The following is a 144,179-nucleotide window of genomic DNA, read 5'->3' on the forward strand; positions in this document are numbered from 1 at the left end:
TATATATATATATATATATATATATATATATATATATATATATATATATATATATATATATATATATATATATATATATATATATATATATATATATATATATATATATACCTATATATGATTGATTACCTCAATTAAACAAATTGAGTGTTGGTTGGATGATATTCACGGTTGCAACAGTTGGTAGAATTCTACCAGAAATGATATAGAAATAAAATTTTTACAAAATGTTCTATATAAATAATATTTTTACAAAATTTTTTTTATAGAAATAAAAATTTGAAAAAAAATTTTTTCCATAGAAATAAAATTTTGGGAAAAGATTTCTATATAAATAGAAATAAATAAATAGAAATTTTGGCAAAATCTTCTTTAGATACAAAATTTTGACGAAATTTTCTATAGAAATAAAATTTTGAAAAAATTTTCTATAGAAATAATATTTATCAAAATTTTTTATAGAAATACAATTTTGACAAAATTTTTTATAGAAATCAAATTTTGAAAACATTTTTCTATAGAAAGGCCGGTATGCACCTCTAGCGAAAAATTTCATTCCCATAAGAAATGCATTGCTATTTATGCTAACGAAATTTTCGGTAGCGTTCAATTTCGTAAGCTGGTACGCACCTCTAATGAAAATAACAGGGTTGTCAAAAGCATATTTTGGCAGCAAACATCTAATTTATTACAATCATTGTGTGCGTACAAGTTTTAAAAGGTCTGTAAATAATAAACAATTTATTTGAGGAATATTTGGAACATATATTAACAATTTTTAAAAGCGATTAGCTAGTTTAAAATTTGTTGTACACAGCCCTGTTTTTTTGTTGTAGACTTAAATGAATTTTTGCTACCGAAAATTTCGCTAGAGGTGCATACCGGCCTGAAATAAAATTTTGAAAAAATTTTTCTAAAGAAATAAAATATTGATAAAATTTTCAATACAAATAAAATGTTGACAAATTTTTCTATAGAAATGAACTTTTGACAAAATTTACTATAGAAATAAAATTTTGACTACATTTTCGATAGAAATAAAATTTTGAAAAAAATTTCTATAGAAATAAAATTTTGACAAAATTTTCTATAGAAATAATATTTTGTCAAACATTTTTATAGAAATACAAGTTTGACAACATTTTCCATAGAAATAAAATTTTGACAAAATTTTCTATAGAAATAAAATTTTAACAAAATTTTCTATAGAAATAAAATTTTAACAAAACTTTCTATAGAAATGAAATTTTGACAAAATTTTCTATAGAAATAAAATTTTGACATTTTCTATAGAAATAAAATTTTAACAAAATTTTCTATAGAAATAATACTTTGTAATTTTTTTTTATAAAATACAATTTTGACAAAAATTTCTATAGAAATAAAATTTTGAAAAAAAAAAATCTATAGAAATAAAATTTTTACAAAATTTTCTATAGAAATAAAAATTTGCAAAAATTTTCTATAGTAATAAAATTTTGACAAAATTTTCTATAGAGATAAAATTTTGACAAAATTTTCAATAGAAATAAAATTTTGACAAATTTTTCTATAGAAATAAACTTTTGACAAAAGTTACTATAGAAAAAAATGTTGACAACATTTTCGATAGAAATAAAATTTTGAAAAAAATTTCAATAGAAAAAAAATTGATAAAATTTTCAATAGAAATAAAATGTTGACAAATTTTTCTATAGAAATAAACTTTTGACAAAATTTACTATAGAAATAAAATTTTGACTACATTTTCGATAGAAATAAAATAAAGAAAAAAATTTCTATAGAAATAAAATTTTGACAAAATTTGCTATAGAAATAATATTTTGTCAAACATTTCCATAGAAATAAAATTTTCTATAGAAATAAAATTTAAAAAAAAAAATCTGTCGAAATAAAATTCTGACAAAATTTTCAATAGAAATAAAATTTTAACAAAATTATCTATAGAAATAAAATTTTGACTAAACTTTCTATAGAAATAAAATTTTGACAAAATTTTCTATAGAAATAAAATTTTGACAACATTTTCTATAGAAATTAAATTTTAACAAAATTTTCTGTAGAAATAATATATTGTAATTTTTTTTATAAAATACAATTTTGACAAAAATTTCTATAGAAATAAAATTTTGAAAAAGAAGAATCTATAGAAATAAAATTTTTACAAAATTTTCTATAGAAATAAAATTTTGACAAAATTTTCTATAGAAATAAAATGTTGACAAATTTTTCTATAGAAATAAACTTTTGACAAAATTTACTATAGAAATAAAATTTTGACAACATTTTCGATAGAAATAAAATTTTGACAAAATTTTCAATAGAAATAAAATGTTGACAAAATTTTCTATAGAAATAAAATTTTGACAAAATTTTCCATAGAAATAATATTTTGTCAAACATTTTTATAGAAATACAATTTTGACAAAATTTTCTATAGAAATAAAATTGTGACAAAATTTTCGATAGAAATAACATTTTGAAAAAAAATTCTATAGATATAATATTTTGTCAAACATTTTTATAGAAATACAATTTTGACAACATTTTCTATACAAATACAATTTTGACAAAATTTTCTATAGAAATAAAATTTTGACAAAATTTTCTATAGAAATAAAATTTTGACAAATTTTTCTATAGAAATAAATTTTCAATAGAAATAAAATATTGACAAATTTTTCTATAGAAATAAACTTTTGACAAAATTTACTATAGAAATAAAATTTTGACAACATTTTCGATAGAATTAAAATTTTGACAAAATTTTCAATAGAAATAAAATGTTGACAAAATTTTCTATAGAAATAAAATTTTGACAAAATTTTCCATAGAAATAATATTTTGTCAAACATTTTTATAGAAATACAATTTTGACAAAATTTTCTATAGAAATAACACTTTGACAAAATTTTCTATAGAAATAAAATTTTGACAAAATTTTCTATAGAAATAAAATTTTGACAAAATTTTCTATAGAAATAAAATTTTGACAAAATGTTATATAGAAATAATATTTTGGCAAACATTTTTATAGAAATACAAGTTTGACAAAAATTTCTATAGAAATAAAATTTTGACAAAATTTTCTATAGAAATAAAATTTGGAAAAAAAATTTTCTATAGAAATAAAATTCTGACAAAATTTTCTATAGAAATAAAATTTTAACAAAATTATCTATAGAAATAATATTTTGTCATTTTTTCTATAGAAATAAAATTTTGACAAAATTTTCTATAGAAATAAATGTTTGACAAAAAAATTGTATAGAAATAAAATTTTCAATAGAAATAAAATATTGACAAATTTTTCTATAGAAATAAACTTTTGACAAAATTTACTATAGAAATAAAATTTTGACTAAATTTTCTATAGAAATAAAATTTTGACTAAATTTTCTAAAGAAATAAAATTTCGACAAAATTTTCTATGGAAGTAAAATGTTTACAAAATTGCATTAATTTTAAAAGCTTCAGTTTGCAATTATGGTAGACAACAGTAAAAATGTCACAATATGGTATTTTCTTAGCTTAAAGAGTGATTGTTATAATTGAAAACTGCTTCGTTGTTCGCAAAAAAACTGAACAGTAAAATAGAACAATGATGTTTTTGTCAGTAAACTACAAATTTACTTTAAACTCTTCTTATGATCTTAAAAATTGACTTTTGATATTGACCAAAATCAAGTACTTGACTTTATCCACCGAAGTCTACATACAAAAATAAAAAATTCTAATTTAATCAATCCAATTTCGTTAAATTGTTTTCTGTGTACACTTACAAATTTGCAAGAAAAAATTCGTAAACAGTAAAAAGGTAAACAGAAACTTGTTTTATGTTGTTAAAACAATTTGATTTGTATATTAAGGCCGGTACTCTGTTCGGTTTTCGCGTTGAAACTCCATACACAACCAAAAAATGCGAAAAACTAGCGAAATTGTTCCATTTGTGGTACTTTGTTTTTTTTTTCGAGTTGAAAAACTGACGTTTATAGCATGGCGCCATTTGCAATGTGAATTACGAAATAATTTATTTATTAAAAATATATGTGTGGGTTTGTAGCGCAAACACGGATCATATTTTTGTTCCGAAAATATACAAAGGATCAAAGGAGTAGCAGATCAATTGCCCAAGGAAAAATAAAATGTTTTTTTGTAATAGCAAGCATCAACCACCATCTGAATTCAACATTCGCTCCCTGTTAAATAGCTCTCCCTGTTACTTAAATAATCGCCACTTTCTATGTGCGAAATAATGGTTTCTATAAAATTTTTTTTCGCAAGAATGAAGATAGTACCGGCCTTTAAGCATAAATGGAAAAATTCTTTGCAGTAAATGCAAACAATAGGACTTTGAAGTTCCGTTTAAACGGAAGTATACTCACAAACAAATACATTCATTGCGAATCCTCCAATAGAAATCACTGTTTCACATGAGAACCAAGGTTTAATTTAATGCGCTTTACACTCTATCAGTTATTCCGGACGACAGTGCTCGTGTCGAACATATCCCATATATTGTGCACATTATAAGTTAAGTCCGAAGGCATAATCGATACTGCTGCAAGTTTATGGGATCGATAACACATTTACCGATTATTTAGTCATCACCGACAAGTCGTATCGATCCGACACACTGTAAGATTCTTTACAAACACCGACATTCCATCCGGAATAACTGATAGTCTGTAATGCGCTTTACAGACTATCAGTTATTCCGGACGGAATGTCGGTGTTTGTAAAGAATCTTACAGTGTGTCGGATCGATACGACTTGTCCGCGATGACTAAATAATCGGTAAATGTGTTATCGATCCCATAAACATGCAGCAGTATCGATTATGCCTTCGGACTTAACTTATAATGTGCACAATATATGGGATATATTCGACACGAGCACTGTCGTTCGGAATAACTGATAGTCTGTAAAGCGCATAAAGCGCATTAGTGATATTATGTGAAAATCTACCACCAAAATCTATTTAAAACTCTGGCACCACTTTAGGTAGATTCCGAGCATAGAACTAATGAGATATATACAAATTTTTAATACCGTTAATCACTATGTTTTCGCGAAAACTACCTACAAATAAATCCGAAATTTAGCCGAAACACGCAAAATCGCAACATTGATTCAGATGCCCTATAATAAAGTTTACGCCATACGATTTTATTTAGAGCATATATGCGCATTAGCCGTTTGTTGGTATTAAAAATACAACGCCGTTGAAAATGCCTAAGCAGGCTCATACTTAACCCGGTGGTAGATTTTTATTTAGTTTTTGTTGAGCACGGCGATAGGAACATACGGTAAACGGATACGGATATGTCGATATTTTTATTTTCTTCGTATATATTTTAATGTTTTCTCTTTCGGAAGTGCAATTAAGAATTGTTTCAATTGTTTGTAAACAATAACAATTTGAAGAAAGTGTAAATGAAACATAGCATACAAAAGATAGAAATACAAGTTAATTAATATACGAAAAAATTTCTAACATCAAGTCTTAGTGCAAAAAAAAGAAATTTTATTATGGGCGAAAATTGATTTTTCCCCCAAGAGACATTGTGAGTGCGTGTGTGTGTTTACTTGAATCTCTCATCCGAAGAAGGAAAACGAAGAAGAAAAGCAGTTGCAAAGGAAGACATTACTAACATATATACACAGAGAGTTATTTCAACAAAAGAGGAATAACAAAGAAAAAAGTAAGGCATATTTTGTTTTAAGAAATAAAAAGGTCCATTTCATGGGACCTTAAGGACGTGACTGTTTAGTTTAGTTAGCTTTAGCATATATGAGGAATACGCGCGTGTGTGTGTAAGCGTTTGTTGTATACAGGATCAAGTTCAGGATCAGCAACTATCCAGCCAGCTAAGCAACAGCCTCTATTTTATTCATGTCCTGATATTTTTATGAGCAGCTGTCACTTTTATTCCTTTTGTTTAAATCCCTTTTGAAAATTGAAAGCCTGAATTGTGGTGCGTGTTTAAGTGACTGTGTTTGAGAATGAGAGACGCCTGTTTGGCCCCTTCTAACAAATTCACAAACATTTGCGAGAGGACATGTGTAGGGGTTTTGTATATGGGAGTGCATGTGTGTGTGTGCGTGTGTGTAGGCAAACACCGTGTGTGATAATTATTTAATGTTATAACGGCATTATTGTGAACTGCAGTGTTGTTTTTGCCTTTGCATTGTGTGATAGCTGTAGAAAAAAATTGCACAAACGACCCTCATTTGCTACCTCATAGAGAGGGAGAGAAAGAGAGTATGTTTTGAATAAACCGTATATCGATGATTGAGATAAATCCGCTAGCCAAGCCAGCATTGAAATTGTGCGGTCCTTTGCCATCATAAAGAACGTGTCAGAAAATCGCAATAAAAGAGATGAAAAAACCCACACGCACGCACAGGAAGGAGTGTGTGTGCGCTGTGTTTTGAGGGGTGGTGATGAAAGGTCTATCACGAATGCCATGTTGGCCCAAGGAACCTTATAAATAATCTGGCAATTCCCCGAAGGATATTAAATAATGCACTAAAGTTTGTGAACCTGCATTCAATATATTCGTGGATATTTTTTTCGTACACACTGAACATGGCGGTGATGTTTTCCCTTAATCTTTTGTATCTATCCACCTGCTCTTTTCTTCGTGCCATTCATCCCCAAAATTTCTAATGTCTCTGACTATTGCCCATTTTCCCCCTAGTTTCATTGTGGTACCAGCGGAGCGCTTCCAATTCGGTTCTATTGTTTGTGATGTGTATGTACCCCAATAATATTTTCGGCTACCTCTTTCATTATCTTATCATCATGGTTCTCCTCTCAATGACAACTCATTCAATTTCCATTGTGCTTCGATGGTAATTAAGCACCGTGTGCATTTTGTTACTTGGAGATTGGGTTTCTTCTGGATCCCAATTTGATAATATTCTTCTTGTTGTGCCTTGAGAACGCTTTGAGCACCTTGTATAGTACATGTTGGGCAACACATTTTGTTTCTTTACGAAAAGGGAGTCTTTGACGTATTTGAAATTAATTTAATACGTCACACGATTGCACACTGGGATATATATTCTACGATAGACGTTAATAATAAGAGTGTTTTATTTTTGCTTCTCTATGCTAATATGTGGGGTGACTAGTATGTCATTTCTAAACTGCTCATCTGACATTTGACAGATTTATTCCAGTACCATTTAATTTTTATTGTTTACAAGCTTACAAACGAATTTTGATCTATTGCGTTCAAAAACGACTTATTCGTGGCGGAATTCAAACGTGATTGCTTTTTATTTGGCTAGAAGACCACAAGTGACTATTATGAGAGACCACCAGTATTGCCTCCAAAGAAGGGACATGATCGATCACCTCAAACATATTTCAAGAGCAAAATGTTATTTTTGGACGATGAGCATGGAACATTTTTGTCGCAAAATGTTCTTTTCTCGGCAAACATATACAAGGTTGCCGAAACCAGATACATAATTTTCGAGGAAATAATATTAATATTTGTTACATGTTCCCCGTCCAAAAATAACATTTTGCTCTTGAAACAGGTTCGAGCTGGTCATATTCCTTCTCTGGGTGTGCTACTGGCCGTATTGTTTCTACGGTTGCCACAATTGGTAGAATTCTATCAAAAATGGTAGATTTTTAATTTGTTGGTAGATTGGTAGAATTCTTGATGTTTTGGTAGTTGTTGTAAAATATTTCTAAGAGGTACTTCAAAATTTTTTATAGAAATACAAGTTTGAGAAAATTTTCTATAGAAATAAAATTTTTGAGATAATTTTCTATAGAAATAAATTTTTGATAAAATTTTGAGAACATTTTTCTAGAAATAAAAAGAAATGATGCAAATTCAGTGCAACAGCTGTTGAAATGGAGGACTTCCGTCCTATGACAAGCCCATGTTAAATTCATCGCTTCTGCGTCAATTTTTCACCACTTACGGACCCAAAAATATCATTTTCATTACTTTTGTTTGGCGACGCTTTTTTTTGGTGGGGAACTTCGTATGGCACTTTTGATTTTTTTTTGCAATTTTTAAACTCCAAAATTTTCCTTAATAAAAAAAAACAAAATACTATGTCTAATAAATTTTATTTTTGTGAAATCGGCGTGACATATGCGTTTGTAATATACATTCATAAAAAAGTGAACTCTCTATTTCACTAAAGCCAATTTAACTTTATTTTAGTTCATGGAATTATTATGTTTGGAGAAAATTTTCTTTACTCCAATAATTTTTTGCGTGCGTTAGTTATATTAACTAAAAGCGGGAAAAAATTATACACAAATTAAGCACAAACACCGAAAAAAAGTGAACTGTTTTATGGGAAGAATGAACTACTTCGCACGAAAATTGAACTAAATTTTGAGATTGTTAAAACCACATTTTGAGATTGTTAAAACCAGGAAAATTTAATGCCCTGTTGTACTTTTTAACTGCAGTTCACGAAATTACATCCTCTCATAGAAGAAAAAATTAACTAAAAGTAAAGAAGAAAATCACTGGCGCCAAATCATCACCATTTTAACCATACAGTAGTTCATTCTTACTATTTTTAGGAATCGTACGAAAATCTTCGTTTGCTTTAGTTCATATTGAACTTATGTGTACGGTCATTGAACTTTATACCCAGTCAAATACACAAAACCCACATTTAAAAGAGAATTGTGTCTTAAACGTATCCTTACTTGAGCTCTCCGCTTCATTGGCTCGGAATCAATACCAAAATTGTTAAAGTCGAGACACAATCTTTGGAACCGGACATGCTTTTTTTCAGTGTATATATTGTCCTTTCGTTAGTTTTTATAAAGATCCCTTTAATTACCTTTGTTTGAATATTTTGACTTACTCGTCCTACGTTCCGATTTGTTTTGACGAAACAAAAAAAAATTGTGCCCGTAATGCGAAAATGATAAACAAAACTCATGCCCTTTTTTCAAATGTCTTTTCTCTTGGTTCCGAATGAATTTTCTCTCCGAATACTCATTTTAATATTTTTACTTAAGCATATACAATTTTTGGCGAAGTCTTATATCACAACATATATATGTTTACTCCAAATTTGTAAATTTATACTTGTTTATATCCACACATAGTATTTTTCCAATCTTTAATACAATTCTCTTTGTGTAACAGGTTGGCTGATAAGTCCCCGGTCTAACAAAGAAAAACACATTTTTTTCAAAATTCGTTTTTATTATTCAACATAGTTCCCTCCAAGAGCGATACAACGATTATAACGACCTTCCAATTTTTTGAAACCATTTTGGTAGTACTCCTTCGGTTTTGCCTCAATATAGGCCTCAGTTTCGGCAATCACCTCTTCATTGCAGCCAAATTTTTTCCCTGCGAGCATCATTTTGAGGTCTGAGAACAAGAAAAAGTTGCTGGGGCCCAGATCTGGGTGGGGAAGCAATTCGAAGCCCAATTCATGAATTTTTGCCATCGTTCTCCATGGCTTGTGGCACGGTGCGTTGTCTTGGTGGAACAACACTTTTTTCTTCTTCATATGGGGCCGTTTTGCCGCGATTTCGACCTTCAAACGCTCCAATAACGCCATATAATAGTCGCTATTGATGGTTTTCCCTTCTCAAGATAATCGATAAATATTATTCCATGTGCATCCCAAAAAACAGAGGCCATTACTTTGCCAGCGGACTTTTGAGTCTTTCCACGTTTCGGAGACGGTTCACCGGTCGCTGTCCACTCAGCCGACTGTCGATTGGACTCAGGAGTGTAGTGATGGAGCCATGTTTCATCCATTGTCACATTTCGACGGAAAAACTCGGGTGTATTACGAGTTAACAGCTGCAAACACCGCTCAGAATCATCAACACGTTGTTGTTTTTGGTCAAATGTGAGCTCGCGCGTCACCAATTTTGCACAGAGCTTCCGCATATCCAAATATTGATGAATTTTATGACCAACACGTTCCTTTGATATCTTTAAGGCCTCTGCTATCTCGATCAACTTCATTTTACGGTCATTCAAAATCATTTTTTGGATTTTTTTGATGTTTTCGTCGGTAACCACCTCTTTCGGGCGTCCACTGCGTTCACCGTCCTCCGTGCTCATTTCACTACGCTAGAATTTTGCATACCAATCAATTATAGTTGATTTCCCTGGGGCAGAGTCCGGAACCTCATTATCAAGCCAAGTTTTTGCTTCCAGCGTATTTTTTCCCTTCAGAAAACAGTATTTTATCAAAACACGAAATTCCTTTTTTCCATTTTTTTCACAATAACAAAAGTTGCTTCACAAAAGACGCTCTATCTCACAAACTAATTGACTTACAGACGTCAAATTTTGACACGAATCATTTGGAAGTTGATACTATATAAAAATAATATGCATTTAATACTAGCGACGCCATCTATGTGTCAGACCGGGGACTTATCAGCCAACCTGTTATACGTTTACTCCAAATTTGTAAATTTATACTTGTTTATATCCACACATAGTATTTTTCCAATCTTTAATGCAATTTTCTTTGTGTATATATATTTTTAAAGCGCCAATTGGTTACTTGCATTATTTTACTTCCAGCATACACTTTATGTCTAAACACATATATGTTTATAGTCTATTTCTAAATTAATATAAGTTTGCATCCAAGCATATTATATGTACAAACATTTTATGTCACAAACATAATAACATATTAACATATATGTCCCAAACATATTATGCTAGTTTATGAACATTATATGCTTGCACTTAAAAATATTGTGTTTAAAACTTTGAGTTCCAAACATATAATTTTTACACCCAAACATATGAAAAAACAGTTTTTTTCGTCCGTGTGGTCGTAGTCTCGTAGGTATACCAAGTACATACATTGTTTCATTGATGCTCTAACGAAGAACTACTTTATCCTGCAAATAATGATTTTTCCTAGATTCATATTAGCCCAAAGTTATAAACAGTAACACCTGACCATTAGCGTAGCTAGACAATTTTCCTAGGGGGGGCTATAGCCCCCCTAGCTGAACATTTATAGACTGAAGTTATAGTTTCAATTAATGTTTTATTTCATAAAAATGAATAACAATATAGGCATCAAAATAACTCGACAATTAATTTATAATAAAGCAACTAAATGTAGTTCCACACTTTTCCCAGCAAAAAAATTGGGAGTTGTTCTAAAGGCACAACTTTAAAAGCACTTCCAAAAATGTCCTCACAAAGAAGTTAATTATTTTAACTACACAGGAAGTTTTTTTACTTAATTTTTTTCATATTTTAATGCGTAATTTTTTGTTTTTTTTTTTTTTTAAGAAAAAAAGTAAGAATAAATAAAGTGGTACAAATTATTCAAATTTTGCCACAAAAATGCTAAATTCATTATAGAAATTTTTATAGAATTTTTGAAAATATTTGAGGGAAAACGTTTCAAACAAGCGTTAGAATGCATTAAAAATCATAAAAAATATAAAAATTAATTATTTTGGAAAATATAACAAAATTTTTTAATCCACATTCAAAACACTGAATTTGGATCACAATTTAAGAAGTGATGCAAATTCATTGCAACGGCCGTTGAAACGGTAGACATTCGTTCTATGACAATTTCATATTACATTCATCGCTTCTCCGCCAAGTTTGCACCACTTCCGGACCCAAAAAGAACATTTTCACTTCTTTTTGGCTATGCTTTTTTGCAGCATTATTAAGATATTAATTTATGAAAGAATAGTATCAATTACTATTTTTTTTTAATTAAATTGGCTAAACCAGACTAAACACAATAATAAAGGAGCTTTAGTTATTCAACTAAATCAAAAGTTCAACCACAGATTTATTTTATAAATATTCAGATTTCGGCAACTGCTACCACAACCAAAGTTATTCGATTGTGCATGAAAGTCTTCAGCGGAACTCTGTGCGGTTGTATATACTTGTTTAATTTTTAGAAAAATGTAAAATCGTAAATAGGTTTTCAAATTCTGGGGGGGGCTAAAATTTTTCTGGGGGGGTCTAAGCCCCCTCCCCAGAGGCCTTCCTACGCTTATGCACCTGACTGATTTTTTTTTTTATAGAATTTTATGAGTGACACATATTCATCTTTCACAAAACTATGTTATGATTCCATCAAAAGCGATAAATGTTGGTTTTTGACAATTAATCATTTTTTTTATCATGCAAATATAATCATTTCACCTTTTGTTTGATCGCTAGTTAAGACCAAAATCATTAGCAATTTAGCAATGGACGTATTCATTATTCACGCGTGTTTTTTGGACTTTGACAGAACATTTACATAAAATGATCGTTAAATAAGATCCAACATATGTATGTACATATATTTCGATATTATTTCAAAACTGTCCAAAACATTTCAATGCATATGTCGAACTAGTTTTTTGGTTCGTTTTTGGTTCTGAACAATAACTTTAGAATAGTTCGGAAACAAAAAGTTGCTTTTAATTTTTGTGTAAAATCAAATTTAGGATGGAAAATTTATGTTGATAATAAGATTTGCAAAGAAATTGCTATCATCAAATCACAATCTCCGATGGCCCCAAGATTTTATAGAGAAGTTTTCAATATTGTTAATAAATCATATGCTTTGTTGCATATAATTTAATGATTGTAAAGCAAATTTCGCTTGTCCAGAAGAGAATGCATTAGGTGTAAAAGTTGGATGTTTGTCATTAACAGAAAAATATCACTAAAACAGCTAAGAAGTTCGAGTGAAACTGAAAAATTAATCAAAGAAGAAATTAACAGATACAATTCGCTGTTTAAAAAATGAAATGTCCCAATTTACATTTTAATTAAATAAACCAAATTCCAAAAAATTTACTCGGAAATGCAATGAAACTTTTCCTTTTGGATCCAGAAGTGGTGTAAATCGGATCAAAGGTATTGATTTTTGTCTGATTTTAAAAAAACAAAACACGAATGAAATAAGAGGAAGCACGATCAAAATAAACCCAGTCAACTGTACTCAAATCGATGATTTGATGGTGGCAAAGGAAAAGAGAAATGTTTGTTTCGAATTTATTTCGGCATAAGCAGGCTACCATAACCCTTTTTTCGGAAGGTTCAAGTGTGGTTCATTGTTGGGTTTAATAAACTGCCTGAATTTATTCAGATAATTGGTTGATAGTTTTGCTGCAAGTAGAGGATGCTGATGAGCAATGTGGTAATTCCGAAATGTGCGTCCATCCAACCATCTTGCAGTCTATAGGGCTTTGCCCAAATAAATTTGACAAACATTCTTTTCCTCTGTTGGTTAAGCTACACTTGTAGTTTAGACAACACAATGGTTTTAAAGCTGAGATCAAAACAACAAATAAAATTTTATTTCTATAGAAAATTTTGTCAAAATTTTAATTCTATGGAACATTTTTTTTCAAAATTTTATTTCTATGGAAAATTTTATCAAAATTTTAGTTCTATAGAAAATTTTGTCACCATTTTATCAAAATTTTATTTCTATAGAAAAATTTGTCAAAATTTTATTTCTATAGAAAATTTTTTCAACATTTTTTTTCTATAGAAAATTTTATCAAAATTTTATTTCTATAGAAATTTTTGTTAAAATTTTATTTCTACAAAACAAATTGTCAAAATTTTTTTCTATAGAAAATTTTGTCAAAATTTTATTTCTATAGAAAATTTTGTTAAGATTTAATTTCTATAGAAAATTTTGTCAAAATTTTATTTCTATAGAAAATTTTGTTAAGATTTAATTTCTATAGAAAATTTTGTCAAAATTTTATTTCTATAGAAAATTTTGTCAAAATTTTATTTCTTTAGAAAAATTTGTCACAATTTTTTTTTCTATGGAAAATTTTATCAAAATTTTATTTCTATAGAAAATTTTATCAAAATTTTATTTCTACATAAAATTTTCTCAAAATTTTATTTCTATAGAAAAATTTGTCAAAATTTTATTTCTATAGAAAATTTTGTCAACATTTTTTTTTATAAAAAATTTGATCAAAATTTTATTTCTATAGAAAATTTTGTCAACATTTTTTTTCTATAGAAAATTTTATCAAAATTTTATTTCTATAGAAATTTTATTTCTATAAAAAAAATTGTCAAAATTTTTTTCTATAGAAAATTTTGTCAAAATTTTATTTCTATAGAAAATTTTGTTAAGATTTTATTTCTATAGAAAATTTTGTCAAAATTTTATTTCTATGGAAAATTTTTTTAAAAATTTTATTTCTATAGAAAATTTTATCAAAATTTTATTTCTATAGAAAATTTTATCAAAATTTATTTCTATAGAAAATTTTTTCAAGATTTTATTTCTATAGAACATTTTATCAAAATTTTATTTCTTTAGAAAATTTTATCAAAATTTTATTTCTATAGAAAATTTTATCACAATTTTATTTCTATAGAAAAATTTGTCAAAATTTTATTTCTATAAAAAATTTTGTCAACATTTTTTTTCTATAGAGAATTTTGTCAAAATTTTTTTTCTATAGAAAATTTTGTCAAATTTTTTTTCTATAGAAAATTTTATCAAAATTGTATTTCTATAGAAAATGTTGTCAAAATTTTATTTCTATAAACAAATTTGTCAAATTTTTTTTCTATAGAAAATTTTATCAAAATTGTATTTCTATAGAAAATGTCAACATTTTATTTCTATAAAACAATTTGTCAAAATTTTATTTCTATAGAAAATGTTGTCAAAATTTTATTTCTATAAAAAAATTTGTCAAATGTTTTTCTATTTAAAATGTTGTCAAAATTTTATTTCTATAGAAAATTTTGTCAAAATTTTATTTCTATAGAAAATTTTGTCAAAATGTTATTCCTATAGAAAATTTTGTCAAAATTTTATTTCTATAGAAAATTTTATCAAAATTTTATTTCTATAGTAAAATTTCTATATTTCTATAGAAAAATTTGTCAAAATTTTATTTCTATAGAAAAATTTTTCAAAATTTCATTTCTATAGAAAATTTCATTGCTAGAAAAATTTTTCAAAATTTCATTTCTATAGAAAATTTTGTCAACATTTTTTTTTATAGAAAATTTTGTCAAAATTTTATTTCTATAGAAAATTTTGTCAAAATTTTATTCCTATAGAAAATTTTGTCAAAATTTTTTTCTATAGAAAAATTTGTCAAAATTTTATTTCTATAGAAAATTTTGTCAAAATTTTTGTCTATAGAAAATTTTGTCAAAATTTTTTTCTTTTTATTTAAAATTTTATTATTAGAATTGATAGAATTCTTTAGCCATGTCAGTCTGTCTGTGAACACATTTTTGTGAGCAAAGTCTAGGTCGCAATTTTTGGGAGCCACCGTGGTGCAATGGTTAGCATGCCCGCCTTGCATACACAAGGTCGTGGGTTCGATTCCTGCTACGACCGAACACCAAAAAGTTTTTCAGCGGTGGATTATCCCACCTCAGTAATGCTGGTGACATATCTGAGGGTTTCAAAGCTTCTCCAAGTGGTTTCACTGCAATGTGGAACGCCGTTCGGACTCGGCTATAAAAAGGAGGTCCCTTGTCATTGAGCTTAACATGGAATCGGGCAGCACTCAGTGATAAGAGAGAAGTTCACCAATGTGGTATCACAATGGACTGAATAGTCTAAGTGAGCCTGATACATCGGGCTGCCACATAACCTAACCTAACCTAACCTAACCTAGGTCGCAATTTTAGTCCAATCGATTTTAAAATTAATACAGGTATGTATTTTGGGTCAGAATGGAACCCTATTGATTTTGGAAGATTTAGATATAGGTTCAATATATAGCTTTCGCCCGATTTAGACTCATATGGCCCAAAAGGCCAAAGTTTTACTCCGATTTACGTGAAATTTTGCATAGGGAAAATAATAGAAAATAGAAAATAGTAATTCCATGAACTAAAATAGAATCAAATTGACTTTAGCGCCCCACATTTAAATTTTTTGGGTGTTGGTGTAATCACCAGTGATTGGATTGTTCATCATATTGAAATTTAAAATAAACTTTAAAGCAGTGCCAACAACATTATTTTTTTCCAATCAAGTTTTGGACTCAGTTCTCAAAATTACATACTGCCAAAATTCTCTGAACGAGATGGCTTAGTAGTTTACTGATCACCCAGAGCGTATGTCAGGAAAAAAAAGAACCTACCGTGGAGCTCCGTATCCTATTCATAAATAAGTCTAGATATCAGTTGCATTTCTTTTGTAGAAGACCATCTGAATTGTAGACCTGAACCTTAGTAACTTATTAGTCAAGTTTTAAAAAGCTTCATTATTGGTATAAACCTGTTTGTGAAGTCTTAATCTCTGTAATTTATTCTCTCAACATTGATTTCATAATCCCCCCAGATAGAAATGTAAAATATAAACCCCACATTCATTAGAAAAATTTAAAAAAAATCCTTGAACTGCAATCTAAAAAAGCGTCATTTTATGATTCCCCATATAACTGACAATGCAATCGTATGTATCGTCAGCTGTGATTAGATAGATTCTGTTTTTCTTTCTTGTTATTGCTGTCATTAGTCGAAATCGTTTCTTTTTTTTCAATTCAGCAAACAGCGATTACTTATAAAATGAACCCCTTTCTCACATGGGGCTGATTAATGTTCGATTCGCACTTATCTTTATTGTATTTACATAAAATTCATACTAAACAGATAAGCTTTTTGGACACCATGTGCAAAAAGCAAACCATATTGTACGTTGAATTCGTGATAAAAAAACAATTCAATTTGAGCGATAAAAACCAAAAAATGAGAATAGGCATAAATTGATGATAAATATGACATTGTGGATGATTAGCAAATGCAAGCACAAACACAAAAAAAAAATATTTTTTCTTTCGAAACGAAATTTTAGGTTATTTCTATAGGAAATTCTGTGAAAATTTTATTACTATAGAAAATTTTGTAAAATCTTTATCTCTATAGAAAATTTTGTCAAAATTGTATTTCTTTAGAAAATTTTGTCAAAATTTTATTTCTATAGAAAATTTTGTCAAAATTTTATTTCTATAGAAATTTTTGTTAAAATTTTATTTCTCTAGAAAATTTTGTCAGAATTTTATTTCTATAGAAAATTTTGTTAAAAAAATTATTTCTATAGAAATTTTTGTTAAAATTTTATTTCTATAGAAAATTTTGTCAGAATTTTATTTCTATAGAAAATTTTGTTAAAAAAATTATTTCTATAGAAATTTTTGTCAAAATTTTATTTCGATAGAAAATTTTGTCAAAATTTTATTTCTATAGAATATGTTGTCAAAATTTTATTTCTATAGAAAATTTTGTGAAAATTTTATTTCTATAGAAAATTTTGTCAAAATTTAATTTCTATAGAAAATTTTGTAAAAATTTTATTTCTATAGAAAATTTTGTTAAAATTTTATTTCTATAGAAATTTTGTCAAAGTTTTATTCCGATAGATAATTTTGTCAAAATTTCATTTCTATAGAAATTTTTGTTAAAATTTTATTTCTATAGACAATTTTGTCAGAATTTTATTTTTATAGAAAATTTTGTTAAACTTTTATTTTGATAGAAAATTTTGTTAAAATTTTATTGCTATATTATTAAGAAGTATATTATTATTTCTATATTATCAAAATTGTATTTCTTTAGAAAATTTTCTCAAAATGTTATTTCCATCGAAAGTTTTCTCAAAATTTTATTTCTATAGAAAATTTTGTCAAATCTTTATTTCTACAGCAAATTTTGTCAAAATTTTATTTCTATAGAATATTTTGTTAAAAATTTATTTTTAAAGAAAATTTTGTCCAAATTTTTATTCTATGGAAAATTTTGTTAAAATTTTATTTCTATAGAAAATTTTGTCAAAATTTTATTTCTATAGAATTGTCTACATTTTATTTCTATATTTTGTCAAAATTTTATTTCTACAGATAATTTTGTCAAAATTTATTTTTAAAGCAAATTTTATCAAATTTTATTTCTATAGAAAATTTTGTCAACATTTTATTTTGATAGAATTTTTGCTAAAATTTTATTGCTATATTATTAAAAAATATATTTTTGGTTCTATATTATCAAAATTTTATTTCTATAGAAAATTTTGTCAAAATTTTATTTCTATAAAAATATTTTCAGAATTTTATTTCTATAGAAAATTTTGTCAAAATTTTCATTCTATAAAAATATTGTCATAATTTTATTTCTAAATAAAATTTTCTCAAAATTTTATTTCTTTAGAATATTTTTTCAAAATTTTATTTCTATAGAAAATTTTGTCAAAATTTTATTATTATAGAAAATTTTCTGAAAATGTTATTTCTATAGAAAATCTTTTCAACACTTTATTTCTACAGCAAATTTTGTCAAAACTTTTTTTTTTTTAAATTTAGTCAATATTTGATTTCTATAAACAATTTTGTCAACATTTTATTTCTATAAACTATTGTGTCAAAAGTTCATTTCTATAGAATATTTTGTTAAAATTTTATTTTTAAAGGAAGTTTTGTCCAAATTTTAATTCTATAGAAAATTTTGTTAAAATTTTATTTCGGTAGAAAATTTTGCAAAATTTTATTTCCATAGATAATTTTGTTAAAATTTTAGTTTATTTGTAGAAAATTTGGTAAAAATTTTATTTCTATAGAAAATTTTGTCAAAATTTTATGTCTATAGCAAATTTTGTCAAAATTTTATTTCTATTGAAAATTTTGTAAAAATTTTATTTCTATAGAAAATTTTGTCATAATTTTATTTCTACAGCAAATTTTGTCAAAATTTTATTTCTATAGAAAATTTTCTCAAAATGTTATTTCTATAGAAAATCTTGTCAACACTTTATTTCTACAACAATTTTTTTCAAAATTTTATTTCTACAGCAAATTTTGTCAAAATTTTATTTCAATAAAAATTTTTGTCAACATTTTATTTCTATAAACAATTTTGTCAAAAGTTTATTTCTGTAGAATATTTTGTTAAAATTTTATTTCTATAGAAAATTTTGTCATAATTCTATTTCTATAGAAAATTTTGTCACAATTTTATTTCTATAGAAAATTTTGTCATAATTTTATTTCTATAGAAAATTTTGTTAAAATTTTATTTCTATAGAATATTTTGTCAACATTTTATTTCTACAAAAAAAAAACATTGTCAAAATTTTATTACTATAGAAAATTTTGTCCAAATTTTATTCCTATAGAAAATTTTGTCAAAATTTTATTTCTATAGAAAATTTTGTCAAAATTTTATTTCTATAGAAAATTTTGTCATAATTTTATTTCTATAGAAAATTTTGTTAAAATTTTATTTCTATAGAAAATTTTGTCATAATTCTATTTCTATAGAAAATTTTGTCAAAATTTTATTTCTATAGAAAATTTTGTCAAACTTTTATTTCCATAGAAAATTTTTTTGAAAATTTTATTTCTATAGAAAATTTAGTCCAAATTTTATTTCTAAAGAAAATTTTCTCAAAATTGTATTTCCATAGAAAATTTTCCCAAAGTTTTATTTCTATAGAAAATTTTCTCAAAATTTTATTTCTATAGAAAATTTTCTCAAAATTTTATTTCTATATAATTGTCAACATTTTATTTCTATAGAAAATTTTGTTAAAAATTTTATTTCTATAGAAAATTTTGTCAGAACTTTATTTCTAGAATTTTTTTTATAGAAAATTTTTTCAAAATTTTATTTCTATATAATTGTCAACATTTTATTTCTATAGAAAATTTGTTAAAAATTTATTTCTAAAGAAAATTTTGCCAAAATAGAAATAGAAAATTTTCGCTATTGAAAATTTTATTAAAAATTTATTTCGTTTTGTTTTGTTATTGTTGGTTTTTACTTCAATCCTATTTGTTGTTTTGATCTCAGCTTTAAAATCATTGCGTTGACTAAACTACAAGAGTAGCTTAACCAACAGAGGAAAAGAATGTTTGTCAAATTTATTTGGGCAAAGCCCTATAGACTGCAAGATGGTTGGATGGACGCACGTTTCGGAATTACCACATTCCTGATCAGCATCCTCTACTTGCAGCAAAACTATCAACTAATTATCAGAATAAATTCGGGTAGTTCACTAAACCCAAAGTGAACCACACTCGACCACTATCGTATACCTTTTTGTATATACTTGAAAAAAAAAAAAACAATAAAAAAATTTTCTCGAAATATAAAATCCTCGTATCATAAAAAAGAAAATATTTTATAAGAATTTCGTATGTCTAAAATTCCGTTCCGGAGGAAAGTATTTGTTATATCTTTTGGTGCAAGATTTTGTTTGGGGCCCCAACGAACATTTAGGTACGTCCCTGAAAGCGGGTTATAATAAGAATGCCCTTTGACATTCAGTTTATTACACATAGAGCCTCGTTTGCTACACTTGCATCAAACGATAATGCTAAATACGTATCGAATAAAATTTTTACTATACGATCCAACCTAACATCTAATTTTGGTTTAACAAAAATTTGGTTACCATCAGGTGTTCTTAACGAATATTAATAATTAGCAAATAATTGCCGCGTATATCTCTTTTGGCAATAATGATTTATATCTTAATTCCTGGTCGTATGACTTCGATATTAAAATCAACTTAACACTGACTTTGTAAATTAGGTATTTTGTGTTAACTCCAATTAAATTTATTTAATATGTCATTAATTTGCATATATATTTTCAAAAAAAGAAAAACAAACAAACAAAAGTAAGCTAATTATAACGAAAAAATCTTAGACTTTTAAAAGCAGAGACATACTGAGATTATTATATGAGGAACGGCCAATAAAAGTACACGGACAAAAAGGGTTTTTTCTTTTCTTTAGAAACTAAATTTTAGACAAAAGAAGTTTTATTTTAGCGCAAATAGAATGCTGTAAAAGGAAACCAAAAACACATTAGAGACAATTGTGCTACCACTTGCCACAAATATGAGGTTATTTGTTCTTAAAGAAATTACAATATAAAAAGTTTCGTTCCGGAAAAAAGTAGTTTTTCTTTGGGTGAGAGGGGATAAATCAAATTTTTGGTGACGAAACAAATGGTTCATTGTTTAGAACATTCAGAAAAGATTACAAAAAGATTTGCAAATTTTAGAGAGTCGAAATATTATACAAAAATCGGACAAATATCTTTTATGATTAACGAAATTCTAGACAAACAAAACGATTCCTTTCGACACCAAAAAAAAAAAGAAAAACTCCTTTAAAATCGAATAAAAAGAAAATTTGTTTTCTTAGTAAAGGGTGATTCTTTTGAGGTTAGGATTTTCATGCATTAGTATTTGACAGATCACGTGGGATTTCAGACATGGTGTCAAAGAGAAAGATGCTCAGTATGCTTTGACATTTCATCATGAATAGACTTACGATCTGCCACAACGTCGAATTTTCAGTGAATGGGCCCTAGAAAAGTTGGCAGAAAATCCGCTTTTTTATCGACAAATTTTGTTCAGCGATGAGGCTCATTTCTGGTTGAATGGCTACGTAAATAAGCAAAATTGCCGCATTTGGAGTGAAGAGCAACCAGAAGCCGTTCAAGAACTGCCCATGCATCCCGAAAAATGCACTGTTTGGTGTGGTTTGTACGCTGGTGGAATCATTGGACCGTATTTTTTCAAAGATGCTGTTGGACGCAACGTTACGGTGAATGGCGATCGCTATCGTTCGATGCTAACAAACTTTTTGTTGCCAAAAATGGAAGAACTGAACTTGGTTGACATGTGGTTTCAACAAGATGGCGCTACATGCCACACAGCTCGCGATTCTATGGCCATTTTGAGGGAAAACTTCGGAGAACAATTCATCTCAAGAAATGGACCGGTAAGTTGGCCACCAAGATCATGCGATTTGACGCCTTTAGACTATTTTTTGTGGTGCTACGTCAAGTCTAAAGTCTACAGAAATAAGCCAGCAACTATTCCAGCTTTGGAAGACAACATTTCCGAAGAAATTCGGGCTATTCCGGCCGAAATACTCGAAAAAGTTGCCCAAAATTGGACTTTCCGAATGGACCACCTAAGACGCAGCCGCGGTCAACATTTAAATGAAATTATCTTCAAAAAGTAAATGTCATGGACCAATCTAACGTTTCAAATAAAGAACCGATGAGATTTTGCAAATTTTATGCGTTTTTTTTTTTTTTAAAAGTTATCAAGCTCTTAACAAATCACCCTTTAGAACTCTGAAAAAAAAAACAACTTACCCTTCCTAAGGCAGAGATTGGTGTATAGCAGAGAAAAGTACCTCACCATGATTATAATAAGTGCAGTATTTATGGAACCATATTATATTCCAATTGGTGATTAATGAAGCAAATGTGTAGGTAGACAGAGTTTTATATAAAAAAATGTAGATTATCTGTGGTTTTGAAATGAGTATGGTAAATACTACAACACCTATTATTTGCCATCTTGTGGTGTAATTTCTCCAGCCATCAAATCAATGGTCTATGCAATGCAGAAATTAGAAAAAAGATCATTTGCAGATATAAGAAAGAAACCCAGCAAAAAAAAAAAACGGGAAGTAATTCCAGCAACACATTTTGTGTTAACGCATCCCCAGAAAAGGTTAGGTTAGACTAGGTGGCAGCCCGATGTATCAGGCTCACTTAGACTATTCAGTCCATTGTGATACCACATTGGTGAACTTCTCTCTTATCACTGAGTGCTGCCCGATTCCATGTTAAGCTCAATGACAAGGGACCTCCTTTTTATAGCCGAATCCGAACGTCATTCCACATTGCAGTGAAACCACTTGGAGAAGTTTTGAACCCCTCAGAAATGTCACCAGAATTACGGAGGTGGGATAATCCACCGCTGAAAAACTTTTTGGTGTTCGGTCGAAGCAGGAATCGAACCCACGACCGTATGCAAGGCGGGCATGCTAACCATTGCACCACGGTAGCTCCCCAGAAAAAAGATAACGACATTTAATTTTTACCCGATTTAACTTTATTTTAATTCAAGAAAATTACTTGATTTTAGTTCAATTTTGCTAAATATGAGAAAATTTTTCTTATTTTAATTATTTTTTGCTTACTTTAATGACGATGAGAGAAAATGAGAAAAAAAAGTTGTATACAAATGAAGTACACAATTTTAGTAAATATAAAAAAAATATTTCATATTTTCCTAAAATAATTGAAGTTTGCTGAAATTGAGTTCATAGGTTTCTCAAATGAGTAAATTTTACTTAAATTGTGTATGTCTAGAACTTCATATAGCGCTAAAGACATTTAAAAATTTTTTTTTAATTTGTAAGGTGACAAATCTCTTTAATTTTAATATGGAATCAATCGCCTTAACTTTGTCATTTTATAAAGATTTTATATTTTTATTTGCCGTGACCTAAGACAGAGCGTCAGTACAAGTCTTCAAAATACAGGCCACCAGGTCCTCGGTTTTCCGACTTTTTTTTCTGGTTTATTGCCAAGCAAGTACAGGAATGAAATTTAAAATTTGATTGTGCACCCAGCTAACATAAGCTCTGAGTTTCTAACATTACAGGTGTTTTTAGTCAAATCTATCAAAAGAGATGCATAACAAATTAACAAAATCCAAAAACAAACAATGTTATGATGAGTGAATAGTTATGATGAGTGACTAACAGTTATATTTAGTCACATCTCAATTCTATTCTCACATTGAGAGAATAGATAAATCTCAATGTGAGAATACCAAACAAATAAAAGCGAACAGTTATTTTAGTCACATCTCAATACTACTCTCACATTGAGAGAATTGATATCTCCCTATGTGAGGATAGAATTGAGATGTGACTAAAATAACTGTTCGCTTTTATTTTTTGGTAGCTTGACTATTAACTCTAACTAAATTTTAGTGAGAATAACATGCTAACAAAATGAAATATCTCTCAATGTGAGAATAGAATTGAGGAGATGCACAAAATTATCACTTTGTTTGTGAGATAAATATAGCAATATATAGATAGATCAAAAATCTATATTAACATATGGATTAACATAAATACATAATAACATTTAATGAGAAATTTAACATAACATAAATATATAATAATGATGCTATCGCTGTTAATGATTTTGGCTTTAATCAGCACTGCTATTCCAATTTCCAATTTTTTATTTCAAAATATGAAATTGTATTAAACAACAGAAAAAAATATATTATTTTTAATAAATTTTCTTTTAATTGACAAAAATTATTAACTTCTTTGTATCATGTTGCAATTACGGAAATATTTTAGTTAAAATTTTCTTGTATAAATCTACGTTTTCTTTCATGGTGGTTTCACTTTTTTCTGTCGTAAAAAGAAATAAATTCATTCTACAATTTTAAATTTTGCTTAGCCGAGACACAAACTACGACATTAACTTGCGAATTTTTCTTCACGCCCTTAGGAATAGTTTTGATTTTTAAAGTGATTTTTTCTATTGTTTCTAATAAACTCCGAAATACTCATAGCATCACAACCGGAGAACTCTGATCCGATTTTGCCTTGCTTCTGGATTAAAAGCCAATTTTTCCTTTATTTGGTGATTTTTTTTTTTGCTGGGAAATCATGGAAATTTGATCTGAACCCATGTTCGATGGTGATGATGATGATGATGACGCTGTCGATGTTAACGTTGTATTTTTTTGTTTATTTCATTCGCGGAACATTAACAGACCATTTTTAGCCATTAACTTACATATGTGCTATATGTGGAAATGCATGAAATATAAATTGGAGTGCATTAAAACCCATTCAGACGAAGACTTTACTAATGAGAAACATTGTAATTACACTCAAAAAAAGGAGAACTAAAGCCACCTAGCACAAAAAATTAAATTTTGGGAATTTTCCTCAAAAAAAGTTCCTTATTTTTTCATATCAGCATTTGTAATATAGTTTAGTTAAAAAATTTCCAAATTTAGTCTACATTTTCTCTCCTGGTGGATCAACGAAAAATATTAACTCATTTGTATAAAGTTTTAACATATTTTAGTTAAAAAAAATTAACCTAACATACATTTTTTGCTGGTGGTTTTACATTTTTTTGTGAGTGTAGTTTTTAATGTTTTCAGTGGTTTTTGTATAAAGATAGGTGGAGGTGTTACATTTCCATCGAAGCAAAATAGCATTCATTCATACACAGGCACAATGAAGAAGACATGTCTTTTAAGTGGATGACTGGTTTGTGGATGTCTATTTCACCACTACCTGGATTAGTCTGCTTACTTTGTCTCCTGGTTTATAACGTCAAAACTTTGCGTGATCAAATTTCCATTAAAGGATTACATTTCTATTACTTAACGGTTATGCTATGAAATGAAAAATAGTCAAACCACTAAGAAATTGGGTTGAATTCCATTTGAAATTCATGAAGAATATCCGTCCACTCCATTCTACAATGGAGAAAATGTATCCAATTTTTCTGTGGATACATTTACATTTTCTTCATTGTAGAATAATGCTTGCCCCATGTGTTGATTGGGGACATTTTTTTGTATTCTTTCACATCTTCACCATCACCATCTTTCTATGGTGGTTATTAGTCAATTTTTGCCTATTTAGGAAAAAATTTCAAACTACTATCTCCTCTATTTGTGGTATTATCCTAAGTTTGTTTTAACTATGCAAACTCATAGACATTTAGGTAATCACTTTATTATTTTAGTTTTGGGAATATTTTGTAACTTAGTTATTCAATGTTAAACTTAGTAGCCATAAGGGTATTGTTTGTTAAGGATTTTGCTGATAAAGGTCAATTTTTACCAAGTGCTTCAGGAGATTAATTGGCATAGTTAATTTTCAATATAACGTATATTATAAAATCATTCACCAATGTCAATTGAATATTAATTGATAATATTTTAATTTTTTTAAGAATTAAAATTTACTATAGAAATAAAATTTTGACAAAATGTTCTATAAAAAAATGTTTACAAAATTGTCTATAGAAATATTTTTTTTTTCAAAAATTTACTATAGAAAAAAAAATTTTGACAAAATTTTCTATAGAAATAAAATTTTGACAAAATTTTCTATAGAAATAAAATTTTGACAAAATTTTCTATAGAAATAAAATTTGAACAAAATTATATATAGAAATCAAATTTTGACAAAATTTTCTATAGAAATAAAATTTTGACAAAATTTTCTATAGAAAAAAAATTTGACAAAATTGTCTATAGAAATATTTTTTTTTCAAAAATTTACTAGAGAAGTACAATTTTGACAAAATTTTCTATAGAAATACAATTTTGACAAAATTTTCTATAGAAATAAAATTTTGACAAAATTTTCTATAAAAATTGACGAAATTGTCTATAGAAATATTTTTTTTTCAAAAATTTACTACAGAAGTACAATTTTGACAAAATTTTCTATAAAAAATAAAATTTTGACAAAATTTTCTATAGAAATAAAATTTGACAAAATTGTCTATAGAAATATTTTTTTTTCAAAAATTTACTACAGAAGTACAATTTTGACAAAATTTTCTATAGAAATAAAATTTTGACAAAATTTTCTATAGAAAAATTTTGACAATTTTCTATAAAAAAAATTGACGAAATGTCTATAGAAAATTTTTTTTTTCAAAAATTTACTACAGAAGTACAATTTTGACAAAATTTTCTATAGAAATAAAATTTTGATAAAACTTTCTGTAGAAATAAAATTTTGACAAAATGTTCTATAGAAATAAAATTTTGATAAAACTTTCTGTAGAAATAAAATTTTGACAAAATGTTCTATAGAAATAAAATTTTGACAAAATTTTCTATAGAAATAAAATTTTGACAAAATATTCTATAGAAATAAAATTTTGACAAAATTTTCTATAGAAATAAAATTTTGACAAAATATTCTATAGAAATAAAATTTTGACAAAATTTTCGATAAAAATAAAAATTTGACAAAATTGTATATAGAAATATTTTTTTTTTCAAAAATCTACTATAGAAGTACTTTTTTGACAAAATTTTCTATAAAAAATAAAAATTTGACAAAATTTTCTAAAAAATTAAATGTTTTCAAAAATTTCTATAGAAATAAAATTTTGACAAAATTTTCTATAGAAATAAAATTTTTATTCGTTTTGTTATTGTTGGTTTTGTTCTTTAATCATTGTTGTTGTTTTTTGATTTCAGCTTAAAAGCATGCATTGACTAAACTACAAGTGTAGCTTAACCAACAGAGGAAAAGAATGTTTGTCAAATTTATTTGAGCAAAGCCTTATAGACTGCAAGATGGTTGGATGGACGCACGTTTCGGAATTACCACATTCCCCATCTGCATCCTCTACTTGCAGCAAAACTATGAACCAATTATCAGAATAAATTCAGGCAGTTCATTAAACCCAACAATGAACCACACTTGAACCTTCCGGAAAAAGGTTTTACATGATAGCCGGCTTATGCCGAAATAAATTCGTACAAATATATCTCTTTTCCTTTGCCACCATCGTTTCGAGTGCAGTTGGCTGGGTTTATTTTGAGCGTGCTTACTCTTTTTTCATTCGTTTTGTTTTGTTATTGTTGATTTTGTTCTTTACTATAGAAGTAAAATTTTGACAAAATTTTCTATAGAAGTAAAATTTTCACAAAATTTTCTATAGAAATAAAATTTTGACAAAATTTTCTGCGGAAGAAAAAAAAAATTTGCGAAAATTGTCTATAAAAATAATTTTTGTCAAAAATGTACTATAGAAGTAAAATGTTGACCAAATTTTTCATAGAAATAAAATTTTGGCAAAAATTTCTATAGAATTTTTTTTTTATAGAAATAAAATTTTGACAAAATTTTCTATAGAAATAAAAAATTGACAAAATTTTCTATAGAAATACATTTTTGATAAAATTTTCTATAGAAATAAAATTTTGACAAATTTTTCTATAAAAAAATTGACAAAATTTTCTATACAGTAATCCCTCGATTCAAGTCGTGATTGGTTCCGGAATTTGACGACGTTAATCGAAACGACGTAAACCGAATTAAAAATTGCTCATACTTACTCCTAAGTCCATTTATGTATGTATGTGCGTGTACATAATAAAAAACTTCAAAAATAAAAGTAATTCAGTAATTTCGGTAAGAATTTCAGAAAAAAATGTTTCGATGTCATCATCGTTGATACTTAGGTTAGGTTAGGTTAGGTGGCAGCCCGATATATCAGGCTCACTTAGACTATTCAGTCCATTGTGATACCACATTGGTGAACTTCTCTCTGCCCGATTCCATGTTAAGCTCAATGACAAGGGACCTCCTTTTTATAGCCGAGTCCGAACGGCGTTCCACATTGCAGTGAAACCACTTAGAGAAGCTTTGAAACCCTCAGAAATGTCACCAGCATTACCGAGGTGGGATAATCCACCGCTGAAAAACTTTTTGGTGTTCGGTCGAAGCAGGAATCGAACCCACGACCTTGTGTATGCAAGGCGAGCATGCTAACCATTGCACCACGGTGATACTTATTTTACTTATGGAAGGCGTTTCTGATAAAGTGGGCAAAAAATCGAAGACGTAAATAGAATGGCGACGTAAATCGAAGTTTGATGGAACAAAAAATTTGACGACGTAAATCGAAACAACGTAAACCGAGACGACGTAAATCGAGGGATTAGTGTAGAAATAATTTTTTGACAAAATTTTCTATTAATTAATTTTTTTTAAGAATTGAAATTTACTATAGAAATAAAATTTTGACAACATTATCTATACAAAAAAAATTACAAAATTTTCAGTAGAAAAAAATTTTGACAAAATTTTGACAAAATTGTCTATAGAAATAGTTTTTTTCAAAAATTTACTATAGAAGTACAATTTTGACCAACTTTTCTATTTTTATTTCTATAGAAAATGTTGTTAAAATTTTATTTTTTTCTAAAGAAATTTTTGAAAACATTTAATTTCTTTAGAAACTTTTGTCAAAATTTTGTATAAAAATAAAATTTTTACAAAATTTTCTATAAACAAATTTTTTTAGACAAATTTTCTAAAGAAATTGAATGTTTTCAAAAATTTCTAAAAAAAAATCTATAGAAATAAAATTTTGACAAAATTTTCTAAAGAAATTAAATGTTTTCAAAAATTTCTATAGAAATAAAATTTTCACAAAATTTTCTATAGGTTTTTTTTTGTAGTTGTTGTATGGTTGACCTTTTAGTATAATTATTTGTAGAGTTTGTAAGGCTTGAGGTCATGTTGTAATAAAACAAAATAAAATCTTAGTTTTATTACAACATGACCTCAAGCCTTACAAACTCTACAAAGAAAAAAAAAAATTGACAAAATTGTCTATATAAATATTTTTTTTCTCAAAATTTACTATAGAAGTACAATTTTGATCAAATTTTCTATAGAAATAAAGTTTTGACAAAATTTTTCATAGAAAAATTTTCTATAGAAATAAAATTTTAACAAAATTTTCTATAGAAATAAAATTTCTATAGAAATAAAACTTTGACAAAATTTTTTGACAAAATTTTCTACAGAAATAAATTTTTGGCAACATTTTCTTTGGGAATATACTATCAAAGACCATTGTGGGTAAGTTCTCTGTTTTTGTAGAAGTAGTAATTTTCCCTTAAAAATATTTAAAACTTCGATACATTAATAATTCAAGTGATATTGATACACTCAAATAAATTTTCGTTATTAGGACAGATCATAAATTAATAAATAAACTTCTAAAATAAATCAATAATAAATAAATAAAAAATAAATTTCATTCGAAGTTACATTTTTTTAAGTAACCACAAAAATGTGATCAAAAAGTCCAAAAAGATATTTTTTTATTTGGTAGTTTTTTGGTAAAATTTTCTTTAAATTGTTGTAGATTATATTTGGTTTGAGTAGCAAATAAATAGAAATACAATTTCGACAACATTTTCTATAGAAATAAAATTTTGCCAAACTTTTCTAAAGAATTTTTTTTTTTTATAAAATTAAAGTGTTGACAAAATTTTCTATAGAAATAATATTTTGACAAAATTTTCCATAGAAATTAAATTTTGATAAATTTTCATATAACAATTCTGTTATATTTTACCAAATATAAAAAACAAATATGATATTTAATACATTCTATCGCTTGCCTCGAACGTTTGATATTAAATATTTTCAAAAATTTACAATTTTTCTGGAAGGGATTTATGATATTCGGAATGAAACCTTGGTCTCTGTGGTCATATGAGTGAGAATGTGACACACTTTAGTGTAGTAAAACCATACACACATTTTATATATTTTCGTACATATTATGAACATGTTTGACTTAACAAATAACAAATTCTTGGGCTTTCAATCAACTTCACTAATTGTTTATCAAATAAACTGAAAATTAAAAACTACAGACATTTTAGTTGGCTCGATGATTCGACTTGAAGTTCATAGACATTTCTTCCACTTTAAAGCTGAGCGGTGGTAATGAAGCGTAAAGTTCTTTGGCATTACGGGATACATGATTATGACACTGCTTTTTTTCTCTGTTCATTTTCCCCTACCCAACTTAAAAAAAAAAAAAACAAAATCATTCAATGTATTTTACTGTAATTCTAGATACAATTTGTTTTTTGGTTGATTGTTTAGTTTGTTATTATTTTATTATTTGCTAGTTTGTTTTTTTTTTGTGTCATTTTTGGAAGGTAGATAGAAGTAGTGAAGTTTTTTATTTTTGTTGTATATTTTACGGTTACAGATGGTAGATTCATTCACTCGTAACAAACTTTGTGTTTGATCATTTAAAGTTTTGATATCGAACCCAAAGCAGGAAATAAAATAAAAAAATAAAAATATTAGGCACTGTTTGTTTTTATTTCGAATTTATTGATACGTATTTGGAAAAATCATGATGATTGAACCTATGACGTATTTGTCATATATATACAACTTATTTTATTTTACACCAAAAACCTAGCCAAAATACTTAGTTCTCGACATATTCGAATTTATATAATATTCTGAAATTCAGCCAAAAAAGTAAACCAACCATGAAAGAAAATGTAGATTTATTTTGGAAAAGGTTATCTAAAATATTTTTTTAATTGTAATATAATACACTCTGACAAAAAATACTTATGTGATATTAAAGATATTGCAACCTAAATTTTAGGATGCGCAATTTACAAAATATTAAGGACAAATTTCTTAAAAAAAAAAAAAAAAAACAATGAAATTTGAATTAAAATAAAGGTTACAATTTTTTCTTCAAACATTTTAATACATTTTGAAAAAATTTTCTATAGAATTTTGACAGAATTTCCTATAGAAATAAAATTTTGATAAAATTTACTTTACAAATAAAATGTTGACCAAATTTTCTATTGAAGAAAATTTTGACAAAACTTTCTATAGAAGAAAGTTTGAGAAAATTTTGAATTGAAGAAAATGTTGACAGACTTTCCTATAGAAATAAAATTTTGATAAAATCTACTTTAGAAATAAAATTTTGACAAAATTTTCTATAGAAATAAAATTTTGACAAAATTTTTTATAGAAATAAAATTTTGACAAAATTCTCTATTGAAAATAAATTTTGACGATATTTTCGATAGAAATAAAATGTCAACAAAATGTTCTATAGAAATAAAATTTTGACAAAATTTTCTATAGAAAAAAATGGCAAAATTTTCTATAGAAAAAAATTTCTATAGAAATAAAATGCTGACAAAATTTTCCATAGAAATAAAATTTTGACAAAAATTTTCAATAGAAAAAATTTTCTATAGAAAATGTAATTTTCTATAAAAAAAAAATTTACAACATTTTCTATAGAAATAAAATTTTGACGAAATTTTCTGTAGAAAAAATGTACAAAATTTTCTATAAAAAATTTTGAAAAAATTTTCTATAGAAATAAAATTTTGATGAAATTCTCTGTAGAAATAAAATTTTAACAAAATTTGTAGAAATAACTGTTTGACAAAAATTTTCTATAGAAAAAAAATGTACAAAATTTTCTATAAAAAATTTTTACAAAATTTTCTATAGAAATAAAATTTTGGAAAAATATACTATAGAAAAAAGTGTTGACTAAATTGTTTATTGAAAAAAATTTAGGCAAAATTGTCAATAGAAACAAAAATTAGGCAACATTTTCTATAGAAATAAAATTTTGATAAAATGTTCTACAGAAATAAATATTTTGATAAAATGTTCTATAGAAAAAAATTTTAATAAAAATTTCTGTAGAAATAAAATTTTGACAAAATTTTCTATAGAAATACAATTTTCTGTAGAAATAAAATTTTGACAAAATTTTCTGTAGAAATAAAATTTTGACAAAATTTTTTATAGAAATAAAATTTTGACAAAATTTTCTATAGAAATAAAAATTTTGATAAAATGTTCTTTAGAAAAAAAAATTGAATAAAAATTTCTGTAGAAATAAAATTTTGACAAAATTTTCTATAGAAATAAAATTTTCATAAAATTTTCAATAGAAATAAAAATTTTGATAAAATGTTCTTTAGAAAAAAATTTGAATAGCAATTTCTGTAGAAAAAAAAATTTGACAAAATTTTGTATAGAAATAAAAAATTCATAAAATTTTCTGTAGAAATAAAAATTTTGATAAAATGTTCTTTAGAAAAAAATTGTAATAAAAATTTCTGTAGAAATAAAATGTTGACAAAATTTTCTATAGAAATAAAATTTTCTGTAGAAATAAAAATTTTGAAATTTTTTTTTACAAAAATAAAATGTTGATGCTGATGAAGAATGTGGTAATTCCGAAACGTGCGTCCACCCAACCATCTTGCAGTCTATAGGGCTTTGCCCAAATAAATTTGACAAACATTTTGTTTCCTCTGTTGGTTAAACTACACTTGTACTTTAGTCAATGTATGGTTGTAAGCTGAAATCAAAAAAACAACAACAATGAAATAAAATTTTCATAAAATTTTCTGTAGAAATAAAATTTTGACAAAATTTTTTTTAGAAATAACATTTTGACAAAATTTTCTATAGAAATAAAATTTTGACAAAATTTTCTATAGAAATAAAATTTTGGAAAAATATACTATAGAAAAAAGTGTTGACTAAATTGTTTATTGAAAAAAATTTAGGCAAAATTGTCAATAGAAACAAAAATTAGGCAACATTTTCTATAGAAATAGTAGAGGATGCTGATGAGGAATGTGGTAATTCCGAAACGTGCGTCCATCCAACCATCTTGCAGTCTATAGGGCTTTGCCCAAATAAATTTGACAAACATTATTTTCCTCTGTTGGTTAAGCTACACTTGTAGTTTAGTCAATGTATGGTTTTAAGCTGCAATAAAAAACAACAACAGAAATAAAATTTTGATAAAATGTTCTACAGAAATAAATATTTTGATAAAATGTTCTATAGAAAAAAATTTTAATAAAAAATTCTGTAGAAATAAAATTTTGACAAAATTTTCTATAGAAATACAATATTCTGTAGAAATAAAATTTTGACAAAATTTTCTGTAGAAATGAAAATTTTGATAAAATGTTATTTAGAAAAAAGATTTTTATAAAAATTTCTGTAGAAATAAAATTTTGAAAAAATTTTCTATAGAAATAACATTTTCATAAAAATTTTCTGTAGAAATGAAATTTTGACAAAATTTTCTGTAGAAATAACATTTTGACAAAATTTCATACGGAAATAAAATTTTGACAAACTTTTGTAAAAACAAATTTTTACAAAATTTTTTACAAAAATAAAATGTTGACAAAATTTTCTATAGAAATAAAATTTTGACAAAATTTTCTATAGAAATGAAAATTAAAAAAAAAAATAATAAAAATTTCTGTAGAAATAAAATTTTGACAAAATTGTCTATAGAAATAAAATTTTCATAAAATTTTCTGTAGAAATAAAATCTTGACAAAATTTTCTGTAGAAATAAAATTTTATTTAAATTTTCTATAGAAATAAAATTTTGACAAGATTTTCTATAGAAATAAAATTTTGACAAATTTTTTTATAGAAATACAATTTTGTCTAAAGTTTTTTTAGAAATAAAATATTGACAAAAGTTTTTTAGAAATAAAATATTGACAACATTTTCTATAGAAATAAAATTCTGACAAATTTTTTTACAAATAAAATTTTGACAAAATTTTCGATAGAAATAAAATTTTGGTAAAATTTTCTATAGAAATGGCATTTTGACAAAATTTTGTATAGAAAAAAATTTTGACAAAATTTTCTATAGAAATAAAATTTTGATAAAATTTTTTTTAGAAATAAAATTTCGACTAAATTCTTATAGAAATAAAATTCTGACAAAATTTTTTTTAGAAATAAAATTTTCTGTAGAAATAAAATTTTGACAAAATTTTCAATAAAAAAGTTTTGATAAAATTTTATATAGCAAAAAAATTTTTACAAAATTTTCAATAGAAAATATTTTCTGTAGAAATAACATTTTGACAACATTTTCTATAGAAATAACATTTTGACAAAATTTTCTACAGTAAAACACCACGATGGCTGCCAGTAGAGCCTATAGAATAGAGATACAGTCGACTCCGCTTTAGCGCAATGCGCTTTACTGAAAAACCTCGGATAACTGAAATCGATCGCATTCCCCAGTTGTTTTTTCTGTCCATTTCATTTAAATTACTCCGCTTTAGTGAAACTCCGCTTAACTGAAAAAATCGGATTACTGAAAAGTTTTTTGTGTTCAAATGAGTTTCGTCACATTAGTATGACTTCGCTTTACTGAAAATGCCACATTCTCGCTATTGAGAGAGAGTACATTTTCTTCTCCGTATTGAGAACGCTTTATTTCAAGTGAAGATGGCACTTTCAAAACAGTTTAAATCACTCTAAATCACAAATAAATGAATTCCAATTTTCCTACACAAACCTGTGACGGAATCAAACACCTTGTTTTTATTATTTTATGTACATAGCATTGGTCATAAGTTCGGTTAACTGAAATTGAGTGGATTTTTTTCCAGTTATACGGAGTCCGCTTTACTGAAACTTTTTCAGTTATCCGAAGTTCGCATTACTGGAAGTTTTTTTCAGTTATCCGTAGTCCGCTTTAGCAAAAACTTCGGATAACTGAAATTAAATGGCTGCATTTTTAACGTTTCAGTAAAGCGGAGTCGACTGTATTTTTACATTGCACAAATTTTTTACCAACGTTCCTTTTATTTTTGGTTTTTTAAATTTTCTGGAAAAATCTTTAGCACTAAAAGAAAAGTTCGTTGGCCTTAAATTTCGTTACGGAGAAAAGAATTATTTTATTGTGCGTACTTTGGATTTTCCAAAAATTTTTTATTACAACGAAGGTAGTATTTTTATCAGTGGTTTTTACAATTTGTCTAGAGTTTGACGTAAAACCATTATGGTGACAATAACCCTATTAGTAATTTGATATACGATATTCGTTTTTAAACCAAAAACTATCCAAAGTAAGCTGAACTAATGCCAAGCATTGCTGGTTGGTTATCGGCAGAGAAAAACGTTTTTACAACGTTTTTACAAATACTGTAATTTGGCGTCTTTACCATCTGTCAGTCAGTTGGCTTAGTTCAGTATTCAGTCATTCGTCCATACCTCCTCCACCACCCTAGTATAAGGTCACTTGTGGTTTTACAAAAGGGGAGATTTGGTAGCAAAAAAAAAAAAATGTCAGGCTAAATTAATACTTGTGGTATATTAGAGGGGGCGGTAGTTTAGCCGGTGCTGTAATACTTGAGTTTGTTCAACGAACCTACACAAATAAAATTGTTGGGTGTATTTTAGTATGCATGGCTAAAATAAAAATCGTTAAAATGTCATTGAATCATATATTTATCCAATGTTTACAGAAAAAGTGCATCATCATGATGTATAGCACCACGAATCGCCTCTATTTTAGTTTTATTAAACGCCATTTCTGATTATAAAATAGCCATTTTAATAAAAATTCAATTTTTTGGCATTAAATAATTCAATTAAGTGAAATGAATTGATTTATGTTTTGGCCTGACTTCAATTAATTATCAGCCTCAAAATTCGTTATTCCATTACAAAACGATGGTATACACAATGACAGCCATGATGGGTACAATTTCTTTTGGCTTGCAGCTGAAAGGAAAATATTATGGAATAATATTTTAAGCAAATACAACAAAAGAAAAAACAAAAACAACAAAATAAATAAAACTTTCCTCCGAACTAAAATTGTAAAACAATGATTCATTTTTTGTGAATTGTTAAAGGTATTTCTTTTAGTGTAAAGACTGTAGTGTAAATAGTGTAGAACCTTTACACTCATATATCTATGAAACTAAAAACGACAGAAATACAGAGTCTAAAATCTACTAATCACCTATTTGGTGAATTGTTGTTAATACCAGGGCTGTGGAGTCGAGCCAATTTTGCTCGACTCCGACTCCGACTCCAGCATTTTTCATCAGCTCGACTCCGACTCCGACTCCGGAGTCGACTCCGGGTAATATAACTAAATCTCATTTTAATACCACAAATTTGTAGTTCTATTGTGGGGGTGCCGTAAGTGGATCGATATAAAGTATCGTATTTATTTATGTGTGCAAAAAAAGGTCTTAATTTCACTTTAGATGCCAATTGAACTCTATATTTCAAATTTAGGGCAATGTTTAATAAATAAAATAATGATATAAACCATCATAATATGAGAAGATACCAACAGTATATGTATTTGTGGACCAAAATTATTGATACTATCTCAAATCCTTTAAATTTGTTGCGAACTATATGCATGAATTTGAATCTGAATCTATTTAAGCAAAATTGTATATACTTCTACAAAATCTATGTACTTAAAATTTAAAACTAACGTTATGGGACGTAACACAATTTTAACAAAAAATAAAAATGCAAGGAAAGTCTCAAGTCGGGTGGGCCGATTATAATATACTCTGCACAACTTTGTATTTAGATCTACATTTTGATAAAATCTCAAATCAGACTTCTACAAAATCTCGGGCAATATATGGGAAATATTTATAATTGTTTAGACAATTTCGCAAAAATGCATTTATGATTCATTCATTGAAAAATATGAAAATTTGAGTCATTTCTACAAGTTTTCGACTTAGCAGTGAGTATCAGTAAGCATACAATTTTGGAAAAATTTTTGTCTAGTAAATAAAATTTTGACTAAATTTTCTATAGAAATAAAATTTTGACCAAATATATAGAAATAAAATTTAGAATAAAATTTGGCTAAATTTTTTATAGAAATAAAAGTTTGAAAAAATTATTAATAGAAATACAATTAAAAAAAAAATTGTGTATTAATTTTACAAAATTTTCTATAGAAATAAAATTTTGCAAAATATTCTATAGAAACAAAATTTTGACTAAATTTTATATATAAATAAAATTTTGGCTAAATTTTATATAGAAAAAAATATTTCTATAGTAATAAAATTTTGAACATTTTTTATAGCAGTGAGTTTCAGTGAGCATCAGTAAGAAAAAAAATTTGAGAAAATTTGCTATAGAAATAAAATTTGACAATTCTTTCTTATAGAAATAAAATTTTGATAAAATGTTCAATAAAAATATGATTTAAGAAAAAATTTTGTGTAGAAAATAAAATTCTGCAAAATATTCTACTGAAACAAAATTTTGACTAAATTTCCTACAGAAACAAAATTTTGACAAAATTTTCTATAGAAATAAAATTTTGACAAAATTTTTCTATAGAAATAAAATTTTGACCAAATTTTCTAATAAAAAAATCTATTACTATAAAATATTGGCAAAATTTTCTATAGAAATAAAATTTTGATTTAAGTTTTTATAGAAATAAACTTATCAATAGAAATAAAATTTTGAAAAAAAAAATTGTGTAACAAACTAAATTTTGCAAAATTTTCTATAGAAACAAAATTTTGACTCAATTTAAATAAATTCAATAAAATTTTGGCTAAATTTCCCATAGAAAAAAATATTTCTATAGTAATAAAATTTTGAATAAATTTTTTATAGAAATAAAATTTTGACAAAATTTGCTATAGAAATAAAATTTTGACAAAACTTTTTATAGAAATAACATTTTGACCATTTTTCTGTCAATATTCCACATATGTATATGGCCTTAAGATAAAATTAAACAAAATAATTTCGATTGTTCGAAATATTTCAAATAAATTGATATGGGCATTAAAATGGATCGATCCAGCCTATCTGCTAGTCTAGCATTCTAGGAAACATAAAAAGATAGCCGTAATTGGAAGTTGATTTTCATTTACAATCATGCTGTACATTGATCGAATGGATAAAGCAATGGAAACTAATTTGCGTAAAAACTTGCTTAGTTACAAAAATGTGAAGTATTTTAAAAAATTTGGTTTAGCCGGAGTCGGAGTCGAGCAAAATTTTTACGACTCCGACTCCGACTCCAGCAAAATCTTCAGACTCCGACTCCAAGACTCCGACTCCGACTCCGACTCCGACTCCACAGCCCTGGTTAATACACATTCAAAATATTTTGTAAATTAATTTTATGTTTTGTGTAATAAAATGCAATGTACAAAAATGAGAAAGAACCATGAAGAAGCAAATCATTAACCAAAAGCAAATTCCAAAAAATCGAGAAGGAACCAACCCAGTGCTAAACTAATTCGTATCGTCAGTCTCCTCCTAAAGCCATAGAAACTTAGAAAATGTGAATACAGAGTTGTTGTGAAAGCACTGCCGCCGCCGCCATAGAGCAGCATTCCCAATGTTTTTGTAATAAAAAAATATAAATAAAAGAGAAGTCGAAGAAAAATAAACTACACAACACAATTTACAATCACTTCCCTCCATTTCCAAAGCAATGAATTTCAGACAATTTGCCGACAGAAAGAAAATCTATGTAGACCGTATATGGAAATGTTTTTTTGTTTTTTTTTTTTTCTTTGATTTAACTAAAGCACACACCAAAAATACCTATGATTCCATTTGGGTTGCAGCTCTAAAATTCCTTGGACACAAATTTTCAGCACATCACATAACAAGGTGTAAAGCACTACATTAAAATATGAAAGGAAAGTCGAAAGTGGGAAGGAGTCGACTGTTAAATTAGCTACACCACTTTTGGGCTTCTACACAAAAAAAAATTCTGATTCAATCACGAAATTAATTAATACAATTAAAATTAATTAATTAAAATTAATTTTTTTTCTGTGTAATACTAGAGTCATCAAAACCGGTGGACCGGTTTATCTTCTTACACCGCTTCCACGGTGTTTGTGAAAATTCCATTTTCGGTCCACCGAAAATGTTCAATTTTCAAGGCTTCAAAAACCGGTTTTCGGTTTCTAAAGGGTGGTTAAATTGTAAGGGCCAATGTTGAATGTGAACCACTCCTAAACGCCAAGTTTTTTTCCGAATTTTATTTGACATTTCTCTATTTCAGACTTACTCAATTTGAACCATGGAGAGATACACAATCCAACAACGTGTTAAATGGTTCCAAGAAATGACAACAGTGGATGATCAATTTTCGAAGAAAATTATCTTCAGTGATGAGGCTCATTTTCACCTCAGTGGATTCGTCAATAAACAGAATTGCCGCATGTGGGCGAATGAGAATCCAAGAGTGATTATCGAAAAACCAATGCACCCACAAAGAGTGACTGTTTGGTGCGGTTTATGGGCTGGCGGTATCATCGGGCAGTATTTTTTCCAAAATGAGGCCGGTCAGGCAGTTACTGTGAATGGTGTTCGCTATCGTGAGATGATAACGAACTTTTTATGACCCGAATTGGAAGATATGGATGTGGACGATATGTGGTTTCAGCAGGACGGTGCCACTAGCAACACAGCTAACGAAAAAATGGCTTTTTTGCGCAAAAAATTCAATGGCCGTGTTATCTCACGTAATGGCGATGTCAATTGGCCGCCAAGATTATGTGATTTGACACCGTTGGACTTTTTTCTTTGGAGCTATTTGAAAGAAAAGGTGTACGTCGATAAGCCAGCAACAATTCAAGAGCTAAAGGATGAGATAATTCGGCACATTAAAGGCATAGAACCTCCATTATGCCTCAGCGTCATCGAAAATTTGGACCATCGGATGAAGGTGTGCCACCGAGGTCGCGGCATCCATTTGGCCAATATTTTGTTCCATGTATAATTGAGTAATACCAATATATCATAATAAAATAAAATTACAATAATTTCCTAAATAGTTGGTGTTTTATTCAAAATCAACATCGGCCCTTGAAATTTTAACCACCCTTTATATATGCATTGTAAAATTGCCAATTTAATGTCACATATACACACAAAATAACGTTTTTCTGATTCAATCACGAAATTAATTGATCCAATTAATTTTTTAATTGAAATGTCTTCAATCACAGAAATGATAGTATCAATTAAAAAATTAATTGATCCAATTAAAAAATTAATTGATAATATTAATTTGTGTGATTGATTTTTATTTCAATTAAAAATTTGTTGAATCAATTAAATTTTTAATTGAATATTTTTTAAAACTCAATTAAGATTTTTATTGGAAAAATTTTCGTGAATTTTTTTTCTGTGTAGGGAAATACATCTGGATATTTTAAGAAACTGCCATGGAAACACTTCCAAAAATGTGTCCAACTATTAATAATTTATCGATTTATTTTTTTTATAGATTTTTTATGACAATAAAATTAGATTTTCCTTTCAAACGTTATGTGTATTTAAGAAAACCGGTTGAACCGATTATGCCGGTTATGTTTGCTTTCATAAACACCGTCCATCGGTTATGGAAAAAAGTGAAAACTGCAAATCGAGAAAAACTGACTTTCAAAAAACCCGGAAGAAGCATTTTAGCATTTGAGGTCCACACACAGATCTTCCTAATACAAATAAAAAAAATTTTTTTCTGATTCAATCACGAAATTAATTGATCCAATTATTTTTTTTTTTCAATTGAAATTCAATCACAGAAATGATAGTTTCAATTAAAAAATTAATTGAAAATCAATTAAAATAATAATTAATACTATTAATTTTTTTTGTTGTTAAATTTTTTGGTACGACCGACCTTCTTATTCTTTATTTTGGGTTATTTTTAGATCTGTTCTAAAATGGGCTTTCAAGGTCTCTCAATATGCAAATAAAAATACTTTATTTCATATTTACATCCGACGTTTCGTTGGTGATTTCCAACTTCTTCTGGGATGATTTTTTTATTGAAATATTAAGTCTTTTGTCATATTTTTTAAAATTAATTTCAAATTGTAAAAAGTAACGGCACAGGAACACCACGACATTAAACAAATATTTAAAATAATTTCAAAAATAATTACAAAACTAAATTAAAATATCACAGATGTTTTTCCTTATGACTACGATCATAGAAGATTGGACTTAAACAATGGAAAAAATTGTTCAATCAATTTTCGTGAATTTTTGTTTTTTTCTGTGTATGGTTTTTATCGTTACAGGTTTCCATATAGTCTAATTAATTTTTTAAATTGATATATCACATAATTTCTGTAATAGATTTTTCTTTAGATAAAAGAAATTAAATATTTTTTAAAATACAATTAAAATTTTAATTGAAAAAATATTGTTGATATGTTAGTTATTATAATACAAAATATACAAAACATTATGTTAAATTAGTTGTAAAACAAATGAACAAATTCAATATGTAGTAGTGTAAAATATTCAAAAAGAATAATTGTTGCTTTTTTGTTTAATTTATTCTATAAACAAAACCAAATTAGTTCAAGAAGTTTCAAGTATGTTGGTAAACTGAGAAGATGCTCGAGATGCTATGAATGAGTTTACAGCTGCTTTAGTTGTGTTAAACACAACAACTAAAGAGATGTATGCTATTCAATATCACTTGCTTCATGCCTGGCAACACAGTGTGTATTTAAGCTTATTGTTGTGAATGGCTGAGAGGATTTGCCGAAAAAAAAAGAAAACAACAACAATACCATGTACCACTCACACTGTAAAAACAAAGGAGAGTAACATGTAAACTGCTTGCTGCAAATTGCCATATTTATAGAATACTTAAGAAATCAACATTTTGTTATGATTCGGAAACAAAGTCAATGTGACATTATAACTAATTATTTTTAATCTTATTGTTGAGTTGGAAATATATGCAGTAAAATTTAATTAAAATTTAGCACTAAAGATTTTCTACGATCATAAAAAACTAAAATCTTTGTTACGAATTTTTGCGCATTAAGCTATGCTGGTATTGGTTGGGCATAGTATCTTGGCTGTATCCTTTCCACTAAAAATATTTTTGTCGTACAATTTCTCTGAGTGCAATTTTGTTTACATGTTAGCCAACACTTTCCCTAAATGGTGTTTTACAATATTAACAAAAAAAATCCATATTTTATGACCTTTAGATAATCATAGGATACCACATTTTAAGGTGATTTTTTGTTTGTTTTCATAAGAAAATTCATTTTTCAAAATAATAAAAAAATGTCCCATAGAATTAATGGAGATCATGGTTGCATTGCAATCCAAAACAAAGGTGGTTAAATAAATTACCCCAAAAGCATAACGTATGAGTAGACAAGCCTCCATACATTATTGCTGATGCGGAAATAATTTAGTAGATTTAACATCTTAAAAACAAAAAACAAATACTCCAAGCTTGCAATGATATTAAATTAAAATGGACTGCTACATATGGAGCGTTCCACACAAAGTCGGAAAAAATATAAATGTGCATTTTCTAAGGCCTTTTGAAGACTGCAGTTTCGCAATTGTACACCCAAAAAACTGTGAACCCACCAGGAAGGAAAATTGTAATTAATTTTAGAAAATTTACATTTTTGTATTAGAAAAATGTAACTATATTTTATTACAAACGCCGATATCACTCTGATTTTACAAAAATAAGTAGATATTTTTTTCGAGAAAATTTATTGCACATAATTTTTTCAATTGTTAAACTAAATTTCATAGTTATTGGAATTTTTTCTATGACCAATGTATTTGTTCAATTTTTTTTAAAGATTTTTAATTAACTTTTTGGTCAGTTTTTATATTCTTCAGTCAGTTTTTATATATATAAAACTGACCAAAACGCCCATGAAAAAACTTAAAAAAATTGAAAATTTCGTAGCATGAATGAAAAATTGAAGTTCTAAATTCAAAAATTGTTCTCAGTGTCATACGTAGTTCAAGATGGGCGTATTTGTAGTAAAACTTACAAATTTTTAGAAATTCCTAAACTTTTTGTGTGATATACGAATTTAGTAATTATACTCTTCACCACTACTGTGGTACAGGGTATAATAAGTTTGTGCATTTGTATGTAACGCCAAGAAGGAAAAGTCTGAGACCCATCGTTTAGTATACCGATCGTCTTAGAATTCAATTCTGAGTCGATTTAGCGATGTCCGTCTGTCTGTCTGTCCGTCTGTCTGTCTGTTGATGTATTTTTGCGTGCAAAGTACAGCTCGTAGTTTTAGATTGTCCTAAAATTTGGTATAGGGTCCTGTTTCGGCTTAAAGACGATCCCTATTGATTTTGGAAAAAATCGGTTCAGATTTAGATATAGCTATTTTTCACCGATCTGGTCATAATTGGCGTATATATCAACCGATCTTCCTAAAATTCCGTACATCAGAATATTTTATGAGTCTCGAAAAATTTGCAAAATATCAGCCAAATCGGTTCAGATTTAGATATAGCTCCCACATATATATATTTCGCCCGAATTACACTCATTTGCCCACAGAGGCCAATTTTTTGCTCCGATTTAGTTGAAATTTTGCACAGGGAGTAGAATTAGCATTGTAGCTATGCGTGTCAAACTTGGTTGAAATTGGTTCAGATTTAGATATAGCTCTAATATATAGCTTTCTCCCGATTTACACTCAAATGACCACAGAGGCCAATTTTTTGCTCCGATTTAGTTGAAATTTTGCACAGGGAGTATAATTAGCATTGTAGCTATGAGTGCCAAATTTGGTTGAAATCGGTTCAGATTTAGTTATAGCTCCCATATGTAGCTTTCGCCCGATTTACACTCATATGTCCACAGAGGCCAATTTTTAACTCCGATTTAGTTGAAATTTTGCACAGGGAGTAGAATTAGCATTGTAGCTATGCGTGCCAAATTTGGTTGACATCGGTTCAGATTTAGATTTAGCTCCCATATATATGTTTTTCTGATTTCGACCAACATTTTCCTTGTAAAATCGTCACTGCTTAGTCGAAAAGTTGTAAAAATGACTCTAATTTTCCCTTCTAATACATATATATCGAGCTATAAATCATAAATAAACTTTTGTGAAGTTTCCTGCAAGCTCATGCTGCGTGAGAAGGCTGTTATGATGGCAAATGTTCGATGGGAGAATTGCAAGGGTTGTAACGACACCAAGCAAATATGGCCCCATTTCAACTTAAACCGCACACTAGATATGCTAATGTTCTCGAGACGTCAGATATCACTCCTGATATCTGCTATAACGGGTCGCTGCCTGATAGGAGATTTTGCAAAAACTATTGGCGCGAAGTATAATGACTATTGTATGAGCTGTCATGATGCGGAGGAAAAAGAATCAATTAAACACCTCTTGTGTGAGTGTCCTGCATTTTGTGTAAAGCGCAAGCAACTTTTAGGAGCATATAGCTTCAGATTACTGGCGGATCTGGAAAACGTTAACTTAAGCAGTCTGCTAATGTTTTTGGAACAATCTGGTTGGTTCAACAAAGAAAAATAATCAAGAAGGTTCAGCGGTTAAAACTAGAAGTGCCCATATGTAATAGGTACTTTTAGTTAATGTGGTATCACAATGGACTGAATAGTCTAAGTGAGCCTGAATCTTAATCGGGCTGCCACTTTAACCTAACCTAACCTAAGTTTCCTTAAAAATGCTTCAGATTTAAATGTTTCCCATATTTATACCCTGCGCCACACTGTGGAACAGGGTATTATTTTTTACTAAACTTGTGTTCCACCCTAGTGCATTAGCCAACTTAAATTTTGAGTCTATAGATTTTGTAGAAGTCTATCAAATTCTGTGTGTCTGTCCTTCTGTCTGTCTGTCTGTTGATGTATTTTTGTGTGCAAAGTACAGCTCGCAGTTTTAGTCCGATTGTCCTAAAATTTGGTATAGGGTCCTGTTTCGGCTCAAAGACGATCCCTATTGATTTTGGAAAAAATCGGTTCAGATTTAGATATAGCTGCCATATATATTTTTCACCGATCTGGTCATAATTGGCGTGTATATCAACCGATCTTCCTCAAATTCCGTACATCCGAATATTTTATGAGTCTCGAAAAACTTGCAAAATATCAGCCAAATCGGTTCAGATTTAGATATAGCTCCCATATATAGCTTTCGCCCGATTTACACTCATTTGCCCACAGAGGCCAATTTTTTGCTCCGATTTAGTTGAAATTTTGCACAGGGAGTAGAATTAGCATTATAGCTATGCGTGTCAAATTTGGTTGAAATCGGTTCAGATTTAGATATAGCTCCCATATATAGCTTTCGCCCGATTTACACTCAAATGACCACAGAGGCCAATTTTTTGCTCCGATTTAGTTGAAATTTTGCACATGGAGTATAATTAGCATTGTAGCTATGCCTGCCAAATTTGGTTGAAATCGGTTCAGATTTAGATATAGCTCCCATATATAGCTTTCGCCCGATTTACACTCATATGACCACAGAGGCCAATTTTTTGCTCCGATTTAGTTGAAATTTTGCACAGGGAGTAGAATTAGCATTGTAGCTATGCGTGCCAAATTTGGTTGAAATCGGTTCAGATTTAGATATATCTCCCATATATAGCTTTCGCCCGATTTACACTCATATGACCGTAGAGGCCAATTTTTAACTCCGATTTAGTTGACGTTTTACACAGGGAGTAGAATTATCATTGTAGCTATGCGTGCCAAATTTGGTTGAAATCGGTTCAGATTTAGATATAGCTCCCATATATATGTTTTTCTGATTTCGACAAAAATGGCCAAAATACCAACATTTTCCTTGTAAAATTGCCACTGCTTAGTCGAAAAGTTGTAAAAATGACTCTAATTTTCCTAAACTTCTAATGCATATATATCGAGCGATAAATCATAAATAAACTTTTGCGAAGTTTTCTTAAAATTGCTCCAGATTTAAATGTTTCCCATATTTTTTTTTACTAACATTGTGTTCCACCCTAGTGCATTAGCCGACTTAAATTTTGAGTCTATAGATTTTGTAGAAGTCTATCAAATTCTGTCCATATCGAGTGATATTTAAATGTATGTATTTGGGACAAACCTTTATATATAGCCCCAACACATTTGACGGATGTGATATGGTATCGAAAATTTAGATCTACAAAGTGGTGCAGGGTATAATATAGTCGGCCCCGCCCGACTTTAGACTTTCCTTACTTGTTTTTTACTTTAATTGTGTATAACATTAACACTTTTTTAGTCCATTTAACTAACATACACCAAAACATATTAAATTATCAAGGAAACTTTGTCAAAACATAACAATTCCATAACTTCAAATAGAGTTAACTTGGATGTAGTGCCATAAAGGGTTGAGTTTTTTTTAGTATAACCTCTTACAGAAATGTCTCTAGTATTACAAAAAACTATCGATCAAAAAAATCTTTGTTTCCAAATTTTATTTCTATAGAAAATTCTGTCAAACTTGTATTTCAACACAAAAAAAATTTGCCAAACTTTTATTTCTATAGAAAATTTTGTCAAAAATTAATTTTTATAAAAATTTTTTAAAAATGTTATTTCTATAGAAATATTTTATTTCTATAAAAAATTTTGTCAACATTTTATTTCTATAGAAATAGTTTATGAAAATATTTGTTTTTGAGAAAATTTTGTCAAAATTTTATTTCAATAGAAATATTTTATAAAAATTTTTATTTCTATAGAGAATTAATTATAATTTTATTTCTATAGAAAAGTTTGTTAAAGTTTTATTTCTATAGAAATATTTTATGAAAATTTTATTTCTTTAGAAAAGTTTGTCAAAATTTTATTTCTATAGAAATATTTTATGAAAATTTTTATTTCCATAGGAAATTAATTAAAATTTTATTTTAAATTTTATGTCAAAAATTAATTTTTATAAAATTTTTTTAAAAATTTTATTTCTATAGAAATATTTTATTTCTATAGAAAATTTTGTCAAATTTTTTTTTCTATAGAAATATTTTATGAAAATTTTATTTCTATAGAAAATTAATTAAAATTATATTTCTATAAAAAAATTTGTCAAAATTTTATTTCTATAGATATATTTTATGAAAATTTTATTTCTATAGAAATATTTTATGAAAATTTTTATTTCTATAAACAATTTTGTCCAAATTTTATTTCTATAGAAAATTTTGTCTATATAGAAAATTTTGTCTATATAGAAAATTTTGTCTATATAGAAAATTTTGTCAAAATTTTATTTCAATAGAAATATTTAATGAAAATTTTATTTCTATAGAAATATTTTATGAAAAATGTATTCTCTAGAAATTTTTGTCATATAGATATAGAAAATTTTGTCAAAATTTTATTTCTATATAAAATTTTACCAAATTTTATTTCTATAGAAAATTTTGCCAAATTTTATTTCTATAGAAAATTTTGTCACAAACTAATTTTTATAAAAATTTTATTTTTATAAAAAATTTGGACAAAATTATTTCTAAAAACAATTTTGTCAACATTTTATTTCCATAGAAATTTTTGTCAAAATTTTATTTCTTTAGGAAATTTTGTCAAAATTTTATTTCTATAGAGAATTTTGTCAACATTTTATTTCTATATAAAATTTTATCAAAATTTTATTTCTTTAGGAAATGTTGTCAACATTTTATTTCTATAGAAATTTTTCTCAAAATTTTATTTCCATAGAAATTTTTCTCAAAATTTTATTTCCATAGAAAATTATGTCAATATTTTATTTATATAGAAAATTTTATCAAAATTTTATTTTTTTAGGAAATGTTGTCAAAATTTTATTTCCATAGAGAATTTTATAAAAATTTTATTTCTATAGAAAATTTTGTAAACATTTTATTTCTATGGAAAATTTTTTAAACATTTTATTGTTATAGAAAATCTTGTTGCTATAGAAAATTTTGTCGAAATTTTGTAAGAATTTTATGATATAAGAAATTTTGTACAAATTTTATTGCTATAGAAAATTTTGGTAAAATTTTATTTCTATAGAAGTTTTTGTCAAAATTTTATTTCTATAGAAATTTTTCTATAGCAAAGTTTGTCAACATTTTATTTATATAGAAATTTTTGTCAAAATTTTATTTCTATAGAAATATTTAATAGAAATTTTATTTCTATAGAAATATTTTAGGAAAATTTTATTCTCTAGAAATTTTGTCAAAATTATATTGCATTTTAAAATTTTGTCAAAATTTTGTTTCTGTAGAAAAACTTTTTTAATCGAAGAAATTTCAATTAAAAATTAATTGGATTAATTAATTTCGAAATTGAAGACCAAAAATTTTTCTTCTATGCTAAGCAAAAATCGCATTCGTATTTTTTGAAGGGCAAGAAAACTTTGTGCCCACCACATTATTATTTTTTTCGATGTAAAAATAAAATGCTTAGAATTATGGAAATGCCCATATATGCCAGAAAATGTAATGGGCCAACTACAATGTCATGGATCTAAATAATATGTAATCGGCATAGTATACTTGGTCCCAATTAAAACAATAGATAAAAAAGTGCTGACAAGGAGCTTATCGATTTCCTCTTCAACATCTTTCGTTTATTGTCATGGCATTTAATAAATTCGTGTTTTTGTTGTTGTTGTTAATGTTCTTATAATTGTTTGTCTTATAATTAAAACAAATTCAAATATCTTTGTCAAGCACGTCCCATAACCATAGTGGAATCTATTGAAAAAAACCCTTAGGCGGCAGCCATGTGTTGAAGAACTTTGCCAAGTTTAACCACGCAATGCATGTCACATCCACAATCCTCAAATCCCCCGATAGACCAAATCCCTTGACCAAATTCACTTCCCAAGATTGTTTTTGTCTTTGGTTGATTTTGTTTAATGGGTCTTTAGGACATAATGGGAGGGAGCCACCTATAATTCATTTGCATGTCATAAATGTGTAAATCTAAAAAAGTTTAACCAGAAAATCACTTTTGGAAATTCGTTTTATTTTTATTTCTTATCAGACAATCGTGTGATATTAGTAAGTTTATTTGTTATTGTTGTTGTTATTGTTTATTTATTGTCGTTTTTTCATCGTTATCCATGGTAACCCAGAAGTTGTTTTTGCGTGATATGCATTCGTTTATGGGAGATTTTTTTTTCTTTTGTTGTTTTATTTTGTAATAATTGGATATGGATGGTGGGGCTATAAATCAATAAAAGTATTAGAACTTCAACATTTTTCAAAAAGGGTTTTTAGTGGGCAATGTCTTCATTTTATAATTTTGTGTGTTGGAAATATTTAAGATTTTTGTGGGATGAATTCAATAATACAAAGCCTGAATAGAGCATCGTGGCTTCAATTCTAAAAAGTAAATTTTTTTTTTTAATCTATTTGAATGGTGGTTATACTTCTAGCAATACTTGTGTCTCGAGCATTTCTCTTTCTCTTGGGATCTTTCCAAATTTTTATGTACATTTTGAGTAAAGAAAGTAACAATTATTACTATTTGCTAAATCCCTAGGATGGGAATATAATGTTAATTTTATGTATTTTTATTAACTAACTCTAATATTATCTATTTCTCCTATTCTTACAGAAAAGCCTATTGTGAAATAGAATTGCATGTAATGTAAAACCAGGAACTTGATGTAAGTATAGAAAATGTTCGAAATTTATTGTTAAATTGTAAAATTTTGTCAAAATTTTATTTCTATAAAAAATTTCTATAGAGAATTTTGTCGAAATTTTATTTCTTCTGAAAATTTTGTAAAAATTCGATTTCTATAGAAAATTTTGTCAAAATGTTATTTCTACAGAAAATTTTGTCGAAATTTTATTTCTGTAGAAAAATTTGTCACAATTATATTTATATAGAAAATTTTGTAAAAATTTTATTTATATAGAAGATTTTATCAAAATTTTATTTCTACAGAAAACTTTGTCGAAATTTTATTTCTACTGAAAATTTAGTCGAAATTTTAGTTCTACTGAAAATTTTCTCAAAATTGTATTTCTATAGAAAATTTTGTCAAAATGTTATTTCTATAGAAAACTTCAGAAAATTTTGTCAAAAAAAAAATGAAAATTGTGTCAATATTTTATTTCTATAGAAAATTTTGTCAAAATTTTATTTCTTTATTTCTATAGAAAATTTTATCAAAATTTTATTTCTATAGAAAATTTTGTCAAAATTTTATTTCTATAGAAAATTTTGTCAAAATTTTATTTCTATAGAAAATTTTGTCAAAATTTTATTTCTACAGAAAATTTTGTCAATATTTATTTCTACTGAAAATTTTGTCACAATTTTATTTCTATAAAAAAATTTTGTCAAAATTGTATTTCTATAGAAAATTTTGTCAAAATTTTATTTCTACAGAAAATTTTGTCATAATTTTATTTCAATAGCAAATATTGAATAAAAAATTTGGTCAAAATTTTATTTCTATAGAAAATTTTGTCAAAATTTTATTTCTATAGAAAATTTTGTCAAAACTTTATTTCTATGGAAAATTTTATCAAAATTTTATTTCTACAGAAAATTTTGTTCAAATTGTATTTCTATAGAAAATTTTGTCAAAATTGTATTTCTATAGAAAATTTTGTCAAAATTTTATTTCTACAGAAAATTTTGTCAAAATTTATTTCTATAGAAAATTTTGTAAAAATTTTATTTCTACAGAAAATTTTGTCAAAATTTATTTCTATAGAAAAGTTTATCAAAATTTTATTTATGCAAAATATTGAATAAAAAATTTTGTCAAAATTTTATTTCTATAGAAAATGTTGTCAAAATGTTATTTCTATAGAAAAATGTGTCAGAATTTTATTTCTATAAAAAATTTTATCAAAATTTTATTTCTATAGAAAATTTTGTAAAAAAAAAATGAAAATTTTGTCAATATTTTATTTCTATAGAAAATTTTGTCAAAATTGTATTTCTATAGAAAATTTTATCAAAATTTTATTTCTATAGAAAATGTTGTCAAAATGTTATTTCTATAGAAAAATTTTTCAAAATTTTATTTTTATAGAATAATTTGTCAAAATTGTATTTCTATAGAAAATTTTGTCCAAATTTTATTTCTATAGAATATTTGGTCAAAATTTTATTTCTACAGAAAATTTTATCAAAATTTTATTTCTATAGAAAAATTTGTCAAAATTGTATTTCTATAGAAAATTTTGTCAAAATTTTATTTCTATAGAAAAATTTGTCAAAATTGTATTTCTATGGAAAAATTTGTCAAAAATTTTTGACAAAATTTTCTATAGAAATTTTATTTCTATTGGAAATTTTGTCAAAAAAAGAAATAGAAAATTTTGTCAATATTTTATTTCTATTGAAAATTTTGTCAAAATTTTATTTCTATAGAAAATTTTATTTTTCTATAGAAAATTGTATCAACATTTTATTTCTACAGAAAATTTTGCCGAAATTTTATTTCAATAGAAAATTTTGTTTTTTTTTGTAGAAAATATCACAATTGTTGATAGAACTCTACCAAATGTGGCAACCGTGGCTACAACTATATCCAACCTAACCAAATCATTCCATCTGGATGGAGTTCCAAACATGTTATCATATGTTCCAATCAACGATAGATTTTTTTCGATTTATGGTGAGAAAAAGAACTTAATTTAATTAAAGCACTCCCCCATATTTTTAAGTTAATCTATTCAATCTTCCTGCTTAAAAATATGAAAGCCATTTCCATCGGTCGAGGCAGATCAGAATCAACCCTCTCCCGCATAAGATTCCCCCAAACGACTTCATATGGAAATTCCCAAAGATGGATTAACTGAAAGATATTTCACGAATTTATGACACTTTAGAAGTGTCTCAACAATCTAAAATATTCTCGTTTTTTATGCTTTGAATTTAATCAGCCATAACGAAATGCTGCACGATCACTGCGACAATACTCCCTCGCTTAAACCTTAAATATTGTTGCCCCTTTGGCTTCAACGAATTTGTTGCATGTTGCACAAAAATCTATCTACGAAAGACTCTACCCACATAACCGAGTGAACGAATACTTGTGTGTGTTTCCTAGACAGTGTTTCATTTGTAATTAAATTAAATTGAAAAACTACACAAATTACAAAAAACAGCATAATTTTCAAAGTAAAAAATTCAAACCACAACATCGAACAGTCATAGTCCCATAAACATTGCTATGGGGCAAGATTAGCAACCTATATAGTAGGTACCATTCACTTTACACGGTCCTTCCCATCTATTGAATGGATGGACGGACCAATGTTGGCATTAAAGTTTCAAAAAGAAACAACAAAAATCCCTAGGATTTCATGCACCATTTTTTTTCTTTCGTTGATTTGTTTTGGTGTGGTTGTACCACCAGCCAGCCTCTCTAGATTCAAATCTAAACATTTATAGTTAAGTTGAAAGTGAAAAAAGAAAAAAAACAAAAAATGGAAAATCATCCACTGCAGCAGCAACATCTAAATATCAAGGGGAAAAATGCCAAAGTGTAACATTTTTAAATGGCATTAACTCTAAATAAAGTAAAGTACATGCTGCACAATCGGTCGAAAATATCATAATATCAATAATTAAAAATTTACTTTAGAAATAAAATTTTAACAAAATTTTCTAAAGAAATAAAATGTTGGCAACATTTTCTATAGAAATAAAATTTTGACAAAATTTTCAATGGAAATAAAATTGTGACAAAATTTTCAATGGAAATAAAATTATGAAAAAATTTTCTATATTTTTTCATATTACTTTGGAGAATACTCGTAATAAATGAAAAATGAAAATGAAATCCCACAAATGACAGTTGAAATCTAGTTAAATTTTTTTTTATCTTCATAATTTATTATGATTTTAAATAAACTAATAATAATAATCTAGTTAACGTGGAATGAGGTATAAGAAACGTAAAGTATTGAAGTGATTAAATCTTTCTGTTATTTGAAAAGTTGTAACTAAAACTTAATAATTTCCATGAACTAATATAAAATTATGTTGGCTTTGGTGTCCCTTTTTTGTCATATTGTGTAGTCCCCTCGGATGACTGTCGAGTGAAATGATTGATCCGTGTTCCATTGAAAAAGTCCGTTTTATTACGTGTCGTGTCCAAATACTGGTCCGAATCATTATATATATAAGACCTTGATAAAATTTTCTATAGAAATACAATTTTGAGAAAATTTTGTAAAGAAATAAAATTTGACAAAATTTTCTTTAGAAATAAAATTTTGACAAAATTATGGAATTAAAATTTTGATAAAAACTTTCTATAAAAATAAAATTTTGACAAAATAAAATAAAAAAATAAAATTATGACAACATTTTCAATGGAAATAAAATTGTGACAAAATTTTCTATAGAAAGACAATTTTGAAAAAAAAAATCCCAAAACAGAAAATTTTGAAAAAATTCCCCAAAAAAAGCAAATTTTGAAAAAAAATCCCCAAAAAAGAAAATTTTGACAAAATTTTTAATATAAATAAAATTTTGACAAAATTTTCTATAGAAATAAAATTTGTACAAAATTTTCTATAGAAATAAAATTTTGAGAAAATTTTCTATAGAAATAAAATTTTGACAAAATTTTCTATAGAAATAAACTTTTCAGAAAATTTTGGCAATATAATTTCTATAGAAAATTTTATCAAAATTTTATTTCTATTGAAAATTTTTTATAGAAATTTTGTCAAAATTTTATTTCTATAGAAAATTTTGTTTAAATTTAATTTCTATAGAAAATCTTGTCAAAGTTTTATTTCTATAGAGAATTTTGTCAAAAATTTATTTCTATAGATAAATATTTCAAATTTTTCTTTTTTGGGAATTTTTGTCATTTATAGAACATTTTCTGTAAAAAATGTTGTCAAAATTGTATTTCTATAGAACATTTTTTTCAAAATTTTATTTGTATAGAATTTTTTTTTCAAAACTTTAATTCTATAGAATTATTTGTCAAAATTTTAATTTTAAAGAAAGTTTTGTCAAAAATTTTATTTCTATAGAGAATTTTGCCTAAATGTTATTTCTATAGAAAATGTTATAAAAATCTTATAGATAAATTTGTCAAATTTTTCTTTTTTGGGAATTTTTGTCAAAATTTTCTTTCTATAAAAAAGTCAAAAATTTATTTCTATAGAAAAATTTCTATAAAAAATGTCAAAATTTTATTTCTATAGACAATTTTTTCAAAATTTTATTTATATAGAAAAATTTTTCAAAATTTTGTTTATATAGAAACTTTTGTCAAAATTTTATTTGTAAAGAAAATTTTGTCAAAATTTTATATTTAAAGAAAATTTTGTCAACAATTTTATTTCTATAGAAATATTTGTCAAAATTTTATTAAAAAAAAATTGTCAACAATTTTATTTCTATAGAAATATTTGTCAAAATTTTATTTTTATAGAAAATTTTGTTAACATTCTATTTCTATAGAAAATTTTGTCAAAATTTTATTTCTATAGAATTTTTTTTTCAAAATTTTATTTCTATAGAAAATTTTGTCAAAATTTTATTTGTAAAGAAAATTTTGTCAAAATTTTTATTTCTATAGAAAAATTTGTCAAAATATTATTTCTATAGAAATATTTGTCAAAATTTTATTTTTAAAGAAAATTTTGTCAAAAATTGTATTTCTATTGAGAATTTTGCCTAAATGTTATTTCTATAGAAAATGTTATAAAAATATTATAGGTAAATTCGCCAAATTTTTCTTTTTTGGGAATTTTTGGCAAAATTTTCTTTCTATAAAGATGTCTTTCTATAAATGTTGTCAAAATTTTATTTGTAAAGAAAATTTTGTCAAAATTTTATATTTAAAGAAAATTTTGTCAACAATTTTATTTCTATAGAAATATTTGTCAAAATTGTATATTTAAAGAAAATTTTGTCAGCAATTTTATTTCTATAGAAATATTTGTCAAAATTTTATTTTTATAGAAAATTTTGTTAGCATTCTATTTCTATAGAAAATTTAGTCAAAATTTTATTTCTATATAATTTTTTTTTCAAAATTTTATTTCTATAGAAAAGTTTGTCAACATTTTATATCTATAGACAATTTTGTCATCATTTTATTTTTATCGAAAATGTTGTCTATATGTTATTTCTATAGAAATTTTTGTCAAAATTTTTATTATACCCACCACCATAGAATGGTGACGGGGGTATATTAAGTTTGTCATTCCGTTTGTAACACATCGAAATATCGATTTCCGACTATATAAAGTATATATATTCTTGATCAGGGAGAAATTCTAAGACGATATAACGATGTCCGTCTGTCTGTCTGTCTGTTGTAATCACGCTACAGTCTTCAATAATGAAGCAATCGTGCTGAAATTTTGCACAAACTCGTCTTTTGTCTGCAGGCAGGTCAAGTTCGAAGATGGGCTATATCGGTCCAGGTTTTGATATAGTCCCCATATAAACCGACCTCCCGATTTGGGGTCTTGGGCTTATAGAAATCGAAGTTTTTATCCAATTTGCCTGAAATTTGAAATCTAGAGGTATTTTACGACCATAAAGAGGTGTGCCAAAAATGGTGAGTATCGGTCCATGTTTTGGTATAGCCCCCATATAGACCGATCTCCCGATTTTACTTCTTGGGCTTATAGAAACCGCAGTTTTTATTCAATTTACCTGAAATTGGAAATCTAGAGGTATTGTAGGACCACAAATACGTGTGCCAAAAATTGAGTATCGGTCCATGTTTTGGTATGGTCCCCATATAAACCGACCTCCCGATTTGGGGGTCTTGGGCTTATAGAAATGGTAGCTTTTATCCGATTTGCCTGAAATTTGAAATCTAGAGGTATTTTATGACCATAAAGAGGTGTGCCAAAAATGGTGAGTATCAGTCCATATTTTTGTATAGCCCCCATATAGACCGCTTTCCCAATTTTACTTCTTGGGCTTCTAGAATCCGAAGTTTTTATCCAATTTGCCAGAAATTGGAAATCTATATGTATTTTCGGGTCATAAAGAGGTGTGCCGAAAACGGTGAATATCGGTCCATATTTTGGTATAGCCCCATAAGAACGATTTAACTCCTTGGGTTTCTAGAAACCGTAGGTTTTATCTGATTTGCCTGAAATTGTAAATATTCTGGTATTTTAGGCTCACAAAAACGTGTATCGGATTAAGTTTTTATCGGTCCATTTGGTAATGCCTCCATATAGACCGACTTCACTTCTTGAGGGTGTAGAAGGTGCACTGATCATGAAAATTGCTTGAAACTCAATGTAAAATTTCCAGATTTTACTTCTACAGATTTAAGATTTCAAATCAAGACGTTATTTTATAATTTTCTTGCACACTTACAAGAGATGTTAATGATTCCTCTAAAACTCAAACAAAAATGGTTCTTGTTGTTAATTTTTTTGGTACGACCAGAATCTGATATGGTCCTCATAGGGGATATCTTTAAATTTATCTTCGGGAAGTGTCCTCAAGCCCTCCTGAAATTTCAAAGGAAACCCTAATATTTGGTTCATGGTGGTGGGTATTTAAGATTCGGCCCGGTCGAACTTAGTGCTGTATATACTTGTTTTTATAGAAAATTTTGTCAAAATTTTATTTTATTTAGAAATGTTGGCAATCTGAAGTTGGTTTTGGCTTTATTGTCTCTAAGATTGCATGATCGAGGTGAATATGGGAGAAGGTTTGCTACATTTATTGCAGCCAAGCCTCTCCCATTTATAATGAAGGTCGTTTTAATAAAAAAAAAATATTCCCTAGTTCCTCGTTTCACTCTGATACACACTTCAAATGAAGCTGCACCTGATGCGATTTCCGGTGTCTACCCCACAAAGCCCATAGCCCATTGTGCAACATTTGATGATTTGATATAAATGGGTAGGTCTGCTTATTTACCATCATTACACTGAACATTTTATTTGCCATTATTAGCATTGCAGTTCAAATGTGGACGGTTGTTTCTTTTGCTCTTCAATCAATGATGCCGTTCTTTTTCTTTTTCTTTTGTTTTTTTTTTTGAAACGGTCCAAAAACTCATAAAAAAATCAAATTTCAATTCGCTATAACTCCACAGTCAGCTTAATGAAGGCTGGGCAACTTTGCATTGTATTATGCCACGGCTGCCTGATGCGTTTCCCTACCCCACTTCCCGTCCCGAGAAGAAGTATGGGAGTTGGTAATTTGAAAATCAAATGATTTTCCGCCCAAATGAAATGGAAAACCAGCCTCCAAGAACAAAGTTGGTATACAATTCACAGATACATCTCCAGTGGAGCATATGGTCTGGTATAAAATAGAAGGGCTAGGCGGATCTCAAGCGCAGCCGGTGGCTTGGTTGGCCGTGCACCATCTATCACACTATGATTCTTTTGATTCCCATACATACACTTGTTACTGATGTCCATAATTAGCTATTGCAGCGCGCATGGGGCATGGAGCTGGGACAGCCATGGTGTGCATCAGCAACGTGTGGAGTAATACGGAATATTGTGTGGAACAGTACTTTGTTGGATTGGCTTCAGCCGTAAAATTGAAGAATTGTAAGTGCCACAACATTTTGCGTTGGCCTACCGAGTGACTGACTGACTCTTAGTTTACGAGGAGGAAGCCATTGCCTTCCATTGCGACAGTGGGCTTTGATCGTGGGTAGCATTATGTTGTCAATAACCTTTTGATTTATTTCTAGACTTGAATCTACGTAGACGATGATAAATTTGCTAATTGTCACTTTTTATTGCTGCAATCATAAATTAGAATTTGTTTAGTTCGACTCTTTTTGCCCAGTGACAGAAATTTGCAAATGTCTCTGACCTCAGATTTCATTGAGAATTAGCGTATACTGCCCGCAGACATTGAGGGGAATTGTCAAAGAAAAAGTGGTGGAAAATCCATAAAACATCTGCATACAGAGGTTGCCTAGTGATGAAATCTGTCAACTGACAGCTCTATCGTAAAGTTGGACAAATTTTGTCAAAATTTAATTTCTATAAAAAATTTTGACAAAATTTAATTTCTATAGAAAATTTTGACAAAATTTTATTGCTATAGAAAATTTTGTTAACATATTATTTCTATAGAAAATTTTGTAGAACAATTATTTTTATAGAAAATTTATAGAAAATTTTGTCAAAAATTTAATTTCTATAGAAAATTTTGAAAAAATATTATTTCTATAGAAAATTTTCACAAAATTTTATTTCTATAGAAAATTTTGTAAACATTTTATTTCTATAGGAAATTTTGTCAAAATTTTATTTCTATAGGAAATTTTGTCAAAAATTTTATTTCTATAGAAAATTTTATCAAAATTTTATTTCTATAGAAAATTTTCACAAAATTTTATTTTTATAGACAATTTTCACAAAATTTTATTTTTATAGAAAATTTTGATGAAATCTGTCAACTGACAGCTCTATCGTAAAGTTGGAGAAATTTTGTCAAAATTTAATTTCTATAGAAAATTTTGACAAAATTTAATTTCTATAGAAAATTTTGACAAAATTTTATTGCTATAGAAAATTTTGTTACATTTTATTATTTTTGAAAATTTTGTAGAACAATTATTTTTATAGAAAATTTATAGAAAATTTTGTCAAAAATTTAATTTCTATAGAAAATTTTGGAAAAATATTATTTCTATAGAAAATTTTCACAAAATTTTATTTCTGTAGAAAATTGTGTCAACATTTTATCTCTATAGAAAATTTAGTCAACATTTTATTTCTATAGAAAATTTTGTAAACATTTTATTTCTATAGAAAATTTTCACAAAATTTTATTTCTATAGAAAATTTTCACAAAATTTTATTTTTATAGAAAATTTTCACAAAATTTTATTTTTATAGAAAAATTTGTCAAAATTTTATTTCTATAGAAAACTTGGCGAAATTTTATTTCTATATAAAATTTAAACAAAATTTTTTGTCTATAGAAAATTTTCACAAAATTTTATTTCTACAGAAAATTTTCACAATTTTTTTTTTTGTATAGAAAATTGTGTCAACATTTTATTTCTATAGAAAATTTTGTCAAAATTTTATTTCTATAGAAAATTTTCACAAATTTTTTTTTGGTATAGAAAATTGTGTCAGCATTTTATTTCCATAGAAAATTTTGTCAAAAATTTAATTTCTATAGAAAATTTTGAAAAAATGTTATTTCTATAGAAAATTTTGACAAAATGTTATTTCTATAGAAAATTTTGACAAAATGTTATTTCTATAGAAAATTTTGACAAAATGTTATTTCTATAGAAAATTTTGTCAAAATTTTATTTCTATAGAAAATGTTCACAAAATTTTATTTCTATAGAAAATTTTCACAAAATTTTGTTTCTGTAGGAAATTTTGTCAAAATTTTATTTCTATAGAAAATTTTGTCAAAATTTTATTTCTATAGAAAATTTTCACAACATTTTATTTCTATAGAAAATTTTGACAAAATGTTATTTCTATAGAAAATTTTGTCAAAATTTTATTTTTATAGAAAATTTTCACAAACTTTTTTTCTATAGGAAATTTTGCCAAAATTTTATTTCTATAGAAAATTTTGTCAAAAGTTTATTGCTATTTGTCAAAATTTTATTTCTATAGAAAATTTTGTCAAAATTTTATTTCTATAGAAAATTTTTACAAAATTTTATTTCCATAGAAATTTGTGAAGTAACTCTAAGTTGGAGAGGAATAACTTGCAAAATCTACCAAACATTGAGAATTCTACCAATCTTCCAAACAGTAAAAAATCTACCATTTTTGTTAGAATTGTACCAACTGTGGCAACCGTGGACCCAAGCCGGGGATCCAAACTAATTTTTTGGAATCTGCATTTTGTAGATATTTAAAAAATTGTCCAATAAAATTGTATTCTCGGAGCCTGCAGTAAAAGTAAAAACAATTGAATAATTCCATAACTAAGGGTAATAACAGGAAGTCTCTACACTTAACCATAATATATTAACACCTTATTACACCTTGCCCCACTGTCAAAACCGCATAATTTTTTTCTTTGTTTTTGTTTTTAATGGTCATTTGAATTTCTGAACTTTATATTGGCGATGTCTAATGTGCCGTATGGGCATACTGCATTTTACAAAAACAAAAACAAAACAAGGGAGCTGCACATGTTTTAAAGTTTATTAGAAAAATATTCATTTCCGCCTTTAATTTTCATGAAATCCAACGCATGTTTATTTTATGTTTTCCTATAGATGAATGAATGGATCGCGGTGTTTACTTGCAGTTGTATTCAAAATAAACCACACCAGTTTCTGGAAACACCATCATATAACATGCAATTTTCTATGGGTTATTTGAAAATTTAATGGCAGAACATTGACAAATGGTCATATTGACATAATATCTCCAAACAAGAAAGACACAATTTGAGTTAATACTTTCGTTATGGTCATGAATGAGATGAGGCTTTTTCGAAGAAACAACTACAGTAATATATTTCAAAAATTTGAAAATACTTATTTGCAAATGGAAAAAGTTTATTTTTTGTCAAAATTTTATTTCTATAGAAGACTTTGTCAAAAATGTATTTCTATATTTTGTTTATAAAATTTTCTTCAGGTTGGTTACCGTTGACCTTTTTATTTATTTTTAAGAATTTTGTCCAAATCTGGTTGCTGATCGTCGACCTTTTTGTTATTTGTAGAATTTTGTAAAAATTTTATTTCTATAGACATTTTTTTTAATTTTACATATTTCTATGCAAAATTTTATTTCTATAAAAATTTTTGTCAAAATTTCATTTCTACAGAAAATGTTGTCAAAATTTTTTTCTATAAAAAATTTCTGTAGGAATTTTTGTCAAAATGTTATTTCTACAGAAAAATTTGTGAAAAGTTTATTTCTATAGAAAATTTTGTAAAAAATTTATTTCTATAGAAAATTTTGTAAACATTTGATTTCTATAGACATTTTTGTCAAAATGTTATTTCTATAGAAAATTTTGTCAAAATGTTATTTCTATAGAAAATTTTGTAAACATTTTATTTCTATAGAAAATTTTGTCAAAATTTTATTTCTATAGAAAATTTTGTCAAAATTTTATTTCTATTGTTGTTGTTTTTTTATTTCAGCTTAAAACCATACATTGACTAAACTACAATTGTAGCTTAACCTTTTTATATAGCTTTTATTTCTATATAAAATTTTGTCAAAATTTTATTCCTATAGAAAAATTTGTCAAAATTTTATTCCTATGGAAAATTTTGTCAAAATTTTATTCTTATAGAATATTTTATCAAAATTTTATTTCGATAGAAAATTTTGTCAAAGTTTTATTTCTATTGAAAATTTTGTCAACATTTTTTTTCTATAGAGAATTTTGTCAAAATTTTATTTCTATAGACAATTTTGTCAAAATTTTATTTCTATAGACAATTTTGTCAAAATTTTATTTCTATAAATATTTTTCTAAAAATTTAATCTTTATAGAAAATTTCAACAAAATTTTATCTTTATAGAAAATTTTGTCAAAATATTATTTTTATAGAAACCTCTGCCAAAATTTTATTCGTATAGAATATTTTATCAAAATTTTATTTTTATAGAAAATTTTGCCAAAGTTTTATCAAAATTTTTAATTTTTATAGAAAATTTTGCCAAAGTTTTATTTATATTGAAAATTTTGTCAAAATTTTATTTCTATATAAAATTTTGCCAAATTTTATTTCTATAGAATATTTTGTCAACATTGCATTTCTATAGAAAATTTTGTCAACATTTTATTTCTATATAAAATTTTGCCAAATTTTATTTCTATAGAATATTTTGTCAACATTGCATTTCTATAGAAAATTTTGTCAACATTTTATTTCTATAGAAAATTTTGTCAAAATTTTATTTCTATAGGATATTTTGTCAAAATTTTATTTCTATAGAAAATTTTGTCAAAATTTAATTCCTATAGAAAATGTTGTCAAAATTTTATTTCGATATAAAATTTTGTCAAAATTTTATGTTTATAGAAACATTTGTCAAAATTTTATTTTATTTATTATTTTGTCAACATTTGATTTTTATATAAAATCTTGTCAAAATTTTATTCCTATGGAAAACTTTGTCAAAATTTTATTCTTATAGATTATTTTATCAAAATTTTATTTCTATAGAAAATTTTGTCAAAGTTTTATTTCTATTGAAAATTTTGTTAAAATTTTTTTTCTAAGAAAATTTTGTCAAAATTTTATTTGTATAGAAAATTTTGTCTAAATTTTATTTCTATAAATATTTTTCTAAAAATTTTATCATTATTGAAAATTTCAACAAAATTTTTTCTTTAAAATTTTATTCTTATAGAATATTTTATCAAAATTTTTTCTCTATAGAAAATTTTGTCAAAGTTTTATTTATATTGAAAATTTTGTCAAAATTTTATTTTTATTGAAAATTTTGTCAATTTTTTTTCTATGGAAAATTTTGTCAAAATTTTATTTATATAGAAAATTTTGTCAAAATGTTATTTCTACAGAAAATTTTGTCAAAATTTTATTTATATAGAAAATTTTGTCAAAATTTTATTTCTATAGAAAATTTTGTCAAAATTTTATTTCTATAGAAAATTTTGTCAAAATTTTATTTATATAGACAATTTTGTCAAAATTCAATTTCTATAGAAATTTTTATTTCTATAGAAAATTTTGTCAAAATTTTATTTCTATAAAAAATTTTGTCAAAATTTTATTTCTATAGACAATTTTGTCAAAATTTTATTTCTATAAATATTTTTCCAAAAATTTTATCTTTATAGGAAATTTTGTCAAAATATTATTTCTATAGAACCTTTGCCAAAATTTTATTCTTATAGAATATTTTATCAAAATTTTATTTCTATAGAAAATTTTGCCAATGTTTTATTTATATTGAAAATTTTGTCAAAATTTTATTTTTATTAAAAATTTTATCAAAATTTTATTTCTATAGAAAATTTTGCCAATGTTTTATTTATATTGAAAATTTTGTCAAAATTTTATTATACCCTGCGCCACACTGTGGAACAGGGTATTATAAGTTAGTGCATATGTTTGTAACACCCAGAAGGAGACGAGATAGACACATGGTGTCTTTGGCAATAATGCTCAGGGTGGGTCCCTGAGTCGATATAACCATGTCCGTCTGTCTGTGAACACATTTTTGTGATCAAAGTCTCAATTTAAGTCCAATCGCCTTCAAATTTGGCACATGTTCCTAATTTGGGTCAGAATATAACCCTATTGATTTTGGAAGAAATCGGTTCAGATTTAGATATAGCTCCCATATATATCTTTCGCCCGATATGCACTAATATGGACCCAGCAGCCAGAGTTTTATACCGATTTGCTTGAAATTTTGTACAAACATAACACTTAGTCGTATAGTCACGTGTGCAAACTTTGAAATCGGTTCAGATTTAGATATAGCTCTCATATATATCTTTCGCCCGATATGGACTAATATGGTCCTAAAAGCCAGAGTTTTGGCCCAATTTGGTTGAAATTTTGCACAGGGAGTACAATTAGTAATATAGTCATGTGTGCCAAATTTTATTGAAATCGGTTCAGATTTAGATATAGCTGATTTCGACAAAAATTGTCAAAATACCAACATTTTCCTTGTTTTTTACTGTTCCACCCTAGTGTTCCACCTAGACTTAAATTTTGAGTCTATAGATTTTGTAGAAGTCTATCAAATTCTGTCCAGATCGAGTGATGTTTAAATGTATGTATTCGGGACAAAAGCCTTTATATATAGCACCCAAGACATTTGACGGATGTGATATGGTATCGAAAATTTAGATTTACAAAGTGGTGCAGGGTATAATATAGTCGGCCCCGCCCGACTTTAGACTTTCCTTACTTGTTTTTATTAAAAATTTTGTCAAAATTTTTTTTCTATAGAAAATTTTGTCAAAATTTTATTTCTATAGAAAATTTTGTCAAAATTTTATTTCTATAGAAAATTTTGTCAAAATTTTATTTATATAGACAATTTTGTCAAAATGTTATTTCTATAGAAAATTTTGTCAAAATGTTATTTATATAGAAAATTTTGTCAAAATTTTATTTCTGTAGAAAATGTTGTCAAAGTTTTATTTCTATTGAACATTTTGTCAAAATTTTTTGTCTATAGAAAATTTTGTCAAAAGTTTTTGTCTATAGAAAATTTTGTCAATTTTTTTTTCTGTAGAAAGTTTGTGAATTACCTTCTTGTTGGAGGGGAATATTTTGCTAAATCTATCAAAACATCAAGAATTCTACCAATCTACTAAACAGTAAAAAGTTTACCATTTACACACAGAGAAAATTTCATTAAAATTGAGCCAACGAAAATTTTTCATTGATATAACGAAACATTTTCATAAAGATAATGAAAATATTCGTTAATAGTACGAAACGTTACGTTGATTTATAGAAAATTCGTTATAATAACGAAACATTTCGTTGTATTAACGAATTTGTTTCATTGGCTCACTTTCAATGACACATTTCGTTAATATAACGAAACTTTTTCTACTAGTGTATAGTAGAATTCTACCAACTGTGGCAACAGTGATTGCAGCCCGCAATTTTGGGGATTTTTGTGAGCAATTTTAATTTAATTTGGAATTTTTTTGGGGACGAAAGCGTCCCAATTCGAGGACAAGAGCCAGAAAAATACTGGCAATACCGGGTAACATAAAACGTCCGATGATGGTAAGTCATTATTTTGAAGCACACAGTATTGCTGATCGGTTCTTTGGCTCGGAATCAATACCGAAATAATTCATGTAAAGACAAAATCTTTGTAATTTTTGACATTTTCTTTTCTGTGGAGATATCAAAAAATTGGTACCCTATCAGATGAATCATACGCTCCAGCATTTGTGAGGAAATGCAATTATAATATCCCGTATTACCGGCTAAATATTAAGCGTTATTAATATTTTTCCTCACCTTTCCTAGAGTATACAAATGAAATTATTCTCCCATGTTAATGGAACCAATAAAATATGCATGAGCATTTTTACCCCACCCAAGTATGTATGTAAATTGTGGCAAATACCTCCTCGTTCATGCAGCCGCTGTCGTCTCGTTGTTAATAATGAATGTCGGTAGAACTCTGCTTCCCAACTCCAATGTGCGTTCATGCGTCTGTATGCCTCATGGAAGTTAGTGGTGATTATGTTGTTGTTGTTGATTTTCTCCACATTGAATTCAATGGGTGTTTTATTCTCTTGTTTCTCTTCTTATCATTTCTACCCCTCCCCCCCATATCACACTTTTAAGTTTCTGCCGTTGCTTTTTGGTTTTTTCATTGGAGATGGTGAATGTATCCATGAACTTGAAAGTCGTACGAGTCAAGAGTTATCAGTCGAGTGTGTAACTGCTTGCCTATCTGCCATACAGACTGACGGGGTGTTGAGTTGCTGTAGATCTTACAGAAGGCTTGTTTTCCTCCCGAGTTGTTGTTGAAAACTGCTACAATTGTTGCTATTGCTTGCATTATTTTTTCCAATATTGCGCTCTTGTTATGTTGCACCAACAACTATTAGGGGGAAGTTACCAGCTTTTTCTTGGGATTTGAATTTTGCTATCAGTCCATTGTGATATCACATTGGTGAACTTCTCTCTTATCACTGCCCGAATTCATGTTAAGCTCAATGACAAGGGACCTCCTTTTTATAGCCGAGTCCGAATGGCGTTCCATATTGCAGTGAAACCACTTAGAAAAGCTTTGAAACCCTCAGAAATGTCACCAGCATTACTGAGGTGGGATAATCCACCGCTGAAAAACTTTTGGTTGTGGCTCCCTCAAATAAGACCCAAAAAAATTATTTTTTTTTAGTATTTTTTGACGGGTAACCTAATTTTATTTTTGGTCCCGTTTCCATTATAAAACTAAACCCCTATATGGTTAATGAAAATAAACCCCAATTTCCTTGTTGGAATTAGGCCTCGCTTTCAAGTGGCGCCTAATTTCGTCTAAACCCCTATATGTTTAATGAAAATAAACCCCAATTTCCTTTTTGGAATTAGGCTTCGCTTTCAAGTGGCGCCTAATTTCGTCTAAACCCCTATATGTTTAATGAAAATAAACCCCAATTTCCTTTTTGGAATTAGGCTTCGCTTTCAAGTTGTGCCTAATTTCGTCTATTAAATGTAACCAAAATTATAAAAGTATAAGCTACAGAATCAATCGACTCCTAACATATCCTTCCGTTACAAAATGAAAAAATCTGGCAACACTGTTATAACCATCAAGTAAAAGCTTGTAAGTGGCATCTGAGTGCACTTCTTGTTATAGTTTTTGTTTTTGTTTTTTTTTTTTTTTGCAGAAAGCCGGTATAGTCGACCCACTTTAAAATTCTCCGTCTGCCTTGGTGTTGCAGTTCACGTATGAATTGCACCAAAATGTCAAATGGAACAGATGGGAAAAAGTTTTGAATGGTCGTCTGGCCTTAAAAAACACACAACAAAAACAATCATTTATACAAATGTTTGAACTCAAATACTATTTTGTGCCACACATTCATTGCTGTTCCAAAAAGTGAAAAATAAAATAATCTTTAAACCCTGCATTGTTGTTGCATATGGACGACATGGTTTGCTTGCCTTGCCTTGGGCTTTACGCATGCAGCAAGACCAATGACTTGAGACACAGTGTTGCACAATAGTGTTTTTTTCTGGGATTGTTTTGCATTAAAATTTAGATTAAATTTCAAATTAGAATTAACATTTAAAATTACAATTAATAAGTATAGACGGTGGAATTTTTACCATGCATGCATTGGTTTTTCTCATCACATTTAGAAATGCTTGCTCCATTGATCTAGAGTATGAAGTCCCCTAATTGTTTTTTTTTATTTGTTTAGTCTGGTTTCGATAGCCTCTACACTCTTAGAAAAATATGTTTTTCATATGTTCCGATATAAACAAAATGTGTTTCGGGCACAAGTTTAAAACACAATATATTTAAGTGCAAACAAGGAATGTTCCTAAACTAACACTAAATGTTTGGGACATCTATGTTAATATGTTAGAATATATTATGTTTGGGGCATGAATGTTTCATAAAAATCATATGTGTGAATGCAAACATATATACATTTACAAATTTCGACTAAACATACATATGTTGTGATATTTTATTCAAAGCGACAGAGAGAGTATAGAGAAAGAAATAGAGATGGAAACCGGGAGAGTTGACGGGAGAGTCCACGTGGCAAACAAATGTATGTTTCTGTTAAATAATGTTATGTTTGCATGGGCTCGTGGGCGCTGCAAACTATTCTATATAAGTGTAACTTATAACGATAATTATCTACTGGTGACTATAACAGCTACGTAGTCCAGTGGGTAGTTTGTTGGCTTACAAACTGTATAGTCCTCGGTTCGATTCTCCGTGCAGGCGAAAGGTAAAATTTAAAAAAATTATAAAAGTGAATAATTTCTTCAACATTATTTGTATTACAGAAAAAGGTGCCAAGAACTAAAATATTTCGAGGAGGTGAAAATTACGAGTAGGTTAGGCAATGAGCACAATCGTCTTTGGGAATAATTCTTCCAAGCATATAATATTTTTGGGCTCCAAATGCTTCCAAACATATGATATGTTCACATAAAACAAACATATTAATGTTTCGGCAGTATCCAATAATATATGTGCTTCCTGCAAAATATGTTTGGAACATATGTTAAAGAAGCGATTTTTTTTGAGGGTGTATTTGCAGACACAAGTCATTGACTTCCCATTACATATTCATTGATTTTTTACACAGGGTGTCATAGGCGACCAAGGGCTCCGACTTCAACTTACAGCATAAGGGCTAATATAAGGTCATTATTTTAAGGCCTTTTAATGAATTGCCTCAAATAAGTTCTTTATAATATGTGATAAAATAAGGCCTTTTATAATGTATACATCAAAAGGCTTTATGAAGCATTTATAAATAGAGGCCTCTTAATAGGAGTTTAAAATAATGTAAATTGGCATTATTGCCTTTTTGTGAAGACTGTTTAAAAGGCCTTGTTTAGATACCTTATATAGGACCTACTCCAAATTTAATATATAAATAAGAAACCCAAAATTTGTGCAGATTATTTTTTTATTTTATTTTGTACTATATAAAATTGTACTATAAAAAATAAATCACCTTCTTCAAAGGAACTGATTTCGTATTGGACGTCTGATTGCCACATATTGAACAGAACACTGGCTTTCATGGTAGAAGTTGCCGCTAAATAAATAAGTAAACTTATTATAAAATTATTATTATAATGTAATTCAAAAAATGTATACTTACCGCATATTTTGCACTTCAGCTACTTAAAAAAAAAAAACAAACACCGCGACTTGCTCCAACGAAATCACAAATCAAAATGAAGAAACACGTGTTGCTTTAAATTGTGCAAAATTATTTTTATTCTTAACTTTCGGTTACTTATAAACTTACGGCATAAGGGCTTATCAAAGGTCTCTTAGATTAAAGAAGTGCGCTTATGAGAACATGACTTGTTCTTTTTTTAAACCGTTATATTGTTTGTGACTCGTGGTCGAAAAACTTATAAATTGGCTTACGGCATAAGAGCTTTTCAAAGGTCTCGTAAAGAGCTTTTCAAAGGTCTCGTAAATGTCCCAGATAAGCCATTTCAAAAGGCCTCGACAAGTATGCTATGAGAAAAGGGATAGCGATCTTAGCAAATAAAGACCTTTTTTAAGGCCTGGTTTTTGCAATGAATGATGAATGTGTATCAACTTTTTTTGTAAAGAAGGAAGAGGTCTTACAAAAGGGATTATTTTATAAGACCTAATCGTATGAGTATTGCCTCTAAAATAAGGGCTCCGCGAATGCTTTAAATCGAAAGTGCTCTCGATTTACGCCGCTGGGTGGTTGGCGAACGATGGACTCTCACACCGACCAACATTTCTTTTCTTGGAATTTTGTTTTTCTTTTCCACTGTCCGCCGTCTCAATTGATTGGATTTTCTCCTTTCGAGAAAATCAACATGTGTCAGTCAGTCAGTCAGCCAGCTAGCCTGAAATTGATTTTTTTTAATTTATGCTCTTGTGCTTGTGAACTCCACAGCCAGCCTTTGCGCATTGTCACTTTTAATATGCAGGAAGATGGAGGAAAAAAATCAACGGAAATGAGTTTTTTCACTTTGTAAACAATATTTCAAGTGTCTTGGGAGAAATGGCAAAGTTTGAAGTAGTTTACAAGAAATGTGTGGCAATACAATTCGATTTTGAAATATATATGAATAGATTTGAATTAGGGTGCGCTCTAATAAAAAACTGTTTACTTCTATTGGGTTGTTTTACATCTGGTTACTAACTTTTTTAAGGTTGTTTTTTCCAATGCAAGTACAGTAATGAATTTTACAATTTGATTGTGCACCAAGCTAAGCTCTGATTTTCTAACATTACACGTTTTTTTGAGACAAATCTATCACAAGAGATGCATATGCTACTAACAAAATATCAGAATCCAAAAACAAACTATGTTATGATAAGTAGCATAGCCACGCTACTAAAACAATAAAATCTAACAGTTATTTTAGTGAGAATAACATACCAACAAAATAAGATATCTCTCAATGTGAGAATAGAATTGAGATGGACAAAATTATCATTGTCTTTGTGAGATAACTATAGTAGTATACGGATAGATGCAAATTAACCTATGTTAACATGTGAACTAACATAAATACATAATAACATTTTATGAGAAGTTTAACATAAAGCTGTTAATAATTGTGACTTTAATTAGCGCTGCTAAAACTTCAGATTACATCAATTGCTTTAAATAGCTTTAAGAATTCCACATTCCAATATTCCAAAGTGTAAGCTCTACATTGATATAATTAATAGGACTTTACATATCGCGAAAATACCTGCTATAGTATATGGCATTGGGCTTGTCCGACTGATGCACGTCTTATCAATTAATTAATTGGCCATTCCAAGTTTGTATGGGACAAACTGTTATTAGCACACTAATGTAATTTTAGATTTCTTACAAATAGGTCAAATGATTAATTTCCTGCTGTGTAGGCTTATCCATGTAGACAAACTATTATTGTTATTGGTTTGGTTAATGATAAAATGTTTTATTATTTTTTTTGTACTATTTAATAACAAAAAATTTGAAACTTTCTCAGATTTTATTAAAATATGTGTAGGTTTATTTTATTGAAGCTGAGTAAAAAAATATTAATTTCCAAAAAAAAAAAACAAAAAAGTATGGGAAATGTATCGTTGGCGGGATTTGCCTAAATTCGCACTGACCTACCATACATTGTACCATTGTACATGAATACCTTTGTTGATATATTAGAGATCTGTATCTTAATTTTAAATTTTTTGGGCCTACACTCCAAAAACAGTGAACCCACCAGGAGGGAAAATATTAGGTAATTTTAGAAAATTTCAATTAAACTGCATTATAAACGCCGATGTCACGCCGACATGACAAATGTACACAGAAAAAAATTTCACGAACATTTTTCCAATTAAAATTTTAATTGAAAAATATTCAATTAAAAATTTAATTGATTCAACAAATTTTTTAATTGAAACAAAAATCAATCACAAAATTTAGAAGTATCAATTAATTTTTTATTTGGATCAATTTTGCCGGCTATTTTGTAAAACCTTTTTTCGGAAGGTTCAAGTGTGGTTTACTTTTGGATTTAGTGAACTGCCTGAATTTATTCTGATAATTGGTTGATAGTTTTGCTGCAAGTAGAGGATGCTGATGCGGAATGTGATAATTCCGAAACGTGCGTCCATCCAACCATCTTGCAGTCTATAGGGCTTTGCCCAAATAAATTTGACAAACATTATTTTCTTATGTTGGTTAAGCTACACTTGTAGTTTAGTCAATGCATGGTTTTAAGCTGAAATCAAACAAAAAAAAAAAAACAACAACAACAACAATGATTAAAGAAAAAAAATCCAATAATAACAAAAAAAACGAATGAAAATTTTATTTCTATAGAAAATTTTGTCAAAATTTTATTTCTATAGAAAATTGTGTCAAATTTTTATTTCTATAGAAATTTTTGTCAAAATTTTATTTCTATAGAAAGTTTTGTCAAAATTTTATTTCTATAGAAATTTTTTATCAAAATTTTATTTCTATAGAAAATTGTGTCAACATTTTATTTCTATAGAAAATTTTGTCAAAATTTTATTTCTTAGAAATTTTTGTTTCTACACAAATTTTTTTTCAAAATTTTATTTCTATAGCAATTTTTTGTCAACATTTTATTTCTATAGAAAATTTTGTCAAAATTTTATTTCTATAGAAAATTTTGTCAAAATTTTATTTCTACAGAAAATTTTGTCAAAATTTTATTTCCATAGAAAATTTTGTTAAAATTTTATTTCTTAGAAAATTTTGTCAAAATTTTATTTCCATAGAAAATTGTGTCAACATTTTATTTCTATAGAAAATTTTGTCAAAATTTTGTTTCTACAGAAATTTTTTTCAAAATTTTATTTCTATAGCAATTTTTTGTCAACATTTTATTTCTATAGAAAATTTTGTCAAAATTTTTTTTCTATAGAAAATTTTGTCAAAATTTAATTCCTATAGAAAATTGTGTCAAAATTTTATTTCTATAGAAAATATTGTCAAAATTTTATTTCCATAGAAAATTTTGTTAAAATTTTGTCAAAATTTTATTTCTATAGAAATTTTTTATCAAAATTTTATTTCTATAGAAAATTTTGTCAAAATTTTATTTCTATAGAAAATTGTGTCAAAATTTTATTTCTATAGAAAATTTTGTCAAAATTTTATTTCTATAGAAAATTTTGTCAAAATTTTATTTTTATAGAAAGTTTTGTCAAAATTTTATTTCTATAGAAAATTTTGTCAAAATTTTATTTCTATAGAAATTTTTTATCAAAATTTTATTTCTATAGAAAATTTTTTCAAAATTTTATTTCCATAGAAAATTGTGCCAAAATTTTATTTCTATAGAAAATTTTTTCAAAATTTTATTTCCATAGAAAATTGTGTCAAAATTTTATTTCTATAGAAATTTTTTATTAATTTTTTTATTTTATTTCTATAGAAAATTTTGTCAAAATTTTATTTCTATAGAAAATTGTGTCAAAATTTTACTTCTATAGAAAATTTTGTCAAAATTTTATTTCTATAGAAAATTGTGTCAAAATTTTATTTCTATAGAAAATTGTGTCAAAATTTTATTTCTATAGAAAATTTTGTTAAATTTTTATTTCTATAGAAAATTGTGTCAAAATTTTATTTCTATAGAAAATTGTGTCAAAATTTTATTTCTATAGAAAATTTTGTTAAAATTTTATTTCTATAGAAAATGTTGTCAAAATTTTATTTCATTTCATTTCATTTCATTTATTTATTTATAATCCAGAAGCCCCACCGGGCCTAAATGATTACATGTACTACAAATGACACTAAACTAACTTAACTAAAGAAAAATCTTTAAAAAAAAATAATGTGAATATTATAACAACTTTTAACACGATTAAAGACAAAATGTTTTAATTGGTAAAATATTGCTTATTTCCAAAGACAAGGATGACCAAATGTGAGCCAAAAGAGTTCAATTATATCAAAGCTTAGATAGAATTGTTTCTTTGAATCCGCCACATGACAAAGAGAAATTTCGAAGCTCATATGGAACAAGCGAATTCCAAAGCTTTACAGCCCTTACCTGAAAAGATCGCTGCATGACCAGTGATCGGAACAGAGGCATAACAAGGGCAGAAGTTCTAACCGAATTGCAAAAAGCAAATTTAGAGCTCAAATACTGAGGACTATCGAACTTTATGGTTCTGTACAACAATTGGATAACTCTAAGATCGATAAATTTCTGGAAAGAGCAGCCAAGAAATTGTATCGTGTAAGGCGTAACATGTTGACGGTAATCCAAATTGAATACGAAACGAACAATTCGATTAAAACAAACCTTTAATCTGTCCAAACTCCCTTGGGATGCACCGGACAATATTTCAAGCCCATACAAGATATGTGGTAATAATATCGTCATCCCTACTTTCCATCGGACATTGAAGGGTAACACAGAAGCAGTCGTATATATTCAAAATTTTATTTCTATAGAAATTTTTTATCAAAATTTTATTTCAATAGAAATAAAATTTTGTCAAAATTTTATTTCTATAGAAAATTTTGTCAAAATTTTATTTCTATAGAAAATTGTGTCAAAATTTTATTTCTATAGAAAATTTTGTCAAAATTTTATTTCTATAGAAAATTGTGTCAAAATTTTATTTCTATAGAAAATTTTTTCAAATTTTTATTTCCATAGAAAATTGTGTCAACATTTTATTTCTATAGAAAATTTTGTCAAAATTTTATTTCTTAGAAATTTTTTTCAAAATTATGTTTCTATAGAAATTTTTTGTCAAAATTTTATTTTCATAGCAATTTTTTATCAAAATTTTATTTCTATAGAAAATTTGTCAAAATTTTATTTCTATAGAAAATTGTGTCAAAATTTTATTTCTATAGAAAATTTTGTTAAAATTTTATTTCTATAGAAAATTGTGTCAACGTTTCATTTCTATAAACATTTTGTTAAAATTTTATTTTTTAAAAAATTTTGTCAAAATTTTATTTCTATAGAAAATTTTGTCAAAATTTTATTTCTATAGAAAATTGTGTCAAAATTTTATTTCTATAGAAAATTTTGTCAAAATTTTATTTCTATAGAAAATTTTGTCAAAATTTTATTTTTATAGAAAGTTTTGTCAAAATTTTATTTCTATAGAAAATTTTGTCAAAATTTTATTTCTATAGAAATTTTTTATCAAAATTTTATTTCTATAGAAAATTTTTTCAAAATTTTATTTCCATAGAAAATTGTGCCAAAATTTTATTTCTATAGAAAATTTTTTCAAAATTTTATTTCCATAGAAAATTGTGTCAAAATTTTATTTCTATAGAAATTTTTTATTAATTTTTTTATTTTATTTCTATAGAAAATTTTGTCAAAATTTTATTTCTATAGAAAATTGTGTCAAAATTTTACTTCTATAGAAAATTTTGTCAAAATTTTATTTCTATAGAAAATTGTGTCAAAATTTTATTTCTATAGAAAATTGTGTCAAAATTTTATTTCTATAGAAAATTTTGTTAAATTTTTATTTCTATAGAAAATTGTGTCAAAATTTTATTTCTATAGAAAATTGTGTCAAAATTTTATTTCTATAGAAAATTTTGTTAAAATTTTATTTCTATAGAAAATGTTGTCAAAATTTTATTTCATTTCATTTCATTTCATTTATTTATTTATAATCCAGAAGCCCCACCGGGCCTAAATGATTACAAGTACTACAAATGACACTAAACTAACTTAACTAAAGAAAAATCTTTAAAAAAAAATAATGTGAATATTATAACAACTTTTAACACGAATAAAGACAAAATGTTTTAATTGGTAAAATATTGCTTATTTCCAAAGACAAGGATGACCAAATGTGAGCCAAAAGAGTTCAATTATATCAAAGCTTAGATAGAATTGTTTCTTTGAATCCGCCACATGACAAAGAGAAATTTCGAAGCTCATATGGAACAAGCGAATTCCAAAGCTTTACAGCCCTTACCTGAAAAGATCGCTGCATGACCAGTGATCGGAACAGAGGCATAACAAGGGCAGAAGTTCTAACCGAATTGCAAAAAGCAAATTTAGAGCTCAAATACTGAGGACTATCGAACTTTATGGTTCTGTACAACAATTGGATAACTCTAAGATCGATAAATTTCTGGAAAGAGCAGCCAAGAAATTGTATCGTGTAAGGCGTAACATGTTGACGGTAATCCAAATTGAATACGAAACGAACAATTCGATTAAAACAAACCTTTAATCTGTCCAAACTCCCTTGGGATGCACCGGACAATATTTCAAGCCCATACAAGATATGTGGTAATAATATCGTCATCCCTACTTTCCATCGGACATTGAAGGGTAACACAGAAGCAGTCGTATATATTCAAAATTTTATTTCTATAGAAATTTTTTATCAAAATTTTATTTCAATAGAAATAAAATTTTGTCAAAATTTTATTTCTATAGAAAATTTTGTCAAAATTTTATTTCTATAGAAAATTGTGTCAAAATTTTATTTCTATAGAAAATTTTGTCAAAATTTTATTTCTATAGAAAATTGTGTCAAAATTTTATTTCTATAGAAAATTTTTTCAAATTTTTATTTCCATAGAAAATTGTGTCAACATTTTATTTCTATAGAAAATTTTGTCAAAATTTTATTTCTTAGAAATTTTTTTCAAAATTATGTTTCTATAGAAATTTTTTGTCAAAATTTTATTTTCATAGCAATTTTTTATCAAAATTTTATTTCTATAGAAAATTTGTCAAAATTTTATTTCTATAGAAAATTGTGTCAAAATTTTATTTCTATAGAAAATTTTGTTAAAATTTTATTTCTATAGAAAATTGTGTCAACGTTTCATTTCTATAAACATTTTGTTAAAATTTTATTTTTTAAAAAATTTTGTCAAAATTTTATTTCTATAGAAAATTTTGTCAAATTTTTATTTGTATAAAAAATTTTGTCAAAACTGTATTTCTATAGAAAATTTTCTCAAAATTTTATTGCTATGGAAAATTTTGTCAAAATATTATTTCTATAGAAAATTTTCTCAAAATTTTATTGCTATGGAAGATTTTGTCAAAATTTTGATTTCTATAGAAAATTTTTTCAATTTGTGGTCAGAATATTTTTTAGAACAATTTATGAAGTTGCATTTATTTGGAGAGAAATATTTTGTAAAATCTACCAATCTACCAACCAGTAAAAAATCTACCATTTTTGGTATAATTCTACCAACTGTGATAACCGTGATTTAGATCCATTCTTACATAGTTTTTAACTGACATCATCTTCCTCATACAATAAATTTTAAATAGTGTCGTTTTTGTCACTAACTTTCTACTCTCCCATCATTGAGTCTCAAAATAAGTGTAATGGTAAAAGTGAAATATATACCAGTCCGAAGAAAAATTAAAAAAAAAAATGAAAGACTTTCATGCACATGACATTTGTCCCAAATAGCTAAAAAATTAAATGAACGACAAGAGACTCACTCAACGAACCTCTTTTCTATGCGGTCACGTGACCGATCAGGGGGAGAAATGAAAGTTACTTAGTCAGTCAGTCAGGTCTAGTAATGGCCAAAAGACCATAATCTGGAAACCAACTCCTACAACTCCAAACTAAATTATCAAAAGCTAACAACTACCTACCAAGTCTCCCATGATACCATTGCAAATGGTGACAATTGATTGCTACCCAACTGCGATCCTATTTAATCATAAATTTGAATTGAATTCGACTATCATGGGAATAATGCAAACAATTGTTCATATTGGCAAATTCATGTTGAACGAATAATTGAATTATTAATAAATTAATTTATATGATGATACATACATATATGTAATTATTATACGAAATTCGAATTAAAACCAAACTAAGAAGATTTTTTCTCGCATTCATTGTTGGAGTTGGCCTTTACAGATAATGAGGTGTTATGGTTACTGATATCTCTACCCCTCCCCCGACCTACTGCTAATGTTAAAGGAAACCCCTAATCATGACATGAACTCGATTCAAGAAAAAAAAAACCAAAGACAATATCAACCTGAATTCATTGTTGTTTCAATTTTTGTCTCCGTATATTTTGCTTGGTTTTCGCTTTTTTTTGAGATGCAATAATAAATTTGAATGTAAACCATTTTGTGTGCATGTAATTCCATGTTGTATTTATGTATCTACAATCATGTATTTTGTGGTATATTTGGTAATTTAACACAAAAAACATCGTGTCATATTAACTTAACTACAAACATTATTGCAATACAGCTCCCCCCTCACACTTTTTGGAGGCGACACATGCAAAGATGTTAGTTGTTTGGGGTTCAAACAGTGGAACCTGAAAATATTGATCATTGTAACAGTGTCACTATCACGGTTGCCACAGTTGGTAGAATTCTACCAAAAATGGTAGATTTTTCACTTTTTGGTACATTGGTAGAATTCTTGATCTTTTGGCAAAAACTGTTAAAAAATTGTGGCAAAAATTTCTATAGAAATGAAATTTTGACAAAATTTTCTGCAGAAATGAAATTTTGCAAAATTTTCTATAGAACTAAAATTTTGACAAAATTTTCTACAGAAATGAAATTTTGCAAAATTTGCTATAGAAATAAAATTTTGTAAACATTTTCTATAGAAATAAAATTTTGTAAACATTTTCTATAGAAATAAAATTTTGTCAAAATTTTCTATAGAATTAAAATTTTGACACAATTTTCTATAGAATTAAAATTTTGTCAAAATTTTCTATAGACATACAATTTTGACACAATTTTCTATAGAAATAAAATTTTGAAAACATTTTCTATAGAAATAAAATTTTGACAAAATTTTCTATGGGAATACATTTTCTACAAAAATTTGATTCAAAGAGGTACTTAAATTTTTTTATAGAAATTAAAACCAAATTTCCAATAGAACAAATTTTGGCAAAAACTGTAAAAAAATTGTGGCAAAAATTTCTATAGAAATGAAATTTTGTCAAAATTTTCTGTAGAAATAAAATTTTGACAAAATTTTCTACAGAAATGAAATTTTGCAAAATTTTCTATAGAAATAACATTTTGTGAAAATTTTCTATAGAAATTAAATTTTGTCAAAATTTTATATAGAAATAACATTTTGACAAAATTTTCTACAGAAATGAAATTTTGCAAAATTTTCTATAGAAATAAAATTTTGTAAAAATTTTCTATAGAAATAAAATTTTGTCAAAATTTTTTGTAGAATTAAAATTTAGACAAAATTTTCTATTGAAATACAATTTTGACACAATTTTTTAAAGATTTAACATTTTAACAAAATTTTCTATATAATTAAAATTTTGACAACATTTTCTATAGAAATAAAATTTTGGCAAAATTTTCCATGGAAATACATTTTCTACAAAAATTTGATTCAAAGAGGTACTTCGATTTTATAGAAATTAAAACCAAATTTCCAATAGAACAAATTTTGGCAAAAACTGTAAAAAAAAAATTGTGGCAAAAATTTCTATAGAAATGAAATTTCGATAAAATTTTCTACAGAAAATGAAATTTTGTCAAAATTTTCTATAGAAATAAAATTTTGACAAAATTTTCTACAGAAATGAAATTTTGCAAAATTTTCTATAGAAATAAAATTTTGTAAGAATTTTCTATAGAAATAAAATTTTGTAAAAATTTTCTATAGAAATAAAATTTTAACAAAATTTCATATAGAAATAAAATTTTGACAAAATTTTCTATAGAAATAAAATTTTGACAAAATTTCCTACAGAAATAAAATTTTGACAAAATTTCCTATAGAAATAAAATTTTGACAAAATACGATTTTTTTGTTTCGTAATTTTTCTGTAAAATTTTCTCCAAATTTTGGTAGATTATTTTTGGCTCGGGTGGCAACCGTGCGTGACCTGAACTTTTGACAAAAAAATGTTGTTGATTCAATTGATCCAATTAATATCAATCACAGTTTTAATTGGGCATAACAAAATATTTGATTAAAATATTAATTTATTTGATTTGAAAATTTCAATTAATTTTTTAATTGGTGTAATTAAAAATTTAATTGATGTTGTTGATGAAAATCAATTAATTTTTTGATCGATTCTATCAAAAATGTAATTGATGTCGACTATAAAACCCAATCAGATTTTAAATTGATTCAATTAATAAATTAGTTATATGTCACTCCAATTTTCAATAAACTTTTTAATAATATCAGCTAAACAATTAATTGAGTGTTGCTATTGACATCGATTAAATTTTTTAATCAAAGTTTTAATTGGAACAATTAATTGTTTAGTAAAAATTTAGCGAAAATTTGCACTCATTTTCTTAACTAACTTTGTGTTCTTAGTCAATAAATTTTTATTATAAAGGTAATTGTATCAATTATTTTTTTAATTAAAAATTTAAAAATTTTCAACCATTAATTTTTAATTGGAACAATTAATTGTTTAGTAAAAATTTAGCGAAAATTTGCACTCATTTTCTTAACTAACTTTGTGTTCTTAGTCAATAATTTTTTATAACAAAGGTAATTGTATCAATTATTTTTTTAATTAAAAATTTAAAAAATGTCAATCATTAACCTAATTGGCTTAATGTTTCGAGTTTGATTAAAAAGCTTCCATTAATTTTGTTCTTGGAAATATTTTGGTGATATTTTTTTCTGTGTAAAAATAAATTTTGATAGTATTTTTAAAGTAGTACTTTGGCATATCGAGTGTTCACTGTATTAAAAAAAAACTCACCAACTTACTGGCACATACACAAATTTACTAACCCACAAAATGATGAAATGAAAACATATGTGCCCAACTAAACCATCCATAGACGTATACTCAGCTATGCCCAGATTTATACCTAACGATGTTCACAAAAAAACAGTACTCAAATATTAATGTCATTCAGACAAAACAAAAGTCGAATGGACTAAACAAAACTCTGAGACATAAACAAAAAAAAAAAAACAAGAAATAAATCGAAGGAAACTTTGCCGCCAAACAGTGGTGCAAAATCGTAAAACAAAACTATTAAAAAAATATTAACAAAAAGTATAGAATCAATTCATCATATACTCTGATAAAGATATCACTATAATATTTTCAATTAAAAAGTTGTATGAAGCTCGAAACGTACAGAGAATAAAATCCACGGTAAATTTTCCAGTTAAAGACTTAAATGAGTTTTAAGAAATATTCAATGAAAAATTTATTTAATTTAAGAAATTTTTTAATTGAAACAAAAATCAAACACAACAAGTATATACAGCACTAAGTTCGGCCGGGCCGAATCTTAAATACCCACCACCATGAACCAAATATTAGGGTTTCCTTTGAAATTTCAGGAGGGCTTGAGGACTTGAGGACCATTTTTAATTGAGTTTTAGAGGAATCATTAACATCTCTTGTAAGTGTGCAAGAAAATTATAAAATAACGTCTTGATTTGAAATCTTAAATCTGTAGAAGTAAAACTGGAAATTTTACATTGAGTTTCAAGCAATTTTCATGATCAGTGCTCCTTCTACACCCTCAAGAAGTGAAGTCGGTATATATGGAGGCATTACCAAATGGACCGATAAAAACTTAATCCGAGCCTAAAATATCAGAATATTTACAATTTCAGGCAAATCAGATAAAAACTACGGTTTCTAGAAACCCAAGGAGTTAAATCGGGAGATAGTTCTTATTGGGGCTATACTAAAATATAGACCTATACTCACCGTTTTCGGCACACCTCTCTATGACCCGAAAATACCTCTAGATTTCCAATTTCAGGCAAATAGGATGAAAAACTTCGGATTCTAGAAGCCCAAGAAGTAAAATCGGGAAATCGGTCTATATGGGGGCTATACCAAAATATGGACCGATACTCACCATTTTCGGCACACCTCTTTATGGTCCTAAAATACCTCTAGATTTCCAATTTCAGACAAATTGGATAAAAACTACGGTTTCTATAAGCCCAAGAAGACCCCAAATCGGGAGGTCGTTTTATATGGGGACCATTCAAAACATGGACCGATACTCACCATTTTCAGCACACCTCTTTATGGTCCTAAAATACCTCTGGATTTCCAATTTCAGACAAATTGGATAAAACTACGGTTTCTATAAGCCCAAGACCCCAAATCGGGAGGTCGTTTTATATGGGGACTATACCAAAACATGGACCGATACTCAATTTTTGGTAATTTTTGGCACTCGTATTTATGGTCCTACAATCCCTCTAGATTTTCAATTTCAGGTAAATTGAATAAAAACTTCGGTTTCTATACGCCCAAGAAGTAAAATCGGGAGATCGGTCTATATGGGGGCTATACCAAAACATGGACCAATACTCACCATTTTTGGCACACCTCTTTATGGTCATAAAATACCTCTAGATTTCAAATTTCAGGCAAATTGAATAAAAACTACGATTTCTATAAGCTCAAGACCCCAAATCGGGAGGTCGGTTTATATGGGGATTAAATCAAAACCTGGACCGATATAGCCCATCTTCGAACTTGACCTGCCTGCAGACAAAAGACGAGTTTGTGCAAAATTTCAGCACGATTGCTTCATTATTGAAGACTGTAGCGTGATTACAACAGACAGACAGACGGACATCGTTATATCGTCTAAGAATTTCTCCCTGATCAAGAATATATATACTTTATATAGTCGGAAATCGATATTTCGATGTGTTACAAACGGAATGACAAACTTATTATACCCCCGTAACCATTTTATGGTGGTGGGTATAAAAAGTTAATAGTACAATTTAATTTAATTGATCCAATATTAAATTTTTAATTGACTTTCAATTAATTTTTTTAATTGATAAAATCATTTTTGTGATTGAAGATATTTCAATTAAAAATGAATTGGATCAATTAACTTCGTGATTGAAAACAAAAAAAATATTTTTTTGTGTGTAGTTAATTACCAATTTACCAAAAGTAATTGGTCCAATTAAAAAATTAATTGATACAACTAGTTTTTGTGATTGAATTTTATTTCAATTAAAAAATTTGTTTAATCAATTAAATTTTCAGTTGAATATTTTTGAAAACTAATTTAAAATTTTAATTGGAAAATTTTTTCCTGTGTATATTTGCACAGAAAAAATTCTTTTGATTCAAACAAGAAATACATTAATCTAATTATTCTTTTAATTGAAATTGCTTCAATCACGCAAATTATAACATCAATCACAAAAATTAATTAGATTTAAAAAAATTGATTGTTTTGTTCGGCACTTTCAATTATTTTTTTAATTGGTTCAATTAAAAATTTAATTTATTTTGGTGATATTTTTTTTTGTGTGGGAAATATGTTTTGTAGGCTGTGAAAAAAAATCATATCCAACAATTTGGGGAAACAGTCATTCTTTGACATTTTCAATATTCATAGATTTGAGATCACTGTGCCCGCGCCTCCACCAACCATAAAACAACAATCGTTCGTTTAACTGATTAATTTAGTTCAGCCTTTGTCTTTTGGTCATGGTGTCATTAAAGTTGTTTGTATTTGTTTGTTTGTCCCTGTTTATTTTGGCTTGTAAATTTTAGGCCCTGTTTCTTTTTTGCGGTCAACGTTTGCACTTTTTCAGATTTTTCTTTAGGTTGTTTACCCGATGATGTTTTGTTATTGTCCACATAATATTCCTCATCTTAGGCCAATATAATTATGAAAAAATAAAAAAAAAATTCCTCAGCATCCGCCGTTAAACACGAGCATAGATTTAATGATGATTATCACTAGCTCATCAGCTAACTTGACCGTAAAATCTAAACAACATATTTGTTGGTAGAAGAAAACAGACCAGGCGGTCAATTGGCCAGACTCTATAGATTGCATTCCTTCACTAATAGAAAAATTACGTTCCATAGTCGTGAACGGACGGTGACAAAATGAAACGGAAACGTTCACAAAAAATCGAAACGGAATGTTCACAATTTCGTCCACGGGCGTTCACGATTTCATGAACGGCATTCGTTTTTCTTTGGCCATGAAAAGTCTTAAAATAATCGATAGACGTTATTATGGCAACTCCCTCGGTGGTGCAATGTGCTAAGGCGACTGTTAACGCGTATGGTGCAGGAAACACAGGTTCGAGTCACGCTAGCGGAAGTTTTTTTTTTAATTTTGTTTATAAAGTCGTAACCATAACGTTGTCAGATCATGAACGCTGGTTGTTGTTTTGACAACGCATGGTGTCATTTTATCGTTGTCAGATTGACACCGCCTGTTGACAGTTTGACACCACATGTGTGTTGATTCACTTTCATGAACGAATCGTTTTGAAATGAGCACGCCGTGCATGATTTTTTCTATGAGTGTTTGCTATACTTTTATCCACCTCCTTCTTGGCGAGAATCGACCCCAACTCAACTCCGTTAAATGCATTTAGAAATTTGTTGATTTTGTTTTTATGAGGTAGCCGGATTGTTCTAGGGCTTGTTTTTTGTTGCACCGACGCTTTCCTGGTTGAATGTGGCACAAGATCTATGACGACTCTTAACACAATTTGCAATGATCTCCTTATTGAAAAAAATCTGTGAGTTTTCTAGAAACAAAACATATGCTTTGGCTCTGCTTTCGGCCACTGCTCTATACCTCACATGTTTTCGAAAAAGTTTGCGTACTTTCAAAGAAAACAGATCATTTCATATCTTTGGGAGGCATTTATCTGATGCTAGTTCAAATGAATTTTATTTTGTGTATGTTTTTTTATGTTGATTCATTTGAAAAATGCATTGCATTTCTTTTTAAATGTGCATCGTTTTCACATAGTGAAAAATATGCATAAAAAAGAAATTTTGATAAAATTCCTTAGAGAAATAAAATTTTGACAAAAGTTCCTATGGATACTAAATTTTGACAAAATTTCCTATAGAAATGAAATTTTGATAATTTTTCTTTTATAGAAATGAAAATTTCCTAAAGAAGGGACATTTTGACAAAATTTCCTATAGCAAGGGAATGTTGACAAAATTTCCTATAACAAGGAATGTTGACAAAAATTCTCTTTAGAAATGAAAATTTGACAAAATATACTATAGAAATGAAATTTTAAAAAATTTCCTATAGAAATGAAATTTAAACAAAATTTCCTATAGAAAATTTTAAGACAAAATCCTATAGAATAGAAATTTTGACAAAAATTTCTAAAGAAATAAAAATTTGAAAACATTTCCTATAGAAATTACATTCAAAAAACATTCCATAGAAATAAAATTTTAACAAAATGTGCCTATAAAAATAAATAAAATTTGGAGAAAATAGAAGTGATCTTGAGAATAGTAGTGAAATTTAAACAAAAATTTTCAATAGAAGTGAAATTTAAACAAAAATTTTCAATAGAAATGAAATTTTGACAAAATTTCCTATAGAAATTGAATTTTGAGCAAATGTTCCTATAAAAATTAAATTTTGAGAACATTTTCTTATAGAAATTTTATTTTGACAACATTTCCTATTGAAATGAAATTTTGAGAAAATTTTCCTATAGAAATGAATTTGGATAAAATGTCCCTTTAGAAATTAAATTTAGACAAAATTTCCTATAGAAATGCAATTTTGACAAAATTTCCCTTTAGGAATAAGAATTTGACAAATTTTTCTATTGAAATAAAATGTTGACAAAATATTGAAATGAAATTTGGACAAAATTTCCCTATAGACAAAATTTCTTTAGAAATGAAATTTTGACAAAATTTCTTTAGAAATGAAATTTTGACAAAATTTCTATAGAAATGTAATTTTGACAAAATTTCTATAGAAATGAAATTTTGAGAAAATTGCATATAGTTATGGAATTTTGACAAAATTTCCTATAGAAAAAAAAAAAATTAACAAAATTTCCTACAGAAAAAAATTAACAAAATTTCCCATAGAAATGAAATTTGGACAAAATTTCCCTTTACAAATGAAATGTACACAAATTTTTCTTTAGAAATGAAATTTTGAAAAAATTTCCTATAAAAAGGAAATTTTGGCAAAATTTCCTACAAAAATGAAATTTTGGCAAAATTTCCTATAGCAATGGAATTTTGACAAAATTTCCTGTAGAAAAAAAAACTTTAACAAAATTTCCCACAGAAATGACATTTTGAGAAAATTTTCCTATAGAAATGAAATTTGGATAAAATTTCCCTTTAGACATTAAATTTAGACAAAATTTCCCTTTAGAAATGAAATTTTGACAAAATCTCCTATAGAAATTAAATTTTGATAAAACCTCCCATGAAAATAAAATTATGATAAAATATCCCATAGAAATAGAATTTTGACAACATTTCCTCTAGAAATGAAGTTTTGACAAAATTTCAATATACGAAAAAAAATCCTACAGAAGAAATGAAATTTTGACAAAATTTCCTATAGAAATGAAATTTTGGCAAAATTTCTTTAGGAAATGAAATTTAAAAAAAAGTTTCCTATAGAAATTAACTTCTGAGAAAATTTCCCTATAGAAATGAGAAAATTTCCTATAGAAATAGAATGTTGACAAAATATCCTATAGAAATGAATTTTGGACCCTTTAGGAATAAAAAATTTGACAAAATTTTCTATTGAAATAAAATTTTGAAAACATTTCTTATAGAAATGAAATTTTGAGAAAATTATTAATAGAAATTAAAATTTACACAATATTTACCATAAAAATGAAAATTTGAGAAAATATTATATATTGTGAGAAAATTTCCTATAGAAATAAAATTTTCTATAGACAAAATTTCTTATAGAATTGAAATTTTGGCAAAATTTTCTATTGGAATAAAATTTTGACAAAATTTTCCTATAAAAATGAATTTTTAACAAAATATCCCTCAGAAATAAAATTTTGTGAAAATTTCCTATAAAATGAACTTTTGAGAAAATTTCCTATAAAATGAACTTTTGAGAAAGTTTCCCTATAGAAATGAAATTTTGAAAAAATTTCCTATGGCAATGAAATTTGGTCAAAATTTCCTATAGAAAAAACAATTTGAATAAAATTTCCCTTAGAAATGAAATTTTGCAAAATTTCCTATAGAAATGAAATTTTGACAAAATTTCTTATAGAAATGGAATTTTGAGAAAAAATCGTAAAGAAATGAAATTTTAAGAAAACTTTCTATAGAAATAAAATTTTAAGGAAATTTCTTATAGAAATGAAATTTGGACAAAATTGCCCTATAGAAATGCAATTTTGACAAAATTTCTATAGAAATGAAATTTTGAGGAAATTGCCCATAGATATGGAATTGTGACAAAATTTCCTATAGCAATGGAATTTTGACAAAATTTCCTATAGAAAAATATTTTAACAAAATTTCTTGTAGAAAAAAAAAAAAACTTTCAACAAAATTTCCCATAGAAATTAAATTTGGACAAAGTTTCCTTATAGAAATTAAATTTTGATAAAATCTCCCATGGAAATAAAAATTATGACAAAATATCCCATACAAAGAGAATTTGGACAACATTTCCTATAGAAATGAAATTAAAAAAAAATCCTATAGAAATGCAGTTTTGACAAAATTTCCTATAGAAATGAAATTTGGCAAAATTTCCTTAGGAAATGAAATTTTGACAAATTTTCCTATAGCAAAAAAAATTTCTTTAGGAAATTAAATTAAAAAAAAATCCTATAGAAATGCAATTTTGACAAAATTTCCTATAGAAATGAAATTTTGACAAAATTTCCTTAGGAAATGAAATTTTGACAAAATTTCCTTAGGAAATGAAATTTAACAAAATTTCCTATAGAAAAAAAAAATAACAAAATTTCCCATAGAAATTTAATTTTGACAAAATTTCCTATAGTAATGGAATTTTAACAAAATTTCCTGTAGAAAAAAAACTTTTAACAAAATTTCCCATAGGAATTAAATTTGGACAAAGTTTCGCTATAGGAATGAAATTTTGACAACATTTCCTATAGAAATTAAATTTTGATAAAATCTTCCATGGAAATAAAATTATGACAAAATATCCCATAGAAGGAGAATTTTGACAACATTTTCTATAGAAATGAAATTTTGACAAAATTTCCTTAGGAAAAGAAATTAAAAAAAAAATCCTATAGAAATGCAATTTTGACAAAATTTTCTATAGAAATGAAATTTTGACAAAATTTTCTTTGGAAATGAAATTTTGACAAATTTTCCTATAGCAAAACAATTTCCTTAGGAAATGAAATTTTTACAAAAAAAAAAAAAATCCTATATAAATGCAATTTTGACAAAATTTCCTTAGGAAATGAAATTTAACAAAATTTCCTATAGAAAAACAAAATTTAACAAAATTTTCCATAGAAATTAAATTTTGACAAAATTTCCTATAGCAATGGAATCTTGACAAAATTTCCTATAGCAATAGAAATTTTAACAAAATTTCCTATAGAAACAAAATTTTAACAAAATTTCCCATAGAAATGAAATTTGGACAACATGTCCCTTTAGAAATGAAATTTAGACAAAATTTCCTTTAGAAATGAAATTTTGAAAAAAATTTCCTATAAAAATGTAATTTTGGCAGAATTTTCTACAAAATTTAAATTTTTGGCAAAATTTCGTATAGAAATGAAATTTTAAGAAAATTTCCTATAGAAATGGAATTCTGATAAAATGTCCCTATAGGAAAAAAATAAAAAAAAAACAATCCTACAGAAGAAATGAAATTTTGACAGAATTACTTTAAGAAATAATATTTTATCAAAATTCTTTCGGTAGGATTTAATATTTTTTTTTCTGAGTGTATGCATTTTTCCTTAAAAATTTTCTTGTTTTTAATGACATTTTTTGTGCGTGATTTTATGCGTATTTGTGAATGATGAAATTGCGATTAGAGCACATAGATAGCATCGTTCGTATTCATTGGTTCGATATTTTTAGCATAAAAAGAAAAATGCAGATTTATTTTTAATTGTTTTGCTTATTTCTGCTCCCATTCCAGATGCAACAGTCACAAATCATGCAGCAGTGAAGTGGTCCAAAATTGTCTTATATTCCAAAAAAATCGACCGTGATTTGATCGATCACATCAGAAGATCAGGATGTCGGCCATACTTTTCAATCCAGATGAGAGAGATTGTAATGGCCTGGACCATGCTAAAGGGGTTGTGGATGATGTGAATGCCTCTTCCGGAGATTTGAATCATTTCAACAATGATGGTATTGCTGATGCTGTATCACCCATTAAATTGGGTGATACATGCTCCTCAGCAGCTATCTATGAGGACATATTGGGGTCTAAAATGAATGGCCTACAAATTCATGCCATAGATGTTGACATGGACAATGAGGACGGTGGCGATGGGTCCCTTTTGAATCAAATGAACCATGCCCACCATAATCAAAACTATTGCGATGGCAGTGATAGCGGTGTTGAAATTGCCAGCAATGTTAATGTCACTCTACAGAGGGCGCTGAGCAGCCAGAGTGGGGGCTATGCCAGCAGCCAGGGTGGCCTAGATGATCCAACGCCAGGCGGCATTAATTTGTCTTGTAACTCGAGTATGATCAGTTGCAGTTCGGATGTTTACGATGCAAAATCGGGCCATGGTGTCATGGTGGCCACAGCGACAGCGATAAATGGTTGCCGCTCCTCGTTAAATAGTTATGAGTGTTGCAGTGAGAATGGCAGTGAGAGTAGTTCGGTGGCCGGTCCCACCAGCATGACTGTGCGTCGCGTGCCAAACCATAATAATGTGAAGAAGAAAGTGGCCATGTTTGAACCTTCCATGCATGAGAGCCTGACCACAAAGGCCAGTGGTGGCAAGTCCTCGAAGGAACCAATACCAAATGGCAATGGGGCGTCAGGACAACAACAGCCGGCGAAACCACGTTTAAGTGGCCTTAAACGAGCTGTTTCCTTACCAAGACCCACACAAGGTAGCCACCATCAGCAAGTTCGAGAACGTCTGAATGAAAAGATCCATGCAAATTCCAAAAGTCCCAATAGTTGTTTGACTCCCTATCGCCAAACCAGCAGCAGCCAATCTCGTACACCCACTCCAGCATCGCAGAAACCGCAGAAACCAGATACCTTGCCAAGCCAGTTAAGTCGTACTACCTCCATGAGTATGCAACGTTTGATACAACGAACCCCTTCCTTGAGTCGAGCCCGGACTCCCAGTACCCCCGATGATGGTCGATGGCCCGGTGTCGGCTCCACAAGGGCCAATCAAAGTCGCAGAGGTCTCTCGGTTACACCAGATCTGGGTTCGTTGAAAATGCGTTCCAGCATGATGGCCAGTATGGAAATCAAGTCCAGTGCCTCTAGTCCTTATGGTACCATGCCAAGACGACGCAAACAAAAGAGTGTGGAGGATTTGACGGGTCGCAACTCCAGGAGTAGCTCCATAACTCGGGAATCGCGTATGACCTCATCCGTTGTTATGACATCGCGCAAGAGCCTATCTACCGCCTATGCCATGAATTCGCACAGTAGTACTCCCACACAAAGCAAATCCTTGGCCACTTCCATGTCACTGGCCAAACAGTCGACCGCGACAAGAATCAAAATGCAGCCTCCTGCAGTGTGTAAGACCCGTATATACCATGAGACAGGATCCCAGACTGCCTTGACTAGCAATGATTTGGAGAAAGCCTTTGCCGGTGTGGTTCCTGCCACTCGGTCCATAGACAGTGTAGAACAAAAGGACCAGGACTCACAAACCGATATTAGAGATCAGGAACTGGAACGTCTTAGAGATGAGATTCGTCATTTGGCACAACGTGAACAGGAGCTAACATCCAAACTCAAAAGGGAACGTGATGAAAAACTGGCCATGCAAAGGGAGTTACATCTTAATACGGAAAGAGTTATGGGGCTGCTGAATTTGGCCCGAGTAGCGGGTAATGGAAAAATTCTAGACATCAGCACACCCACTTCGGACGAAGGAGAGAGTAATCAAGACAGCCTCTTAATGTTGGAATCACAAATCCAATTGAGTGGCCATGAACTCTTGGAGCGACAACAGGAAGTTGGCCATCTAAGAAAACTGTGTAGATCTCTGCAAGCGGAAATGGAAAGATCCATAATGCAACAGGAATGTTTATTGCAGGAGAAGACTGCTCTGGAACAGGAATCGAGTGAATTGCAAGATTTCCTGCAACATGAAAAGGCTGCCATGTGTGATGCCCTCAAGGATTTGGAAAATGAATATCAACAATGTCAGCAACAAATGGCCACCAAAGATGAAGAGATCAAAGTGTTAAGGGATGAGTGTCGCCACTTGGTGCGGCTCAATGAACAAAGAAGGTTAGTTGGAAAAAATTACAAGAAAAAAAAAAGAAAAAAAATGTCACCAAATTTTTTCTTACCTTCCTTTTCAGACAAGAAAATCGCATGTTACAAACCAAATATGCTGCCATGGAATCGAAATCAAAAGAAATGACCATGCAACAAAATGCTTCAGTATCTGGAGCTACTGCAGCCCTCTCTGGCCTACATGCCCGTTTGGATAATTTAGTTGAACAATTGGTATTCTCGTACAATATCTCCGAGCAGGATTTGGAGGTTGGTTTCCCGAATAGCCTTTTACTGACTGGTGATTTAGCTCGTTAATGTTTTCCCAATTCCAACCATCAGAAGATCTTCATATACATACCTTGCATTGATCTTGTTGGTTTTTTTTTGTAAAAGTGTTTGCGTTTATCTAATGCAATAGATATGATTTTACATTAAGAACCTATATAGGTGTATTACTATATATAAGCCTAAGACTATACTTTCCTTGTAATCGACCCTGTTAATCTGATTTTTGCACATGTTAAATCAATTATTTAGTAACAAACTATGATATTAGCCCTCCCAATTATTGCTCAGAAAAATAATTCTTTTCTCCGACATGAATTTTAGGTTAGGTTAGGTTTGGTGGCAGCCCGATGTATCAGGCTCACTTAGACTATTCAGTCCATTGTGATACCACATTGGTGAACTTCTCTCTGTGGTATCACAATGGACTGAATAGTCTAAGTGAGCCTGATACATCGGGCTGCCACCAAGGTTAGGTTAGGTTAGATTAGGTTGGTTTCACTGATTGAATTGCAGGTCTAAGTGATGGAACTGCCTCAGTGATGCAAAATCGGTTTTTTGTCAATAAATGTCGAAGTCGACTCTCTGCAATCTTCTAAGTCGACTAATCGACTTTTGAGTTTTTTTTCAAAATTAAGTCAAATCGACTTTTTATAGATATTAAAATCCACTAATCGAAGTTTAAAAAAAATCGAATTTTAGTTGTTCTCAAAACGTATAAAAAAGTCAAAAGTTGCGCCATCAAAAGTCGATTTTCCAGCGTAAGCGTAAAAAGTTAACTTTTTAAATTTTTTTAAGAAATCGAAAAGTCGACAAATCGACTCTTTCAAATTTGAAAAAAAGGTTGTTTAGGCAAAAAGTTGACTTTTACAAAAACCGATTGTAGAAAAACGATTTTTTTTAAATTAAAAAAAAAATCGAAAATTTGGAAAAAAATTAGAAAAGGTCATTAGTCGAAAAGTCAAACGTCGAATAATCGACTGTTATATTGTGACCAAATCTATATTCAACTTTTTTCAATTAAAAAAAAAAGAAAGGAAAGTCCAAAGTCGGGCGGGGCCGTCTATATTATACCCTGCGCCACTTTGTAGATCTAAATATTCGATATCATATCACATCCGTCAAATGTGTTGGGTTTGTCCCAAATATTCGATATGGACAGAATTTGATAGACTTCTACAAAATCTACAGACTCAAAATTTAAGTCGGCTAATGCACTAGAGTGGAACACAATGTTAGTAAAAAAAACAAGTATATACAGCACTAAGTTCGGCCGGGTCGAATCTTAAATACCCACCACCATGAACCAAATATTAGGGTTTCCTTTGAAATTTCAGGAGGGCTTGAGGACTTGAGGACACTTCCCGAAGATAAATTTAAAGATTTCACCTATGAGAACTATATCAGATTCTGGATTTATAAGAACCATTTTTTAATGAGTTTTAGAGGAATCATTAACATCTCTTGTAAGTGTACAAGAAAATTATAAAATAACGTCTTGATTTGAAATCTTAAATCTGTAGAAGTAAAATCTGGAAATTTTACATTGAGTTTCAAGCAATTTTCATGATCAGTGCACCTTCTACACCCTCAAGAAGTGAAGTCGGTCTATATGGAGGCATTACCAAATGGACCGATAAAAACTTAATCCGATACACGTTTTTGTGAGCCTAAAATACCAGAATATTTACAATTTCAGGCAAATCAGATAAAAACTACGGTTTCTAGAAACCCAAGGAGTTAAATCGGGAGATCGTTCTTATGGGGGCTATACTAAGATATGGACCGATACTCACGTATTTGTGGTCCTACAATACCTCTAGATTTCCAATTTCAGGTAACTTGAATAAAAACTGCGGTTTCTATAAGCCCAAGAAGTAAAATCGGGAGATCGGTCTATATGGGGCTATACCAAAACATGGACCGATACTCACCATTTTTGGCACACCTCTTTATGGTCATAAAATACCTCTAGATTTCCAATTTCAGGCAAATAGGATAAAAACTTCGGATTCTAGAAGCCCAAGAAGTAAAATCGGGAAATCGGTCTATATGGGGGCTACACCAAAATATGGACCGATACTCACCATTTTCGGCACATGTATTTGTGGTCCTACAATACCTCTAGATTTCCAATTTCAGGTAAATTGAATAAAATCTGCGGTTTTTATAAGCCCAAGAAGTAAAATCGGGAGATCGGTCTATATGGGGGCTACACCAAAATATGGACCGATACTCACCATTTTCGGCACACGTATTTGTGGTCCTACAATACCTCTAGATTTCCAATTTCAGGTAAATTGAATAAAAACCTGCGGTTTCTATAAGCCCAAGAAGTAAAATCGGGAGATCGCTCTGTATGGGGGCTATACCAAAATATGGACCGATACTCACCATTTTTGGCACACCTCTTTAGGGTCATAAAATACCTCTAGATTTCCAATTTCAGACAAATTGGATAAAAACTACGATTTCTATAAGCCCACGACCCCAAATCGGGAGGTCGGTTTATAAGGGGACTATATCAAAACCTGGACCGATATAGCCCATCTTCAAACTTGACCTGCCTGCAGACAAAAGACGAGTTTGTGCAAAATTTCAGCACGATTGCTTCATTGTTGAAGACTGCAGCGTGATTACAACAGACAGACATACGGACAGACGGACATCGTTGTATCGTCTTAGAATTTCTCCCTGATCAAGAATATATATACTTTATATAGTCGGAAATTGATATTTCGATGTGTTACACACGGAATGACAAACTTATTATACCCCCGTCACCATTCTATGGTGGTGGGTATAACAAGTAAGGAAAGTCTAAAGTCGGGCGGGGCCGACTATATCCGTCAAATGTGTTGGGTGCTACATATAAAGGTTTTTGTCCCAAATACATACATCTAAATCTGACTCCATCTGAACAAAATTTATAATCTATAGACTTAAAATTTAAGTCGGCTAATGCCCTGGGATGGTACACCACGAGTATGTTAGTAAAAAAATATGGGAAACATTTAAATCTGAAGCAACATTGAGCAAACTTCGCAAAAGTTTGTTTATGATTTATCGCTCCATATATATGTATTATGTTAGAAGCAGGGCTGTGGAGTCGAAGTCGGAGTCTGAAGATTTTGCTGGAGTCGGAGTCGTAAAAATTTTGCTCGACTCTGACTCTGGATAAACTAAATTTTTTAAAACACTTCACATTTTTATACCCTGCGCCACACGGTGGAACAGGGTATTATAAGTTAGTGCATATGTTTGCAACACCCAGAAGGAGACGAGATAGACACATGGTGTCTTTGGCAAAAATGCTCAGGGTGGACTCCTGAGTCGATATAGCCATTCGTGAACACATTTTTGTAATCAAAGTCTAGGTCGCAGTTTTAGTCCAATCGACTTCAAATTTGGCACAAGTATGTGTTTTGGCTCAGAATAGAACCCTATTGATTTTGGAAGAAATCGGTTCAGATTTAGATATAGCTCCCATATATATCTTTCGCCCGATATGGACTAATACGGTCCCAGAAGCCAGAGTTTTTGCTTAAAATTTTGCACAAGAAGAACAATTAGTACTATAGTCAAGTGTACCAAATTTTATTGAAATCGGTTCTGATTTAGATATAGCTCCCATATATATCTTTCGCCCGATATGGACTAATACGGTCCCAGAAGCCAGAGTTTTACCCCAATTTGGTTGAAATTTTGTACTAGGAGTACAATTAGTAGTTTAGTCAAGTGTGCCAAATTTTATTGAAATCGGTTCTGATTTAGATATAGCTCCCATATATATCGTTCGCCCGAAAATTGAAAAATCGAATTAAAAAAAAAATTCAGTTGGAAAAGACATTATTAAAACTGATATTTATTATTATGGGAAATTTTTTCCTTGTATGATTGCTGACCATAATGGGAACAAAAACAAGCCTATCTGCCATCTCTTTTTCGTAGTACTAAAATATCTATTTGAGTTTAGAAGCATTGAAGAATGATTTTTTTTTATCCTGCGGGTGTAACTCTTTTAGGAATTTATTCTTCAGGCCTTGGTTTATTTTCAAAACCAAAAGGAAGGCCTAGACACCCAATGTCAACATATCCCAGCAAAAAAAAATTGGAAGCTCTTCCAAAGACACACTTTTAAAAGCACTTCCAAAAATGTCCTCCTAAAGTTGTTCTTTAGTTTAACTACACAGGAAGTTATTTTAATTCAATTTAAATAACTTCCTGTTATTTTAATTCGATTTTTTCATATTTTTAATGGATAATTTTAACTTTTTTTGTTTCAAATGGGTTCACACAAAAAAAAAATTTTTCTAATTCAATCACCAAATTAATTGATCCAATTAATTTTTTAATTGAAATGTATTCAATCACGAAAATGATAGTATCAATCACAGTTTTAATTGGGCATAGAAAAAATTCTTGATTAAAGAATTAATTGATTTTTTCAGCAAATTTCAATTAATTTTTTAATTGATTCAATTACAAATTTAATTGATGTTGATTGCAAAACTCAATTAATTTATTAATTAAAAAAGGTAACTATTTTTAATTTCTTTCTGAATTGACTTAGTTTTTATTTGGATTAACAAATGATTGTTTGAAATACATTTTTAATTAAAAATTAAAAAAATCAGCACTTTTTTAACTGAATTAGTCCTCCGAATTTGATTAAAAAGTTAATTGTATCAATTAATTTTTTAATTAAAAATTTTAAAATTTTCAGTCATTGGCTTAATTAACTTAATGTTTCTATCATGATTAAAAAGTTAATTGTATCAATTAATTTATTAAGTGAAAACATTTTCAACTTCAATTAACTTTTTAATTGGAAATATTTTGGTGATATTTTTTTCTGTGTTAAAACCAGAGTAAGAATTAATAAAATGATACAAATTATTAAAATGTTGACGAAAAATATGTTAAATCCAATCTGGAAAAATTGCGAATTTTTATAAAATATTTGAGGTCAAATGTTTCCGACAAGTGTTAGAATGCATTAAAAAATTATAAAATTTAATTATTTGGCAAAATATCATAAAATTTTCCAATACACATCCCAAACACTGATTTCGGATTACACCTTAAGAAGTGATGCAAATTCAGTGCAACGGCTATCGAAATGGTGGACATCGGTCCTATGACAAGCCCAAAAATCATTAAAAAATTATAAAATTTAATTATTTGGCAAAATATCATAAAATTTTCCAATACACATCCCAAACACTGATTTCGGATTACACCTTAAGAAGTGATGCAAATTCAGTGCAACGGCTATCGAAATGGTGGACATCGGTCCTATGACAAGCCCATGTTAAATTCATCGCTTCTGCGTCAATTTTGCACCACTTCCGGATCCAAAAAAAACATTTTCACTATTTTTTTGGCGGCGCTTTTTTTGCTGGGATGGATGGATGGAAAGGAAGATGGAATGTATTTGGAAGACCCCAACATGACTATGATGGCCTGAAATAAGGCATTACAGGTTATGAATTTTCCCGCTGGGCAACAAAATTCCCATACCACTTATGTTATAAATTTAGTGTCAGAAAATGTTACTGCGATTTTCTTTTAAATTTATTAGGAGTTTTAATCTAAACCAAGAATTACGCTGATAATTTCCTTAAAAAAAAATAATAAAACAAAAAATTACCAAAATCTTTATTCATTCATGATTTTGTATTTCCTATATATCATATTTTTCCAGCAGCAAAGCAGTAGTGAAGATGATCAAGTCTTACACTGACAATGTACCTTAAATATTTTTAGGGTGGGTGGAATTTTTCAAAATGTTTCCTTAAAAAACAAAAAGCTCTTCTTGGCTTGAAATTAGCAAAATTCGATTTGCAGCTAAAATTTGTAATGAAAATTAAACGAAATCATCAAATTTGCATGCCATTCATTGAGATTCAAACAAAAAAAGTTATATTAGTAAACTAAATATTAGTAACAAATAATTAAATCCATTTTTATATTTGTTAGATAGTCAACATTAAATATCCACCATTGAATCTAAAAGAAATTGGCAGTTATTTTAATTTAGATTTTTTTAAAAAAAGAAAATTTCGAAGAAAAAAAAAAAACAACTAAAAGTAAGCGTATAAAGTTTGGCTTGTTATTTAATTTAATTCAATATTTTTGTTTTACGTTTCGGTTTTTTACTAAATTCTTTTGTTTTATTTTCAGGATATTGGTTTCCAGGCTGATGCTCAAGCTAACATACCAGCCAGTGGTGAGACATCTTTGGATTGTGAGTCTTCTTCGTTGAAATTAACACTCAATGGCCATGATGTTGTACATCATCATCATCATCCACAATCATTGCAATTTAATCCAGCTTCCAATTCACAATTCCAATTAAATTCGGCCAGTGATGGTTCCTTATCGCCTCAAAGAAATCAATCGTTTATTGCAGCTGTCATTAGTGCCATACGTAATGCCACCACCCATTCGGGAAAACGTTTGTTAGTTAGACAAAATAAACGTCACAGTATAGGATCCCATAATAATTTCAATGGTCACAATAACAACCATCACAAGGATCAGAATCAGCAGCAACAACAACAACACCACCAGCATAACCATAATGAAACACATAATGGTGGTAAGTAGGATTTTTTGTAAAATGCTATAGTGATCAAAAAAAAAAAAAAAACAATAACAAAGAGTATTAAAAGTATTATCAGCATAATATGACACCTATGTACTTTGTGATAACCAAACGGTATAAAGTTATCACAAAGAACAAAGGTTTCATTTTTATAAACGATAATATCGCAAAATGTGAGATATATTTCAATTCAATGTTGTTATTGTTTGAAAATAAATTGAATTCAAATATATTTCAAATGTTTTTTTTATTGGCACACATCACGCCTTCAAATCAAAATTTATATACTTTAATATTTCTGTGATATTTTTTTTTTGGTTTGAAAATCTATTGAATTCAAACATATCTCAAATGTATGTCACTAAAACATACTATGCCCTCAAATCGGATTCAAATGATATAAAATTTCTTTTAAGTGAATCTGAGTCCTCTATATCAGTGTCAATATTTTTTGAAAATATTTTGAATATTTCATACGTTTGCCACTGTCAAATACTAAATTTAAAAATTTTCAAATATATTTCAAATGTTTGACACTGTCACATAGAATGCCTTCAAATAAAAATTGAACAATTTAAAATTTTCTTTTAATTTTTTATATTGTTTGAAAATATATTGAATACAAACTCATTTCAAATCAAATTTAAATGTTATAAAATTACTCTTGAGTGATATTGTACTTACAATTGAGTTATATTTGAAGTCCGTGTCAGTCAAATATTTTGAATTAAAAAATGTCTTTTAAGTAATCCTGTGTCCTCCTATTTGAGTTAGGTTAGGTTAGGTGGCAGCCCGATGTATCAGGCACACTTAAACTATTCAGTCCATTGTGATACCACATTGGTGAAGCTCAATGACAAGGGATCTCCTTTTTATAGCCGAGTCCGAACGGCGTTCCACATTGCAGTGAAACCACTTAGAGAAGCTTTGAAACCCTCAGAAATGTTACCAGCATTACGGAGGTGGGATAATCCACCGCTGAAAAACTTTTTGGTGTTCGGTCGAAGCAGGAATCGAACCCACGACCTTATGTATGCAAGGCGGGCATGCTAACCATTGCTCTATTTGAGTTAAATATGAATTCAGTGTCAATATTATTTGAAAATATACGTTTCATACGTTTGCCACTGTCAAATACTATGCCTTTAAATAAAATTTAAATGATATAGAACTTATTTTCAAATATACGTTTATATCTATTTCAAATGTTTGCCACTATCACATAGCATGCCTTCAAATGAAAATTAAATAATTTAAATTTTTCTTTAAAGTTTTTATATTGTTTGAAAATATATTGAATTCAAACATATCTCACATGTATGCCACTAAAACATACTATGCCCTCAAATCATATTTTCATGATATAAAATTTCTTTTAAGTGACCCTGTGTCCTTATATTTGTATTAAATATGAATTCAGTGTCAATATTATTTGAAACTATTTTGAATTCGTACATATTTTAAATGTTTGTCACTGTCCCATAGCATGCCTTTAAATAGAATTTAAATGATATAAAACTTATTTTCAAATATATTTAAAATATTTGCCACTGTCACATGGCATGACTTCTTTTCTTTAAATTTATTATATTATTTGAAAATATATTCAATTCAAACACATATCAAATCTCTGTCACTGTGAAATACTAAATTTTATAAAATTACTCTTAAGTGATAATGTTCTCAAAATTGAGTTATATGTGAATTCCGTATCGATATTGTGTGCAAATTTTTTGAATTCAAATATATTTCAAATGTCAAAGCATGCCTACAAATAAAAATTTTAAAATTTTCTTTAAAGTTTTTATATTGTTTGAAAATATATTGAATTCAAACATATGTCACATGTATGCCACTAAAACATACTATGCCCTCAAATCATATTTACATGATATAAAATGTCTTTTAAGTGATCCTGTGCCCTCATATTTGTATTAAATATGAATTCAGTGTCAATATTATTTGAAAATATTTTGAATTCGTACATATTTCAAATGTTTGTCACTGTCCCATAGCATGCCTTTAAATAGAATTTAAATGATGTAAAACTTCTCTTTAAATATATTTAAAATATTTGCCACTGTCACATGCATTGACTTCTTTTCTTTAAATTTATTATATTGTTTGAATATATATTGAATTCAAACATATTTCAAATCTTTGTCACTGTGAAATACTATGACTTCAAATTAAGTTTAAATTTTATAAAATTACTCTTCAGTGATAATGTGCTCTCAACAGAGTTATATTAGAATTCCGTATCGATATTGTGTGCAAATATTTTGAATTCAAATACGAGTATATTTCAAATGTTTGCTACTGTCACCTAGCATGACTTCAAATCAAAATTAAATAATTGAATATGTCCTTGTATTTTTTTTTATTGTTTGAAAATATATGGAATTCTAAAAAAATCAAATGCTTGCCATTGTTATTAAACTTTGACTTCAAATCAAATTTAAATAACATACAACTTTCTTTAAGTGATTGTGTTACATATAAGTTATAGTTAAATTCAGTGTCAATATTGTTAGAATTCAAATATACTTCAAAGATATGCCATTGGCATATAGCAATCAAAATAATTGAATGTTTTCTTGCAGTTTTGTGTGTTGTTTAAAAACAAATTGAATTCTAATATAATCCAAATGTTTGCCTCCATGAAATATTACGGCTTTATATGAAAATTAAATTATATAAAATTGACCTTAAGTGATAATGTGAACATGCTATCACTTAATGTTATTGTTTGAAAATATATTGAATTCAAATGTTTTCCTATGTTATTCGAAATCAAATTTAAATGATATAAAATATATTCTTATTGTTTATATTGTTTGAGAATATATTAATTTAAAATATATATGAAAAGTTTGTCTCTATAACTATTTCGCCTTCATATCAAATTTAAATAATTTAAAATTTCTTTAATTGTTTTTCTACTATTTGAAAATATATTGAATTCAAAAATATTTCAAATATTTCTCGCTATTACATATGGGCGTATGTTCCGATATTCGAAATAGCAAATTTTTTGGTTTGGCGATAGTTTCTTAACCCTATAACATACAAATTTAAATGTTGGCAACTTAGTTTTCTTGGATAAGAAGTTTAAATACAAACCCATTTTCATGAAGCTCCGTTAGTGCTACGTTAGCTAAGGAACTTTTAATCCGTGATATGTACATATCTGTCATATTGCATATATATTCCATATGTCAGAAACTTAACTGTTGAAAATTGTTCAGTTAAAGTTAACCGGAGAAAAGATATTTCCATATTTCTATCTGTTAACTGGCAGTTAAAGACTAACGGAGCTACATGAAAATGGCCGTAAGTCCGATAGTATCTCATTTTTTTTTCTTTATAAGAAAACTAAATTCCTGCGTTTTGCGATTAAGAATATCAGAGCATGGCCGATAAATGATGTAAAATTTTCCTTTTATTTTATATAATGTTTGAAAACGAATTGAATTCAAATATATATCAAATGTACATGCACCATTTTAAAATTATTTTCTCTTTTTTTCATTTGCAGATGATTCCGATTCCACGGAAATGTTAGATTCCGAAACGGAGCCCTGTCTTATGATGGACAATGTTCTGGAGGATGTTAATATGCCTGATTCACACTCTCACAATATGGTTTCCTCATGCACTGGTATGATCTCACAGATCGATATACCATCGGAATTGATGAATGTTAGTACGGGTGATGATTCGCTACACAATCTCTCACAGGCCATTGTCAATCGCCAGAATGTGGAATCACAAGTCAGTGCTCTGAATAGTAATAAAATGAATTTACAATTAAAGTGAGTAATTGGTTTTGTAAGCAATTTGAAAACGATTTGAATTCATCATCGGCTTATTTTCCTATTTCCTTTACAGTGAAAATAGTTGTAATGATGAGATCAGTTGCCATGATTCCGTTGCCGAAATGCCTTCTTTGGTCGAATATTCAGCCACACAGGCTGTAGTGGATCAAGTCATCGAAGTGGATAATTTAATAACTAAGTTATTAAAGGTTTTACGTCTCATACAATTGGACAATGACAATTGTATACAACAATTAATAGTGGATAAGTAAGTGTTGTGATCCATCATGCATGTCCATCTGTCGAAAAACTCATCCGCTTCTAAAAGAACAATTTCTTCTTTGCGGGCAAATAGCAATTTTTATTAGATGTTCATAAAATGTGGCAATCGTTAAGACTGTTTTTAATACTTTTTTTTACGTTTTCCGTAATTAGGATTAATTCTCCCATGGATCGAATGTTGAGTTAAAAATTAAATTAAAAAATATTCTAAAATGAATTAAAAACAAGTATATACAGCAGTAAGTTCGGCCGGGCCGAATCTTAAATACCCACCACCATGAACCAAATATAGGGTTTCCTTTGAAATTTCAGGAGGGCATGAGGACACTTCCCGAAGATAAAAATAAACATTTCACCTATGAGGACTATATCAGATTCTGGATTTATAAGAACCATTTTTGTTTGAGTTTTACAGGAATCATTAACATCTCTTGTAAGTGTGCAAGAAAATTATAAAATAAAGTCTTGATTTGAAATCTTAAATCTGTAGATTTTCATCCGAGAAGTAAAATCTGGAAATTTTACATTGAGTATCAAGCAATTTTCATGATCAGTGCGCCTTCTACACCCTCAAGAAGTGAAGTCGGTCTATATGGAGCACGCACGCTCACAAAAAATCGCTTCTGTAACATATACTCCCAAACATATTTTGCTTCAAGCATATACATTTTTGGGTATTGCCCAAACATTTATATGTTTGATCTCTTCCAATATATAATATGTTTGAAAGCATATTAGTCTAAACAATATATGTTTGGGTAGTCTAAGTTTCAAACATTTTGTATTTTTGCATCCAAATTCAATAATGTTGTCTTCCAAAAAACAATATGTTATTATGTGAACATATAATATGTTTGGAAGCATTTTGAACCCAAAAATATTATATGCTTAAAAAATTCTCCCAAACAATATTGTGCTCAAAATTTTATTTATTTATTTATATATTTACAATCATAACGAATTATGAAAATAAACAGGTAATATAGGTGCTAACAACATAGGTTTTCGACCTGAATGCTCAAAATTTTGTTTCTGCCCAATTGTATATTCCCCAACATCTTTCTCACTTCCACGAGATTTTTTAGTTCTTAGCACCTTTTTCTGTAATACAAACATTGTAGAAGAAATTATTCAATTGTATGATTTTTTTTATTTTAATTTTACCTTTTGCCGGACGGGGATTCGAACAGCGGACCACACAGTTTGTAAGGATCAAAGAAGTAGCTGATCAATTGCCCAAGGAAAACTAAAATGTTAATTTTGTAATAACAAGCAACAACTACCAACTTAATTCAATATCGCTCCCTGTTAAATAGCGCTCCAAGCTACTAAACACATATATGTTTATAGGCTATTTCTAAATTAATATATGTTTGCATCCAAACATTTTATATTTACAAACATTTTATGTCCCAAACATAATATGTTCTAACATATTAACATATATGTCCCAAACATGTTATGCTAGTTTATGAACATTATATGCATGCACTCAAAAATATTGTGTTTAAAAATTTGTGTTCCAAACATATAATGTTTATAGCCAAACATATGCAAAACAGCCTTTTTCATCCGTGCGATAAAAACTTAAACCGATACACGTTTTTGTGAGCCTAAAATATCAGAACTACGGTTTCTAGAAACCCAAGGAGTTAAGTCGGGAGATCGTTCTTCTGAGGGCTATACTAAAATATGGACCGACTCACCGTTTTCGGCACACCTCTCTATGACCCAAAAATACCTCTAGATTTCCAATTTCAGGCAAATAGGATAAAAACTACGGTTTCTAGAAACCCAAGGAGTTAAATCGGGAGATCGTTCTTATGGGGGCTATACTAAAATATGGACCGACTCACCGTTTTCGGCACACCTCTCTATGACCCGAAAATACCTCTAGATTTCCAATTTCAGGCAAATAGGATAAAAACTTCGGATTCTAGAAGCCCAAGAAGTAAAATCGGGAAATCGGTCTATATGGGGGCTATACCAAAATATGGACCGATACTCACCATTTTCGGCACACCTCTTTATGTTCCTAAAATACCTCTAGATTTCCAATTTCAGGCAAATTGGATAAAAACTACGGTTTCTATAAGCCCATGACCCAAAATCGGGAGGTCGGTTTATATGGGGACCATACCAAAACATGGACCGATGCTCACCATTTTTGGCACACCTCTTTACGGTTCTAAAGTACCTCTCGATTTCCAATTTCAGGTAAATTGGATAAAAACTGCGGTTTCTATAAGCCCAAAAAGTAAAATCGGGAGATCGGTCTATATGGGGCTATACCAAAATATGGACCGACACTCACAATTTTTGGCACACGTATTTGTGGTCCTACAATACCTCTAGATTTCCAATTTCAGGTAAATTGAATAAAACTGCGGTTTCTATAAGCCCAAGAAGTAAAATCGGGAAATCGGTCTATATGGGGGCTATACCAAAACATGGACCGATACTCACCATTTTTGGCACACCTCTTTATGGTCCTACAATACCTCTAGATTTCAAATTTCAGGCAAATTGGATAAAACCTGCGGTTTCTATAAGCCCAAGAAGTAAAATCGGGAGATCGGTCTATATGGGGGCTATACCAAAACATGGACCGATACTCACCATTTTTGGCACACCTCTTTATGGTCCTACAATACCTCTAGATTTCAAATTACAGGCAAATTGGATAAAAACTACGATTTCTATAAGCCCAAGACCCCAAATCGGGAGGTCGGTTTATATGGGGACTATATCAAAACCTGGACCGATATAGCCCATCTTCGAACTCGACCTGCCTGCAGACAAAAGACGAGTTTGTGCAAAATTTCAGCACGATTGCTTCATTATTGAAGACTGTAGCGTGATTACAACAGACAGACAGACAGCCAGACAGACGGACATCGTTATATCGTCTTAGAATTTCTCCCTGATCAAGAATATATATACTTTATATAGTCGGAAATCGATATTTCGATGTGTTACAAACGGAATGACAAACTTATTATACCCCCGTCACCATTCTAAGGTGGTGGGTATAAAAAAAGAAATTTGTATTTTTCTCTATCTTCAGAAATAAATTACAATGGATATATAAAAATTTTTTGAAAATTTTCGAATTTTAATTAACAAAAAAAAAAATATATATTCTTCTCTATCTGCAGAAATAAATTACAACAAAACAAGGAAGACATGTTGGAGAAAATCAAAGATTTACAGGATGTCAATGTCAAGTTACAAGATGATCTTATGGATGCCACACAGGAATTAATGATGAAGAACAATGATTTGTCCAATACCAAAAGTGAAATTCAACGACATCGCAATGAAATCGATGTGAGATTTTAAGAAATTGCAACTTTTCATGTAGAAATGCTTGTTTGTATTTGTTTAGAGTTGTATTTTCTTTCAATTAATTTTTAAGTTTTCACACATACACACAAAAATGTGTACATTTTTATTTTAAGAACATTATTTCATAATTTATTTGAGTAGAAAAGAGAGAAAGAAAAAAACAAAAACGTATAGTGACTGATAATGACAATTCTTGTCCTCGTCCTTAAAATACATTTCTTATTAGTAGGCATTTGTTATTATTATATTTTTTTTCCATTTGTAATAACAACAAACTAATATACAGTTTTTTTAAACTTCTTGTATTGTATTCAATTATAAATTATTGGTTTTTCTTGGCCCACTAATCTAATTTAATTTAATTATTTTTTTTAAGAATTCTATACTATTTTGGTCTCAATATATATATACATTTTTTCATTTCACTATGCACTTGTAATACTCTTTGTTTTTATATATATATTCTATATACTAAAGATTATAAAATGTTTCAATTCATATATAACTTTAATTGCATAAGCGAGGAATTTTGAATTCGTATTTTTATTTTCCGTAAAAGGGATTTAGATTGCCTCAATATTTGTATATTATTTATAATCTATGCACATACATACAATATTTTTTTTTTTTTTATAATTTTCTTAAATAAAAAAACAAAACCATATTAATTTCTTAAAGACAAATAGTTTTGTATTATTTTTTATGTTTTATTTGCAATTTAAATGTCAATGAAAACCCAAAAGTGCAGTCTTCTTAACACTTTGGAATAGATTTTGGTTTTTCCCTTGAATTGTAAATGTGTAGAATTTTAAATGTTTTAACGATTTTAGCCTTCCTCAACAAGGGAAAGTTGCTACTTCTACAAAAAGAGAAAATTAAGCGATAATTAATATTTTTCGTAATATTGAATTTATAGAAATTTTCCATAAATTTTTATTTCTATAGAAAATTTTCTTAAAAATTTATTTCTATAGAAAATTTTCTTAAAAATTTATTTCTGCAAAAAATTTTTTTCAAAAATGTCCCGCCCGACGACTATATTATACCCTGCACCACTTTGTAGATCTAAATTTTCGATACCATATCACATCCGTCAAATGTGTTGGGGGCTATATATAAAGGTTTGTCCCAAATACATACATTTAAATATCACGCGATCTGGACAGAATTTGATAGACTTCAACAAAATCTATAGACCCAAAATTTAAGTCGGCTAATGCACTAGGATGGAACACAATGTTAGTAAAAAAAATTTGGGAAACATTTAAATCTGAAGCAATTTTAAGGAAACTTCGCAAAAGTTTTTTTATGATTATCGCTCGATATATATGTATTTGATCAGAAAAACATATATATGGGAGCTATATCTAAATCTGAAACGATTTCAACCAAATTGAGCACGCATAGCTACAATGCTAATTCTACTCCCTGTGCAAAATTTCAACTAAATCGGAGTAAAAAATTGGCCTCTGTGGTCATATGAGTGTAAATCGGGCGAAAGCTATATAAATCTGAACCGATTTCAATCAAATTTGGCACGCATAGCTACAATGCTAAATATACTCCCTGTCATTAGCGTAGCTAGACAATTTTGCTAGGGGGGGCTATAGCCCCCCTAGCTAAAAATTTATAGACTGAACTTATAGGTTCAATTAATGTTTTATTTCATAAAATTGAATAAAAAATTAGACATCAAAATAACTCAACAATTAATTTGTAATAAAGCAACTAAAAGTAGTTCCACACTTTTCCCTGCAAAAAAATTGTGAGTTGTTCTAAAGGCACAATTTTAAAAGTACTTCCAAAAATGTCCTCAATTATTTTAACTATACAGGAAGTTTTTTTACTTCATTTTTTTCATATTTTAATGTGTAATTTTTTGTTTTCTTTTTTTTAATAGTTTAAAAAAAAGAGTACGAATAAATAAATTGGTACAAATTATTCAAATTTTGCCACAAAACTGCTAAATCCATTATAGAAAAATCGATAATTTTGGAAATTATTCGAGGAAAAACGTTTCAAACAAGCGTCAGAATGCATTAAAAATCATAAAAACAATATAAAAATTATTTATTTGGTAAAATATCACAAAATTTTTTAATTCACATTCAAAACACTGAATTCGGATCTCACCTTATGAAGTGATGCAAATTCATTGCAACGGCTGTTGAAACGGTGGGCATTTATCCTATGACAAGCTCATATTACACTCATTGCTTCTCCGCCAATTTTGCACCACTTCTAGACCCAAAAGAACATTTTCACTACTTTTTTGCCAACGCTTTTTCGCAGCATTATTAAGATATTAATTTATGAAAGAATAGTTTTTATATCAATTACTATTTTAAAAATTAAATTAAATTGACTAAACTAAATCAATCATAAGTTCAACCACAGCTTTATTTCATAAATATCTGACTTAAAACATTGCCATCGGCAACTGCTATCACAACCCAAGTAATTCGATTGTTCATGAAAGTCTTTAGCGGAACTTTGTGCGATTGTATATACTTGTTTAATTTTTATAAAAATTAAAACAAATATTGACATTTATTGAAAAATGGAAAATCATAAATAGAGTTTCAAATTCTGGGGGGGGCTAAAATTTTTCTGGGGGGGTCTAAGCCCCCTCCCCAGAGGCCTTCCTACGCTTATGCTCCCTGTGCAAAATTTCAACCAAATTGGGCCAAAGCTCTGGCTTTTAGGACCATATTAGTCCATATCGGGCGAAAGATATATATGGGAGCCATATCTAAATCTGAACCGATTTCTATCAAATTTTGCACACTTCACTATACGACTAAGTGTTATGTTTGTACAAAATTTCAAGCAAATCGGTATACAACTCTGGCTGCTGGGTACATATAAGTCCATATCGGGCGAAAAATATATATGGAAGATATATCTAAATCTGAACCGATTTCAATCAAATTTGGCACACATGACTATACTACCAATTGTACTCCTAGTGCAAAATTTCAACCAAATTCGACCAAAATCTGGCTTCTGGGGCCATATAAGTCCATATCGGGCGAAAGATATATATGGGAGCTATATCTAAATCTGAAGCGATTTCAATCAAATTTGGCACACTTGACTATACGACTAAGTGTTATGTTTGTACAAAATTTCAAGCAAATCGGTATAAAACTCTGGCTGCTGGGTACATATTAGTGCATATCGGGCGAAAGATATATATGGGAGCTATATCTAAATCTGAACCGATTTCTTCCAAAATCAATAGGGTTCTATTCTGACCCAAATTAGGAACATGTGCCAAATTTGAAGGCGATTGGACTTAAATTGCGACCTAGACTTTGATCACAAAAATGTGTTCACAGACAGACGGACGGACAGACGGACATGGTTATATCGACTCAGGGACCCACCCTGAGCATTATTGCCAAAGACACCATGTGTCTATCTCGTCTCCTTCTAGGTGTTACAAACATATGCACTAACCTTTAATACCCTGTTGCACAGTGTGGCGCAGGGTATAAAAAAAAAATTGGCCAACAATTTATGTAAATAGAAAATTTGGCTAATATTTTATTTCTATAGAAACTTTTCTAAAAATTTTATTTCTATAGAAAATTTTCTCAAATTTTTATTTCTACAGAAAATTTTCTAAAAAATTTATTTCTACAAAAAAAAAAAAAATTGGCCAAAAATTTATGTATATAGAAAATTTGGCTAAAATTTTATATCTATAGAAAATTTTCTCAAAACTTTATTTCTATCGAAAATTTTCTCAAAATTTTATTTCTGTAGAGAAAATTTCTCAAAATTTTATTTCTACAGAAAATTTTTTGAGAAATTTATTTCCACAGAAAATTTTGTCAAAATTTTATTTATATATGGAAAATTTGGTAAAAATTTTATTTCTATAGAGAATTTTCTCAAAACTTTATTTCTATCGAAAATTTTCTTAAAATTTTATTTCTGTAGAGAAAATTTCTCAAAAGTTTATTTCTACAGATTTTTTTTAAATGTATTTCTACAGAAAATGTCAAAATTTTATTTATATATGGAAAATTTGGTCAAAATTTTATTTCTATAGAAAATTTTCTCAAAACTTTATTTCTATAAAAAAAAAACATTACTCAAAATTTTATTTTTAGAGAAATTTTTCTTAAAAATTTATTTCTATAGAAAATTTTGTCAAACTTTATTTGTATAGAAAATTTGGTCAAAATATTATTTATATAGAAAATTATCTCTAAATTTTATTTCTATAGAAAAATTTTCTCAAAATTTTATTTCTACAGAAAACTTTTTAAAAAATGTATTTCTACAGAAAATGTTGTCAAAAATTTATTTATATAGAAAATTTGGTCAAAATTTTATTTATATAGAAAATTTGGTCAAAATTTTATTTATATACAAAATTATCTTTAAATTTCTATAGAAAGTTTTCTCAAAACTTCATTTCTATAGAAAAACATTTCTGAAAATTTTTCTTTTTAGATAAATTTTTCTTAAAAATTTATTTCAACAGAAAATTTGGCCAAAAACTTATTTATTAGAGGTCAGCCCGTGGACCCTCTAAGGACCCACAAACTGACAATCTTAAAGGAAAACACCTCAGCTTTGTAAGAAAAAATGTTTTTGAAATTTTTAGCCGTTGAAAAGTTTCAGAATTATTAAAAAAAAACGATTTGGAGCCAATATGCAATAGAGTCTGGGAACAAACAAAATTAGTATTATAGTTCTCTTCAATTACAATTTCAAATTAAAATTGTATTGGAGTCCGAGAGTATCTCTAGTTTTTCGTTAAAGGAAAAATAAATTCTTGCGATTTGCGATTCCGAATATCGGAATATGGGGGAATATATCAGAAATTGCTGCATCTACTTTTAATTAGGGGTGCTGGAAAAAATTCCAGGTGAACCGGTGAACTGAAGAATGTTGGGCAAGGAACAAGTCATCACATGATCTGCTTAGTGTTCAGTCCAAATATCATAAAATGGGGTACCCTAGATGAGCTCCGTGTTCTTTAATTCACCATTGATACGGGCCAATAATTCGGCATAGTAGATCCTTGTGATCGTTTCTCCATGTAATTGATGTGGATCACACAGGCAGAGAAGGAATATGGTCACCCCAACCATGTTCCAAGAGCAAAATGTTACTTTTTCACGGAAAACATGTAGCATGTTTTTGGAAACCATGTTCTTTTCTCGGAGTTATGTATATTTTTGCGACAAAAATGCTACATGCTACAAAAAGCAACATGGTGCTCTTGAAACATGCTTGAGGTGATCATATTCCTTCTCTGGGTGCACCTTGTGAATGCTAGAAGACGGCGACCATCCCATATCCGAGACAATAGTCTTCCACTCATAGAAAAAAGTCTGCTATTTCAGCAAACAGTGACTGCACCCAGAGAAGGAATATGATCACCTCAAACATGTTTCAAGAGCAAAATGTTATTTTTGGACGGTGATCATGTAACATTTTTATCGCAACCATGTTATTTTCTAGGAAATTATGTATCTGTTTGCGAAAAGCATTTTATGTTTGGCGAGAAAACAACATTTTTACCATAAACATGTTACGTGGTCACCATCCAAAAATAACATTTTGCTCTTGAAACATGTTTGAGGTGATCATATTCCTTCTCTGCGTGTGATTTCCCTTTTTCAGCACACTGCTCGCTGTTTTAGCATACTTTTCTGCTGTTTCTACTAACAAATTTCTTTGGGTGTCGCCTTCATCAGAGCAACTGTGACGATTGCTGTCTCGACCCTTTCTTGATTGCCTACACACAAAAAATATGTTTTGCCTTCAATCACGAAATTAATTGATCTAATTAGTTTCTAATTGAAATGCCTTCAATCACAGAAATGATAGTATCAATTAAAATTAATTGATCCAATTAAAAAATTAATAGGTATTATTAATTTTTGTGATTGATTTTTGTTTCAATTAAAAATTTTTTTGAAAAAATTAAATTTTTAATTGAAAATTTTTTGAAATTCAATGAAGACTTTAATTGGAAAAATGTTCGTGATTTTTTTTTGCTCTGTATGTATTCTAACAAAATCCCTCTATCGAATCTTATGAAACAAAGCAGAAACTCCAGATTATTATTATTATTTCTTTACCCTAAGAGAAAAACCAACAACATTTTGTATATCAGATTTAACTTTAATTTACTGCATGCCGAATTCAATACCATTTTAACTTATTTTTTTTGTTTCATCATTATTTATATATTTTTTTATTACTATTTGGTTGCTGTTATAATGTTTTGAATGTTGATGTATGTCTGCTCATTTATTTCTTTCTATTTTTTGGCATATTTAATAGCTAAAATTGCTAAAAAACTTTATAACGCAATAAATGTTTAAACGAAGAGATCGGCTTATATAAAAGTAGAGTGAAGTCTCTTACTAACATAATTTCTGTGTATTGTATGTTCAATAAAAGTAGAAACCAAAATACAGATCATCAATGAATAAAAATATGCTTCTTCATATTTATAACATCATCATGATTATCATCAACATCATAATCATCATCATTCGTAAATAACCATCAATATTGTCAATAATCAATCGACGTGTGATTGACATTCATTGATATGCAATTACCGTTAATCAACAACATGAAACCATGGATGAATTAAACAAACGGACCTGATTGATCACTATTAACTAACCATAGCAATTAAATTAAAAAACTAACCATAACAATTAATAATTACTAATGTCATCATTATCATCACAATCATCATCAACATCTTATGGCATGAATATTTAATTAAACTCATCTTCATCATTTATCTCATTTCATCTCATCTCATCTGTATTATGTATCGGGAATACAACAATCATTACTCATTAATATCTCTCTTTGTCTCTTTGTCAATGGTTAACTGTTTTTCGTACATTACACTCACCAATGCCATTACCATCATTGTTGTCAACATCAAATACTCTCCTCATCACTACCTTCACTATATACAAACAAACACAAATCCACACAATCATAAACCGTTAACAACACCAACAACTATCTAACCTATAAACCAACCAAACACCACGCAATAATAGTCCAAGAAATCACTTTTTTCATTAAATAAATAATAAGAAAAAAAACAACAAAACTAAGTCATAAATTAAATAATATCAATCATGAATCAAGCAAATTCATTGTTTGTAAACCAATCAACAACAGCATCATCTAAATCATAATCATAATCAAAGTCACAAAATATAACATATGACCGTAGTTTAACTACTCAACTAGACTGGATGTTTAACAGATATAAAAAAAAACAAAAGACAAAAAACAACAACAATAAACTGCAATTTTTAATTCAATCAACTACCTTTTCACCTACGCACAGCGTTTAACCGAGGACATCTGTAATTTGAGCACTCTTTGTATTAATTACCGGAAATTATCGCCTTGTACGGAAATGCCACCGTTTCCTGCCTTGAATTTGAATATGAACAGTGAAGGGGGTGAGAATAACCAGGATGACATTGGTGGTATTTTGAATTTATTAAAAATGTGGCATTCCGATGGTCAGTTAAAGGATACTCGCGTTCAACAATTCATGAAGGGTGTTTTGCACATAAATGTGAGTATGAAATTCATTGTATTTACAAAGCAATAAAATTCTAACCAAAAAGAAATGCAAAAAGCCCGCCCTAGAACTAATCTAAGAAAATCGAAAAAATTAATGACAATGGAATTTTACGACTTTACACCACGGTTTCTACAGTTGGTAGAAATCTTCCAAAAATGGTAGATTTTTTATTGTTTGGTAGATTGGTAGAATTCTTGATGTTTTGGTAGATTTTGCAAAATATTCCTCTCCAACTAAGAGATACTTCACAAGTTCTCTATAGAAATAAAATTTTGAGAAAATTTTCTATAGAAATAAAATTTTGACAAACTTTTCTATAGAATAATAAAATTTTGCGAAAATATTGTATACAAAGAAAAATTCGCAAAAATGTTCTATAGTAATAAAATTTTCACAAAATTTTCTATAGAAATATTTTTTTTACAAAATTTCATATAGAAATACATTTTTTACACAATTTTCTATAGAAATGAAATTTTGACAAAATTTAATATAGCAATAAAATTACAAAAATTTTATATAGAAATAAAATCTTGGAAAAATTTTGTATAGAAATAATTTTATTTCTATACAAAATTTTTGCAAAAATTTTCTATTAAACTAAAATTTTGCAAAAAAAATCTATTAATATAAAATTTTGCAAAAATTTTCTATTAAAATAAAATTTTGCAAAAATGTTCTATTAAAATAAAATTTTGCTAAAAGTTTCTATAGAAATAAAATTTTGCTAAAAGTTTCGATAGAAATAACATTTTCATAAAATTTTCTATAAAATAAAATTTTGACAAAATTTTCTATAGAAATAAAATTTAGACAAAATTTTCTATAGAAATAACATTTTGAAAAATTTTCGATAGAAATAAAATTTTGACAAAATGTTTTAAAGAAATAAAATTTTCTATAGATATAAAATTTTGCAAAAATTTTCTATAGAAATAAACTTTTGCAAAAATTTCATACAGAAATAAAAATTTGCAAAAATTTTCTATAGAAATTTTTTTTTTTAATTTTCGTAGAAATAAGATTTTGCAAAAATTTAATATAAAAATAAAATTTTTTATAGAAAGAAAAATTCGCAAAAATGTTCTATAGTAATAAAAATTTCACAAAATTTTCTATAGAAATGTTGTTTTCACAAAATTTTATATAGAAATACATTTTTTACACAATTTTCTATAGAAATGAAATTTTTACAAAATTTAATATAGCAATAAAATGTTGACAACAATTTTATTTAGAAATAAATCTTGCAAAAATTTTGCATAGAAATAAAATCTTGCAAACATTTTCTATAGAAATAAAATAAAATTTTGCAAACATTTTCTATTAAAATAAAATTTTGCAAAAATTTTCTATTAAAATAAAATTTTGCAACAAATTTCTATTAATATAAAATTTTGCAAACATTTTCTATTAAAATCAAATTTTGCAAAAATTTTCTATTAAAATAAAATTTTGCTAAAAGTTTCTATAGAAATAAAATTTTCATAAAATGTTCTATAGAAATAAAATTTTGTCAAAATTTTCTCTAGAGAAATAAACTTTTGCAAAAATTTCATATAGAAATAAAAATTTGCAAAAAATTTCTATAGATTTTTTTTTTAATTTTCGTAGAAATAAAATTTTTTATAGAAAGAAAAATTCGCAAAAATGTTCTATAGTAATAAAAATTTCACAAAATTTTCTATAGAAATATTTCTTTTACAAAATTTTATATAGAAATACATTTTTTACACAAGTTTCTATAGAAATGAAATTTTAATAAAATTTAATATAGCAATAAAATGTTGACAAAAGGTTTATATAGAAAAAAATCTTGCAAATATTTTCTATAGAAATAAAATAAAATTTTGCGAAAATTTTCTATTAAAATAAAATTTTGCTAAAAGTTTCTATAGAAATAAAATTTTGTAATAATTTTCTATAGAAATAAAATTTTCATAAAATGTTCTATAGAAATAAAATTTGGCAAAATTTTCTATAGAAATAAACTTTTACAAAAATTAATTTTCGTAGAAATAAGATTTTGCAAAAATTTAATATAAAACTAAAATTTTTTATAGAAAGAAAAATTCGCAAAAATATTCTATAGTAATAAAAATTTCACAAAATTTTCTATAGAAATATTTCTTTTACAAAATTTTATATAGAAATATATTTTTTACACAATCTTCTATAGAAATGAAATTTGGACAAAATTTAATATAGCAATAAAATGTTGACAAAAAGATTATATAGAAATAAAATCTTGCAAAAATTTTGTATAGAAATAAAATTTTGCAAACATTTTCTATAGAAATAAAATAAAATTTTGCAAAAATTTTCTATTAAAATAAAATTTTGCAAAAATTTTCTATTAATATAAAATTTTGCAAATATTTTCTATTAAAATAAAATTTTGCTAAAAGTTTCTATAGAAATAAAATTTTGCAATAATTTTCTATAGAAATAAAATTATCATAAAATCTTCTATAGAAATAAAATTTTGACAAAATTTTCATAAAATCTTCTATAGAAATAAAATTTTGACAAAATTTTCTAAAAAATAAAATTTAGACAAAATCTTCGATAGAAATGTTTTATAGAAATAAAATTTTGATAAAATTTTCTATAGAAATAAAATTTTGCAAAAATTTTCTATAGAAATAAACTTTTGCAAAAATTTTCTATAGAAATAAAATTCTGCAAAAATTTTCTATAGAAATAAAATTTTGCAAAAATATTCTATAGAATTAAAATTTGAACTTGATTTTGTAATATCTGTTTGGCTAATTTTTCATCTGACTAAATTTAACTTTAAAAGATAAATATTTTTATATTTTAAATGAATCCATAAAATACATAATTGTTGTATATATATTTTCTCCTACAGGCTACAATTGTTCATCCAAATGACAGCAGCTCCAAAAATCACATCACCAATGATAGTCTAAATGAACGGATACGCATCTATGCCAATCAATTGGAAAATGTCTCAAAGGTTTTGGAATCAAGTCCGCCCCAATTAATCAACGATAATCCTGAGCTACAGCAACTTCACAAAGATCTCGAGGCTGTCAAAATCAATGCGAATTGGACCCAGCTATTACAGGAAATAAATCCACAAGAGCAATCACAACGCCAGCATCAAAATCCGTCAACTCATTGTGAAGACATAAATGCCAATTAAATTAAAAAATATACTGTTTTATAATATAAAAAATTAAAAAATAATTAACGTCCAATGAATTTAGTGAAATTGCGAGGAAGAATAAATTAAACTCAAACCCAACCCTCCCCCAACAAAATGACCTACTAAAAATTTACAGTATTTTTTTTAGCTTTTAAAATCTTAAAAACACAATGATAATGTGAGCATAAGTATATTGTATGTGTGAAGTTGAATATTATGTAAATAAATATAAATCTTTTATTGATATTAGTTATATACAATTACTAAACGAAGGAATTATACAACAAAAAAACCACTACAAAGAAATCTTGACTAAATGTTTAAATAAAGCTAGCAATTCAGCTCTTTTAAGTTAAATTTTAGATACTTTATTAGCGAACAAAAAAAGTGTTAATTAAATTCTTTGCCAAAATATATTAGAAAGTTTTCTCCCAGTGTAAGCACACAATAAGTTTTATTTTCCAAGAGCACACAACTATTTACTATACATTTTATTCTTTACATATAAATCAAAGAGAGAAGTCGAAGCCACACTGAACATACTACATATTTGTTGTAAACATATAATTTTTTGTGACAAATAAATATTATCATTGCCAAAATAATATTTTTTGGCGTGAAAGTCGTATAAATTAGATGAGTAAAAATGGCCAAACTTATAATAGAATATAACAGGCTCATAACATTGGTCCTGTGTATTGATCATAATATTTTCACAGTGAACATATAAGACTAGGGGGTTCTATATATAAAACAAGTAAGGAAAGTCTAAAGTCGGGCGGCGCCGACTATATTATACCCTGCACCACTTTGTAGATCTAAATTTTCGATACCATATCACATCCGTCAAATGTGTTGGGCGCTATGTAAGGGGTTGTCCCAAATACATACATTTAAATATCACTCGATCTGGACAGAATTTGATAGACTTCTACAAAATCTATAGACTCAAAATTTAAGTCGGCTAATGCACTAGGGTGGAACACAATGTTAGTAAAAAAAAATATGGGAAACGTTTAAATCTGAAGCAATTTTAAGGAAACTTCGAAAAAGTTTATTTATGATTTATCGCTCGATATATATGTATTAGAAGTTTAGGAAAATTAGAGTCATTTTTACAACTTTTCGACTAAGCAGTGGCGATTTTACAAGGAAAATGTTGGTATTTTGACCATTTTTGTCGAAATCAGAAAAACATATATATGGGAGCTATATCTAAATCTGAACCGATTTCAACCAAATTTGGCACGCATAGCTACAATGCTAATTCTACTTCCTGTGCAAAATTTCAACTAAATCGGAGTTAAAAATTGGCCTCTGTGGTCATATGAGTGTAAATCGGGCGAAAGCTTTATATGGGAGATATATCCAAATCTGAACCGATTTCAAGCAAATTTGGCACGCATAGTTACAACGCTAATTCTACTTCCTATGCAAAATTTCAACTAAATCGGAGCAAAAAATTGGCCTCTGTGGGCAAATGAGTGTAAATCGGGCGAAAGCTATATATGGGAGCTATATCTAAATCTGAACCGATTTTGCTGATATTTTGCAAGTTTTTCGAGACTCATAAAATATTCGGATGATCGGAATTTGAGGAAAATCGGTTGATATACACGCCAATTATGACCAGATCGGTGAAAAATATATATAGCAGCTATATCTAAATCTAAACCGATTTTTCCCAAAATCAATAGGGATCGTCTTTGAGCCGAAACAGGACCCTATACCAAATTTTAGAACAATCGGACTAAAACTGCGAGCTGTACTTTGCACACAAAAATACATCAACAGACAGACAGACAGACAGACGGACAGACAGACAGACGGACAACGCTAAATCGACTCAGAATTTAATTCTAAGCCGATCCGTATACTAAAAGGTTGGTCTATGATTACTCCTTCTTGGCGTTACATACAAATGCACAAACTTATTATACCCTGTACCACAGTAGTGGTGAAGGGTATAATGAAAATTACATTTGTTTGTTCCGGTAAAGCTTTAGTACATATGAACTTATCATATGAACTTACGTTCCCGGAAATGTTTGCCCAAATACGATTTTTTTTTAATTTTACTCAATTTTTTCGGATATATTGCGATTTTTCTGGAATGGTGGACAATATCTTTGGGCTGCGAAGGTGACCTCTACATTTTAGAATTAATTTAAATTCGTTCAAAAATTTTTCAATTAAATTTTAATTGAATTTGTAAATATGCAGTTTACAATTTTCTATAGAATTTTCTATTATTTATTTCTATAGCAAATGTTGTTAAAATTTATACAGAAAATTTTATATATATAGAAAATTTTTTCAAAATTTTATTTCTATAGAAATTTCTATTATAAATAAAATTTTGAAAAATGTTTCTATATATAAAATTATCTATAGAAATACAATTTTGACAAACTTTTCTATAAATGTAAAATTTTGATAAAATTTTCTATAGAAATAAAATGTTGACAAAATTTTCTATAAAAGTAAGATTTTGACAGAATTTTCTATAGACATAAATTTTTGATAAAATTTTTTATTGAAATAAAATTTTGACAAAATTTTCTACAGAAATAAAATTTTGACAATATTTTCTATAGAAATAAAATGTTGACAAAATTTTCTATAGAAATAAAATTTTGTCAAAATTTTCTATAGAAATAAAATTTTGTCAAAATTTTCTATAGAAATAAAATTTTGTCAAAATTTTCTATAGAAAAAAAATTGTCAAAATTTTCTATAGAAATAAAATTTTGACAAAATATTCTATAGAAATAAAATTTTGACAAAATATTCTATAGAAATAAAATTTTGACAAATTTTTCTATAGAAATAAAATTTTGACAAAATTTTCTATAGAAATCAAATTTTGTCGAAATTTTTTATAGAAATAAAATTTTGTCAAAACTTTCTATAGAAATAAAATTTTGTCAAAATTTTCTATAGAAATAAAATGTTGACAAATTTTCTATAGAAAAAAAATTGACAAAATTTTCTATAGGAATAAAATTTTGACAAAATAAGATTTTTTGTTTGGTAGTTTTTGGCAAAACTTGTTATCAATTTTGCTAGATTTTTTTTTTGCATGGGTGGCAACCGTGATCGCAATTCTTAGACTACTCGTTCAAAAATTGTTCAATTAAATTTTAATTGAATTTGTAAATATGCAGTTTACAATTTTCAATAGAATTTTCTTTTATTTATTTCTATAGAAAATTTTGTTAAAATTTATACAGAAAATTTTATATAAAAAGAAAATTTTTTCAAAATTTTACATTTATAGAAAATTTTTTCAAAATTTTATTTCTATAGAAATTTATATTATAAATAAAATTTTGAAAAATGTTTCTATATATAATATTATCTATAGAAATAAAATTTTGACAAAATTTTCTATAAAAGTAAGATTTTGACAGAATTTTCTATAGACATAAATTTTTGATAAAATTTTTTATTGAAATAAAATTTTGACAAAATTTTCTACAGAAAAAAAAAATTATCTATAGAAATAAAATTTTGACAAAATATTCTATAGAAATAAAATTTTGACAAATTTTTCTATAGAAAAAAATTGTCAAAATTTTCTATAGAAATACAATTTTGACAAAATATTCTATAGAAATAAAATTTGGAAAATTTTCTATAAAAAAAAAATTGACAAAATTTTCTATAGAAAAAAAATTTTGACAAAATTTTCTATAGGAATAAAATTTTGACAAACTAATATTTTTTGTTTGGTAGTTTTTGGCAAAACTTTGTATCAATTTTGCTAGTTTTTTTTTGGCATGGGTGGCAACCGTGATCGCAATTCTTAGACAACTCGGTCCATTGTGATACTAAAAGTCGTGAACTTCTCTCTTATCACTGAGTGCTGCTCTCTCCCAGAAGGAATATTATCACTCAAAACATGTTTCAATATCATTATGCTACTTTTCCTGTAGCGAGGTCCTGATAATGGACCTCCTTTTATTTGGATTCCTAATCATTCCGATCTTTTCTGAGGAACAAAATTATGAGACAAACCTTGGAATGTTTGTTATAAATTGGGTTTCATTTACTACTACAGAAAACACATTTTGACAAAGGGAAATTTGGTTTGTCAAAAAATTCATTCCAGACAAAAACATTATTTTTCCTTGGGTGCCATTTATTAGCCATAAAACTTCTCTGCGAGCATTATACTCATTTAAAAACCATAGTATTTTTTGTAACTTATTTAAATTTTGAAATTACATTTAGGAATGTTAGAGAGAACAATTATATTTATTATAAATAAATTTATTATTCAAATAATTAATTATTTGAATTACAAATCAAATTGATACATTCTATAATTTAAGTTCTTTACTAAGATATTAAAAGCTATTCATATAATTTTAAAACATAACTGGCTCAAAAAAAAAAAACTTATTTGAAATCTAAAACCAAACCAAAATATTCTAGTAGAAATAAACATAGAGACACTATACAGCAAAGCGTAAATATAAATAAATTATATAGATTCTGATAACAATTATGTTTTATTTAAAAATAAATGTTTTATTTAAAATTTCTAGCGTTGTGATTTGAGAGAAATAGCAAAGAAATCTATAAATTGGTTATTTGTGAAAAATTATCCAAATATTGAATTCATTCTTTACAGTTTGCCATTATGGGAATGCTAACATTAACATACAAAATATACTTACTCTATAACTACTCACACTATTTACATTTAGAATATAAATATTGAGTTGGCTAAAAACCCAAATTTATGTGACTATTTTAGCAGATTTCAAATTTAGTATACAACAATATTATTTTCGTAGAAAAATCAAGAAAACAAATTAAACTCTAAATATATATATAGCGATTACATATAAAAAATAAATAGTTAAAACTTAACAAATTTTGTTGTTGAAATAAAAATGTATTTTTATGATTGAAAAAAAAACACAAAACATAGAGTTTTATTTGTAAGCAAATATATAACATATTCGGACAGAAATTTTATTTTCTATAGCAAATGTTGTCAAATTTTATTTCTATATAACATTTTGTCAAAATTTTCTTTTTATAGGGAATTTTGTAAAAATTTTATTTCTATGGAAAATTTAGTCAAAATTTTATTTCTGTAGAAAATGTTGTCTAATTTTTATTTCTATAGAAATTTTTGTCAAAATTTCTATAGAAAACTTTGTCAAAAATTCATATCTGTTGAAATTTTTATCAAAATTTTATTTCTATAAAAAATCTTGTCAGAATTTTATTTCTAAAGAATTTTTTATCAAAATTTAATTTCTATAGAAAATTTTATCAAAATTCTATTTCTATAGAAAATTATGTCAAAATTTTATTTCTATAGAAAATTTTTTTCAAAATTTTATTTCTATAGAAACATTTTTCAAAATTTTATTTCTAAAGAAAATCTCTAAATTTTGTTTCTATAGAAAAAGTTTGCTTAAATTTTAATTGTATAGAAAATTTTTTCAAAATTTTATTGCTATAGAAAATTTTGTCAAAATTCTATTTCTACAGAAAATTTAGTCAATATTTTCTTTCTATAGAAAATTTTGTAAATTTTTTTCCATAGAAAATTTTGTTTGCCTAAATTTTATTTGTATAGAAAATTTTGTCAAAATTTTATTTCTATAGAAAATTTTCCAAAAATTCTATAGAATTTTTTTTTAAATTTTATTTATATACAAAATTTAGTCAAAATTTTATTTCTATAGAAAATCTCTAAATATTGTTTCTATAGAAAATTTTTGCCTATATTTTTTTATATAGAAAATCTTGTCAAAATTTTATTTCTATAGAAAATTTTGTCAAAATTTTATTACTATAGAAAATTTTGTCAATATTTGTTTTTTTATAGAAAATTTTGTTAAAATTGTATATCTGTAGAAAATTTTCTCTAAATTTTATTTCCATAGAAAATTTTGTCAACATTTTATTGCTATAGAAAATTTGGTCAAAATTCTATTTCTATAGAAAATTTAGTCAAAATTTTATTTCTATAGAAAAATTTGTAAATGTTTTTTTTCCATAGACAATTTTGTTAAAATTTTATTTCTATAGAAAATTTTGTCAAACTTTTATTTCCATAGAAAATTTTTTTGAAAATTTTATTTCTATAGAAAATTTAGTCCAAATTTTATTTCTAAAGAAAATTTTCTCAAAATTGTATTTCCATAGAAAATTTTCCCAAAGTTTTATTTCTATAGAAAATTTTCTCAAAATTTTATTTCTATAGAAAATTTTCTCAAAATTTTATTTCTATATAATTGTCAACATTTTATTTCTATAGAAAATTTTGTTAAAAATTTTATTTCTATAGAAAATTTTGTCAGAACTTTATTTCTAGAATTTTTTTTATAGAAAATTTTTTCAAAATTTTATTTCTATATAATTGTCAACATTTTATTTCTATAGAAAATTTGTTAAAAATTTATTTCTAAAGAAAATTTTGCCAAAATAGAAATAGAAAATTTTCGCTATTGAAAATTTTATTAAAAATTTATTTCGTTTTGTTTTGTTATTGTTGGTTTTTACTTCAATCCTATTTGTTGTTTTGATCTCAGCTTTAAAATCATTGCGTTGACTAAACTACAAGAGTAGCTTAACCAACAGAGGAAAAGAATGTTTGTCAAATTTATTTGGGCAAAGCCCTATAGACTGCAAGATGGTTGGATGGACGCACGTTTCGGAATTACCACATTCCTGATCAGCATCCTCTACTTGCAGCAAAACTATCAACTAATTATCAGAATAAATTCGGGTAGTTCACTAAACCCAAAGTGAACCACACTCGACCACTATCGTATACCTTTTTGTATATACTTGAAAAAAAAAAAAACAATAAAAAAATTTTCTCGAAATATAAAATCCTCGTATCATAAAAAAGAAAATATTTTATAAGAATTTCGTATGTCTAAAATTCCGTTCCGGAGGAAAGTATTTGTTATATCTTTTGGTGCAAGATTTTGTTTGGGGCCCCAACGAACATTTAGGTACGTCCCTGAAAGCGGGTTATAATAAGAATGCCCTTTGACATTCAGTTTATTACACATAGAGCCTCGTTTGCTACACTTGCATCAAACGATAATGCTAAATACGTATCGAATAAAATTTTTACTATACGATCCAACCTAACATCTAATTTTGGTTTAACAAAAATTTGGTTACCATCAGGTGTTCTTAACGAATATTAATAATTAGCAAATAATTGCCGCGTATATCTCTTTTGGCAATAATGATTTATATCTTAATTCCTGGTCGTATGACTTCGATATTAAAATCAACTTAACACTGACTTTGTAAATTAGGTATTTTGTGTTAACTCCAATTAAATTTATTTAATATGTCATTAATTTGCATATATATTTTCAAAAAAAGAAAAACAAACAAACAAAAGTAAGCTAATTATAACGAAAAAATCTTAGACTTTTAAAAGCAGAGACATACTGAGATTATTATATGAGGAACGGCCAATAAAAGTACACGGACAAAAAGGGTTTTTTCTTTTCTTTAGAAACTAAATTTTAGACAAAAGAAGTTTTATTTTAGCGCAAATAGAATGCTGTAAAAGGAAACCAAAAACACATTAGAGACAATTGTGCTACCACTTGCCACAAATATGAGGTTATTTGTTCTTAAAGAAATTACAATATAAAAAGTTTCGTTCCGGAAAAAAGTAGTTTTTCTTTGGGTGAGAGGGGATAAATCAAATTTTTGGTGACGAAACAACTGGTTCATTGTTTAGAACATTCAGAAAAGATTACAAAAAGATTTGCAAATTTTAGAGAGTCGAAATATTATACAAAAATCGGACAAATATCTTTTATGATTAACGAAATTCTAGACAAACAAAACGATTCCTTTCGACACCAAAAAAAAAAAGAAAAACTCCTTTAAAATCGAATAAAAAGAAAATTTGTTTTCTTAGTAAAGGGTGATTCTTTTGAGGTTAGGATTTTCATGCATTAGTATTTGACAGATCACGTGGGATTTCAGACATGGTGTCAAAGAGAAAGATGCTCAGTATGCTTTGACATTTCATCATGAATAGACTTACGATCTGCCACAACGTCGAATTTTCAGTGAATGGGCCCTAGAAAAGTTGGCAGAAAATCCGCTTTTTTATCGACAAATTTTGTTCAGCGATGAGGCTCATTTCTGGTTGAATGGCTACGTAAATAAGCAAAATTGCCGCATTTGGAGTGAAGAGCAACCAGAAGCCGTTCAAGAACTGCCCATGCATCCCGAAAAATGCACTGTTTGGTGTGGTTTGTACGCTGGTGGAATCATTGGACCGTATTTTTTCAAAGATGCTGTTGGACGCAACGTTACGGTGAATGGCGATCGCTATCGTTCGATGCTAACAAACTTTTTGTTGCCAAAAATGGAAGAACTGAACTTGGTTGACATGTGGTTTCAACAAGATGGCGCTACATGCCACACAGCTCGCGATTCTATGGCCATTTTGAGGGAAAACTTCGGAGAACAATTCATCTCAAGAAATGGACCGGTAAGTTGGCCACCAAGATCATGCGATTTGACGCCTTTAGACTATTTTTTGTGGGGCTACGTCAAGTCTAAAGTCTACAGAAATAAGCCAGCAACTATTCCAGCTTTGGAAGACAACATTTCCGAAGAAATTCGGGCTATTCCGGCCGAAATGCTCGAAAAAGTTGCCCAAAATTGGACTTTCCGAATGGACCACCTAAGACGCAGCCGCGGTCAACATTTAAATGAAATTATCTTCAAAAAGTAAATGTCATGGACCAATCTAACGTTTCAAATAAAGAACCGATGAGATTTTGCAAATTTTATGCGTTTTTTTTTTAAAAAAGTTATCAAGCTCTTAACAAATCACCCTTTATTTTGGTAGTTTGTTTTTGGCTCGAGCGGCAACCGTGATCTCAATCCATTGGACGTTGGACCCAGGGATGTATAGTTTGGTATATCTGTCTTCCCAAAAGACCTATTGTTACGTGTTTTACTGAAAACTGATTTAGAATTTTGAAGGACGGTGGGATCTTCTCTATGTCAAGCCATTTTATAGCCAAATTGGAGCGGTGTGTCACCAATATAAAGAATACGAGGTACCCTAATTGTAAAGTTTTTCAACTTAAACACTCACAAATATTGCCAGTAAGTAGAACCTTTCTTATTTTATAAATTGATAACATTTTTTTATACCCACCACCATAGAATGGTGACGGGGGTATAATAAGTTTGTCATTCCGTTTGTAACACATCGAAATATCGATTTCCGACTATATAAAGTATATATATTCTTGATCAGGGAGAAATTCTAAGACGATATAACGATGTCCGTCTGTCTGTCTGTTGTAATCACGCTACAGTCTTCAATAATGAAGCAATCGTGCTGAAATTTTGCACAAACTCGTCTTCTGTCTGCAGGCAGGTCAAGTTCGAAGATGGGTCCAGGTTTTGATATAGTCCCCATATAAACCGACCTCCCGATTTGGGGTCTTGGGCTTATAGAAATCGTAGTTTTTATCCAATTTGCCTGAAATTTGAAATCTAGAGGTATTTTATGACCATAAAGAGGTGTGCCGAAAATGGTGAGTATCGGTCCATATTTTGGTATAGCCCCCATATAGACCGATTTCCCGATTTTACTTCTTGGACTTCTAGAATCCGAAGTTTTTATCCTATTTGCCTGAAATTGGAAATCTAGAGTTATTGTAGGACCACAAATACGTGTGCCAAAAATTGTGAGTATCAGTCCATATTTTGGTATAGCCCCCATATAGACCGATCTCCCGATTTTACTTCTTGGGCTGATAGGAACCGCAGTTTTTATTCAATTTACCTGAAATTGGAAATCTAGAGGTATTTTCGGGTCATAAAGAGGTGTGCCGAAAACGGTGAGTATCGGTCCATATTTTACTATAGCCCCCATAAGAACGATCTCCCGATTTAACTCCTTGGGTTTCTAGAAACCGTAGTTTTTATCTGATTTGCCTGAAATTGTAAATATTCTGGTATTTTAGGCTCACAAAAACGTGTATCGGATTGAGTTTTTATCGGTCCATTTGGTAATACCTCCATATAGACCGACTTCACTTCTTGAGGGTGTAGAAGGCGCACTGATCATGAAAATTGCTTGAAACTCAATGTAAAATTTCCAGATTTTACTTCTACAGATTTAAGATTTCAAATCAAGACGTTATTTTATAATTTTTTTGCACACTTACAAGAGATGTTAATGATTCCTCTAAAACTCAAACAAAAATGGTTCTTATAAATCCAGAATCTGATATAGTCCTCATAGGTGAAATCTTTAAATTTATCTTCGGGAAGTGTCCTCAAGCCCTCTTGAAATTTCAAAGGAAACCCTAATATTTGGTTCATGGTGGTGGGTATTTAAGATTCGGCCCAGCCGAACTTAGTGCTGTATATACTTGTTTTATTCAACATAGTGCCCTTCAAGAGCGATACAACGATTATAACGACCTTTCAATTTTTTGATACCATTTTGGTAGTACTCCTTCGGTTTTGCCTCAAAATTGGCCTCAGTTTGGCGATCACCTCTTCATTGCAGCCAAATTTTTTCCCTGCGAGCATCCTTTTGAGGTCTGAGAACAAGAAAAAGTCGCGGGGGGTTAGATCTGGAGAATACGGTGGGTGGGAAAGCAATTCGAAGCCCAATTCATGAATTTTTGCCATCGTTCTCAATGACTTGTGGCACGGTGCGTTGTCTTGGTGGAACAACACTTTTTTCTTCTTCATATGGGGCCGTTTTGCCGTGATGTCGACCTTCAAACGCTCCAATAACGCCATATAATAGTCACTGTTGATGGTTTTTCCCTTCTCAAGATAATCGATACAAATTATTCCATGCGCATCCCAAAAAACAGAGGTCATTACTTTGCCAGCGAACTTTTGAGTCTTTCCACGCTTCGGAGACGGTTCACCGGTCGCTGTCCACACGGATGAAAAAGACTGTTTTATATATGTTTGGCTATAAACATTATATGTTTGGAACACAAATTTTTAAACACAATATTTTTGAGTGCAAGCATATAATGTTCATAAACTAGCATAACATGTTTGGGACATATATGTTAATATGTTAGAACATATTATGTTTGGGACATAAAATGTTTGTAAATATAATATGCTTGGATGCAAACATATATTAATTTAGAAATAGCCTATAAACATATATGTGTTTAGTAGCTTGGAGCGCTATTTAACAGGGAGCGATATTGAATTAAGTTGGTGGTTGTTGCTTGTTATTACAAAATTAACATTTTATTTTTCCTTGGGCAATTGATCTGCTACTTCTTTGATCCTTACAAACTGTGTGGTCCGCTGTTCGAATCCCCGTCCGGCAAAAGGTAAAATTAAAAAATAAAAAAAAAAATAAAATTGAATAATTTCTTCTACAATGTTTGTATCACAGAAAAAAGTGCTAAGAACTAAAAAATCTCGTGGAAGTGAGAAAGATGTGGGGGAATATACAATTAGGCAGAAACAAAATTTTGAGCATTCAGGTCGAAAACCTATGTTGTTAGCACCTATATTACCTGTTTAGTTTCATAATTCATTATGATTGTAAATATATAAATAAATAAATAAAATTTTGAGCACAATATTGTTTGGGAGAATTTTTTTTAAGCATATAATATTTTTGGGTGCAAAATGCTTCCAAACATATTATATGTTCACATAATAACATATTGTTTTTTGGAAGACAACATTATTGAATTTGGATGCAAAAATACAAAATGTTTGGAACTTAGACTACCCAAACATATATTGTTTAGACCAATATGTTTTCAAACATATTATATATTGGAAGAGATCAAACATATAAATGTTTGGGCAATACCCAAAAATGTATATGCTTGAAGCAAAATATGTTTGGGAGTATATGTTACAGAAGCGGTTTTTTGTAAGCGTGCACTCAGCCGGCTGTCGATTGGACTCAGGAGTGTAGTGATGGAGCCATGTTTCATCCATTGTCACATATCGACGGAAAAACTCGGGTGTATTACGAGTTAACAGCTGCAAACACTGCTCAGAATAATCAACACGTTGTTGTTTTTGGTCAAATGTGAGCTCGCGCGGCACCCATTTTGCACAGAGCTTCCGCATATCCAAATATTGATGAATGATATGACCAACACGTTCCTTTGATATCTTTAAGGCCTCTGCTATCTCGATCAACTTCATTTTACGGTCATTCAAAATCATTTTGTGGATTTTTTTGATGTTTTCATCGGTAACCACCTCTTGTGGGCGTCCACTGCGTTCACCGTCCTCCGTGCTCATTTCAGCACGCTTGAATTTTGCATACCAATCAATTATTGTTGATTTCCCTGGGGCAGAGTCCGGAAACTCATTATCAAGCCAAGTTTTTGCTTCCACCGTATTTTTTCCCTTCAGAAAACAGTATTTGATCAAAACACGCACGCTCACAAAAAATCGCTTCTGTAACATATACTCCCAAACATATTTTGCTTCAAGCATATACATTTTTGGGTATTGCCCAAACATTTATATGTTTGATCTCTTCCAATATATAATATGTTTGAAAGCATATTGGTCTAAACAATATATGTTTAGGTAGTCTAAGTTCCAAACATTTTGTATTTTTGCATCCAAATGCAATAATGTTGTCTTCCAAAAAACAATATGTTATTATGTGAACATATAATATGTTTGGAAGCATTTTGCACCCAAAAATATTATATGCTTAAAAAAATTCTCCCAAACAATATTGTGCTCAAAATTTTATTTATTTATTTATATATTTACAATCATAATGAATTATGAAAATAAACAGGTAATATAGGTGCTAACAACATAGGTTTTCGACCTGAATGCTCAAAATTTTGTTTCTGCCCAATTGTATATTCCCCCACATCTTTCTCACTTCCACGAGATTTTTTAGTTCTTAGCACCTTTTTCTGTAATACAAACATTGTAGAAGAAATTATTCAATTGTATGATTTTTTTATTTTAATTTTACCTTTTGCCGGACGGGGATTCGTACAGCGGACCACACAGTTTGTAAGGATCAAAGAAGTAGCTGATCAATTGCCCAAGGAAAAATAAAATGTTAATTTTGTAATAACAAGCAACAACCACCAACTTAATTCAATATCGCTCCCTGTTAAATAGCGCTCCAAGCTACTAAACACATATATGTTTATAGGCTATTTCTAAATTAATATATGTTTGCATCCAAGCATATTATATTTAAAAACATTTTATGTCCCAAACATAATATGTTCTAACATATTAACATATATGTCCCAAACATGTTATGCTAGTTTATGAACATTATATGCTTGCACTCAAAAATATTGTGTTTAAAAATTTGTGTTCCAAACATATAATGTTTATAGCCAAACATATGAAAAACAGTCTTTTTCATCCGTGCGAAATTCCTTTTTTTTCGCATTTTTTCACAATAACAAAAGTTGCTTCACAAAAGACGCTCTATCTCACATACTAATTGAGTTACAGACGTCAAATTTTAATACGAATCATTTGAAGGTTGGTACTATATAAAAATAATATGCATTTAATACTAGCGACGCCATCTATGTCAGGCCGGGGACTTATCAGCCAACCTGTTAGTTACAAAAAATGTATATATATTTTTTTCTCAGTGTATACTAAATATAAGGCTGCTTTGAAAAAGGACTGCATCCGATTTTGTTACCTGTTTCTCAATGAAAATCAGTCGTATTCTTTATATTGGAATTAACACAATGATTTTCTCCTTCAAAAAACATATACCGACTATTGTAAAAAAAAACACAAAACCAACATAACATCTAAAGTTAAGCAACAGAAAATGCTGATGCTGTTGCCACTGGTGGCCATGTAGACGAAGGTGAATACAAAACAAAAGCAACCGGAACAGAGAACCAAAATAAAAGAGATGAGAGACTCTTTCTTCTTACTCCGCCTATGGAGAATTTTGTGCTTGGTGAATGAAGGGATTTGTGAAATTTGTGAAAAATTTAACGAGGGTAGTGAAGTAAGAGTGGGGGAAATCGACCGATCTAGAACTGAGACACTAATTATATGAGACCTGCAAAATAGTTTAGTTTTTCCCTAAATAATTAAAAATATAAATGAAAACTAACATATTCCTATTAAATCTTGATAAAATCTTCTCTAAGTGGTATCTCTGTAATGTGAAATGCTCTTTAATGTGAAAAAAAGGTCCATTGTGTAGCATTCCTGGATAAAAGAGAAGATCACCACAGTGATATCACAGTGGACTGAATAGTTTAAGAGAACCTGATATAACAGGATTCCGCACAACATGACCTAGGTGGAATAACATAGATCTACTTAAAAGTTTCTACACCCAGAGAAGGAATATGATCACCTCAAACATGTTTTAAGAGCAAAATGTTATTTTTGGGTGGTGACCATGTAACATGGTTTTCCCAACAATGTTATTTTCTCGGAAATCATGTATCTGATTTCGGCAAGCAGGTTATATTTGACGAGAAAATAACATTTTAGTGACAAACATGTTACATGGTCACCATACAAAAATAACATTTTGCTCTTGAAACATGTTTGAGGTGATCATATTCCTTCTCTGCGTGTACCTTTTAACATTAGCAGAGAGTAGGAAAAGAGGAAAAGTTCTCTTCTGCAAAGAAAACAAATGTCAACCGTATAGATGTCGCACAATGCCTGCAGCTTTGGTATTACCGACGTTACGGTCCAAGCGCTGTTTTGATAAATTGGTTATTGGCATCGGCAGTTATAATTTCAAATTGTCTGCCAACAAATTTATAGAATGAAAACATTTATGAAAAAGAACATTTGTTACTACAAAGTATGTTCTAAATACCATTTTGCTTACGTTTCGTAAAGCCGGCAGAGAACTGAACTGGGTGACGCCGACGCAAACTGTATGATATTTGAGAGAAACTCCGACAAAAACTGCATGATATTAGAGAGGTCAGAATAAAAATTTGACAAAATTTTTCTATGGAAATTGCATTTTAGCAAAATTTTCTAAAAAAAACAATCTTTTAACAAGATTTTCTAGAGAAATAACATTTTGACAAGATTTTTTGTAGAAATAAAATATTGACAAAATTTTCTATAGAAATTAAATTTTGACAAGATTTTCTATAGAAATAAAATTTTGACCAAATTGTCTATACTCGTAGATATAAAATGTTGACAAAATTTTCTATGGAAAGACAATTTTGACAAAATTTTCTATAGAAATAAAATTTTGAGAAAATTTTCTATAGATATAAAATGTTGACAAAATTTTCTATAGATATAAAATGTTGACAAAATTTTCTATGGAAAGACAATTTTGACAAAATTTTCTATAGAAAAAAATGTTGACAAAATTTTCTATAGAAATAAAATTTTAGCAAAATTTTCTATAGATATAAAATGTTGACAAAATTTTCTATAGAAATAAAATTTTGACAAAATTTTCTATAGAAATAAAATTTTGACAAAATGTTCTATAGAAATAAAATTTTGACAAAATTTTCTATAAATATAAAATGTTGACAAAATTTTCTATAGAAATAAAATTTTGCCAAAATTTTCTATAGACATAAAATTTTAACAAAATTTTCTATAGAAATAAAATTTTAGCAAAATTTTCTATAGAAATAAAATGTTGACAAAATTTTCTATTGAAATAAAATTTTGACAAAATTTTCATTAGAAATAAAATTTTGACAAAATGTTCTATAGAAATAAAATTTTACCAAAATTTTCTATAGAAATAAAATTTTGCCAAAATTTTCTATAGAAATAAAATTTTAGCAAAATTTTCTATAGATATAAAATGTTGACAAAATTTTCTATAGAAATAAAATTTTACCAAAATTTTCTATAGATATCAAATGTTGACCAAATTTTCTATGGAAAGACAATTTTAGAAATAAAATTTTACCAAAATTTTCTATAGAAATAAAATTTTGACAAAATGTTCTATAGAAATAAAATTTTACCAAAATTTTCTATAGAAATAAAATTTTGCCAAAATTTTCTATAAAAAGAAAATTTTGCCAAAATTTTCTATAGAAAGAAAATTTTGATAAAATTGTCTATACTCGTAGATATAAAATGTTGACAAAATATTCTACAGAAATAAAATTTTGATAAAATTTTCATTAGCAATAAAATCTTAACAAAATTTTCTATAGAAATAAAATTTTACCAAAATTTTCTATAGAAATAAAATTTTGACAAAATGTTCTATAGAAATAAAATTTTGACAAAATTTTCATTAGAACTAAAAAGTTAACAAAATTTTCTATAGAAATACAATTTTACCAAAATTTTCTATAGAAATAACATTTTGACAAAATGTTCTATAGAAGTAAAATTTTGACAAAATGTTCATTAGAAATAAACTTTTACCAAAATTTTCTATAGAAATAAAATTTTGAAAAAATTTCCTATAGAAATAAAATTTTGCCAAAATTTTCTATGGACATAAAACTTTAACAAAATTTTCTATAGAAATAAAATTTTGCCAAAATTTTCTATAGAAATAAAATTTTGCCAAAATTTTCTATAAAAATAAAATTTTGAAAAAATTTCCTATAGAAATAAAATTTTGCCAAAAATTTCTATGGACATAAAACTTTAACAAAATTTTCTATAGAAATAAAATTTTGCCAAAATTTTCTATAGAAATAAAATTTTGCCAAAATTTTCTATAGAAATAAAATTTTGACAAAATTTTCTATAGAAATAAAATTTTGATAAAATTTTCTATAGAAATAAAATTTCGACAACATTTTCTATAGAAATAAAATCTTGCCAACATTTTCTATAAAACAGTGACATGAAGTCCAGGGTTGTAGAAGAGAACCCGTAGATCAGGCTGCAAACCTGAGTGGTCTGGACAGGATTTATCAATACACTGTAGCAGAATCTTTGAACGAGGTAAATTCTTATCTTGGAGCCACCGTGGTGCAATGGTTAGCATGTCCGCCTTGCATACACAAGGTCGTGGGTTCGATTCCTGCTTCGACCGAACACCAAAAAATTTTCAGCGGTGGATTATCCCACCTCAGTAATGCTGGTGACATTTCTGAGTGTTTCAAAGCTTCTCTAAGTGGTTTCACTGTAATGTGGAACGCCATTCGGACTCGGCTATAAAAAGAAGGTCCCTTGTCATTGAGCTTAACATGTAATCGGGCAGCACTCAGTGATACGAGAGAAGTTCACCATTGTGGTATCACAATGGATTGAGCTAAGTGAGCCTGAAATATCGGGCTGTTACTATAACTAACCTAACCTAACGAACTGTCTACCTAACCAAACCTGTGGGTTCGATTCCAGTATTTTTATTGATAATATGAAATCCTTGTCAAGGAGCTGAACATAGAATCGGACTAAGAGAGAAGTCCAACACCTGTGGTATCACAATGGACTGAATAGTCTAAGTGAGCCTGATACATCGGGCTGCCACCTATCCTAACCTATATTAACATAATTAGTTAATTACTATTTCTACAAAAAATCATTTTCTTGTTGAAATCGTCTCCTTAATGACAAATAAATCTCTATTTATGGTAACAGTTGCCATGTTCGTTCCCAAGAAAAGAAAATCATTTTTTTTGCATCTGCAACGAATGTTCTACTTACCTTTACATTAATCACAGGTGTATTTCTATGGTTTCAGTGAAAATTTACTTACCTGTAATTTGTATACACACCTCATTATAAGAGCTTACAAGTGTGCACTCTCAACTCTGTCTCTCACTATCTCACTCTTCCTCCGTATTCTGCAATATCTTAAAGAGTGTTGCAAGCAAATATGTTTATCAAAGAGTAAAGAACATATTAAGTGGCGCGAGCGAACGAAAGAGCGAGAGTATAGGTAAACTAAAATTGTTTCTCCCTGATGTATCTTAAGAATTCATTTAATTATGCTCTTGTTAGAGTAAACGATTACGTCGATACGAGTTAGGTGTAATGTTTGGATAGAGTGCTTAACGATCAGTTGCCTAAGAGTTGTGTTTGCGTTGTGACATTGCGGATTGAAAAATAAACGCGGATAGTGCAAACGATTTACGGAATTTTTATGTTGGTGGCCCTTGCTTGCTTGATTATTGTAAAAAACTGATGTTGTTGGTGTGTTGTTGTTTTTTTACATTCTTTCTTTTGTTGTTTGTTCATCTTGTTGGTGTAGTGTATGTGTTGTTGTTGGTATTGTACAATAAAAGTATCTTCTGGAGAAAAAAGAAAGATGAATAACCAGAGCATATAACAAATATGTAATACATAACAACAACAATAAGAGCGGTGATGAGAAAATATTTATGATGAGAAATATTATGATTAATAAAACGGGAATTCTCATATGAAGTTCACTAGCTCAATTGCTTAATAGTCGAGCAATTAATATTAATTATGAAATACTAAAGATCAATGAAGAATTTTTATTACAAAAAAAAACAAAACAGAAAAATAAATGTGTTTTATTAGTGAAGTGAAAGAGGAAAAAGAAGTCCTATGTATATATTAACCCAGGATTATGGAAGAAGACCATCCATTTAAATTTATTGTGATTTTTTTTTTAACTCATTACCAGTTGATCGTTTTAACAAACAACAATGCCCAAAACACTCCAAAGGGAGTAGAGGAAACCGGTTTAACAGCCTCTTTCTACAACTCTTCGTGGACAAAAGAATCAACGAAGTAAACCAATAATCTCACAATTCGAAAGCCTATACAGACAACTCTTCCAAGTGATCACACCAAGCAGCAACGATCAATGTGCACTAGACTTTTATGGGATTGGGATTTTAAATAGAAATAACTCCAGGAAATGTAACGATTTGCTTCCCCTCCCCCAGGCCTAAAAACAAGACGAAAAAACAGGCGAAATAATAACGAAAAACAATATAAATATGAGTGAATTTGAATGTGCGTGCTAAATTTATATTAATCAACAAACTAACTTGGAGGGAAGTTTCTCTTTGGCTCTTTGTCTGGATAGACATCATGGAAGTTGAAAACTCAATAGCGGAACGGAAACCCATGAATATACCAAATGCCTTGAAAAGATCATCGCTGAATTCCTCATTGGCCAGTAGCACGGTGGAGAATATTATCTATCCACCATCGCATCAGTATCACTATATTCAATATTATCAACAACCGGCCATTAATCAATATGCAAATCCTAGTATACAACCCACCTGCCAGTGTAGTTGTTCCTGTAATTCATCTTCTCAACTACAGCAACAGCAGCAACAACAACATTATCAATATCCCCAAAATATCCAGCAAACGCCAAATAAACTAACAAATCCAGCAGGGAATGGCAGCATTGGAGGAGGCGGTGGCGTTACTGGTCTACATTCCCATCAGAATAGCATTGATGCTTCGGTTATAGTCCATCGCCAGGCCAGTAGTAATAGTGGGTCTGATCCTCCCACCACAGCCACCACAAATACCCTTTCCGATTTACCTCATAAATCCCAGTCGGAAACATCATTGCTTCTCAATCATTCCTATCAGGCCTTGAAAATGACAGAATTTCTTTCGGATAATCTGTTAAATAATTCCACGCCGAAAATTCTAAAATCTCAACATACAGCCTCGAGTTGTGATTGTGATTTAGAATGTACTTGTGGCCGAATGGATCGGGATGGAGGTATAGGAAATAATGATAATGTCAACTCTTCACCCAATCATGGGAAAAATCAATTGAAACAATTTGTTTTATCTGAAGCTATGTTGACCGCTGATGAGATCACTGTTAGTGAATCGGATAATAATAGCAGTACGGTGAAACGTTGTGAACGCAATAAAAATAAGTAAGGCCCTCCCCTAAGAGCAAGTTTTGTTTTGGTATTTTTTACGTTTGCTTTTTATTTTTTATAGAAAATCATCTGGTGGTGGTATTCCTCCTAAGAAGAATTCCTCTATAGCGGATGATTTGAACTATCACAATGCCAATAATATTGATATTTATAGTGATGGTGATGCTGAGGCCATAACTGAAGCTTGCTTGAAGGAAACTAATGGAATTCCTGGACCTAATTCGGATTTAAGGCCACCTCTACCACCAAGACCTCCACCTAGACCTAAAACATCATCGGGTTCAATCAATGGTAAGTAGAGCGGATAAAAAAGAGCTTGATTCGAGCTGGCTAGACAATAGCTTAAGTTGGGTTTGCTTAAGTTAAAATTGCAGTTCAATATTTCATGCTGACTTAGACTATTCAGTCCATTGTGATACCACAGGTGTTGGACTTCTCTCTTAGTCCGATTCTATGTTCAGATCATTGACAAGGATTTTAAGCTATCAATAAAAATACTGGAAACGAACCGTTAGGTAGACAGTTCGTTAGGTTAGGTTAGGTATAGTAACAGCCCGATATTTCAGGCTCACTTAGACTATTAAATCCATTGCGATACCACACTGGTGAACTTCTCTCGTATCACTGAGTGCTGCCCGATTCCATGTTAAGCTTAAAGACAATGGACCTCCTTTGTATAGCCGAGTCCGAAAGGCGTTCCACATTGCAGTGAAACCACTTAGAGAAGCTCTGAAACACTCGGAAATGTCACCAGCATTACTGAGGTGGGATAATCCACCGCTGAAAAACTGGGTTTGAACCCATGATCCTGTGTATGCAAGGACCACGGTGGCTCCCCAATATCTATGTGAAAATTTTCGCGTTTTGTGGCCTCGTGTTATTTCCGAGTTATTTAGCGCATTCCTTTACGGCACGCACTTCTGCCAGCAACATTGTTTTTGTTGTCACGCCAAAAATAATCTACCAAAATTTAAAGAAAATTTTGCCCAAAAAATACCAAAGAAAAAAATTTTATTTCTATAGAAAATTTTCTCAAAATTTTATTTACATAGAAAATATTGTCAAAATTTTATTTCTATAGAAAATTTACTCAAAATTTTATTTCCATAGAAAATTTTGTCAAAATTTTATTTCTATAGAAAATTTTGTCAAAATTGTATTTCGAAAGTAAATATTGTCAGAATTTTATTTCTATAGAAAATTTTATCAAAATTTTATTTATATAGAAAATTTTGTCAAAATTTTATTTCTATAGAAAATGTTATCAAAATTATATTTCGAAAGAAAATATTGTCAGAATTTTATTTCTATAGAAAATTTTATCAAAATTTTATTTCCATAGAAAGTTTTATAAAAGTTTTATTTCTATCGAAAATGTTGTCAAAATTTTATTTATATTGGAAATTTTGTCAAAATTTTATTTATATAGAAAATTTTGTCAAAATTTTATTTATATAGGCAATTTTGTCAAAATTTTATTTCTATAGAAAAATTTGTCAACATTTTATTTCTATAGCAAAATTTTGTCAAAATTTTATTTCTATAGAAAATTTTGTCAAAATTTTATTGCCATAGAAAATTTTATCAAAATTTTATTTATATAGAAAATTTTGTCAAAATTTTATTTATATCGATAATTTTGTCAAAATTTTATTTATATAGAAAATTTTGTAAAAATTTTATTTCTATAGAAAATTTTGTAAAAATTTTATTTCTATAGAAAATTTTGTAAAAATTTTATTTCTATAGAAAATTTTGTCAAAATATTATTGCTATAGAAAATTTTGTTAAAATTTTATTTATATAGAAAATTTTGTCAAAATTTTATTTATATAGAAAATTTTATCAAAATTTTATTTATATAGAAAATTTTGTCAAAATTTTATTTATATAGAAAATTTTGTTAAATTTTTTTCTATAGAAAATGTTATCAAAATTTTATTTCGAAAGAAAATTTTATCAAAATTTTATTTCTATAGAAAATTTTATCAAAATTTTATTTCTATAGAAAATTTTGTCAAAATTGTATTTCTATAGAAAATTTTGTCAAAATTTTATTTCTATAGAAAATTTTGTCAACATTTTATTTCTATAGAAAATTTTGTTAAAATTTTATTTCTATAGAAAATTTTGTCAAAATTTTATTTCTATAGAAAATTTTGTCAAAATTGTATTTCTATAGAAAATTTTGTCAACATTTTATTTCTATAGAAAATTTTGTCAACATTTTATTTCTATAGAAAATTTTATCAAAATTTTATTTCTATAGAAAATTTTATCAAAATTTTATTTCTATAGAAAATTTTGTCAAAATTGTATTTCTATAGAAAATTTTGTCAACATTTTATTTCTATAGAAAATTTTGTTAAAATTTTATTTCTATAGAAAATTTTGTCAAAATTTTATTTCTATAGAAAATTTTGTCAACATTTTATTTCTATAGCAAAATTTATTTCTATAGAAAAATTTGTAAAAATTTTATTTCTATAGAAAATTTTGTCAAAATTTTATTTATATAGAAAATTTTGTCAAAATATTATTGCTATAGAAAATTTTGTTAAAATTTTATTTATATAGACAATTTTGTCAAAATTTTATTTATATAGAAAATTTTGTCAAAATTTTATTTATATAGAAAATTTTGTCAAAATTTTATTTCTATAGAAAATTTTGTTAAAATTTTTGTCTATAGAAAATGTTATCAAAATTTTATTTCTATAGAAAATTTTATCAAAATTTTATTTCTATAGAAAATTTTATCAAAATTTTATTTCTATCGAAAATTTTGTCAAAATTTTATTTATATTGAAAATTTTATCAAAATTTTATTTCTATAGAAAATTTTGTCAAAATTTTAGTGCTATAGACAATTTTATCAAAATTTTATTTCTATAGAAAAGTTTGTCAAAATTTTATTTATATAGAAAATTTTGTCAAAATGTTATTTCTATAGAAAATTTTGTCAAAATTTTATTTATATAGAAAATTTTGTCATATATTTCAATTTTTACTATAGAAAATTTTATCAAAATTGTATTTCGAAAGGAAATATTGTCAGAATTTTATTTCTATAGAAGATTATATCAACATTTTATTTCTGTAGAAAGTTTTATCAAAATTTTATTTCTATCGAAAATTTTGTCAAAATTTTAGTGCTATAGAAAATTTTATCAAAATTTTATTTATATAGAAAAGTTTGTCAAAATTTTATTTCTATAGAAAGCTTTGTCAAAATTTTATTTCTATAGAAAATTTTGTCAAAATTTTATTTATTAAGAAAATTTTGTCAACATTTTTATTACTATAGAAAATTTTATCAAAATTTTATTTCTATAGAAAATTTTATCAAAATTTTATTTCTATCGAAAATTTTGTCAAAATTTTATTTCTATAGAAAATTTTATCAAAATTTTATTTCTATAGAAAATTTTGTCAAAATTTTATTTATATAGAACATTTTGTCAAAATTTTATTTCTATAGAAAATTTTGTCAAAATTTTATTTATTAAGAAAATTTTGTCAACATTTTATTACTATAGAAAATTTTATCAAAATTTTATTTCTATAGAAAATTTTATCAAAATTTTATTTCTATCGAAAATTTTGTCAAAATTTTATAACTATAGAAAATTTTATCAAAATTTTATTACTATAGAAAATTTTATCAAAATTTTATTACTATAGAAAATTTTATCAAAATTTTATTACTATAGAAAATTTTATCAAAATTTTATTTCTATAGAAAATTTTGTCAAAATTTTATTGCTATAGAAAATTTTATTTCTATAGAAAATTTTGTCAAAATTTTATTTATATAGTAAATTTTGTCAAAATTTTATTTCTATAGAAAATTTTGTCAAAATTTTATTTATTAAGAAAATTTTGTCAACATTTTATTATTTCTATAGAAAATTTTATCAAAATTTTATTTCTATCGACAATTTTGTCAAAATTTTATTGCTATAGAAAATTTTATCAAAAGTTTATTTCTATAGAAAATTTTGTCAAAATTTTATTTATTAAGAAAATTTTGTCAACATTTTATTACTATTGAAAATTTTACCAAAATTTTATTTCTATAGAAAATTTTATCAAAATTTTATTTCTATCGAAAATTGTGTCAAAATTTTATTTATATAGAAAATTTTATCAAAATTTTATTTCTATAGAAAATTTTGTCAAAATTTTAGTGCTATAGACAATTTTATCAAAATTTTATTTCTATAGAAAAGTTTGTCAAAATTTTATTTATATAGAAAATTTTGTCAAAATTTTGTCAAAATGTTATTTCTATAGAAAATTTTGTCAAAATTTTATTTATATAGAAAATTTTGTCAAAATTTTATTTATATAGAAAATTTTATCAAAATTTTATTTCTATAGAAAATTTTGTCAAAATTTTAGTGCTATAGACAATTTTATCAAAATTTTATTTCTATAGAAAATTTTGTTAAAATTTTATTTATATAGAAAATTTTGTCAAAATTTTATTTCTATAGAAAGTTTTATCAAAATTTTATTTCTATCGAAAATTTTGTCAACATTTTATTTCGAAAGAAAATATTGTCAGAATTTTATTTCTATAGAAATTTTTACCAACTTTTATTTCTATAGAAAGTTTTATCAAAATTTTATTTCTATCGAAAATTTTGTCAAAATTTTATTTCTATAGAAAATTTTGTCAAAACATTACTTCTGTAGGAAATTTTGTCAAAATTTTATTGCTATAGAAAATTTTGTCAAAATTTTATTTCTATAGAAAATGTTATCAAAATTGTATTTCGAAAGAAAATATTGTCAGAATTTTATTTCTTTAGAAAATTTTATTTCAAAGAAAGTTTTATCAAAATTTTATTTCTATCGAAAATTTTGTCAAAACTTTATTTATATAGAAAATTTTATCAAAATTTTATTTCTATAGAAAATGTTGTCAAAATTTTATTTCTATAGAAAATGTTATCAAATCTGTATTTCGAAAGAAAATATTGTCAGAATTTTATTTCTATAGAAAATTTTATCAAAATTTTATTTCTATAGAAAATTTTATCAAAATTTTATTTATATAGAAAATTTTATCAAAATTTTATTTATATAGAAAATTTTGTAAAAATTTTATTTCTATAGAAAATTTTGTCATTTTATTTCTATAGAAAATTTTGTCAAAATTTTAGTGCTATAGAAAATTTTATCAAAATGTTATTTTTATTGAAAATTTTGTCAAAATTTTATTTCTCTAGAAAATTTTGTCAAAATTTCATTTCTATAGAACATTTTGTCAACGTTTTATTTCTATAGAAAATTTACTCAAAATTTTATTTCCATAGAAAATGTTATGAAAATTTTATTTCTATAGAAAATTTTGTCAAAATTTTATTGCTATAGAAAATTTTGTCAAAATTTTATTTGTATAGAAAATTTTGTCAAAATTGTATTTCGAAAGAAAATATTGTCAGAATTTTATTTCTATAGAAACTTTTATCAAAATTTTATTTCTATAGAAAATTTTATCAAAATTTTATTTCTATAGAAAATGTTATCAAAATTTTATTTCTATAGAAAATTTGTGAAGTACCTCTTAGTTGGAGGGGAATATCTTTCAAAATCTACCAAAACATAAGGAATTCTACCTATGTACCAAACAGTAAAAAAATCTACCATTTTTGGTAGAATTCTACCAAATGTGGCAACCGTGGTTGTGGTCTGATAATTGGAATAGGATCTCGGTGTCTGTTCAGGACTTAATTCCAGTTTTTGGGCGAAATTAATCCTTTAAGTTGCTGTAAACAAAACATATAGCGCTCGTAAGTCAAAATGTTCTGAGTATAACCTCAAAGGTTAGATTAGGTAGCAGCCCGATGTATCAGGCTCACTTAGACTATTCAGTCCATTGTGATACCACAGTGGTGAGCTTCTCTCTTATCACTGAGTGCTGCCCGATTCCATGTTAAGCTCAATGACAAGGGACCTCCTTTTTATAGCCGAGTCCGAACGGCGTTCCACATTGCAGTGAAACCACTTAGAGAAGCTTTGAAACCTTCAGAAATGTAACCTCAAAAACATCAAGCTTTACGATAGAGCTGTCAGTTGGCAGATTGCAACTCTATCGTTGCCCAATCCCGAAATATAAAAGACAACCCTGGTAGAGATGAAAATAATTCTTACATTCAAAATCTCACTCTATATATAAAATAATACATGGAACGTTGACGGTCTTACTCTATAATAACCATCATGGCTTCGGAGTCACGAAAAATTTCGTGTCACTTGCACACCCCTAATCTTAAGGATTTTATTTACGAATACTCAATAGGCTGTTTTGTTAAGAACAAACTCCTAGAGAGAAAGAAAGAGAGTGCAAGAGAGCGTTAGCCATTTCAAATCTAATTTCCGTACATGCGCATAAGTCCTTTGTTAGGGCTAACTGTATTTCAATGCTCTTGACAACAACTCTCTCGCTCTACATCTCTCTCGCCACGAAGCTTTTAAATAATTTACCATGTTAACTCTCAAGCTTTCACACGACAACATTTCAACTTCTCTATCGTGACTGTATTCCAACATGTGTGGGTAGTTAAGGTCAAACAGGCAGAGACACAACTTTAAAGCTATTTTTCATTCGACCCATAAGGGGATGATACAAACTTAGCAAGGATGATGGCCAACAACAGATAGAGGAGATTCTCTCGCTTTCAGTAGAGTGGAGGAATTCTATGTCTTCACTATTACCCCCATCAGAGCAATATTGCGGGAAAGAAACCTTAAAATTCCTTGACAGTAGATTTATAAGGATAGATACAGAGTGTATGGAAAATTTTGGAAAAATGCAGAAACTTAAATAAAAAAATTAATCCAAAATTTTGTGTGGTAGTCTTCCAATGGTAAAGAGAAAATCGAATATTGGATGAAGAAAGGCAATTGTTTGGAAAACAAGTGAAGTGAAAAAAATATTGTGGCAAAAATGCATGGTTATCCCGTAATGCAATTCATGCAATACAGCATGCCACCACCTTCCACTTGCCAATGGATGCCACAACAATCGAATGCCCACCACCACAGGGGTCTTGTACGTGATGCAGCAGTACATGGCGGTTATCCTTTAAGTTAGATTTACAAATGGAAAACCCCCTTTTCGAAAGGATTACCATTAATTTCTTTCCATTTTCTTTTATGATTACAGCTGCCCGTGGTCGCTCGGGAATGGTGATAAAAAAATATGTGGTCTGGTGTTTGGTATGCGGTGGCTTCTCCTGTGTATTGGGTTTGCTGTTTTTGGGTGTTTACTTCCTGCTACATTCGTACACCATAACGGTGGGAAATTTTGAAACTGTTCCCACCTTTGTACCCGCCACTTTGGTAAGTAGAAAACAATTTTTTATTTTATTTAACTTTTGAGCGCCAGGAGATGAGAATTTTATAATGTGTAGGTGGATAATAATGTTGAAATGAGATGCGTCGAATATTTCTGCAAATTTAAGTATACGTTGTTATCGGCTGTTTACATTTCATCTCCATACGCTAAGGTCCGGGTTGTATCAAACTTTTGACGTGATAAGAAATGTATTGCTATTTCTGGCAGTGCAACTTCATGTATATGTTCTTATCGACTGTTTATATTTCTTCCCCATAAGTGGGGTCATGATGCTGAAATGGGACGCATCGAATATTTCTTCAAATTCAAGTAGACAGTATTACAAACTGTTTACATTTTCCTAAAGCGCAAACATTTGACGTGATAGGTAAGGTAGCAGACCGATGTATCAGTCCATTGTGATACCATATTGGTGAACTTCTCTCTTATCACTGAGTGCTGCCCGATTCCATGTTATGCTCAATGACAAGGGACCTCCTTTTTATAGCCGAATCCGAACGGCGTTCCACATTGCAGTGAAACCACTTAGAGAGGCTTTGAAACCTTCAGAAATGTCACCAGCATTACTGAGGTGGGATAATCCACCGCTGAAAAACTTTTTGGTGTTCGGTCGAAGCAGGAATCGAATCCACGACCTTGTGTATGTAAGGCGGGCATACTAACCATTGCAACACGGTGGCGTCCAGTGATAATATATTGTCATTTATGACAGCACAACTTCATGTATACGTTAGGTTAGGTATGGTGGCAGCCCGATATTTATTCCAGGCTCACTAAGACTAACATATTCAGTCCATTGTGATACCACAGGGTGGACTTCTCTCTTATCACTGAGTGTTGCCCGATTCTATGTTAAGCTCTTTGACATGGAATACGTTGTTATCGACTGTTTACATGTCTTCCCCATATGTGGGGCCATAATGCTGGAATGTGTTTCATCGAATACTTCTACAAAGAGAATACTTTGAGATACCAAGCATTTCTGAGAGTAGATAAACCGCAATTGAAAATCTTTTTCGTAATCGGCCGAAACTGTCTCCATTTTTACACGTTTATAAAAACTACGTTTATAAAAACTACTACTCCCATAAAATAGGAACCCGTGGAGACGGTGGTCAGGTGAGGTATAATGACAGGCTCACTTAGACTCTCACTTATCATTGAGTGCTGCCCTATTCTAGATTTAGCTCAATGAATAGGGACCTCTTTTTTGTAGCCGATTCCGAACGGCGTTTCACATTGGAAATCAGGATAGGATAGGACATCAATTCATAGCGAAGCGGGCCTACGAACCATTGCATAATGTTATAAGGGCACTGTTTTCCGTTTTTATTCAATTATCGTCGAATAGGCCCGATAAATCTGCTTAATATAGGCATGTGATCGTTTTGCCCTTCTGCAGAACCCGTAATTGGAAACATTTAAATGGGAATTCCTACCCCACCCTGTTGCGATCGATGACACCTAGATCGGAACAGGGTCTGATCAGTTTGTTCTTATGAGGAAGACAAACATTTGGTCCACTCGCGAATTGAGTCAATAGACGAGTTGCTATATCCGTATGTTGCTAAAATGATGGGAAATAGCAGAAGTTAAGTGGCAACTGGTTCGGAACAAATTCTCAAACTCTTGAAAAAAAATCCCGAATTTAAAAATTTGCACTTCCAATATTTTCCTAAAAACTTGTCAAAACTTTTTTGGGAATTTTTGTGGGAAGTTTTTATTTAAATTAGGGATTTTTGGATATAAAAGCGTTCGAATTGGGGGGACAAGAGCCTGGCAACATTGATGATTAGCAGATCTTGCATTATTTTGAGTTAGCTAGCTCTAGAGGGAATATGTAACATGATTGTCGCAGCCACGTTATTTTCTCGGCAAGCAAAAATAATAAGTCCGTGACAAATATGTAACATTATGCTCTTGAAACATGTTTGGGGTGATCATATTCCTTCTCTGGGTGAATGTTTAGCTAAAAGACAAGGGACCTCCTTCTTGTTGCCGTGTCCGAGCCGACTTTCACATTACGGTGAAACCACTTAGGGAAGCTTTGAAACGCTCAGAAATATTACTGAGAGAGGATAATCAACAGCTGAAAAA

At 27.9% G+C, this 144,179-nt stretch overlaps 2 protein-coding genes across 5 annotated transcripts in view; both read left to right on the forward strand.

Moving 5' to 3' along the window:
• Window positions 1-5,284: 5,284 nt before the first annotated feature.
• Window positions 5,285-115,923, forward strand: corn (microtubule-binding protein cornetto). 3 transcript variants are annotated; one of them, XM_075304140.1, is made up of 11 exons: window positions 5,285-5,705; window positions 49,587-49,638; window positions 51,466-51,612; window positions 87,487-89,796; window positions 89,871-90,054; window positions 96,259-96,676; window positions 100,221-100,497; window positions 100,574-100,768; window positions 103,941-104,112; window positions 111,485-111,721; window positions 114,603-115,923. In XM_075304140.1, the coding sequence occupies exons 4-11, from the start codon at window positions 87,587-87,589 to the stop codon at window positions 114,897-114,899; spliced, it is 3,990 nt and encodes a 1,329-aa protein (XP_075160255.1). In that variant the 5' UTR covers window positions 5,285-5,705; window positions 49,587-49,638; window positions 51,466-51,612; window positions 87,487-87,586; the 3' UTR covers window positions 114,900-115,923. The 3 variants fall into 3 exon arrangements, with proteins under 3 accessions (XP_075160255.1, XP_075160254.1, XP_075160256.1); XM_075304139.1 differs by lacking the exon at window positions 51,466-51,612; XM_075304141.1 differs by lacking the exons at window positions 51,466-51,612; window positions 111,485-111,721; window positions 114,603-115,923 and having other exon boundaries at window positions 103,941-104,275.
• A 16,983-nt stretch (window positions 115,924-132,906) lies between these two features.
• LOC142234935 (uncharacterized) overlaps window positions 132,907-144,179 on the forward strand; it is a 13,986-nt gene continuing 2,713 nt past the window's right edge. Inside the window, exons 1-3 of one of the 2 annotated variants that reach the window (XM_075306146.1) lie at window positions 132,907-134,707; window positions 134,775-135,004; window positions 141,891-142,066. In XM_075306146.1, coding sequence (XP_075162261.1) covers window positions 133,890-134,707; window positions 134,775-135,004; window positions 141,891-142,066 — 1,224 coding nt within the window. In that variant the 5' untranslated portion in view covers window positions 132,907-133,889. Of the gene's footprint in view, window positions 134,708-134,774; window positions 135,005-141,479; window positions 141,814-141,890; window positions 142,067-144,179 lie in introns of those variants that run through there. The other variant, XM_075306147.1, reaches the window with a different exon arrangement.

Source organism: Haematobia irritans, chromosome 4 (assembly GCF_050003625.1).
Source record: "Haematobia irritans isolate KBUSLIRL chromosome 4, ASM5000362v1, whole genome shotgun sequence".
NCBI classification, from domain to species: domain Eukaryota; kingdom Metazoa; phylum Arthropoda; class Insecta; order Diptera; family Muscidae; genus Haematobia; species Haematobia irritans.

Bases quoted from the DNA above. Each gene is read 5' to 3' on its own strand.
- corn (XM_075304140.1), top strand. From the start codon at position 87,587: ATGTCGGCCATACTTTTCAATCCAGATGAGAGAGATTGTAATGGCCTG. The intron at 104,113-111,484 runs GTGAGATTTTAA...ACCTACGCACAG, and splicing joins GACATCGCAATGAAATCGAT to CGTTTAACCGAGGACATCTG. The intron at 111,722-114,602 runs GTGAGTATGAAA...TTTCTCCTACAG, and splicing joins AGGGTGTTTTGCACATAAAT to GCTACAATTGTTCATCCAAA.